The sequence below is a fragment of the Pipistrellus hanaki genome, assembly GCF_964339955.1.
Source record: "Pipistrellus hanaki genome assembly, chromosome: 6".
Classification (NCBI taxonomy): Eukaryota; Metazoa; Chordata; class Mammalia; order Chiroptera; family Vespertilionidae; genus Pipistrellus; species Pipistrellus hanaki.
In genome coordinates, this window is record NC_140508.1 from 8,542,878 (window position 1) to 8,683,704 (window position 140,827).

Genomic DNA, 140,827 nt, shown 5'->3' on the forward strand with positions numbered 1-140,827 from the left:
GGTAAGAATCCTAGGAGAAAGGAACTATAATTATTTCCCTTTTACAAATGAGACAACCCAAGGTTCAGAGGAGGGAGTCAGGTTACGCAAGGTCACACAGCTGGCAGAGCCAAGACTCAAACCTTGGGGCTTGGATCCCAAGTTTCACCCTCTTCTTCTCTGCTCAGAGTTCTCTATCAGCTCCTTCTCATTACTTCTTGGAGGAAAAGAAACATGACTAATAAATCAATATGTCAAATCATAAACACGCTCTGCCTCCAGACAGTCCCCTGTGATGGAAGCAGGTGTGTTTTTTGGGAGGAGGTGCGCACGAGAGAGACGTGATAAAAGTCCACAATTTTCCCCACAAAGTCCTCATGACCTTTAATTACTTACAGATTTAATGGAATATCATTCCACATGATTTATTCCACTGAAAGATTGATTAGTAATACAACTTGAATTGTATTCCATTTCCCATGCAATTTAAGATGATTTAGTGCCAAATAACGACTACCCAAAGCCCTTGCTTCAAAGAGCCGCAGTCCTCTTGCCGTTGTAATGCATCACGAAGAGAGAAGCTACGCCTCCCTCCACCAGTCAGAAAGCAGCTCCATCTTTCCTAGCCTCCAGCTGAACGAGCATCCAGTTGCTTCCAATCTGCGATGGGGTGGGAACTCGCCTGGGTTTCTCAACCTCTGCACTGCAGACATTTGGGTTGGATCGTTCTCTGTTGTGTTTTGTGAGTTGTAGGATGTTGATCAGCACCCTTGACCTCTACCCTGCAGATATGAATAGCACCCCGCTCCCAAGATGTGACAGCTAAAATTGCCCTTGGATATTGACACATGTTCCCAGGGTGGCAGGATTGCCCCTGGCTGAGAACCCGTGATGTCGACTTCCACTAATATGGGGGAACCAAACTGTGTGCTTTAGAAAAGATCAAATTAGCACATTCAAAAATCTCACTTGCATGTGTACAGTTAAAAGTGTGTGTGTGGGGGGAACTTTTCCCAAAGGAAAAATTACAGCTTTTGGTTTCCTACCTCCTATTTCCTGTTGTTACCTAAACAACATCCTACAGGTGCCTCCTGGGACACCTTCAGAGGATGAACACTGTGGACCTTGGGTTTTAAAGGGGTGTTTAGCAGGCAGCACATTGTGCCCTGTGGTTGGTACATTTCAGTCCGTTTCTCCCTTCTGTGTTCCAGATTTGGCACGAACCAAAGGGGTTCCCGAGGCTTCCAGATGAAAACAGGGCGGCCAGAAATGTGGCTCCCTTAATGAGTCCGAGTTCTTGGGTCAGGGAGCACATGTTCCATTTAGTGGATTGGCTTTACCAGCTTCTGGGTTTTCAGACTTTAGGAACCACTGTCCCTTCAGGATGACGTTGGGTGTTACTCTGCGTACGCACGCAAGTGTGTGTGTGTGTGTGTGTGTGTGTGTGTGTGTGTGTCTAACGCTTTGCAGGCGCTAATTATGGAAATTTGTGGGACAGTCCTGGTCTGGCCCACACCTCCCTTTTCTATCTCAGACAACAAATAAAATAGCCCGTTCTCCTTGGCGGCAGGACCACCAAGGCTGAGCAAAGGGCCGCCAGCCCCTCCCGAGGGCTCCAGTGCTCTGCTCCACTTGGCTCTTTCAAGGACGTCTCAATGAGTGGCCTTGTTGAGACTTCCACTGAGGCCCAGCCTAGAAGGGACCATTAAAAACAGTTTAATCCGAACAAAAGAAGTTCTGTTCTTATTGTCCCCCTGGTTGCCGGTTGGGTGCAGCAGCTGAAAACCTATCTGCGCCAAGCAGCCAATCTGGGCCCCGCCGCGCCAGTCAGCCTCGCAGAGGTTCTGGATGGATCCGCAGAGCAGATAATTTACAGCTGAAGCAAAACACGGGAGAGGCCTGTCTCTTTGGCACAAATGTTTCCTATTAAAAGCCTTCGAAGCCCCCGGTAACTGGAGCTCTCTTCTCCCCGCACAAGCTCAAGGTGATTGTATTTACACGCAGAGGCCCTGAGAAGAGCCCCTGGCCTGGTGCTCCGGAGGAGCAGCGGAGCAGCGTGCAGCTGGACTAGGAAGAAGCACTCGGAGGCAGAGCCTGGGAAAGGGGAGTGTCTTTGGGTTGACTTTAAATGCCTGCCCTGGAAGCTTTGCGGTTGGTGATTTTCTGCTGCTGAGAAGCTCCAAACAGGCGGGGGCATTTGTGGTGAACCTCCAGAACCTTCCAGAAACAGAGATAATCACCCCAAAGCGGAGCTGTTTGTGTGTGGCGGAGGATGGGACATAGTGGCAATCTTTCTGGGACATCAGATGAACTCAGTGCCACCGATTCTTTGGAGTAGACCACCTAAAAGAAGTTATTTAAATTGTTTTGTTTTTTAAAAACCACCCTTTAATTTTTTTTTCTTTCTTTTTTTTTTTTTTTCTGTATTGGCAAAGATGAAATTTCTTAGGGATGGCTAGGTTCAGAAGCTCATCTTGTTTGACCTCTGGCTTCCTCGGCCGGTTTTTCAGAATGGTGTGCCCATGGGGCTGGGGGCTGCTGTTGTGTGGGGCCCAGGGCAGTTCAGGACCGTTTTCATTCAGACTCCCAAGTAGATCTAAACAAAAGCAGTCCAAGAACAGGTTGGGGGAAATGTGCCTCCTGAGGCTCAAGGAGGACCCTCATGTGCAAACACCCAACAACTAGCCAGAAAGCTCTACGGGAACAATTAGACAGAAGCATTACTATGTCACAGCAAATAAGAGCCCCAGAGGGAATTCAGTCCCAGATTGATGTCACCAGTGTTCCTCTTCTGGTACCCAGCAGCCGGGGGAGGACAGGAGCCTGTCTTTCTTTGTCCCCAGAGGAATTCATAAGAGATGTAGATTATGAGGCTGACATGGAGGCCAACACTAGAGATTAGCTTCCATTTCTTAAGGAATTATATGGCACTTTCCATAGATTATCTCCTTGATTCTTCCTGGCAACATGAGGGAGATAGCAGAGAAAGAATTATGGCCATTTTCTAGGTGAGAGAATGGAAACTCAAGAAGGTTCTATGGGTTGTGCATGCTCACTTGGTGGGCAAGTGGCAGGTTCTGCTCAGCACGCCTGGTGGGCCTGAGGTTCTGCCCTGGTGATGCTGCTGCCGGTCCACCCTCCACACACAGTGGCAGAGATGTAATGCAGAAGCCGATAAAACATTTGCTGTGAAGAGTCAGATTGTAAATATTTTTTATCTGCAGACTCCACGATCTCTGTCATAGCCATTTGGCTCTGGCATTGCAGAATGAGAGCAGCCATAGGCAACCTGGGAACAAGTGGCTGTTGCTGTGTCCAAGTACACTTTTTAGTTAATTAGATGACTAAATGTGGCCAGTGGCCCTAAGTTGCTGAACCCTGAACTAGTGGATACAAACTCTCTGTGCCTCACAAGAATGTTGGGAAGATGAATTGAATTAAGCCTGTGATCTGCTGAGGCAGCTGCTGCTGGTGGCAACCCAGTATCCATTCCTCTCCCCTCCCCTCCTTCCTTGTATCAGAATCCACATTGTTTCAGTGAAAAATCCTCACTGATTAGTCTCCCTTTCAGCTAAGGGTGCCTAAGGTGACTGACCAGGAAAGGCTCTTGTTTCACCATGTCTTTCCTCCTCCTTCCTTCATCCTGCCCAGAAGGAGCAGTGATGCCTGGGGCTGGAGCAGTCACACTGCAATCCTGAGGAAGCAGACCACCGGCTAAGGACAGCAGTGCAGGGAGCGGAAGAGGAGGAGAAAGATGCATTCTTTTCTGAGAAGCTGCATCAGCCATGGACTCCCTACATATATACTTCCTGCACAGAACCCCCACCCCCTTTTGGTCAAGCTACTATGGGCAAGTTTCTATTACATTGCAGCCAAACTCTATCCTACCAATTTAAATACTGAGTCTGGGGCTGGGCACCTACTAAGTACCTAATAAGTGATTATTACTTAGTGTTAGAAAAGTCAGAAGTTAAATCTCCGACCTTCTTGGGCATCTTGAATGATGAGTAGGGTGGCAAGATGACATGTTTTGGCATGGAATCAATTTTAATGCCTATTTTCCCAGCAATTAGGAGGCTGTGCAAAGAAGTGAAAAGAGCGATACCTTAGTCCTTCTCTGCCAAAGTGTTTTTTCACACTGAAATAACTGTGGCTCTCTCTTCTTTCCTGAAAGACATAGACCACCTCTTACTTATCCCTGTGCCCTGGTACTGGGACTTGAAATTCACCCACCACACACGCTTGGAGAGGCTTGGGATGGAGCTTTCTCACCCTCTGTGATGGTTAATTTTTTGTCACCTTCGCCATATTCTATTGGCTGGAAGTAAGTCATAGGTCTCTCCCATGCTTAAGGGGGAGGGATGACACAGGTGTGAAATCAGGAGGTGGAGCCAAAACCGGTTTAGCTCAGTGGATAGAGTGTCGGCCTGCGGACTGAAGGGTCCCAGGTTCGATTCCCGTCAAGGGCATGTACCTTGGTTGCGGGCACATCCTTGGTGGGGGGTGTGCAGGGGGCAGCTGGTCGATGTTTCTCTCATCGATGTTTCTAATTCCCTACCCCTCTCCCTTCCTCTCTGTAAAAAAATCAATAAAATATATTAAAAAAAAAAAAAGAAAAAGAAAAAAAATCAGGAGGTGGAAATCTTAGGGGAATTATAGAGTCTCTGCCACAATGGCATTCAAAGCCCTCCGTGACATGGCTGCTGATCAGATCTCTGAGCTAAGCTCCTAACTCTTCGTCTCTTTTCTACTGCTCCAAACACAGGGACCTCAGGCTGCTCCTCAAACACCAAGCAGGTCCTGCCTCGGGTCTTTGCATTTCTGTTCCCATGACCTAGAATGCCTTTCTCCAGTGATGTGAGCAGCCCCTCCCCACTGCCTCCAGGGGCCGTGCCTGAGCACAGTGGCTGAAGTAGCACCTAGTCTCTCGGAACCCCTGTCTGACACCCTCGTTGGGATAGAAACTCCACAAGCCCATGTTGTTGGCTCCTGTGCCCACCGCTCTCAGCACAGTGCCTGCCTGTCATGTGGGGATGCTCAGTAAACACCTGCGGCATGAAGACAGGAGGGACCTCGCAGGAGGAACCTTCCTCTTGAAGACACGAGTCTAGAATGAAGGGTGGGAACAAAGACAGGGAAAAGCTAACCAAGACACAAGCAAAAACCTCTGGCAAAGGACATCCACTTCCTGACTCACCTACTCTGTGCCAGGTGCTATCTTGAGTGACCAGGCAGGTGTGCTTACCCATCAGCAGGCAGCCTTTCGTGAGGAGCTGGAGAGGAGACTAGGAATGGCAGTGACATGACGTAGCTAGGCTGTGACAGGAGACATGCAGGAAGGCGTGCAGGCTCTGCGAACTCCTCTGTCAGCCAGGGATTTACTGAGCACTGACTGTGCAGAGTCCCGATACGGAGCATAAAACAGTGGTACAGAGCATCTTCTGGGACCTCACAAACCAATGGGCACGTGGCATCCAGTGCTGAGGACCTGCCAACAGCCAAGCAAGGGTAGAGCTTGGAGGGTGGAGTGATAAGTGCTGGTTCCCAGAGCATCTGGCTGCAGAGCCCCAGCTCAGGTGATGCTTGATCAAGACTTGGTGCTAGCATCTGCTGGTGTGCCCATTCTGTATTCCCTTCCCCCCTTTTTCTGTTGACAGCAACCCCCTGTTTTGGAGCTCTTGCTCCTGCCCCACAGCATGGGTCTCAGGTGAGGCTGACTCAGGGTGAGCAGGTGGCCTATCTAGGGAATCCAGGTGTTCCATCCCTGGTCCAAGAAGTGAGCCAAGGGCTAGATGTCCTCTCTCGGGAGCAAGTGAAAGGGAGAAGTTCACCTTTCCTCCCCCCTCTTCCCCCCGGGCACCCCGGACACTGTACATCTGGAGTAATCAGCCACCGAGTCCCCTTGTCCTGCAGAAGAAGCCTGTCTGTGGTAGGAAATAATGAAGCCAACATTCAAACAGATGCCAGGTTGAAAGAGGGAGACAGAGCACCAGAGCCACGGAGAAGAGGTCACCCTGTGAGCCCCTGGACCCAGCACCTCCCGCCTGAGGCCCTCCCATGCTGACTTGGGCTTGTATCCCGAACACCGGATAGGCCCCTGACTTAACTCTAATTAGAGACTGAGAAGTCCTGCCAGGAAGAAACCTGTTTAACTTTCTTGAGCTCATTTCTTAAACCTACTTGACCAGGAAGTCCTTTTTCCACGCAAACATTTTAATGAACAGGGAGAAGGAAAAAGGGCGTCCCAGGAGAGGGGTCCGCAGAAGCGTGGAGGTGATATTTGCAACATCAAATTCATCTAGAAAACGGGCCTTCGAGGAGGCTGCTTGACACCACACATAGAGAACAGTGCAGATTCCTGACCTTTCCCGTCTGCTGGAGGGCTTGGCTCCTGCGGCAGGTCTGTGTCCACATGGGGCCAGTGTCACAAATGACTTCTCTGAGTCACGTTCTGTTGTTTTATCTATAAAAATTCTGCCTCGGAGACAGACCCGCTTTTTAAACACAGGCTGGTTTTATCTGCTTGGCCTGTTTACTGCTTCATGCCAAGAAGGCTTTCTCAAGTCTCAGATGCCTTGAACTAACCTCCAGGGAAGGGGGACCCACAGTGTGGCCATACTCAGTAGGTTTTTTTCCTTCTCCTTCAAATATGGAAATGAAAGAACCAAATGTCTACAAATTAAACTTTCTGGTTATGAAGAGGCTTTTGAACTCCCGTAAACTATCCTTTCATTTTTCTGGTTCTCACCTCCCACCCCCAGCAAATTCCCACGAGGCATTTGAGAATCAAGACTATTACCCCACAAAAACAAAACCAGGGCCATAGTGCCAAAGAAGTGGAGGGCATGGAAGCCACCAATTATGGCATTGGAGGAGGGGTGGGGAGAAGGCGTTGGTAGCTTCTACCCTTCATTGGAGCCTTAAGGCAAAAAAAACCTCGGACTTGGTATCTAAACAGCAGCTACAGGAAGAGGTCTGGGTCTGAGGTGACCGAAATCTTTGCAACTCTTTGATGTCTGGGAACATCATGCTTCCTGGTTTTGCAACTGCAGATAATTTACTGGGAGTGGACTCTTTAGAGGTGGCTTGGAAAGAGTCTGATGTGGAAGCTGAGCTTCAGACCAGGAAAAATGGACCAGCCCCCAGCAACACCCATTGTCTGGACTGCTCAGGGACAGGGGCCCAGGTTGGAAGTTTAGGCTGGGGTCTATTGGCTATAAGAATTAGGTACTTCATCAAGCCTCCCCAAGAAATGTGGTGGTGTCATAAGGCATCTGCATCTGGAGATCTGGGAGCCATCAGGCCTCGGGAAAAGCTGGAGTTAGAAGGTCGAGTAGCCCGGTGCCCTTGGGATTCACCTCAGGGCCTTTGCACTTGCTGATGCCTTCACTAAGAACCCCCTTTCTGTGTTTGTCACATGCCTGGCTTCTCAGATGTCATCTTTTCAGAGATACCTCCCTACCTGCTGCTCTCAGCCTCCCTTGGCTTTCTTTTCCTTGGAGGCACTTGCTACGCATTCTTGTTTCTCATTTGTGTCCCCCACCTGGAACATAGGGGATTTGGGATGTTTTTCCACTGCTGCTTCCTCAAGGTGTGATAGACTGCTGATGGTAGGAACTAGGTAAATATATATGAGTGAATCAGGGAAAAAGTAAAATCCCATGCTTGCCAGGTACAGCTTCTCAGGGTGTGCACCGCACAACTCCGAAGACCACCACCCTCAAAGGCGTGGGTGAGCATGGTGATGCAAGGGCTTGTAGAGCACAGTCTGTGACACTGGACTCCGTGGCCATGAGCTGCCTTATAGCCATCTTGCTCATCATCTGTCATGGCCATGCTGGCTGCACTTTCTACCTCTTGACTTACTCAATTTTCTCATAACGAGCCTCATTTTCTCAGAATCTTCTACTTCAGATACTCAAGAGAATGACTTGATAAATCTGGCTAGTTGTCTTGCTCTAAGCCATGTCATTGTCACTCTCGCCAGCTTGAAATGGTGGCCTTCCGGTGACCTTCTCTAGTATAATCATCTCTGTCTCCGGAAGGGACTAAGTTGCCTATGGCAGGCACCCATGTTTATCACCTGTCCTGCCCAAGCCCATGAAGTACTTGACGTGACATCCTGGAAAGACAGCGCCACTGTTATACCTGTTTTATAGGTGAGGAAATGGGCTTGGAGACTGACATCAGGCTGTCTGTGTTCTTTTTGACTCCATTACTTTCTCATAGTGTAACCCTGGAAAATTGCTTTATGTCTCTGAACCTCAGTTTCCTCATCTGTAAAATGGGCATAAAGATAAGAACTTCAAATGAGTTGTGAGGATTAAATGGGGTCATGCAAACAGCCTTCCTGGAGACCTAGAGTATTAGCTATGTTGATAGCATGTCTGCAAGTGTGTTTTCCTTCACAGAAAAAGTACTTGACATCGAAGCTTGCACACACTCTAAGCAATAGATAAAAATGGGAAAAGCTGGCTTTTGGGTTTTGTGTCCCTGGGATATTTAGTCTGGGGGCAGGAGTCCTTGAGGAAGTAAAGGCAACCACACTTGAATACTTGAACGGTGGCCATTCTAGTCTGTATCCAACTGTCAAGGCCGTCATGCCACCTGATCTCCCCAGTGAGGTGCGGCTATGTGATGAGCCGTCACTCAGCACCTCGATGACAGGGTGCCAGTGACAATGCCAGCTCCTGATCCTGAGTCAGACAGAAACCACGGTGTCTGTCAGGGAGTTCACTCAGCAAGTATTTGTTGAGAGTCTACTACATACTAGATACTGTTCTGGGCTCTATTTACAGTAGTGAGCAAATCAGATCAAGAGCCAGCCTGCATTGCAGTGGGGCAGAGAGACAAAGAACAATAAACGTGAAACTAGGTCATTATTCAGGTGCTGGTACGTGTTAGAGAGAAAAAGGTGGCATGGCCAGGAGGGTAGGAAAGGGAGGGTGGGGGACACTGAGATTTTGGTAGGATGGCCAGAAAAGGCTTCAATGGTGAAATGACATTTGAGCAAAGACTTGGAGGGAGCCATGTGGATATCGGCAGACAAACGTTCCAGGCAGATGGAAGAGCAGGTGCAAAGGCTCTGAGGTGGGCATTTAACTGCAAGGCAGAACCCAGGACCAAGGTGATGCTTCTTGCTCTACCCAGAAGAGCCCTCTATGTGGGATTGTCAGGTATGAAACACAGGATGCCCAGTTACATTCGAATTTCAGATAAACAGTGACTAATTTTTAAATATAAGCGTGTCCCAAGTGGGGGACAATTAGTCATTGTTTATCTGGAATTCGAATTTGACTGGGTGTTCTGTATTTTTATTTGCTAATTCTGGCAACCTTACTCAGTGGCCAGTCATCATGTGAGCTCTGGGAATAAAAGCTGTGGGCTGGCTTTATGGAGAGGTGTGGCTGGGAGGAACAAGGGAGTCAGAATCAGGTTGCCCAGGCTCTGAAGGCTGGCATTTCCTCCCTTGGCTATGTTGTTTTGGCCGAGCTCTTTGACCTCCGTGCCTCCGTCTCTTCATCTGTAAAATGGGAGACATGTAAGGGCTGCAATGTGCTCAGCATCAGGGAGTGGTCATCCATGCTAACCTAACTCTTATCAGCCTTCCGATCCTATGTATAATAAGATGAGCTCAAATCTGTTCTATTTCCCCCATTTTTTTCTTCCTTCCTTCCTTCCTTCCTTCCTTCCTTCCTTCCTTCCTTCCTTCCTTCCTTTCTTTCTTTCTTTCTTTCTTTCTTTCTTTCTTTCTTTCTTTCAAGTCAGGACTAATCTATTTAATGAGGTTTTCCTAAAAAGGGGGAGGGGAGACACAATAAAGATAAAACCCAAAGTAGAAAAGGAATAATTACAGTGATGGAGGCAAGAGAAGAGTTAGGGTCCGATTTTGTGGGGTGGAGGCTGGTCTTTTCAACCTGTCGCTCAGTGATCCTTAACAGTGAATTAAATGGGAATGTGTGAAGGGCATCAGCCTCGGGGCTTCTTTGATTCCGGCCAGGGAAGGCCGAAGTATCCCAAACCCAACAGAGCCCTCTGTAAGGCCGGGGTAAACCCCTTTCCCAGGATCTGACAGGTAGATGGGTTTTCTCTGGTCCGATGGTTAAAAAACAAACTGAGTGATTTGCCAACAAATCACTGTGACACATTGAAAGCTGTCACATACAAACCCAGATTCCCAGCTTCTCTTGAAAATTAGAACTAGCTGGTGACATTGGCATCAAATTCCTGGAGGGCAGCACCCATGGGAAGGTGGTTTCTGGTCCTCCCTGGACCCTACGTTTCCATATCGTATCTGGGCCTCATGTACCTCCTTCTTGTCATTGAGTCAGTGCTCAAGGTCCCCATTAATGGGATTAATAAGAAGGCTATTCTTTGGGGCTCCGGTCTCAAGTCCTGTGTATCTGTATTTATGTTACCTGGCTAGTGCCTGTAGACACTTTAACTGCATACAGAAGGAATTAAAGAGGAGCTCAGAGGTACTCTGGGGATTTATCAGTACTGATAAGGCACCTACTGTGTGCCAGGCCTCTGCTGGCCCTGGGAAACACAAACAGCACCAAGACAAACCCTACCTTTTGGTGTGCACCTGGGCTTACGGACTCAGGCCCTTGGACCGGACAGTCTGTGTTAGAATTCCATGTCACCACTCAGTCCCCAGCAGTGTGGCTACAAACTGGTTCCCTCAAGTATGTGAATTTCAAGTTCCTCATCTGTAAACTGGGGATAATAATAATAATGAATATCTTCCAGGACCATCACTTGGAATAGAGGCTGGCAGATAGTTAAGCTGTAAGTTGGAGCCTCAAGCAATTGGCTGTAACTTCAGGAATGCAGAGCCTGGCTCTTCCACAGCCAGTCCTTGGAGCAGCAACATCCACACCCCTGGACCTGGGTCAAAGTGCAGAATTGCAAACCCCTCTCAACTGGCTGTGGGGAAAGCTGCATTCTGACAGCTCCCCAGGATTCACCTGCATAGTCAGGATGGAGAAGTATTGCCTTAGGATCAAACAAATGGGAAAAGGTCTTCTCCCAGGTGGCCGAGGGCTACCAGATGGCTGAGAGCCTGGGCTGTGTGGACAGATGTGGTTGAGATGACGGTTTCATCGCAGATGAGCTGTGTGACTGAGCCTGTCACTCTCAGAACCGCAGGCTCCTTCTCTGTGGCCCAAAAAGCAGAATACGCTGGAGGGTGATGTGGGCTAAGGTTGCACAGGGTTTGGCAGGTGCCCCGTGGACCGGAAATGCTTTGGACTTGTCAGCCACCCTCATTCATGTCTGGAAGGAGGAAAGGGGTCCCTCCAAAGCTGAACCAAGAGTAGTAATGCTCAAAATCAAACCAGATTTCCTCCAGGCAAGGAAGAAAGAACAGTAGTAAACCAACCGCAGCTTCCCCTAGCCTGGCCATGCAAATCCCGCCTTGGCCATCAGCTTGCTCTGGAGTGTGTGTGTATGTGTGTGTGTGTGTGTGTGTGTCTGAGTTTTCCATTTGGAACTGTGGCTACTGCCACGTGTACTTAAGACTGATTGAAGCTGTTTAGTATCCTCCTCCTGTGTTTAAAAAACTGTGCAAAGAAACCCCCAAAGTGAGCGAGCAAGCAGTCTGCATCTGCAGTACACTGACAGATTTGCCTGGAGAGCACCACTCCATCACAGGTGTGCTAAATCCATTTCCTCTCCAGGGCGGAGCTCTTTGCAGACAAGGATTTTAAAGTCTGTGTGTGAGGAGACTCCTGGCTCCCTAGTCCCTGCTGGAGGCCGAGGCCCAGGTCAGCAGGCCTTGGCCAGGTGGGTGGATAGAGGGGCAGCCCACAGGATCCCTGGGCTGTGTGGGTGCCCCTTGGGAGTCCCAGGCCAGCTGAGCTTCGTCTGGGCAGATGGTAGGAGAGTTCTGCTGATGAAGATGAGGTCCCTGCCTCCTGCTGAATGTGTGTGTCAGCGGAATTCTTTTCTTCTTTTTATTGCCTCCGAGACATATGCTGACTTGGTCGAAATCGCTTAGGCAAGATGTGACTGATGATGTATGAAATGAAAACTCCTTGCCCAGTGCTGGGAGGCCAGCAAGAGAGGGGTGCAGACACTCTACCAGGGCGGGCCAGACAATAACGCCCCTCACATTTCCAGACCATCTTTCATCCAGGGGAGCGGGCCCCAGGTGTGGATCAGACTGGGGCAGATCCGGTTACAGCCCAGGAGTCCAGCGCTGGGTGCCTGGGCCTGGGGAACCACAATTGGGGGTGAGTGGGTGGGTGGGAGACTGGCTGCTGGGGGAAATGGGATAGGCCCCGGGGAGCTCCTGGGCCCTGGATGGCATGGGGGGGGGCATGGAGTGGCTGGGGACAATGAGAGGACGGAATGTAAGGATTTTCCTTTCACCTCTAATTCCACTCGGCTGCTCTGCCTGCTCGCTCACTCAAGCTGGATATCCCAAAGTCAGGATAAATGTGCTTTTCTCTGCTTGGCCAAAAAGCAGACCATATGAAACATTTGTTGTTATTCTTAAACTTAGGAGGCTTTCCTGTTAACAAGTTTTCCTTTTCATACAGATGCTGGCTAACGTTTATCAAGTGCTTCCTCTGTGCCCCAGGCACCTTGCAAAGTCCTTTATGTGAATTGAATTAAGTTCTGAGTCCTCACAGCAACCCTAGGAGACAGGCAGCATTAGCCCTCTCTCCCCCAGTTGTACAGATGGGGGAACTGAGGCACAGAGAGGTTAAATCCTTGGTACACAATTGCAAGTGGCATGGCTGGAGTGTGAAACAGGTGGGCAGGCTGCTGTCTCGCACCCAAGACTTTCTCTAAACAACCGTGAAGCCTTTGCTGTGGCCTCAGCTCTCAGAGCAGCATCTGATGTAATCCCAGCCAGATACTTCCTGCCTGCACGTTTGCATTCATTCATTCATTCATTCATTCATTCAGCAAGCATTCACTGAGGGGCTGATTTCTTGGGGACTCCTTTGGGGGAGAAAGAAGGGAAAATTAAGAGCCCATCCCTCCCCCAGCATGGGTCACAGAAAAGATAAGGCTAAATAGGGGGCTCTGGGTGTACGAGGAAATCTTATCTCTTCTAGATCTCAGGTATGGAGAGCACGTTGTGGCTTCATCTTTTGGGAGAAAAGATGGCTTCTTAGAGGAAGGATGGTGGGGCAAGGGGACTGAGAGATGCCTTAGCCTGGCGCCTGCACAGTCAGTCCACATGCTCTTAGGCATTGGCTGTGCTTATTACTATTCATTCAGCAGGTACTTATTGAGCACCTGCTGCCTTTCAACCCTCATGTGGGGTCAGGTGAGTGCACAAAGGGGTCCTTCCTTCAGGGCCTTTACAAGGTTGAAGGGGGACAGGACAGACGCTGACCAATCAGCTACCGTATGCAAATTGGTAGTAACAGTACCTGGCACCTCCTACCATGTCACCTTGTTTATTTCATCCTGTCACTTACCACAGGCTGAAATGGTCTGGGTTGCATACTCTCCAGTGAACACTGCATGCCACCGGCACTCTTCTGCCTGCCTCAGTAGGCCTCTTCGTCCACATGCCTACCCCTGGTCTTTACTCCTTGACCCTCCTGCGTGCCCCACTCCCCCGGGCTCCAGCAGTTAAGCATGCAGCCCCCTTCCCTGAGAGAATCCATGGACAAGCACAGCCTCCTGTCCTACCTCAAACCATACTTAGGTTCTTGCTTTGTCTCCCCTGACCTGAAAACCAGCTCTGTGGTGGAGGCCACTATGTGAACTCACTGCTGCACTCTCCAACCCAGCTCTATGCCTGGCACCGGGATGGTCCGCATGACTTTCAGGGACCAGGACAAAATAAAAAACGGTGGTGGTGGGTGGCAGGGGGGGGTTGTTCATAGGTTATAAAGAACTAGAGGCCTGGTGCTCGATATTCATGCATGGGGGAGGGGGTCCCTCAGCCTGTCCTGCACCCTCCCCAATCAGGACCCCATAGGGGATAACTAGCAGTTGAACATCCCTATCACAGTCTCGGACCGCTGGTTCCTAACTGCTCACATGCTTGCTGCCTGATTGCCCCTATCACTCTGCCTGCCTGCCTGATAACCCTAACTCCGCCCCCCCCCCCCCCCCCCCGGCCCCCCGCCTGCCTGATTGCCTCTAACCTCTCTCTGCCTGCCTGCCTGATTACCCCTAACCACTTCTGCCTGCTGGCCTGGTCGCCCCTGCCTTCCCTGCCAGCTTGGTTGCCTCTGACGGCCTCTGCCTCGGCCCTCACCACAATGACTTTGTCCAGAAAGACGTCCTGATGGATGTCTGGAAGACATCTGGTCTAATTAGCATATTACCCTTTTATTAGTATAAATTGTAACATGGCAACAGCAGAGCATTAAGCCCATTGTGGAGCCTTTCTGAGTGTGGGGGCCTGGGCACCTATATGGGTTGTAAACTCATGAAGCCTACTCTGCCTGACACCCAGGAAGTGCTTGACATCTGTGCTAAGGGAAAGAGTGATGGATGAAGGGCAGGTGGAAGGTGCCTTTCAGAGTGCTTTGACTGACAGGTGGGCAGAAGGTCAGCCCTGGGCGTTCCTTCTATATCACAGCCTGGGGGGAAGGGGGGCTGTGCAGCAGGGCTTGCCTGTGTGATATGAATGACTAGGACCTGCAGCCTTGCATTCTCTTCTCTGCCTGGCTCTGGCCTCTCCTGTGTCCACCTCTGTGGGCCTGCAGGTTGCCATCTTTTCCCAAAATCCCTAAGGGATTCCTGGCAGAAGTACCTCTGCTCCAGACAAGGGACAAGACCAGGTTCCTTTGTCCAGCTCTTAGAGCTTTCTCTTGCACAAGGTGAAGTTTTCCCAAAGGAAACCCCACCCCCAAACAGCCCTTCACTTTTCATCCCAAATGCCCTGAGCTGACATTCTGTCTAGCTTCTCACATGGACACACTCAGTGTCACACGGGTTTGCAGTTTGCCTCTGGGGCAGCCCTTTGCCCACATTTCTCACTGCCACTCTGGGCAGAGTTATTTTCATCCCATTTTTATTGATCAAGAAACCAAGGCTCTGAAAAGCATCAATTCCCTGAAGGTCCCATAGCAGGTTCTGAGTTGTTGGGGAGCCTGTCCCTGGTGGGACTCTGCCTCTCAGTGGGTGCTCACTATGGTGTTTGTGGGATGAACACTGAGGGGAGGGGAGAAGGGAGATCAGCGAGGTCCCAGGCACAGCCCCTGGGAGGTGAACTATAATAGATGCAGACTGGATGTCAGGCAGGGGCTGATGGGGAAGGTTGGACAGTAGTGGCCCTGGGTCCCTGATCTCAGGCTGAGGCATGGCAGGGGAAAAACAGAGCCCAAACGGGAGGAGGTGGGGAGGAATTCTCCAGCTCACACAAGTTCATTAATTCATTTCACAAATGAATGTGCAGCCACAGTGGCTGCCAGGCCCTAAGTTCAAGGTACTGTGGGTACAGGACAACCAAGAAAAGCACCAGCCTGGGCCCCCTGTGTGATTCATTTCCAGTGGGGGAGGCAAGACAATAAAGAAAGCACGGATAACTCAAGCAGTAATTCCAGATGGTGGGAGGAGTTACAGAAAATAAAACAAGTGTGTGGGAATGAGCAGGGAAGTGACCTTAGCTGTCTGTGCTGGTCTTTGGGAGGAAGTGGCACCTGAGTGGCACCTGGAGGAGGGCCAGCTAAGTACTGATGAAGGTAGTGGGGGAGGAATCAGGGTAGGAGGGGATTCTTGGCGGAGAGAATGGCAAGAGCAAAGACAAACGTGACCAGTAGGAGAGACATCTGAGGGGTCAGAGTGGAGTACCTGGGGGCACAGCATCTAAGGGCTGGCGGATCCCTCCTTTGGGGAGCCTTCACAGACCAGCGCACCACCCACACTCCCCCAGCTCCTTCCACCACGGTCTGAATCCCACGGTCCGCGCAGACTGCCGGCGCGGAGAGGGGAGGGCCAGCCCGGATTCTTTCCTCCGCACCCCCGTGGCGCCGGGCCTGGCGCTGGGCACCCCGGGGGCACTCGGTAAATATTTGTAGAGCGCTCCAGAAGGAATGAATGAACCCATTGGGCGCAGCTGGGGGGGGAGGGCGGGGCCGAGGGCAGGTGGGAGGCCGCGGGCGCGGGAGGGGCCCCTGGAAGCCCGTCCTCCTCTTCCTCCTCCTCCTCCTCCTTCTCTCAGGCCCCAGCGCGTACCACTCTGGGGCTCCCGAGGCGGCTTCTCCAGCGATCAAGGGCACGCGGGCCCTGGAGAGCGACTTGGGGCCCCTGCTCTCGGCGCTGGAGTGGGAAAGAGGGAGGTTCGCCGCCGCCCGAGGGCTGGAGCGCGAGAGGAGCGGGAAAAGGAGCGCTCGCCCGCCGCCGCCTCGCCGCCTCCCCGGCGTTCGCTCACCCGGCTCCTAGGGTTGCTAGCTGCTCCTCCCACCCGTGCCCGCCTCCTCGCTGCTCCTCGCTCCAGCCGGTTTCCAAGCCGTTCGGTGCGCCCGGGCGAGTGCGGGGCGAGGGGCCCCAGGGCCAGCGCCGAGCCGGGGGAGGGGATCCGGGCTGAGAACAGGGGGGCGGGGAGGGGCCATGTCCGGCGCGGGCGCCGCGGGACCCGTCTGCCGCAAGTGACCGAGCGGCGGGGACCGCCGCCTGCTCCCTCCGCCACCTGGGGCGGCGCGGGCCCCGGTGCCGGGCGCCCGGAGCCCCGGCCGCGCGTCCAGCCGGCGCGATGCACGTGCGCTCGCCGCGCGCCGCGGCGCCTCACAGCTTCGTGGCGCTCTGGGCGCCCCTGTTCCTGCTGCGCTCCGCCCTGGCCGACTTCAGCCTGGACAACGAGGTGCACTCCAGCTTCATCCACCGGAGCCTGCGCAGCCAGGAGCGGCGGGAGATGCAGCGCGAGATCCTCTCCATCTTGGGCTTGCCCCACCGCCCGCGCCCCCACCTCCAGGGCAAGCACAACTCGGCGCCCATGTTCATGCTGGACCTGTACAATGCCATGGCGGTGGAGGAGGGCGGCGGGCCCGACGGCCAGGGCTTCTCCTATCCCTACAAGGCGGTCTTCAGCACGCAGGGCCCCCCTCTAGCCAGCCTGCAAGACAGCCACTTCCTCACCGACGCCGACATGGTCATGAGCTTCGTCAACCTAGGTGAGTGCGAGCTGGCCGGCCCGGAGGCGCTTTGGAACGGGGAGGAGAGGGGGTCACTTCTCACACCCCCCCCCTATTTTTCCCCCTGGCCTTTTGCAGATCGTAGATTCTCCTACCCCCGGGTCCCTGTAGACCTCACGCGGTGCGTGCCAGGTATGGCGAGCCAGGCCCTTTTGGCCGGTAGGAGTTTGGGGGAGAGAAGGACTGGTCCGCAGGCTCCTTCGGGTTAAGCTGGCGGCGGTACCTCCGGGGCTGGAGGCGCCAGGCGGCCGCGGCGCAGTTCAAAGCGCGGGGCGGTCATGTGAGCGGCCGGGCCGGCGGCCCGCGCTACCTGGATTTAAAGGGCCCCGCTCGGCGGAGCCGCCTTCCGCCCGCTCCGGGCCCTCGCAGTCCCGCCCGGCCCCGGCATCGCGGGCGGCGCGCCCCCTTCCTCGCCGTGGCAAGCCCTACCCTACCTGTCGGCCGGCGGAGCGCCCGCCCCTCCCGCCGCGCGCCCGGAGCGCCTCGGGGCCCCTCTCCCGGCCGCCGACGCTCCCTCGCTTTCCGTTCTCCGGGCTGGAGCTGGGGGAGAAACGTTGCCATTGCGAGCTTTCTATTTTAAATATTTAATGATAGGTCCCGGGAGGGCAGGACCCATTTTCAGCGTTTATCACATGTGGCGGGCAAACCACGGCTTTGGGCGATTGGATGGCGCGGGATCTCCGAGCAGACGCTGCCCGGGGCGGCGGGGGACCCGGCTCCGGACCGGAGCCGCGACGGCCCGGGAGACCCAGGGCTGGAGCTGGGGCTGCGGCGGCGCCGGCTCCTCCTTCTGTGCGCGCACACTCTCCAGACCTGCTCAAACTAACCCCCGGCAGCGCTCCGTAGGGCTGATGATCAAATATTTGGTTTCCGAGATAACACGCCCCGAGAGCGCTGTTTCCTGAGCAGCTTTCATTCTACATGTGTAACTTGCTGCGAAAACCCGAACAGAGTCAAGACATCAAACTCACGCCCAGGGGCGCTGTGTCAACATGGAAATAATGATACTCGAGCCCCCCGCCGGGCCCTGGGGGAGTGGATGGGGGGCTGGGGGAAGCCGGGTTCCACCTTAATGCTTCCCCCTTTAGATAAGGCCCCGGGGGTTCCCGGAATACCATTGTCTGTCCTTAATAACAGCCAAAAGTCAAACAGTGAAACGAGTCCCTGCGAGCGAGGGGCGGGAGGTTTAGATGCCAAAATAATTTCAAGAAAGTTTAAATTATATTAAGCAGCCTGTTAGAAGGAGGCAGCGCCATATGTCCTAATTTAAGACAATCTCCAAGATGTATGAGGTGGAAAAAAGCAAGGTGCAGATCAGTGGGGTTACATAATGTGCTTGTATATCATCCCTTCCCACTGGAAGAAGACGCCAGGAACTGGAAATAGATTTTACTGGGGCGGTGGGGTAGGGGGTGGGGGTGGGGGCAGGGCTGGGGCTGGGGCTTAGGGAGTATAAGCTGAGGTTTGATCTTCCATTGTCTGCCCTTGTGTCTGTGTGATTTTTTTGAAATGTGTATTTATGACTTATACCAGAAACTAAGGAATAAATTCCAAATACAAGTAAATAAGTAAAATAAAGCAGAGCCGTGTAGCTGTTCTGAAGTCGGGGTAACCAGGCCCCTTGCTCCGGCCGGGATTTATGGCATCCCCTTCTGTGTTCTCCTGGGTGCGGGGACTCCCAGTGGATGCAGCAGGTCCCAGCGGCTGCCTTCAGACACCCGGCTGGGGCTATTAAAAAGGTATTTGTAAGCCCGGGCTTTGCAAACCCTGTGCAAAAAGTACCCAGTAGCAGGGCCAGACCTGGGCACCCCACCCCCTCATTGGAGAAGGACTAGGTTGCCAACTGGGTGCCCCTGGGGATCTTGGGGCAGGGCTGTTCGCTCCCCTTGATGGTGGGAGCAAGCTGGAGCTTGTTTGGGAAGGCCAGGCCTGGGTGGTTTTCCTCCTCTGGTTGTACACACACCTTTCAACCCCCTTAGTCCCGTTTCTTTCATCTTGAAAGGACAAAGACCGGCTTGTCTGAGCCTCTTAATCAGCCGGGCTGGCTTTGGTTTTTGTGGGACAGTCCTGACTTTCTCAGGTTTTGCTTTCTGGAACATCACTCCAAATTAGATGGCGAGTAGCTTTGTAACAGGGCGCGCTGACCTTGTTTTCTTTCTCTCCGTGTCCCTAAAACTTAAAGAAATTAGTTGGGTGAAGACCCGGACTGCAGTTTGGCAAGACTCATCTGTCGATGCTTCTAAGGTTGACCTATTTCTGCTCTGTACAGGGATAAACTGCCTGTCTCTTCCATTCTGTTGGTCCTGGAATTCCTCCCCAGGAGCCGCTTGGGTGTGGGAGTGGGGTTGGGGTTGGGGTTGAGGGCGAGGGGGGGGGGGGTGCGCACGTAGGAACCGTGCCTGGAAGCTGAATTTGCTGAGAAAGCACATGATTTCTTTTGGATTGCAAATCATATCGATCGGACGTTTTCTAAAGATGTGTTTAGTCTCACACTTCACCTCAGAGTGAGAAAATGTCACTCATCCATATCACACCACTGCTGGTGACCATGCAGGGAACCTGGGGGGCTTGGGAGGCCGTTGGTGGAGATCCTGAGGGGCAGCTGACTCCTCACCACCCTCCTCCCCTCACTGATCGCCCGCTGTCCCGCAGGGCCAGAGACCTCTGCCTGCATTCTGAAGGCTTTTGCAGACCTGGTGAATTTGTTCCTCCTCCTCTCTGTAGCCAAACTGGTTTTTGTTCCTATAAGTCCTCGGAATTCAAGCTCTTTGCCAGGCTGATTGGGATCTAAACTAAAGAGGGAACCAGAGGAGAATTTATGACAAAACCAGGTGCTAAGAATGAGGACTTCAGACCGCACCTCATGACAAAGACCAGCCGGAACAGTAAAGCCCAGTGCGATGCTGGCGGAGCCGCGGGACCGAGACTCCTGGGCCCCTTAAGTTCAAAGGCGAGATTTGTAAACTGGTTTGGATTAACAAGCCCCCAGCCCCTCTGTGTAGCCTTAATTTTTGGAATTCAAAACAGGCTACCCTCTGCTAAATGGTCCCCAGGCCATGTGAACCCTGTAGACGAATCCCCAGATACCTTGGCCCCTCCCCCCAGCCCCATTCTTTCTTGGTAGAAACTCAGCAGCTTCTTCTGGAAACTTCTAAAGAAGCCGCATGAGGGGTGTGCAATGCATGTTTATCTCTGGTTCCAGCCTATGAAGCAACCAACTTCGTTTAATCTTTGAAGCTAAGTTAGAAAGAAAAAAAAAAGAGAGAGAGAGAGAGAAAGTTGGAAACCTATCATTATTGGACCCGGTGTATAAAGTGGCTTTTGTGAACGCAGCCGAGGAGCAGCAAGAGGCCTTGCTGTTTGCCTTTTCCTTTGTACCATCTGGCTGTCCTTTTTGTTGACAAGTGTTTGGCATTAAGATCTCTCCTTTTGCCCCTTAAGAACAGGCCCTACCACTGTAGAGTATTAGAAAAAGATTCTGTTACAGTTTAAAAATTTCCTTCAGGGAGTGCTCCGGGAAGGGAGCGGGCTGCGGGCTGTGCAGCTGTAACCTGGCTTGTGTTAAGATTTGGAAGGGGCTGGTCCACATTCCAGCACTCGGAGCGCCCGGCCCCGCTGGGAAGCAGCCAGAGGTTAATATAGATGTCACCCAGGCTTTCCCTTCCTTCCTTCTCTCTTTCTGCAGAGAGTCTCCGCTCGAGGAGTGCACCAACAGCTGTGTTTTTAGTAACCCTTTCAAAATCACTTCTTTTAAACCTCATTTTCCTGCTTCTATAAATCAAAGATCTTTCCCCCCCTCCCTTCTCCCTAGGATATATGTGACCCAGATTTGAACTTTTTTGATCTTTGTATGTCTCCTCTGGAACCGAAGCAGGTTAAGGCAGAGCCCCGGATGCCAGCTTGGGTGGCTATTTTTAGTTTTTATCCCGGGCTTGTCATTCGGCTGGGGAGTGGCCCGCGGAAGGGGTAGAGGAGGTGGCCCCAGATACAGACGGATTTCAGGGCAGCCCGGGAACGCGTGGAGAGAAGAAACTGCCTCTGGGATGCAGCTCCAGCGCGGGGCCTGCTGCCGGGGAGCAGGCGCTCAGCCTCCGCTGAGATAAACACAGCTGGCGCTCGGGGCCCTGACCACCGGAATGCCTGCGATGTGAGCGCGCATCACATGGCCGTGAACTCAGAGACAAGTGATGACTTCATCCCGGGGAGAGTCCATCTGAGTTGATTGATCACCCCCATTACTTTAATTTCTCCCCCTATCGGGTAAGGTCATATTTGGCCCATGGCAAGAATCAGCGTGTCCTAACACTCCCCCAGCCCCCACCCTTCCCCAGCCTGCCCGTCGGTCTAACCAGCTGATATTTTGAATGGAGAGTCCTTTGCACCAAAGGTCTGGCCATGTTCGTTCTCTCACCACGGCTCCTCAGACCTGGCTGGGGCTGTGTCTTTGGCAGGTCGCCGCCGCGCTTCGCCTTAATGCGTTCTGGCAGTGTCGCTGGGGCGAGGGCACAGGCAGGGACGGTGGGGCCTGTCATGCATTGTCAGGAGGAATGTGAGGATTAGCCTTTAAAGTGTGGTGGTGGGAGAGCCCTGCAGCTGTGTACACTTATTATAGAAGATTTAAGTCCCACTGGTAAAATCAATATATTGAATTGCATGACCCTCTGCTTTTAATTAGTTTAAACCAAACGTGCCGGTGTCATTTGCCTCCTCTCGCCTTCATGGGGTGAGGAAATACCAATATTTACATAGAAACTGTTAATGTGTGGTGAAAATGATAACACATTTAGCTTTACACACCCAAATTGCCTGGACTTGATGGATCCCAGATCAGCATGGAGCTGCGGGGTGATGTCACCGGGGCCAGGCCAGGGGGCAGGGCGGCTTCTGAGCCTGGATGCCGATGCAGGTGGGTATGGCTCCCGGTGAAGCGCCTGAGGATGCTAGTCTTGCAAGAAACCAGCCGACTCTTTCATTGTCAGCCAGACACGTTGAGATTCACTCACGCTGTATCTAAAATCTTTTCCCTTAAGCGCTCTTGCAAAATTGGGAAGCGGGCCCTTGCCGCTCTGGTTGTTTTGCATCTGTCCTCCCAGCACGCCGGCTCCTTTGCACGGGCAGCTCAGGCACAGCACCTCGTTTACGTGGAGCCTCAGATGCTCTGCTTCCCAGGTGCGGGAAAGGGTATGGGAAGGGCTCCCGCGCTGCACGCCACCCCGAGCCCGACTGTGGGGATAACGTGAACCGCTCAGTACGAGTCATGTGCTCAGCTGCAAAATTCCGGGTTTTGCAGCAAATGGCATTTGACAAATAATATCTGACAAATGCGTGATTTGGTATTTCTTAATATGGAACAGATACTGCGTAGCTAACCTTCACCAGTGGGAAGCTGCGCGGACCCCATGGCCAAGGGCAGGGCGGATGGGGACCTGGGCCGCCGCTGGGTGCCACCCCCTCCCGGTGCGGGTGTTTATGATTGGGGGGGCGGGGACACGAGGAGCGAGGGGCGTGTGACACTTACTAATGTGCAACCCCGAGCCTCGTGTGCAAGGCCGTCCCTCCAGCATCTGCGTTGGAAGGCATGGTGGGGAGCCGCGCAAAGCCTTTGCTGATCCGCGTGGAGTGGATCGAATTAATGACAACTCAGAGAGCACCAGTTTTAGGGTAATTGCTTTATTGTTTTGGAGCCAGGGTGCTTATAATCCGGTTCCTGTACAAACATGTTTAACGTGTGTTAATGCATTTCCAAACCAGAGCCTCTCAGCACAACCCTGCTTTTCATTAATTGATGTCGGTAGCATGGTACAGTATTTCAAAGGGCTGGCCAAGTATAAACTGTGTTTCCAATTTCCTTCCTTTCCTGTGTTTGGAATGCCAATGTTAATTTGTTCCCATGCCGGCGGGGCTGCCAACTGCGGCTTTCTATAAAGGGCTTCACAGTGAAGGCTCCCAGCCCTCGCTGATGCTGGGGGCTGCCGGGCCAAGTTTCCTGACACTTTGCAGCTAATTCTGTATGATATATGGAGTGGGGGCTGGGGGCTTTACTGCCGTGTAACGGAAGTTCCCGGTGACAGCAGAGGGTGTGACTTGGCAAGGGCGAGTGGCACGCATCCACTCCCATTCTCTTTGGACACAGTTTAACCCCACGTGTCTGCTCCCACTGGGGCTGCATGTTGACTGTGTGACCTTGAGCAAGTGACTTAACATCTCTGAGTTTGGTTCCTTGCTTTTTGTTGTTGTCTTTTTGTTAATTCTCACCCGAGGATATTTTTTTCCATTGACTTTTAGAGGGAGTGGAAGGGAGAGGGAGAGACCCATGGAGAGAAATGTTGATGTGAGAGAAACACATCGATTGGTTGCCTCCTGCACATGCCCTGACCAGGGCTGGGGATGGAGCATGCAACCGAGGTGTGTGTGCCCTTGACCAGAATGGAACCCGGGACCCTTCAATCCACAGGTCGACACTCTATCCATTGAGTGAACTGGCTAAGGCCAAATTTCATTTTTTTAAGTACTTAATCTTATAATAAATACTGAGATCTAGCCACCCACATTATCTTAAAGATGTCAAGAAAATGGCCCCAAATGAGCACACGTTTCCCTCCTCTTTCAAAGAGCAGTGAGATCGGAATGAGCACATCAACTTATAGGAGGGTAAGGAGAAGGTAACGCTAACTCTCTCGATTTTAGCACCTATGGCTATTTAACATTTTTACTGCTTGGGAAACTGAAACTTGAGTGAGTGCTGACTATAAAGGAACTCTTTGTACTATCTTGCAACCTTTCTCTAAATCAAAAATTATTCCCAAATAAAAAGCTTTAATTTAAAACAAAACAAAACACATTACTGAAGTATTTCTTCCCACCCTTTTCTGGAAAATGGTCAAAGTACAAATTGTCTTTTCCTTCAAGGGAGTGACAAGCCCAAAGCATTCATTAACAGAACAGCACAACTTCCCCACTTTTTATGGGAGCAGGTGCAAGGCGGCCCCTCCCCGCTGCGGTCAGGCTGCGACAGGGTCCGAATGGGTTGAGTGCCTTAGAAGCCTCTGGAGACCGGAGGCTCCTCCGGGCCCGAGATGAGGGGTGGCCTTCCTCACCCAAGGCTTCCCCTCCAGCTCCTTCTATGCTGTTTGAAAAATCTGACTTAGGGGCATCTTTGTGGTCACGTGCTATTCTTTCACATCTTTATCTCCCCAGAGTAGCTTTCAAGTTTCCATCTTTTGTTGTCAGGCTTAATTAAATTTGGCTGTGAATAAAAAATTGCACTGTTTCCAACATCAAGGACTTGCATGCTTTTAAGCATTGGAGTTAGGCCTGTACTGTCTTGTAGCAGCAGCCTCTGTCTTGCTTTCATGTAGTTAAAAAAAAAAAATCTAAGCATGTAGCATGACAGGTAGCCTCCGATGGTCCTTCAATGGTCCTCCTGCTCATCTGCCCGGCAATTGAACACACACACACAATGGCAGGCGAGTTACTCTGTGGTTTCCATGACTTGTGTTTTGGCCTCTGATAAAGGACTTTTTTCTTGACTGTTTTTACAGACATCGTTACTCGCCTGCCCTAGCACTGCCTCAAAGGATTCTCATGGAGGGGAGAGGCCCAAACAGTGGCTGCGTGTGTATGTGAATGAGGTGAAAATGTGCTAAGAAATATTTGCTAAATATTTTTAACTTTGCATCCCCACTAATACATTTTTAAAAATATAATTTACTTAAAATTTTTTTCTTCTTATCGCTTCTCGGCCTTTTGGCTAAGATCAAGTGTAAAATTTTTTTTCTTAATTGTAGAGAGTAAGAGGAAGGGAGGGAGAGAAGGGGAGAGGATAGGAGAGAGGGAGGGAGGGAGAGAGAAAGAGAGAGAGAGAGAAATATTGATCTGTTGTTACACTTATTCATGCATTTATTGATTGATTCTTGTATGTGTCCTGACTGGGGATTGGACTCACAATCTTGGCTTATCTGGACAATATTCTAATCAACTGAGTTACCCAGCCAAGGCCCCACTAATAAATTTTTGAGTACATACCCTAAATAGGAATAAATCATGTAACTATTGGTTTAGGATAGTTAGTATTATATAAAACAAAGATTGAAACATAAATTTAACTAGGAGGCACTTAAGATAAAAACAATCCAAAACTATTTTTTTAACTTGAATTTATTGGGGTGACACTGTTTAACAACATTATATATAATTCTACAGCTCATCATGTATGCACTGTAATTGTGTGTTCACCACCCCAAGTCAAATCTCCATCCATCGCCATTTTTCCTCCTCCCAACCAACAACCCAAAATTCTTATGTTCCCTAATATACATTTTAACTAACTGATCATTAACACAACATTTTAATTCTGGTTAATGAGACACATTTAACTAGTTTTGCTGTCACTAAAATTTCAGTGTGATGTAATTTGATCCTTGTGGTTCAGCAGTTTGGGATCAGTGAGCTAAAGGTCTGTTGTTTTAGTCCTTCATTTGCCTGGTCCACACAAATGGATGGATTCTGTTGTAACAAAACCCCACAATCTCAGGAGTTTAAAACTCAGTAGGTTTGTTGTTCTCTTATGTTAAATTATGGCTCCAAGTTCCCAGGTTGATGGAGCTGTCACCTTTTTGCATGTCACTATACGGTGCCAGAAGAAAGAGTGTGTGAGTTGTGCCTGGGGCTTTCAAATCTCCACCAGGAAGTGACCCAACACTTGTGCTCGAATTTCATTGGTGATAGCTAGTCACATGGTCAATCCTGGCCCAAGGTGGGTAGGAGGTTACAATTCCACCCCTTGCTTGGGAAGGGAGCACCAGAAAGAACCTGGGAAATGGCACTGGGACCACCACACTATCACAGGTGAAGGCTGGATGAAGAGTGGACATGGAACCAGGGAGCCATTGTTACTGAAAGAAGATCCTTATTTTTAATCTCATCCTCCAGTTATGCAGATTGTTGTTGAGGCTCAGCTAGTGGATTTCCCTCTTTCCTGATGTCCATCAGTTCTTAAAATCTACCTAGTTGTAAGTGTAATGTCCCCCCATCCCTCCCAGTGCTTGCACCCCATTTTGGAGACCAGTGTTTGTAGAAGCTCCCGCGTCACTGAGGTATTCACGTGGTTCAGCAAGAATAACCACTTCTCTCCGGTCCCACTTGTAAAATGACTCACCTCTTTAGGATTTGTCTTTCAGCAAAAGCAAGCTTTAGCTTTAGTTTTCGGGGCTCACTACCCGAAGAATTATGGAGCCTGACTCTGGTCCCGCCGGAGAGGTGCTGGGCCTGGCTGGCGCGTGTGTGGCCCAAGTCTCGCCCTGAATGGGAGAGCTGCCTTCTTCCCGGGCCTCAGAGGCGCTTCCTGGTCCAGGCAGGACCGTGCATGGCTGAAGCCAGAGACTGAATTTATCCTTCCTTATCTAAGTGCATTGTGGGAATAGTTCCCGTGGAAAAGGGGAGGGTTGAGTGGAGGCCTTTCTGTAGTAGTAACGTGGGGTCGGCATTCGAACCCAGCTCTGCTGAAAGAAGAGAGGCATCGCGCATTGCGATGGGGTAGGGGCCACAAGGAGAGCGGCCATGAGTACCAAATAGACGCTGAGCCCTGGATCTCAGCTTCGTGGTTTGGAGCCCTGAAGAGTAAGGGGAAGATGAGCAGGTCAGACCTTTCTGTTTCATTGTCCACCTGCTTATAACCACCCTCTCCTCGGTCTCTAGGGCTTACACATCACCGTCAGGGCAGAGGGCCTCGAGTGCCATGCACTGGGGCTCCTACGTGGGGAAATCCCAGGGGCAGCCAGAGATGGATATTTTAACAGCAATTCCTCAAGACACTGCCACCTGCACAGAATAAATATTGCATATTGTTTGTAATAGCACAAAATCACCAACGGTCAGGGGGATGGAGAAATAAATTCACTTCTCCATTTGTAATAAACCAGGATGGAATGTGAGGACTTTAAAAAAATAAAAAAAGTATTAACGTAGACTCAAACAGAATGTCCAGGGAGAAAGCAATTTCCAGGAGGATGTTTAGGGTCTGAACACACACACACAAGGACCCCAAATAATACTGGGTGTGGTTTGTGGGTTCACACACATGAATCCATGGAAACGTGGGCAGCGGGACTCACCCCAGCTGCCTCCAGGAGGCAGGAAAGGGATGGGGTTGGGGTGACATTTGAAATAAATTCCGACTGTTCCTGTCAAGTTTTCTCATTGGGAAGCGCAGGGTAGAGTCCTGGACAAGAACATCTGTGGAAAGCTGGGGCGATCCAAGAAAATCTAGTTTGGTTCATAGTGACGCGCCAACGTTAATACCTTCGCTTTGGCAAGTCTCTCCAGGGTACATTGGGGAGAACATGGCGAGAGTGAACTCTGTGCTATCTTTGCGTTTTTCTGTAAATCTGAGGTTATTCTAAAATCAGGTTTATTTAGAAGAAAGAAAGCACCCACGCTGTGAACCTTTGTTCATTCTCAGCTGTGGATGCCTGATGTTTGTCAGTGTTCTCTGCGTTCTCTGTGAGGACATTTTCCCAAGTCCCAGCGAACGAGAACACCCTCCTGCTGAGGGGGTGGCTGTCGGTGATGCCCCGTTTCTGAGCTGGGAGCCCAGAGCTGGTCCTAGAGTGAGTTCAGGGTGCTGTACCCCAAAGGCCAGTCACATGTTGGTCCACAGCCACCGACATGCCCTGCCGCAGCCAGCCAACCCCTCCAGCGCTCTGAGACCTTTAAACCCCGTCTCTGTTCAGAAGGAGCCCGGGATAAAGCAGTCACTGGTTTATGAGTGTGAGAGAGGGGGCCGGAGGTCGTTTCAGGCCTTTCAGTTTCCTCTTGGTCCTGAACTTCGTAAAATGCCCCACCATCTTCCCCCCTCTCAGGTTCCATTTTCTGCCGGATCTGCCCTAGCATCTGCCTAGAGAGAAGCCCTTAAAAATGGCAGTGGGGCCTCCAAACCTTCCCGGGCTAGTAAATGTTTATAGGGCAGAGGCCCTGGTTGGTCATTTCCTTTAGGAGGAAACAATAAATGAAGCTACTTGCGTATACCTACTCAAACCCTGAGCACCTCCTTGTCTTAATGTATCGGGGGTGGGGGGACGGGGACCCAGAGGTCTCTGCGTGTCTTGTGACTCACACCCTAGGAGCGTGCAGTGCCCCTTTTAGGGGGGTTACCACTGACGCTCAGCCAGCCAGTTCCCGGCTGTGGACCTCCCTGTGTATTTGGGGACCATCAGCGTATCCGGGCCTCTGCCCACCAGATGCCAGTGGCGCCCTCCCTCAAGCTGTGGCCGCCACAATGTTGCCAGACAGGGCCAAATACCCCCCTGGGCACCCGATCCCCCCCACCCCCCACCCTGCACCCCCTCGTGGAAACCAGTGGTTTAGGGTAACTTCTCTCCAACTTGAAACTGATTTGAGAGTCTTTGCTCAGACCCACTGGCCCATGGCGGCGAGTGGAGAAAGCAGCCTTTCTAGACCGAGGGGCTGTTTTCCGGTTGAGAGGAAGCGAGATTGCAATCAAAACGTGAGCCCTCTCCCGGGAACAGAGCTCTGCCCGCCTGGGAAACTCCCTGGAGACAAAGATGGAGGCACATCTAAAGATCGGCTTCGTCTCCTGGGAATCGAAGCATTTCTACAGCGACTTTCGCCCCTGACGCCAAAGACTACCAAGCACACCCTGAAACCTGGGCCCTCTTCTATCTCCCCCAACCGTCCTCAGCGGGAAACAGGGCAAACGCCCCTCTCTGCCCTGCTCCCCTCTCTGGGCAGGTAACTTGTTGGGGGGAAGGGGGAGGGTGGGCAGAAGAGCTGCTTAGAGCTGGGGAGCCTGGGCTGGTCCAGCCTTCTGTCTGCTTCTGTACAGCCTGTGAGTGAGAAGTGTTTTTACATTTTTAGAGGATGGTAGATAATCGAAAGAAATATATTGAATAACGTGAACATGAGATGGAATTCCAGTTCCGGTGTCTGTAAAGCTTTATGGGACACGCAGTCTCTGGGCACTTGCACGCGGCCAGGACAGGGAGCTGTTCCAGAGGCTAGAATATTCAGTGTGTGGCCCAGGGTCCAGGTTGGCCGACCCCTGCTTTCGGTGGTCTGTGCCGTCTACCTGGGGAAGGGGGCTGCATTTCCCCCTTTGCCCCTCTGCAGTGACACACACATGCCCTCTGTCCTCCTGAATGTCCACAGAAGCTTCCAGACTGAGGACACTGACTTAAACAGAACCCTCCTCTGAGACATCTCTGCGCCGTAATGTGGGGCGTGTGTTGTGAATCCCGTAGAGGCCACGGAGCGCTTTGCACGGCTGGCTCTTCCTCAGCTGGCTTCGACCCAGCAGCCCCCACCTGTGTCGTGTTTGCAAAACATTCTCCCAAAACATGTCAGGTGGTGATAAGACTGGCTCGGGTCAGACCATGTGAGTCTAAATCCCACCTCTGCTACTTGTCTGCTACAGATCTGGGCAGGTTAGTGAGCTCTGGGTGCCATTTCCTCCGCCAGATTCATCTCGGTGCCTGCCTCCTGGGTTTCTGGGAGGGTCCCCTGTGCAGAGGCAGGAGGAGAGCTGAGCACAATGCCCGCAGGGCATCAGGCTGCTGGCAGACACTGTCATTTGCCAGGCCACTGAAGCTGGCCTCCCCATGTGGGTCCCAAGTGCAGCTGTTGGCATCCTGAGGCGGGGGGTGGGGTGGGGGATGCACTGTCCGCTTACTCCGGGACCAGAGCAGGGGTTTGGGTTAGAGGCTGATACCCCTGCTGAAGTGGGAAGCCCGGCTATGTTGACTGAGCTCGAGACAAAGCAGGTTTTCTTCTTACGAATCCTGCCCTTCTAGGATGCTGCCTCATGCTGCTGAGCATCGCGTTCATCAACGCGGGGTTTAAGGAAACAGCTCACCATCAGGACCTCTGAGTGCCTGCCAGATTAGAGCACAAACAACCCTGCAGATTCAGACACTTGACTGTGGGCTGGCCTCCTTTTAAAGGCAATCCATCAGCCAGAAACAGTGACTTGTTCTCTGTCTCTCTCTTTCCTGAGCTCTGATTGTCAGACTTCGTAAAGTAGCATTTCTGATGCCCCCGCTTTCATATGGACAACTGACATTTCTTCTTGTTAATCACGGACCCACCCATGCGTGATTCCCACATTTATTTTTATGTGAGGAAACAGACACAGGGATGACATGTCACTTGCCCAGTTTTGTGGACATCAGGTCTGGCTTTGAGTCTCAGGTCACTGGTATATGACCTCAGGCAAGCACTGCAGGTCCCTAAATGCTCTGGACCTCGGTCAGTCAGCTCAGGCTGCCATAACAAAACGCCCTCGCTGGGTGGGCTGACCAACCGACATCTATTCCTCACCGTTCTGGGGGCTGGAAGTCCAGGATCAGGGTCCCAGCAGCCGGTTCTATTTCTCTCCCTGGCTTGCAGGCACCTTCTCGCATGCGTCCTCACATGGGAGAGGGGCTCTCAGCTCCTCCTCTTCTTAAAAGGACACTAATTCCATCCTGGAGGGTCCACCCTCACGACCTCATCTCAACCCAGGAGTATCTCCCAAAGGGCTCTTCTCCAAATGCTACCATGTCGGGAGCAGGGGTTCAACACATGCATTTGGGGAGGACGTAATTCAGCCTACAGAAATGTCCCATTAATGTGGAGTGGCTCAGGGCAGCTGAGATTAATGAGATAATGGTAGGGAGCTCTCGTAAATGGAGGCTCCCTTTGGGGCCCCACCTGGCTGCAGAGTCTTTTCTAGGTCCTTCTGTGATCGTGACAATGACTCTTGCCTGATGTCCCGATAGTGCGCCAGTTGGCAAACCATTGGGGATGGCTGTAGGCCCCTCTTCCGTCCGGTTTGGGCCCATGCATTTCCCTAAGTAGCTTTGCATTAAAAAATTGTGTTTATGTTATTTACTCAGCTCCTATGATAGATTTTGACAAGAGGCCTGGGCACTTGAAAAAAAAAAAGTGTGATGTGCAGTTGTCCCTTCTGTGGGGAGAGGACAGAAAATGGGAACAGTGAAAATTACCTTTGGTATCCCTGAGGATGCTGTCATGTTGGGCATAGACACTTTCTGTCTCTGATGTTAAGTCCTTGTTGCTGGTTTTTCTTCTAGCATTGGGGTAGATTACCGCTTCTTCCATTGCATGTGAGATTAAATAATTGGCTTACATTTAGGGCCTATATTATACCAAAACATTTATCTTGAAGCACTAGCACCACACTCAGGGACAGGAGATGATGCTAGATATATACCTCCTAAAGCCTGCCCCCTGCTTCTGTGGAGAGGAATGATGCCTCATTTAAGACTTGTTCTCAGTCATAGCACCCCTGCCTAAGCACTAAAATCGTGCCATTATTTCCGGCAACAGCAAGTCTTCAGGGAGGTGATTGCAAGTTTGGGTTAGCAGCCCAGTGATATCACCCAGGTATCCATGATCTTTCCATCTTCCCTCCAACATGCTGGAATTCCTCATGCCTCTTACCTCATGGTGGCAAGGCGGCTGCTGCAGCCCCAGACATCACTTCCTCATACAGTCTCACAATTAAGGCAGGAGAAAGGGACGGGTCCAGTGACCTCTCCACGCTTGACCATCTCCTGGTTTCCTAGAAGTTCTTCAGAAGACTTTGCCTTCAGTCCCAGACTGGCTCATAAGACCAGGTCTTGCTGCAAGGGAAGATGGGAAGGTTTGAAACTGGCCTCTGGCCACGGCAGAGGGAGGTGGGTGAGGGAAAGTGTGCTGGCAGTGGTTGCTGGGCAGCCACATTCAGACGGCACATTGTTCCTCTGTCCCTTTGTTGCTGTCCTCTACGTGGTCTGCAGTTGGAGTTATAGGAGTTATTCACACATATGATTTTGCTCAACTATACGCCCAGATAAATGGAGGCCCTATTCTAGTAGCCAAAGTGTCCAGAGAAGTGTGCCACTGTGAATCCTTGTGAGGTTGGTGGCATGCCCTCTGCAGCCCACGGAGAGACTTTAATTTCTCTTTAAGCTCAAACCTGTAAGAAGTTACAACTTTAATCCTGACTTTGAAGCACTGGGACTCCAGCCAAGGGCCAATTGTTTGCTGGAAACAAACTGTATTTTATCTATAGAACCCTCCTGATCACCGTAGATAAGAGGCAGAAGTTCTTGGAAGTGACCTGAGCAGGTCAGGAATCATTTTCCCCTGGGAGGAAGCCGAGGCCGGGGTGGGACTTGGTCCGAGTTCTGCTTGTGGGGCAGGTGGCTCCTGTTTCCCGATGGGTAGAGGATGAACAGATCATGATACTCAAGGCATTCTAAAAATCTGCGTCTTTGCTCGCCAAGGGTGGAGAGCTGCTTGGCGGCAAGGCCTGCCCTGGCTGTGCCTTGCAGGTGCCCTGACAACTGGGAGAACTGTCCCAGCGAGTAGTCCTGGGCACGTGGGGTACCTAGGCCTGTTTGCAAAAGACACTGAAGTGGGAGCGTCTGCTTCTCCTTAGGCCCACTGGTTGGAAGAGATGGTGGTCGGGGGGCGGTGAGGGGGAAGAAGCTGTTCTCAGTGGTTGTTTCTGAGCAGTGTGAGTTTGGTGTGAACCAAAGTACATGTAACAGAATTCTTTGGCTGTGGGCAAAAGAAATATGCCCAAACTAGTTAAAGGAGGAAACACAAAAGGGAATTAACATACCCCAAGCCTTGGGAAAGGACTCATCAGCAACTAGACGGTCCTTAGGGAATCCAGGTTGTTCTCTCCACATCCCTCAGCTCTGCACTCACAGCTTTCCTCTTAGCTCTCGCTTCACTGGCTCCTCCACTGCCCTGCCTTTTGGGAAGGTGGCCATCCACACCCACGCAGTTACCTCTGGCTGGCTGGCCACAGACCTGCTTTCCCAGCTGCCCTTGCAGGTTGGGGTGACCATGGCTGCTGTTCCAACCAGTGAGACACGAGAGGGCATCTGCTAGGGGTAGGATGGGGTGGGAGGAGGCTCTGAGGAATATTTTGCTTCCCGATGAGTGACAGCTGAGCAAACAGAACTCTCTATCCTTCCCCCCCTTTCCTGCCTTGACTGTGGTTCTGTGATGTTTGGAGCCATGGCAGGCATCTTGGGACCATGAGACAGTAAGCCTAAAGGTTAAATGTCAATGTGCAGACAATAGCAGAGCAAAAATGTAGAAGAAAGTTGAATTTTTATGACATGGTTGAGCTACTGCACCCAAGTAGAGTTCCTGGAGAGAGACTCTTATGCAGCTCAACTCACACACTCATTCGTCAGTCAGCTGGGTCGAAGGTAGATGATGCTACATAAACAAGGTTGCTGGAAGTCAGCCTCCAGCCCCTGGTGGCTGGGTTAGGGGGCTATACCTACTATTCAATTGTACCTATGTTAGCCATTATAATGATAACTTCCATGATAACCACTCCGGTGGGGACTATTACTACCCCTCTATTTTGTAGACCAGAAAACGGAGCTCAGAGATGTGAGTAGCTGGCCCAAAGTAGCTGGCCAGAGAGTGTATTTGAAATTGGAGGTTTTAGTTACTCTTAGACTTGGTCCTAAACTGCTCCCCAGGAAAAGTGGGTTTGGAGCAGGTTAGTGAACAGCCTTCTCCTGAGGGCAGCAGGAAGCCTCCTAAAGCTTCTACAGCTCCGTGCTTTAAGCACAACCTCCCATTTCTTTGACTGTCAGTGCTTCTGAAGCCAAGATGTCTTAAAATTGATAAAGTGGTGGTGTCTCTCCCCCAGAGAGATTGCCACCTGCTATAAAAGAGGAGCTATGGCGGCAAAGATGCCTTGGGTAGGACCAGACATGGAGAAAGCCAGCCAAGAGTCACCGTTAATGAAACTGTTTATTAAAGCACAATGTGTGTACCAGCCGTGCCCGAGTCAAGAACGGTTAGGGATTTTTGCAAAGTGAACACATCTGGGTAACCAGTGCCTGGGTCAAGAAACAGAACATGACCAGCTCCCAGAACCCCCTCACCCTCTCACGCAAGGGTGACCATTGTCCCGCCTTCTAATGGCATAGATCAGTCTCGCCTGTTTTCAAACTTTATGTAAGTTCCTTTGTACAGGAATTCTCTTAAATCACTAATCACTTCCAATGATTCAGAAAGATGACCTCATTTAGAACCAGAAGTCTGCTTGCAACTCTACTAGTGACATTCAGCAGGGGACCCAGAATGTAATTTCAAAACAAATCGTTGGCTTGATCTCGGGTTCTGCTTCCTCTAGCAGAAGTAGGTTCACAGGACAGCAATGCAATTTTGAGGGTGTTTTGGTAGTTCGGCTTGGGAGTTAGAAGTGTAGGTTGTTAAAATGTGAATGTGAAATGGACGAGGCTCTTGAAGACTCTTACTTTGAAAGGGAGACAGGGGCCCGACGTGAAGGAAACGCAGAACAGTCTCCTCCTTTGCTGCACCTGCACCGTCAAGGCCTAATGAGTTTAGGTTGATGGAACCCAGACCCCAGGAAGGATTATAAATTCTCATTTGATTTGATTTGCTTCTAAAGTACCTTAAACCAGCTGTGCCTGCCCAGCTGACCGAGGCTGCTCTGGCTGCTTTGGGGGAAGGTATGGGCAGACACCCTCCTGTCCTTTTCACCCCCCAGCTGCTCCCAGGGCCCCATGGGTGCTAGCCTCTGTCTCCTTAAATCCCCACAATAGCCCCATTGCCTGGGGCCTATTAATGCCCTCATTTTATTGGGGTGAGGGGCTGAACCTCCCAGAGGTGGGTTACCTAGTCCTGCGTCCCTGGTGGTGATTGGCAGAGTCTGTGTTCAAACCCACGCTGTAGGTCCCCATGTCCATCTGCCCCATCGTTACTGCTTCTGGAGCTGAGTGAGGCCAAGACGGAGTTTTGTTCTCCTGAGGGAGCCGTAGGGTATGTTTCCAAAGTCTCTTCACTAAGGTACTTGAGAGCCTGCCCAGGGCCAGGCAAGAGAGTGTGGTGGATGGTGCAGTGGAGAACACAGCAACAATAGTCACCATCGTTCTAGACTGTCGGTGTGCCAGCACTCCAAGGGCCTTTTTGATGCTAGCATTCTCCAGGTGGGGTCCAGACTGAATTGGAACCGCCGGCAGACAACCCACCAAGGTCAGCATTGTTACCCTTCTCCCGTGTTACAGATGAGAGCAACTCATTAGCACCATGGGCAGTCGAGTGGGGACCCACACCCCAGCCTGCGTTTGTGCCCTCGCTCAGGTCTTACTCTCTTGGAGTTAAAACCTAGAAGACAGTTAATATACAGGTCAACAGTCCAATCAACAACATAATGAGAGCATTACGTTCTAGGAAGGAAATGAAAGGCGCTGTGTCAGCCTGGGGAAGGGGCCACAGTGGCCTGTCCCAGAGCAAAGCCCTGCCCTGCGCTCCTGAACTTGGCAGGTCTGATGAGTACCCAGTGTGATGTCATTCACTCAGTGGCAGGCTCCTGTGACATGGCCCTGTGACAGCAGGGCACCTCGCGCCTGTGTCACAGTCAGAACCCAGAGCCACGGAGCCGGCAGTGTCCATCCTGGGCCCAGTCTGAATGCGCTTCTCCTTTCTTCTGTGGACTTCCTCTCTCGGAGGAAAAAGCTGCTGGTTGGTGTCTGAGAACATCTTCGAGAGGCTCGTTGGCAATAAGGCTTTTATGTGATCTTTATGTCAGTGCATTTCTTTATGTCAGTGCGTTGACGCTGTAGTGCGGGGCTGAAAGTCAGAACTTTCTGTGATGCAGAAAGGGTTCTGTATCTGCTGTCCAGGGCGGGAGCCACTGGCCGCATGCGGCCACTTCACTTTAAATTAATTACGCTGAAATAAGATGTAAGTGTCGAGTTCCCAGCCACACCGGCCACATTTCAAGTGCTCAGTAGACACATGTGGTTAGTGGCTGCCATGGTGGACAGCACAGATGCAGGACTCATATTTAGAAGTATTTGGTTGAACCATATGTAGGTCAAAATGGGTAGGATCTTGGCAACTTTATAGGAGACAGCCTAATAGAAGAGGAAGGGGACTTCAGACCAATTCAACCCATCCCTTTGTTATAGGAGGAAAAACGGAAGGCCGGCGAGCCTGTGGTCCCTCCCAGCCAGCTGAGAGCCCAGATGGGGCCAAACCCAGGGTTTCCGACTCCCTCGCGGTTTGTCTGTGAGCTCAGGGATTCTGGTCTCGGTGTGGCTGACGGTGGCGCTGTCCTATGCCGGGCAGTGTCCCTGGCCTCTGCCCACAGCAGCCAGGAGCACACAAGAGTGAATCCAGGCATTGTCCCACATCCCTAGTGGGAGAGGGGAGGAAAAATTGCCCCTGGATGACAATTGCTAGTTTAGCTGAAAATAGTAACTGGTTTCGTTCTTTTCCCTCATTTTCAATTAGCCAGGGATGGGATTGGGACCCAGAGAGGCCCGGGGGCAGAGCTCTTCCAGCTGAGCAGATGGAGCGCCCATGGGTGAAGGGGGGCACCCTGAGTTCGTGTCGGAAACATTGACATACACTCACAGCCCATTTTTCTTTTCAGCTCTGCGAGCGCCTGGGTCTTTTTAGGCAAACAACTGGCTGCAGCCCTGGAGATAATTAAACCCATCTTTCCTCCCTCTCCCCACCCCATCGCCCAGACCCTTCGGTCCGCTCAGCTCACAATGATAACATTGTTCGAGCAACGCTGCACACATGTTGACACTGAAGTGTTTAATCTTGCGGTACAGTAATTCTCGCTGCCCCTCCCCCGTCAGCGCGGCCTGCAAAGCCGAGGACAAAAAGCCCGGCTGCCAGAGGTCTTGCCTACGCACCTGCAGCCCCCCGCCTCTGACAAGGACCCGGTGTCTCCGAAGACCCTCTCCCTGGGACTCCAGGTGGTCCTGCTGGCTGCCCAAGCATTTGGTGGAAAGTTCGAGAGCTGAAGCGGCAGTTCAGGGGCCAGGGAGACAATGCCTCTTGTGTGCCCTCCGCCAGGCAGAGAGAGCCCTGCCCCCTGATTTGGGGGGCTAGGGAGGTATGATGGGGAGGTGGGCTAATGCTACAAAATCTTCAAGCTGTCAGCCTTGCTTAAGGGTGCCTCTGTCGTTGGGCCAGAGCAGCATTTGCAAACCAGAGAGGGGCCTGAGCGGGATGCCGTCTGCAGCCTCTGGGTCCGGTTTCTAAGGAGATTAATGTTGTGACCACAACCCTGGCCCACGTGGCTCAGTTGGCTGGAGTGCTGTCCCATGCATCCAGGGCCGTGGGTTCGATTTCTGGTCAGGGCGCATACTCATGTTGGGGCCTCAGTCCTCAGTCGGGGCACGTGCAGGAGGCAGCGGATCAATGTTTGTTTCTCTCGCTCACTCTCCCTTCCTCTCTTTCTCAAATCAATAAAAACATATCCTCAGGTGAAGATTAAAAAAAGTGTGACTATGTTATGTGTGACAAGAGTTTGGTATACTTCAGAGCTATCCTTATTTAATTGTCTTTATAGTTACAGCAACAGGGTCAAGGTGGTTCCCGGTTTGAGGGAGAGTGTGGCCAAGTGCTGAAAACCATTCAGAGAAGCTGTATGGCCATGGGCAAGTGACTTTGCCTCTCCGAGTCTCAGTGTTCTCATCTGTAAAATGGACATGATGTATGTGCTACCTCCTAGCAGGGGTGTTATAAAGATTTGAGGAGATCGTGTGTGTGACCTGGGATAAGGCTTCCAGGCCCGTGGGAAGGCTCCACCTCTCACCCACTCGGATGGCTGCTGTCAGGAAAACATGAGAGAACAACAAGCGTAGGTCAGGGTGTGGAGCCCCCGTGTGCTGTTGGTGGGCATATAAAACGAAGCAGCCTCCGTGGAAAACAGTATGATAGTTCCTCAAAAAACTACAAATAGAATGGCCACACAATCTAGCAATTCCCCTCTGGACCTATATCCAAAAGCATTAAAAGTAGGGTTCAAAGAAATATTGCATATCCATGTTCCTAGCAGCACTAGCCACAGTAGCCAACAGGTGGAAGCTACCCAAGGGTCCACGGGTCCATGGCTGGCTAGTGGGCTGGACAAAGCGAGGTCCATCCATACATAAAATAGTGTTCAGCTTGGGAAAGAAATTCTGACAGGCCACAACCTGAGAGAACCTTGAAGACATTATGCTGAGTGAAATAAGTCAGCCACAAAAGAACGAATATTGTGTGATTCCATTTACCCATAGAGACCAAGTAGAATGGGGGTTCCCTGGGGCTGGGGGTGACGGGGAGTGGGGACTTGTGTAATGGGGACAGACTTTCAGTTTTACCAGATTAAGAGTTCTGGATATTGGTTGCACCACACCGTGAATGTACACAACACTACTCAACTGTACGCTTAAGAATGATTAAGATAGTTGATTTTACATTATGTGGCTGCTACCTGGTTTGGGGGTTAGATAGGTAACTGGGCTTTTTATCAGCTTGTGTCCTATAGCAGGACAGCTGGGGGTCCCCCACACCCATCTTGGGGTGCTCCCCAAATACCTGTTGTTGAGTACACAGGGTGCAAGGAGACAGGAAATGTCCTGGCAGCATCTACCATTCTAAACGGGTATGCGAGGCTCCCTTCTCTGGGCTCGGGACCCATGCCCCTCCCGCAGGAGCCGCTGTGCACACGGTGCGTCCGCGTCTGTCGTGGAGACATTTCCCCTGCAAGGAGCTACGTCTGCTCCGTCCCAAGAACTCCTAGTTTACTGCTGCCTCTGGCCCCTTTCACACCCCTTCATCTTGCAGCCTAAACCTGTGAGTGAGTGCAGAGCCGTCATCATCGAATTTCACATCCCAAAGCCTCAGGCCGAACATCTCGCCTCTGAGCAGCCTTGGTGACATCAGCTCCTGTGAATTCCTGCTAGTGAATGAGGAACTTTCTGGATGAATCTCATTCCTGTAGGAAAAGGGAAGGAGTCTGGGTGGAAGGAGTCGTGAGTGAAATGGGTAGGGGTCTTCAGCTGATAAAGGTCCTTTAAAACTCGTGTCTAGCTTCTGGCTGTGCTGTGGGCTCCGGTGGTTCCCAGAGCTCCGTCCTCACGGAAGGGATTTTAGGGATTTTAGCGAGGGGACTAGCAATACTGTGAGAACAGAGAACGCTCCTCGTCTGGTCTGAGCCACGGACACCAGGCTCCGAGCGAGGAGCGAGCGCTAACGCTGGACTTGTGTTCTTACCTGGAAAGCCAGCCTGTGAGCAGAAAGCATTTGGTGCCATCTCATAGCCTCGCGGCATCTCTGGGGCAGACCACATGTCGGGAGGTTAACCAGTCCTTTTCTGAAAACCACACAGCTTTGGAAGGAGCTGCTGGACCATGAAGTTGGTTATTTAACCATTTATTGACTCACCCTCGCCAGAAGAGCAGCTCTGTGCTGGCTGGCCTTCTCCTCAGGCCTCCCGTCCACGAGTGGCCGCACCTCGCTCTGCTGGTGTGTTTTCTGCCCCGAGGCCCCAGGAGGGCTACTGCCTGAGGCCTGTGAGCTGCCGATGACCAATCCAGTGGCTGGCCTCTGGCCCTGTATGTCTGAATCTGGCCGCCATCCAGTCATCTTACTTCACCTGTCCACAGTCCTGCTCCTTCCCTGGGCCAAGTTCTTCCGGTGGTGTGTTCTCCACCTCCCCTGAAGCCCTCGAGGTCAGGCCATGGCTGTGCTCGTCTTTCTCATTATGCCTTTTTTTTTTTTTTTCATAAAACTCGACCATAAGCCCAGTTCCATGGTCCCAAACTTGAACTTTCTTGCCAGGGTTCAGATCTCTCTCTTGTCAGGTGTTCAGTTTGTTACTTGGGTTGCTCACAAGTCACTCAAGTCTAACCTTCTGCAACTACCCATGTTTTCTTTCCTCCTACCTCCCCTGAGAGTGTTCCTGCAGTATTTACACCCATTGGTGGCATTACTCCTACTAGGCATTCCAGTTAGTAGGGTGCGTCCTTCTCTAGTCCTCGCCCTGATTCAAACACTTGCGTCTGACCAGTGTTGACTTCTGTCCATTTTCTGTCTAGTTTCATTTTCTGTCTATTCCATCTCTCAGTAGTCCGGAGCAGGGATGAAAAGTATGCCATTTTCTCAGGCAGCCAGGATTAGTAGTGGCTACCCGAGTGCCAGGTAGAAGCAGAGTGCTGTGATTGTTTAGTGATGCCTCTCTTGGGTGCAGGAAGGGAGAGAAGATATGTATGTTGGACATGCATCATCACTAGACCAGACCCTCCTCGGAGCTCCCTGTCTCTGTTCTCACCTCTGTTCTCACAGTACTGCCAGTCCTCTCGCTAAAGTAGTTTTGATCAAGGCTCCATCCAGCACAACAATGAGCCAAAGCACTCATGACTGAGGGGGTCAGTGATTGACTCCTTTTGAGTGGCATCCAAGAACCTCCTCAATGAGGAACTAACTTGCCTGTTTCTTGTTATTTCCAGCAGACTTTTTACCACTCAACATGCTCTGCCTCTCAGGCCTTCCAGCATGTTGTTCCCTCTGTCTGCCATGCCCTTCTTGTTCTCTGGGGTTGGCCAACCTCAATTCTTCCTTAATTTCCTGAACATTCTTCCATCCCACACTTTCCTGTGAAGAATTCCCACCTCCCTCATAACTAGACAAAGGCACCAGGGTATACTAGAGCAAACGAGAGTGAGTAGTCTCTTCAGGATGATGTCTCACTTGGCCCCATAGCCTGTTACCCCCGCATTCTTGCCGTGGAGACAGCGAGATGCACATACTAAAGCTGAGCACTCGGCCCTCTGACCCAGCAATCTGCTTCTTGGTGTCCACTCAGTAGAAATGTGTTCACTCAAAGGTGCATGCACGAATGTCCATCACAGCACAACTGGTAGTATCCCAAACTTGAAACTACCCAAATGCCTGTCACAAAATACATGAGGCCTTTTTGCACAATGGGGTCCTACACATCCGTGGAAATGAACGAGCTACCACCCCAAGCAGCCACATGGGGCGATGGGGCCGCAGGTGAGTGGAGGCAGCAGGTGCAGAGGGGAAGTGCCAAGCAGGCAGTGAGCGAGCCTGGGCGTTGGGTGTTAGGGTGGCTGTCACCTCTGGGGTGGAGGGACTGGGGTTTGGGAGGGGTCTTGTGGGGATGCCCTTGCTGCTGGTGATGAAATGCTGTTCCTGTTCTGGGTGTGCTTACGTCCAGAAAGTTCATTGAACGTCATGACCACTTCTGATTTGTGTGCTTCCCTGGATGCATATTATAAATATAATCGCTTATTTATAGACCAGATGGGAATTATGCCAACAATGATGTATTCAGTCCAATAGACTTACGGAGCCTTACTGACTGTCAGGCTGTGCTGGACATGGGGGGGTCTGGATAGAGATAGTCACTGTCCCTGTTCTTAAGGGTTTAGGGGTCAACGGGTACTTGGAAGTTATCCCAATCTACATACAGCAGCTTTCGTGGCAAACGGTCACTTGGAAAGAACAACTGCCTTCCATTTCCTGGTGTGAGAATAATGGTTCATGCTTGCTTGACTCAGAGCTGTCTTAGTTGCAAAGGCAGCGACCCAACTCCAGCTTAAAGGGGACTTGTTCGAAGGATGCCCACATAACTCACAGGTTGGAGAACTGGGGAGCAGGCTGGACTCGCATGTGGGACAGAGGTCATCCCTGAATGCCAGAGGGTCCTGAGAGCCGACACCCGGTGGATGGCTTCCTGTCCCACCTGCCCCGATGCTTTGTTGAGATCCTGCTATGCAGAATCTCCCCTCCCACGGCCAGCGTCAGGGTTATGGTTTCAGGCTTTTGTGAAAGGACTCTAGGATCAGCTTTGGGGACAGTCATGAGGCTGGTTGCTGTCAGGGTGGTGTTTTCTGGAATCTCTTTGGACTCACCGTTTGGTCTCAGGGATTTGAGCCCTTTTGATCTTTTCAGGATGAAAGTCTTAGAGAAAGCCTGGGAGCTCTCCTGGCCCGTGGGGGGCTGGAATGTAAAGGGCAGCGGGAAAGCTGGGTTTCCAGGCTCTGCATTTTCTTAGAGAGCCCAGTGATACACATAACGTTTCTTTATGGGCAGGGAGGCATATGCCAGGCGCTGATGCTAAAGTACAAGTCTTGGGTAATCACCTGTGGCTTCAGAAGCTGGTGTAAAGATGGGTTTTCTCCCAGCTAAACCAATTTAGTGGTGCCCATTAAATTGTCGATCCCAGGAAGAACTGGTGTGGAGTAATGCTATGGAGGGGTTCCCGCAGAAGGCCGAAGCCTCGGGAAGATGTGACTTGGTATTTGGGTTGGACGTTGGATTATTCGCTGCTCTTTTTTAAAAAATGACCATTCTTTTTTTGATAAATCACAACATTATCTCAGAAAAACGTTCTGGGTTTCAGGAAGAACAGAACGGCAGCGTGGCTCATGCCTCTTGTTGTTTTAAAATAATCAAAGAAGGAAATTCATCCGGAAAGCCAAACCAGAAAACTTGCACAAAGTTTCCTTGGACACTTTATTCCTTCACCATTTTTTAAAAAGAGATTTTATAACCTTATTATCTCAACTGTCTGATATCTTCAGTGTCCTAACAGTTAAGATGCATTTAATCTTATATGTTAGAAAAGTTACATACACACCTGCTTCAGTGAACTTCATATTTGTGATTATGTATCGATGTTTTCTTTCTTCGCTGGGTGTGTGGCTTTAGTAATTGTACCCGTCAGTGCCATGCTTATTAAACATGTCCGTATTGTTTGCTCTGCTCCATTTCTCTCCCAGATAAAGTTATCTTGGCTGAACTATGTAAATACCCGCACACACACTACGTCTTCTGCCCTGACATTCTCCCCGCTCAGTGTCAGGAGGCTCTGTAACAGCGGCCAGGCCGGCACATACTGCCGGGCTCTGTTGTCAGTGCCGGTCCCATGGCCTCCCAACAGCGGTGTGAGAAAGGGCCATTAGTATGACCCTCGAGGAAGGGGGCACGCACAGAGGGTAATAAGCTGGCATCGCCATGCAGCTGGTAAGTGGCATAGCTGAGATGGGAACTCAGGCCACTTGGCCCCAGAGAATGTAAAGGTCAAGAGTGTGGATTTTGGAGTTCAGCCATTCACCTAACTTGTGACCTTGGGAAAATTGCTTTACTTCCTGAGCCTCAGTTTCCTCACCTGTAAAATGGGGATCCATCCCGCCTCATGGGGTCCATCAGATTGGCACAAGCTCCTCTGTGTGAGACCATCACAGAGCAGGTCTCATAAACATGCTTTCTCTTGTTCACTTCTCAGTTCTTCAGCCATCGTTATTGTAAACTGACCAGGGCTCCTAACCCCCGTCTCTGCTCAGTTGGTCACTGCCAGCTGATGGGAGCTGTTCGGGGCAAGGCCTACCCCGGCACGGGGAGCAGAGTGTTAGAGTCTGACTGTGTCCGGCATCGTGCTGGGTCCTCTGCTGAATGCCGCCGCACCGCACCGCACCACACCGCGGACCTTGCTGGCCTGCAGAGATTGGGCTCTGCTGGGGGAGGCACTGGAAGCGGAGGCTTTATCTGTGCCATCTGTCAGCGTGGGGGCGGGACTGGCCTGTGGAATGCTGTCCTGATATTCCACAGCACACATTAACCCCTGGAATCTCCCGGAATCGGGAATGTCTGAGGGCGTGTTTCCAGGAGTGGCACCTGAGCAGCCACAGAGCAGGGAGCCGCGGGAAGGCAGGTTCAGGAGACGGGAAGGGCCATGGAGGTCTGGCAAGAGGATGGCCGTGGTGCCCTCCTACTTAGTTAAGGGATGGTCTTTCACTTCGGACGGGGCACCGTGGGGTGCGTTCCCTGGGAGCTCCTTCACAGGGCCCAGGCAGGGGGCTGTGTGCATGCACCTGACTGCTCACTGGGGCACAGGATTTGAACAGCATTTCATCACCAGCAGAAAAACATCGATCACCGCCCCTTCCCAGCCCCTGTAGAAAATCTGAGGAGGCCACTGTGTCCCCAGCCTCTGCCCGTTACTTCCCAGCCAGGCTGCTCTCCTCCGGGCACTGAGCAACGCCCAGGCATGGCACTCTGGGAGAACAGCGTGGCAGCGTCACAAAGCTGAGCACGCACTTCCTGTGTGCCATCCAGACTCGCTCCTGGCAGCGCTGCTCTCAGATCCTGGGTTGCAGATCCCCGGGTGCCGTGAACTAGAAGGGACACGGCCAGGGCCCAGTCAGGCTATGGGCTGCTCACAGCAGTGAGGGTGCGTGCGCGTCCACAGTGCTGAGGACGAGTCACACGGTAACCAGGGTGGGGAGGAGCCAGGCCCAGGAGCAGGTGCCGTGTTACCCCTGCTAGAAGGTTCAACCACCAGCACAGCTCACCTGTGGCTGGAGCGGGGAGGGGCGCTGGCCACGTCAGTCTCTTGATCTGGGAGACGCTTCCTTGGGTGGGTTCGCTTTGGGGCCCGCCAACTGCACACATCTGGTCGGCGTACAGACTGCGCTGCACTCGATGAAAAGGTTCTGACACACCCGCAGAGCCGCTCCCTGCCCAGCTGTCAGCACTGCACGGAGATGTGTGGCCAGGGCCGGTGAGGGTGCACCTGGCTCTGACTCTGGACTGGCAACTCAACACCCCGTGGGCGTCAGGTGCATCTCCTCCCCACGGGCAGGGAAGGGGTGTGTGAGCGTGAGGGTGAGAGCACTGGCCCGGGGCATTTCCACAGTCACAGAGTGGAGGCTGCTTGCCCTGCCCCCCAATCTCCACGCCCTGGTTCCCTCCTGAGGCTCCCAAAGCTTCCTGGAAGCTGCCACAAAGACCCCTCCCTCTCCTCCGCCTTCATAGATCGGAGTCTCCATGGCCATGTCTTTTTTTGTCCTGATTTCAGAGAGGAGGGGAGAGGGAGAGAGATGGAAACTTCAATGATGAGAGAGAATTATTGATTGGCTGTCTTCTGCACATCCCCCACAGGGGATTGAGCCCACAACCCAGGCATGTGCCCTGACTGGGAATCGAACCGTGACCTCCTGGTTCCTAGCTCCATGCTCAGCCACTGAGCCGGGTAGAAGAGAGGTGCTCCTGTGGGTGTGAAGTGGGGTGTGTGAGGACAGCTGCCCTCGGTTCTGGCCAGCTCTTCCATGGAGCCCCGGGTTCCAGAAGCTGCGGTCCAGACACGGGGTCACGGTGCCTGGCTGGAATCCCTGCCCCAAGGTATCACCTGCTCCCTTAGCCCAGGAGGGAGCAGTGCCCCTGCCCTCACCCAGTGTCCTCTCAATGGAGACCTGGGCTGCTGGTGCCGTGCGCCTCTTTCATCAAGCAGCCCCTCCTTCGCTGCAGCAGCCCTAGCCCTCCAGGAGCTCTCGGCCCACTGGGCTGCAGCTGGCCATGCTTCTCCTCTCCTCTGGCCAGGCTGTCCCCACCGCTACGGGAAGTGCAGCGGGTCTGTCCCAGGAGATGGCAGATGCTGCACACCCTCCGGAGCCTGGCTTGCCCGGCCACTCTGCATCTTCCCGAGCTTGTTCCTCGCAGCTCCTTCCCTTTCCTCTTGGTCCAGAGGATGCAGAGCCCGCAGGAACCGCAGGTGCACCCCAGGACCAGGCCTCGGTCTCGGTGTTTATCCCGGCGAAGGGGGCATGCTCCCCTGGTCTGGTCTCACTCCGTGTCCGGGAGAAGCGCTGAGGTCCTTCACTTTCTTTTGTCCTGAAGTCATTTCCACAGCCCCCGGCCATGCTGTCTCCTAGAAGTCTAAGTCTGCGGTTGTAAACCTGGCTGCTATGAAAAAACACCTGGGCGCTTTACAAAGTACCGGGTTCGGAACCCCTTCTCCAGTGACCCTGCAGCTGGGTCAGAGTGGAGAGAGAGCAGCAGCTGCTGGACCCCGTGCACCATCTCCCCGCCCCACTGTGGAAGCCGAGATCTGCGAGATGGCAATTGGCCAACACCACAGACGGGGTCCCGGAGGGCCTGTTAGGAAACGCTTACCAGCCCAGCCGTGGGCTTTTTCAAAGCTCCTGCCGCGATTCTCACCTGCAGCCGGCGGGGCACCGGGGCGGGGGGACCCAGAGAGGCAGGGGAGGTCGATGTTGACTAATTACCGCTCACAGTCGTCTAGCTCAGTAGTCTGCAAACTCATTAGCTCACAGAGCCAAATATCAACAGTACAACGATTGAAATTTCTTTTGAGAGCCAAATTTTTTAAACTTAGACTTCTTCTAACGCCACTTCTTCAAAATAGACTCCCAGGCCGTGGTATTTTGTGAAAAAGCTACACTCCAGGGGCCAAAGAGCCGCATGTGGCTCGAGAGCCACAGTTTGCGGACCACAGGTCTAGCCCTACCAGAGCTTAAGCTACTTATGTGAATTAGAAAACTTACCTCTGACCACAACAAAAGAGAGAGGATTATTCTCCCCGTTTCTTAGATGGAGAAGCTAAAGGCACGGGGAACTTGGTCCAGTCCATTCAGCTAGTAAGTCACTGAGCCTGGATTCAAACCCTGACCTGCTCTCCGGGACCGGAGCCTTCCCCGGCTGCCAGGACAGCTGTACTCACTGCCCACCTCTTCCCAGCAGGTGGATGCAGAGTCACTGCCCCGGCTTCCCCAGGGGACCCGTTAGCCTGTAGCAGTCGAGGGGCTGAGCCGTTACCCGCGGGGGTCGCTAGCCACGGGCACGCCTGCATCTAGCCTAGGCCAGATGCTTGGCCTCTGAGCCAGGAGCGTGCAACCCGTTACTAACGAGTGTGTTTTTTCCTTCCCAGTGGAACACGACAAAGAGTTTTTCCACCCGCGCTACCACCACCGAGAGTTCCGGTTTGATCTCTCCAAGATCCCGGAAGGGGAAGCCGTGACTGCAGCTGAGTTCCGGATCTACAAGGACTACATCCTGGAGCGCTTCGACAACCAGACGTTCCGGATCAGCGTGTACCAGGTGCTGCAGGAGCACTTGGGCAGGTGGGTGCCGTGCTGACGCCTGGGAGGGACGTGGTGGCAGCCAGAGGGTGGGGTCTGGCCACACAGGGTCAGTCCTGGCTGCTTCTACCACGTGCAGGCCCTGGACTGGATATCTTTTTTTTTTTTTTTAAATATATTTTATTGATTTTTTTACAGAGATGAAGGGAGAGGGATAGAAAGTTAGAAACATCGATCAACTGCCTCTTGCACACCCCCTATTGGGAATGTGCCCGCAACCAAGGTACATGTCCTTGACCGGAATCGAACCTGGGACCCTTCAGTCCACAGGCCGACGCTCTATCCACTGAGCCAAACTGGTCAGGGCTGGATATCTTTTTTAAAGAGGGTGAATGTCGTTTTGTTTTGTTTTCATGTCACTGTTTCTTAAAACTATCACCATCTAAGAATCCTGTTAGGAATAGGGGATGGCCAGTATGCCTGAGGTTGTGTGACCCCAAGTGGGTGTTGTGGGTGGTCTGGGTCTGGCCTGTGTTTAGGGGCATGGGAGGTGGGGGACGGAGAAGAGGAAGAAATGCTTTCGAAGGTCTATCTCTCTCCCCAATTGTCACTCTGAAATGCAGCACATCATGTCAGGTGACCAACCAAAGTGGCCATTTATAATCATCTTAGGGGACAGACACCTCCAAACCCAAAATAAACAGGCAGAGAACTCTCAGCCTTCCAGTTTTCAAGAGGCTAGGAACCGAACGCTGGTGTGGAAAGATTTTAATTTTTGAGACCCTTTAGTTTCAAGCTCTTCTGGGAGGTAAGAAGTCTGAGAGAACAGCTGGGACGCCTGGCAAGTCCACTCTGCAGCCCCGAGGTGCGGAGCCAGGGTCGCATACTGCCTGCGGGCTGGGTTTCTGGGTGTCTCAGTTCTCAGATTTCTATCCGCCTCCCCGCACACTGTTCCTTGGTAATCGGTGGAAGGAGGGTGGGTGGGCAGCCCCCTCAGTGGAAGGAAAGTGATGGGCAGTCCAGCATCTTCAGTTGGAATGGGGGCTGTTGTCACATCAGTGACTTAGGGACCGTTACCACCTTATTTGCCAAGCATCTCCATTTTGGAGGTAGTCTTCTGAGGAAACCAAGCTGTTCTTGATGTTCCTGATGTCTTATACTCCTCACCTCATTTCATACACACACCAGCACCCTAAGGGGCTCCCACACAGGGACCCTAATGAGTTTCATACACACACCAGCCCCCTAAGGGGGCCCACACACAGGGACCCTGATGGGTTTAATTGCTGCCAAGGAGGCTGTATCCGTTTATATTCCCAGAAGCCACATAGGGAAGGCCTGTTTCTCCCTATTCTCACCAACATGGTCCCTTATTAAACTGTTTGATCTGTGTCAGTCTGATGGACCAATGGTATCTCAGTGTGGATTAAGTTTGCATTTCAGAGCCCCCATTTAACACAGTGCCCTATGGTACGGACGTGGGCGGGTGCAGGGGAGGCTGCAGACAGCCTGGGCAGTCACCTCCGAGTCTCCCTAAGGTACTCAGGTGCCCCTGTACCCCTGGTCGGCCGTGCCCTGGCTCCAGGCCCAGGCACAAGCAGCAGCATTGAGTTCCTTCTCGGTGGCATGTGTTTCCTCTGTTCTCTGAAAGAACTCCCAGGCTCTTGAACAAGGACACGCTTGATGTTTCTCATGAAGACGCACTAACTGGTGGTGAGGCAGGTGCCGAGCGACTCTTCGTCAGGAGCACCCCATGGGCCCACCGGTGCAGCAGCTGCTGGCAGCTGCTCACCTTCCTGCCTGTGTCAACCTGCTGGCACTGTGGTCCCAGCATGGTTTGAGGTGGCTGCCTCCTCGACCCTGCCTGAGATCCCCGTGGTGGGTGGAAGGCCCTGCGGAGAGGACAGGGCCTGACTCACTGTGGTTGGAAGAGGGCCTGATGGGGCAGCCCTCCAAGGCTCCCTGGCAGGCAGCCAAGGCAGGGGTACCAAGTTGCCCCCAACAAGCAGGGGACGCCCAGCCTAGCTTTGGGTTCCTGCCTCTGAGGGCTTGTGGCTTGCTGGGGAGGCCAAGTCCCTTGCCAGGGAATGTTTGAGCACCGGCTGTGTGGTGTGTGCAGGCGGAAGTCAGCAGACCCAAGTCTCTGCTCTCTAGGAGCTCCCGGTGGAGCAGAGGAAGGGACGTGACAGGTGCAGAGTATGAAGGAGAGCAGGTGGAAGAGTGAGAGGCCGTGGGAGGGGAGGAAGGGGCTGCTCTCTTTAGATTTCTAAATTTCCTTTCTGCTCCAAAAAGGTCTCTAGACTCTCATTCTCCAGAAGTTAATGCAGGAGCATAACGACCCTATTATGTAATTCCCCAGGTGGGATGACCAGCTATTAAGAGTGTGGATTTGAATCCAACACTGTATACCAGTGTGAGGATAAAGGAGGTTACCATGCTTACTTATAACATAGTAAATGTGCAGCAAAGTTTTACTAATATCAGTATCATCACCGTCACCATCGTCATTACTATCATCACCATCATCATCGCCATCACTGTCACCACCATCACCATCCTCCCACCACCCTCCCCCTCACCATCATCGGAGGGAATGCAGAGCCTGCTTAGGAAAGTGCTGAGCTCCAGGTGTGGCTGCGGCACTGCTTTCCCCTCTGCTAAATCTCCAAGTTGTTCAGTCTTCATGGGGATACAAGCCTGAGCTGGTGCGGGGGCGGGGCCCTGGTTTGCATTTCCTCCACTGGGGCCAGGCATTTTCTTAGGCTGAAGGCCCGTGGCTGATCGGATTCCCTGAGAGGATCCTACCCTGCTGCCCTGCTGTGTGGCCAGCCTGCTCCTTCTAAGGAGCCGTGGCCTCACTGCTGCCGGCCGCCCAGCTGCGGAGACGGGACATCTGGCTCTCTGGCCAGCCTGGGCCTGAGCTCCAGGAAAGCCCCGGGGTGCCGGAGATTAGCTGGCTTGGATCGGCCTCGGCCTCGGCGTCTCTCCCCTTGTGACAGCCACTTTCCACCAAGGCCTCTTGATCTCGTGGAATCCAGATTAAGTTCTGATAGTGAGCCAAGCTGGAGGCCTTCCACGGGCCTCGGGCCTGCTTGCAGCAGGGCCCCGACAGCTGGAGGGGGCGCTGAGAGGCAGGTCTGGGTCCGTGGCCTTGGCTCCACCTGCTGGGAGCAGTGGGGGCCAGGGCATCTGAGGCTTGCCCTCCTTTTCTGGACCCCCAACTTCAGGGCCCGAAACGCTGGAGCCCCGTTGGCTCAGAGTCCATTCCAGCTAAAGGTGAGGGTGTTTGGGGTGAGGGTTGCACTAGTTCACAACAGGTTTCATTCGTGGAAACTAGACTGAGCATTTCCCGTCCCCCACCCTCCTCAGGCTTACTCTTTGAAGGGCTGCTCTGTCTGTAGGGGATGTGGATGCTCTGTGTTCATGGGGGAGAGGGTGTACAGGCTGGTTCAGGGCAAAAGAACCCATTCGAAGGGCGCTAGTCACTGCCCAGGTCTGCATGATGTTGGCAGCTGGGTGAAAATGCCCCTTGGTCCGTCTCAGGGACTTTGGCTACCAGGAGGGTGACCTCAGTGTGGTCTCCAGGGCCAAGCCTGAGTCACTCTGAGGAAGAGGGATCTGTCCCTGCAACGGGCTGGAGAGGGCGGCTTGCCAGCTCCCTTCAGCCCAGGCAGCCCCTAGGCAATGAGGGAGGAGGCAAGCCCTGTGCCCCCCAGCATCCTCTCAGGGATCCCCAGCTCTCAGCTCCCCACAGGAGGAGGTGTCCCCGTGCCCTCGGCAGTGCCCCCACCTCTCCAGGCACTTGTGCACCTGCCTTGGGTCTCAGCTTTTCCTCTGACCCCGTGGCCCCGACCCCGGCCCAGTGGCATCCTTGCCCTTTAACAGCGCAGCTCAGCTGCACGGCTCCCGGGGACCAGGTGGAAATGCAGTTCGGGGTCCGCTGGCTGGGGTGCACCCGTGCCTCTGCATCTCTGACCTATCCCGGGGATGTCCTAGGCTGAAGTCCAAGGAGGAGTGCGTGAGCGCTGGTGAGCACTGCAGTCCCCGCACCCAGGGTGGCAGGCCTAGACCCTCCTGGTTCCATCGGGCTGAGTAGGGTGAAGGATGGTAACAAGACTGACTTTTTCTGACTTCAGTGGCCATGAGCACCTCTGGGCAGGGACACAGTGGCCCTCCAGAGCACATCTACGTCTGCTCCGGGTTTGTCATCACTTGTCGTGCCGGACACTCACCGTGGTGTGTACCTTGTACATGATCCTACAGAGACTCGTCTTCCCCGTTGGCAGGGGGGAGACTGCTCACAGGGGGAAGTAACTCGCCTGAGGTCGGCAGCGAGTTAGTGGCAGAGTTGGACTGGAACTCAAGTCTTGGATTCTGGGCTCACAGTCTTGGCCGAGGCAGAGCTGTGGTGCTTCCTGCTTGTATGATGTCCTCGCCTGGGGCTTGGACAGGGCGGCAGCGCATCCAAGCTGTGGTCTCAGCCTTGGCCACACAAGACTCGTGGGCTTTTACAGCCGGGACTTGCAGAGGCTGGCACGAGGCTGGGCACCAGTGACTTCCTGTGTGGCCAGGGCTGCAGGCAGGTGGCTAAGAGCCCTCCTCTCTCCTCTGGGGCCATCAATGCCCGCGGGATGGAAGCAGAGCGATTCCTCTTGATACAGCCTCTCGGTGGCCTTTTGCCTGATCTCTTAAAGGCGACTGTTTTTCTCCCACAGGACTGAGCCCCAAGAGAGGTCCAGGCCCTGAGCCTGAGTGGCACAGGAAAGTAGCTGGCTGAGGGTGCATATCCCTGTGGGCTCTGGCACTGGAGGCTTTCAGAAGCTTCTGGAGCCTTCTTGCTGCTACTGAAGGCCTACGTGCTTGGTTCCACGTCTCCTGGCTTCCGCTCTCATCACTACATCTCAGCCCCAGGGCGTGAGCACGGGTTTGGAGCCACTTGCTCAGGAGTTTCCGGTTCAGCTCCCTAGTAGCCTGGTCAGGGCAAGGTGGGAGGAGCCGGCTGCCAGGCCCCACGGCCCATGTGGAGCTCAGAGGGGAGCACGGCCAGGAGCAGCCTGGTCATGGAGCCTCGGCACTCTGCCTTGTCACCTTTCTCTAGGCGCTCCCGACCCCAGCTTGGGCGGCTGGAGCAGGAGGCAGGGCCATTCACCTCTTTGGGTTCCCCGTGGGGTCCTCCCAGCTGTCCAGGGGCAGCGCTCTGGGAGAACCCTGTGTCTGTGGCCCTGCCTGGCAGAGATGGAGACGCTGTGCCAGTCCCGTCGGTGCTGGTCACGGCAGCCGGCTTGTCCTCTGCATCCTGGAGCCAACTGGCCCCAGCTCCCCGTCCTGCGGCCTGAGGCCATCTGGTGGGCCTCAGTGGGCTTTTGGATCTTTGTACCTTTTATTTCCTTCCATCATCCACCCCAAACCCGGCTTCTCAGAGAGAATATGGGCGGTGGGCGGAGTCAGGGGGACACACCTCATTTGCGGAGTGTTCTCCATGGATCAGGCTGGCTCGGGACAGGTGGTACTCAATGTCTCATTCTCACAGTCACCTTGAGAAGTTTGTTTTCTCCCATTTTGTGGACAAGGTCACGGGCACAGAGCAGGCAGGTGACCCTCCCTAGAGGTCAAAACCAGGTAATAGACAAAACTTGGGGTGCAGGGGCCCCACCTTTAGAATTCTGATGTCATGGTCCTGGTGTTACCTTGGCACCGAGGCCCTGAGGATTTTTAAAACTCCCCAGCGTGGGCTTGCTTCCCGCTCAGTTCTGCCCTTTTGAGGATCTTGGAAGAGTCCCCGCACCTCTCCGATGGGATGGAGACGCCTGTCCTGCCTCCCTTCTCGGGAGCGGTGGACACGCTGGGGAGGGGCAGCTGGGACTCCCCACAGAGAACGGATGTCTTTCTGGGAGAGGAGAGAGCTGGATGACCCCGAGGAGCATCTCTGAGTCACTTCCTCTGTGTCAGTTCTGTCCTCATCCCTCCACAGGGATTTGACACTTAACTGTGATGGTCAGGTGTCCAGTTGCAGACCTGCCTCGTGGGATGGGCTGCCCCTTTACATCGCAATCAATTTGGCTGTCACCTCCCAAGTTCGCCATGTAACCTCTGCCCCCTCTTATTTTGGCAATACCTCTCTTAACTGGAGAAGGGAGGGCTGCCTCTGGGAGCACCGAGTGACAAAGGTGATTGTAGTGAGCGCTTACTATGCGCAGACACTTCCCCTCACAGCCCCGCGAGAGGCTCCTTCGCCCACCCACACCAGCCCGTGGGGCACAGTGCCACGTCAGAGGTCCAAGGAAAGGGAGCCAGCCCTCACCCCGTCTCTTCTGCTTATCTCCCTTGGCTGGGGGCATACATTTTCCTTTCTCTTCATGGCAATGCAGGATCCGTAACAGTGGGGAAATGTATTTTCCACCCCAGGAACCGGAGGCAAAGAAGGCAAAAGACCTGCCCTGCTGGTCCCAGCGGTACCAACGCATCTTTTGACCCTTTAGCCTGGCATGTCGTAGGCACTGAGCAAAGCACATGGGCATGAATGGGTGAAAGGAGCCGGCCTTCTCGGGCGTGGGATTCCTGACTTGATAGGCCATCCGCATGGAGGTGCAGCGCGGTGCCGGGTGTGGGACATGCACAGCACATCCTCGGCTCAGTGAGTGCCGGCCCAGGAGGGCTCGGCCCCTGCCTCCCGCCCTCCCGGCACCTCCAGCCCGGCCGGTCCATCCCAGCAAACTTCCTAGTGTTTTCTCATCTCAGCTGAAACCCGAGAGTGCCTTGTTAGCTGTCTTTCTCCAGCATCTGAGCCCAATTTCCAAAAAGTGAAAACTGCCTGTAATTATATGACTTTTCGATCTCAGGGCACTTTCCCTGTGATTATAATTATATTATATTATTGAGAGCTGGCGTGCCAGTGGGGGCCAAGGCTGGTGCTGGTCGAAAGGACATGCTGTGTGTGCGTGGCCCCCGGTTCCCGGCCCCGGAATGGATGTGGGAGCCGGCGTCAGTCTCGAGGGCAGGCCGTATAACTCGATCCGGGGCTTTACTTCCAAAAGCACTTCATACTTGGATCTCTGCTCGCCTATAGGAGCCTATTTTTCCAAATGTATTAACATCTGTGTTTCATATCAGGGCCTGTAATTGCTTTAGCCTTTTTGGCAGGAGACAAAGAGAATTAATATTTTTCAATTTGGTCATGAGCAGTCATCTGTAGCTGGGAAGGAGAGTGCCTGCTGGACTGTGGACTCAGTATGGGTGGGGGGTGCAGGCTCACCAGGAGGTCATGTTTTACAGGAGTCAACCTCGGTTGAGGAAGTCCTGGGTTATTTCACGTTAGGGCAGAAATAGGCCTCAGGGCAAATGCTAAAGGCTCTTCCAGACACCTGCTTCCTTTGTCTCCCTCCTGCCAGCTCTCTAGGGAGCCCCCTCCATAATACCAGGGCTTTCCATTTTGCCCATCCGAGGGTGGCAGGCAGGCGGAAAGCTGACACCTGGCCCACATCCAGCGCCCAAGCCCTCACAGCCCATCTGGGGCCCAAGGCAGGCATTGCTAATGGATTGCAGCACTCCTTCCTGCCAAACCCCTACCAGCCTGAACCCTAAGGAGCTCCACTGCCCTAGGCAGTGCTGCTAGTTGTGTGATGTTGCTGGTCTCAGGTCGGGTTTCCCTGAAGATGACCCTGAGAGGAGGATTGTGTGTGATACTGAATGATTAGGAAATGTTTCCAGATACGGACAGAGCATGGGGAATGTGCTAGGAGAGGCAGGCAGCCAGGCAAGGGGGCCACGCCGCACTGAGTCCCTGGGGGAGAGTGGGGGGCGGCTGGCTGTAGGCTCTCTCCTCCTGCAGCTGCTGGAGACAAGAGTTGCACCTCTCACCCCAGCCAGGAGTCAAGGAGCCGAAAGTGTATCCCTCCCTGCCCACCAGCATTTAAGCAGGGGTCCTGGCATTCGGGCAGATCCTTCCAGTGGGGTCGTCTGTGCCCTGTAGGGTGGTCAGCAGCATCCCTGGCCTCCACCCACAAGGTAACGGGCAGCTTTGACAACTCGGGATGTCTCCAGACGCTGTCAGATGTCTCCTGCAGGCAGACCCGCCCGGGTTGAGAAGCACTGGGTGGAAGAAGGGGGGTGCATCCCTGGATGCTCACAGGTAGAGTGTGGCTGGCCCCAGGGAGCCAGCTGGAAGAATTGAGATGCCACACTTCCGGACTAGCCCCAGAGGAGGCTGCTGGCCCTGACCAGGTTCCCCTTCCAGTCCTCTTCCTGTTGGACTGCTCACCGCTCTTCACCGGCTAAACCAGGGGTCTTCAAAGTACGGCCCGCGGGCCACATGCGGCCCGCAGAGGAGTCTGATCCGGCCCGCCAGGTTTTTTGGGCAGTGAGCGCAGCCGAGGTGTTACAGTAGGAATTAGTAGTTCATATAGTCCGGCCCTCCAGCTCTCTGAGGGACTGTGATCTGGTCCCCACTTTAAAAAGTTTGAGGACCCCTGGACTCCGCCCCAGCCCTGCACCTGCTCGCGGGCTCCTGCGTTGGGGGCGATGGGCTCCTTGAGTGGGTCCTGGATGTAAGTGCCTTTAGAGGGACAGGATCTTTTCTCTGGCTCTTCCTCGGCGTCTGGTTGGGGCTCTTTTAAGAATATACTGGGGTCCACAGGAGGCTTCTCTTCCCCCTCAGTGTTGTGAGTTGCATGTGGGTTTGACCTTCTGAGGTGAGGCCCACAGTTCATGGGAGTGAGAGGGAGGCCGGGGGAGGGGGAGTGAGCTTTGCATATGCGCTGAGACAGAGGAGCCCCTCCCCCCACCCCGAACCCCATCATCGGATGTTACCCATGCATGGGCCCTGGACCCTTAAGGGAGGGATCAGTGAGGCCTGGAGCCGTGATTCCTGAGCACAGAGGGAGGCTTCGCAGGCACCACCCACAGGCCACCCGCGAGGTCCCTGTGCTGTGCAGGAAGCTGCACCTCCTCCAGCACCGTCCTCGTGTCCTGGGCAGCAGCCCCCTGAGCTGTGCCGTGCGGCAGAGGGGGCCCGTGGTGTGAGCCCTGACACCCACAGCGTCCCGTTTTGTCTTTTTCCAGCCCTGCCTGTCTGGTGGTTCTGGGGGTCACTTCTCAGACAAAGTACTAGCATGCAAGTCCCTCACTCATGACCTGTTCCCGGCTGTCCCTGAAATGTGGTGGGAGATGAGTGTCCGCCTGGTCAGTGGCCTGAGGCACGCGTGGCACCGTTCACTGAGTGGGCCGTGACCTCAGCCCCCCTTTCTTGCCGCCACTCTTAGGGTCAGGGGCCCCCAGTCAGAACGGCTCTCAGTCACCCTGTCACTCGGCATCGGGTTGCTCTGCTCTGTCCTTTGCTCTTGGAAACCTGGAATCCGGTTATCGCGACCCACGCTCTGTCTGCAGGCTCCTCTGTGAAGTTCATTTCCTCGCCCCGTCTGCCCGCACAGGCCACTGTTCTGCCTCTGCTTTGGAATCTTAAAACAGCCTGTGGTTCTTAAAAAAAAAAAAAAAAAAAAAAAAAGGAAAGATGACCCAGCAGGATAACTGTGCTTGTGTTGGTTTGTTTATTCCTTGAATGTGCGTGAAGAGGCGAGTTTACCTCCTTCTATTTTGGTCGGGAGCCGGAGGAGGAGGAAGTGGGGCAGCAGGGAGCGTCTGGGAAGATGAGGCCCGTCCTCGGCACCACCGCCCACTCCACCGCAGGCGCCCGGCTGCCCAGCAGCCTGGGATTCCCGTCTCAGAGCTGGTGAGTGCTCCACAGGCCTGGCTTTCCCGGGGGCCCCCCACGGCCTTCTGTGTCACGGCAGGTCTGTCCCAGCACTGCCATCTCCAGCGTGACTCACCTCTCGTCCCTTGGGAGGTGGAAGAGGATGATGGTCTCCAGTTTCCGGGAATTCTGGGGCCAAGCCCTGGAATTGTAAGCAAGGGAACAAGAATCGGTTCAAGTAAACCCGAGACTGGCTTTCTTCCCCGGCTGCTTGTGTCCTCTGGGTTCCTCCGGACATGGACCGATGAAGGAGCTGGCCCCGAGGAAGGCGTGGCCCGAAATGGCCGAGGCGAACCCCAGACAACCGGCAGCTTGTATTGGGGGTCTCCTGGGGGAATGGTTACACAGGCAGGCCCATGTCTGTGACCAGCGAGCTCAGGGTGAGCAGTGGGCTGAGGACCTACAGGGTTGTGAGAGCCTTAGTGGAGAGCAGGGCAGCTTAGCTCCAGGGGAGAAGGTTCACAGACACTGAGGTCTGTTCCTACCCGGAGCCTCGGGCCTCCGGCTCTGCGTTGACCATAGCACCCCATTGGACCCACAGTCCTCACTGCATCTCCACTTGACAGACAGCCTTCAGGAGAGCGTGGCTTGCCCAGGATCGCTCCGAGGGGATTATGCCCCCAGGACCCAGAGCCTGGTGTTGCAATGCCTGCATCTCCACATCCCTGACCACCCAACGTGTGGGCCCAGGGCCACCCTGGGGACTTCATCACAAAGAGGATCTTGTGCCCCACTCAGACCTCCTGCTTGTTTTCTCCTGCTGGTAGGCACATCCCTGGTGGGGGAGAACCTTCCATTTCTAGCTGTGTTCCTCCTCCCTGTCCACCTCAGCCCGTGTGATGCCCATGTACACACAAGTTCAAGAGCCTCTTTATCGCAGGCCGTTGCCAGAGCAGACGTTTCTTTACAGCAGGACTTCTCAGAGCCTTTACAGAGACACTGAGCATTATGAGAGCTCCACGGAGCAGTGTCATGTGGCACTTTCCAGCCTCATTTAAATACAGCGCCTTTTTAAAAACCTGTGACCCTCTCCTCTTCCTCTCTTGGATATCCTATGAATGGGATGCAGTTTTCGAGAACTTTATCGACTCCAAACCCTTCAGACAAGGAAACTGAAACCCAGATCTTATGGCTGCTGACCTGCTTCCTGACTTTGAGCACCTGGGGCTTCCTGGGCTCAGGACAGGCGTGAACTTGACCCTCCTGTGAGTGCCTGGGTGCTGGCGGTAGAAAGGAGGAGGGAGAGAGACAGACAAGAGGGTCATGGGGCCGGGAGGCCGTGGGCGGTGGTTCGTGCTCCGGCTGTGGGAGGAGGGTACGTGCTTCTGTGTGTGTTTTTCCACCTTTCTCCCCAGTGACTTAATGTCATCTTCCTGGATGTGCCGTCCTGAGTGTGTTTAAAAACAGCCCGACCTCCCTGACTTCATCTCCCGCCCCCGGGGCGCCAGGCACTGTTTGGGGACTTGGTAGAAAGGCAGGGCACTCCCTCCAGTGTGAGGTGGGTGCTGGGACAGGGCTGGGTCCTCCCCAGCCTGGGGCTCAGGAGGGGCCCTCCCTGGACCCGAAGCCTCGAAGCTGCCACACCCACTTCCTCGTGTCTCCTTTGATCCCCTTCCCGGCTTCCCTGCAGGGCTGTGTTTGCGTGCTGGTCTGACTCCAGGTGCGTGGAGCTGGCTTCCCGGCCTGACTCATCCTTAGCAGCAGCACGCCTGTGTCCTCCATGACATCATGGTAGCCTGGGAGCGCTCTGGCTCCTCCATGGCGTTCTCTCTCTCTCTCTCTGAGGCATGTCCTCCGGGCCCGGCAGCAGTTCACCACACGGAGGGCTTTAGCGTGTCCAGCCACGTGGTTTTTCAGAGAACCACAGTGAAGGTGGGAGTGAGAGGTCTGAGCACCAGGGAGGGAGAGCCCACCGATCACCGATCACTGTGGGGGTGAAGCCGAGGTTTTCCAGCCCCTAATGTGCCGTCCCAGCCTCCTGGTCTCCTAGGACCAGCAGCTTCCCGGGACAGCGGCCTTGCAGGCTCTGGCCACCAGCTACCTCCTGCTCCCCGTGCACCTGCCCCTCTTCTTGCCCTTCTGTCCTCGCGCTCTGCATTCTGTCCCGTCTGCCCGGAGGCCCTCTCTGCCCTCTGGCTGCAGTAGCCCTGCTTGTCCCTGACTTCCCTCGGGGAGCGCTGCCCAAGGAGTGTTCTCCCTGTGGCAGCCCAACACCCCACTTCCATCTGCCCCCAGAGGACGCCTCCTGCCCCTGAATCCGGGCTTCACGGCCCTCATGGTGCGATGTGCTCACGGCCCCGGGACCCAGAGCTCCGGTGCGGCACCTCTGGCTCCAGCTGAGTGCCAGGAGCGAGCCCATGCGCCCCCTCTGGCTACTGTAACAAGTTGCCACCAGCTCAGTGGCTTCAGGACCCCACGTGGACTCTCGGTTCTGGAGGGTCCTCCCGGCTAACATCAAGGTGTCCCCAGAGCTGTGTTCCTCCTGGAGGCCTGGGGAAGCTGTTCCCTCGTCTCCCAGCTGCTAGGAGGGGCCCGTTCCTTGGCTCCTGGCCCCGCTGGCAGTCTCATCACCGAGTCTGCTGCTGTCCTCGCATCCCCCCCAACCTGTGTCCTCAGGGGGCCACCGGGCAGTGCAGGAGCATCTTCTGTCTCAGAAACCCTCACCGGAACCACTTGTCCAAAACCCTTTGCCACAGGAAGCCGCCCAGTGTCAGGGGCTCCATGTGCCTCCTGTCACTCTCCCTCTGGGCACCCTGCTCACTGACTGAGGTTGCGTCCGTAAAGCCTCGGCCTCCATGGTCTCATCGGTAACGGGGGTTTGTGAGGGTGTTCAGCTCGTTGGGAGAGAAGGGTGAGGGGAGAGACTGTCACCAGGGCTCGCTGCATGATAGGTGCCGAGGCCCCGCCACCTGCCACACCTGAAGGGACCTTGTCTTGTGTCTGCTCCCCGGGGACAGGCTATGTCTGAGGACGCAGGGGGAGTCACGTCAGGTGGAGGCTGTGACGGAAAGTGCTTCCGTCGCCCCACCCTAGATGGAGGCCGGATTCTCACACAGCCACCAGCGGCCAGGGTTCGAACCAAGAAGCAGCTAGGGCAGACTTTCAAGGTCCAGGCTGGCTGTGAAGCCTGGGCCACTGGACCCATCGCAGGTCAAGGGTCATCCCCACAGCCGTGCAGCATGGAGGGAGGAAGTGTGAAACCAGGTCTGAGACGACAGACTGTCCCAGGTGTGAGGCAGTGCACACTGGATAGCCAGGTGGATTGTGTTTCTTGAGGCTCCTGCTCCTGCCTGGAGTGCCCCATTTCCGGGAGTCTCAGCACAGGGAACCCCCACTTCTGGGAGTCTGAGCCCAGAGAATCCCCCACTTCCCTCAGTGCCAGCCCCGCTCTGCCAGTTTCAGGGCTGGATTCCCTGAGCTGGGTGTGTCCAGGGGGTGACATCCTGCCTCCCACGTGGGGATCTTACTGCCAGGGGAGTACGGCCCTGAGATCACAGTCTCTAAATAGTCTCTAAAAAGCCAGAGGGAGGGAAAGAAAGGACTTTCCACCTTCCCACGCTGGAGATTTAAAAATACCCACTTTCCATCGTGGTAGAACTTTCCAGGGGAAGGTGGGCTGAGAGACGCTGATGGAAACAGCTCTGGGGTAAGTGTGGCTCCCGCCCCCCCCCCCCCCCCCCGCCACCCCACCCCGTGGTCCTCATGGGTGTCCCTGGGAAGAGAGCCCACAAGCCCCAGCAACACTGTCCCCAGGCTGGTGGTTAAACATGAACGTCCCCACCCCATGGAGTTGGGTCACCAGTGGTTCGTGCCTCACACACAGGGCTTGGAGGAATCTGGGTTTCAGGCAGGAAGAAGTGACCTCCTGGGTCTCCCTACGGTTTGAAGAAGGCAGGAATGCCAGTTTGTATCTCTGCTCGCTGCCTCTGTCAGCCTGCAGGAGGGGCAAGAGCCAGGCCCCCACTTGCCCAGGTTTGTTCCACAGACCCAACAGAATGTGGAAATATGTGGCTCCCAAATGGATCTTGCTTTTTGCAGAAACAGAACTGTGCTCACTAATTGAGACAGCGTTGGCATGAATAGAGTGAATTGTTGCTAAAACTCTGTAGTTAGGGCGTGTAGGCTTTTCATGCATAGGTGTGTAAAACTTAAAAATATTATTAGTGCACCCAGCTGGTGTGGCTCAGTGGTTGAGCATCAACTTATGAACCAAGAGGTCACTGGTTCCATTCCTGGTCAGGGTACAAGCCTAGCTTGTAGGTTCAGTCCCCAGTAGGAGGTGTGCAGGAGAGAGCCGATTGATGTTGTTTCTCTCTCATCGATATTTCTAGCTCTCTATCCCTCTCCTTTCCTCTCTTTCTAAAGTCAATTAAAACCTATTAAAATATTATTAGTATAATTACATCAGATTCTATATTTTGGACTCTGTATGTTGTCTTTGTCCATTTTTTTTAAATACAGCTTTATCCAGATATATCCTTGTAAAGTATATAATACAGTAGTTTTTAGTATATTCAGAGTTGTGTAGAAAATACCACTATTCACGGTTAGAATGTTTTTATCACCTCCAAAGGAAACTCGACACCCATTAACAGCCACCCTCCCCCATACCTCTCTTCCTTGTCAGCAGTATTCATCTTTCTGTGGATCTGCCTCTTCTGGACACTTCGTGTCAATGGCATCATACAACATATGGTCCTTTGTGTCTGACGCTTTGCTAAGATTTCAGAATTCATACAGGTAGCAGGATGTGTCCGTGCTTCGTTCCTTCTTATAACTAAAGGATATACAATATAAAGTCCATCTTAGCCATGTTAGGGATTTGCCATGTTTTTTTTATTCACTCATTAGGTGGTGGGTATTTGAGTTGTTGGACTATTCTGAATAATGCTGCTATGAATATTCGTGAATAGGATTTTTACTTCTCTTGGGTAGTAAAATTACTGAGTCATATTGTAACTCCATGTTTTACCTTTTGAAAAACGGCTGTACTGTTTTCCAAAGTAGCTGCTCCATTTTATTTTCCTTCCCACAGGATATAAGGATTCCAGTTTCTCCCCACCCTTGTCAAGACTTATTATTGTCTGTGTTTTTGGTTTTAGCCATGCTAGTGCGTATGGAGTTCTATCTTATTGTGGCTTTGATTTGCATTTCCCTAAGATGTTGATTATCTTTCCATGTGTTCACTGGCCATTTGTATATCTTTAGAGAAATGTCTGTTCACTTTGGCTTTATCCAGCTTTGGAATCAAAAGCACTAGTGTTATGATACTAGCTTTACAATTTGCCCACTTCCATTTTCTTGATCAATTTATATAAGAAGAAATTATCTGTTGTTAATTTGGTAAATTTGGTTAAAAAAAAATACAGTATAAAACTTATATAGAGTGTAGGGATGGCAAAGGTTTCTGATTCCTATTTCAATTATTTAATGCCCCTTTTCACCAATTTTAGCATTTTTGTATTTTCCCAGAAATGTACATACTACATGCTGTTTTATAACCCCTGCTTTCTTCGTTGCTGATTTCTCCCTTGTCAAGAAGCATAGCTTCACATGGCCCCGGATTCAGCTCTGTGTACGTGCCTCGCGTTTGGACAGTCCCTCTATGGAGATGGTTTTCTGTTTTCCTGGTGTAAACAGTGGGACTGTTGCTTGGGTTCCGTCTGCGTTGTGGACAAACCACCCACAACACAGTGGCTGAAACAACAGTTATTTTATTGCTCAGGAATTCGGGCCGAGCTCAGCCGGGTGGTTCTACCCTGTAGTGTCTGACGAAGCTGGGAGCTTGCAGGGCTGGCGTGCCCACAATGGCACCCCATCCAGGGGCCGGTTTCTCTCATAGACCTTCCTCCTCCACGGCCTCCGACCCCTCCCCATCCTAGGACCTGTCTCTCAGCAGGGTAGTCAGATTTCTTGATCTAGTGGCTGGCTTCCCAGAGAGAACTGCTAATCCTCTCCATTCTAGCCCTGGACCTGGCGGGCCTCCCTTCCACTGGTCCTTTCTGGACCAGCCCAGACCGCAGAGGCAGGGCAGACAGCACCCATTTGTGGTATCACCTGTGGTGTAGGGTGATAGGAAGAACTGTTAGTGATCACATTTGCAGAAGCTCAGCTGTGAACATGCGGTGCACTTGCCTGATGAGTGTTGGGGTCAAGTGACCATCCTTGAACATACGGCTGGTCTGTATGGACCTTTAGAAGTCACATAATGACTGGGGCCAAGGCAGGGAGGGAGTCCCCAGAATTCTCTGGGTCTCTCAGGGGATGACTTGCAGTGACCGTAGAGATGCCCCAGGCCCTTGGCAGTTTGTCCCAAGCTGGTCTTCACTGGGGTCTCACCAGTTTCTGAAGGTGGTGGCGTTACCCTCCCTTTACGGAGGACAAAACTTGAGGCTCAGGAGTTAGCTGGCCTGACCCACTTGCCTTCTCCATTCCCCACCACCTCGAGCTCTGCCCCGTGCAGTATTGTGATAGTAACATGCACCATGTGGGATTCAACAGCTTCCTGAGTCTCTGGTCCCATGTGCGAGGGTGTGGTAAGGAGGTGATGGCTTCAGACCTTGAGTCTGAGGTCACTTACACAGTCTATCACTGTGGACTGTGGGCTTCGCCTCGGAACCTCACTTTGCTCGTTTGTAGAATGGGAACAATCATCCTACTGTTGGGGAGAGACAGGCTGGAGCACGGAAAGCCCCTGGAATTCCAGCAGCGGGAGAGAGAACGCTCCTGGTCTTCCTGGGGCCCTTCACCCCAGCCGCTCCCACCTCTGTTCGCAGCTGGGCTGGGGCGGGAGGCCATATGTTCAAGGTGCATAACTGGGTCACAAAGGGCTTGTTCTCCTGCTCGGAGAACCCCTGTGCTCTCTCTAATGAGATGCTCCAGCTCCAGGTGGCAGCGAGGAATTCCCACTTCCCACCCGTCCGCCTGGACTCGCTGCCCGGCCGTTCCACGTGGCCGTGCTCCTGTGGGCGGACTCAGGCCCGGCTCCCCTCCCCCCGCAGAGCCTGGGCTAGCGTCTCACTCTGCCCACCTCCAGGCTGTCTGTCCCCACCCCAAGCCAGGCTCTTCCCAGGTGCCCGGGACAAGGTGCAGGGTGTGGCGGGAGGAGGGCCGGAGCACTCACAGGGTGTCAGGGCGTCGGCACTGGCCTGCAGCGCGGGCCCTCTGTGTGCTGCTGCCACGGGAGGAGCTGTGTGGCTTGGCGAGGCCGGCACTCATCCAAGGCCCAGTTCCGGCCCTCAAGTCACCATTGTTCTCCTCGCCATGAGGGCCCATCCCGACAGCTGGTCACATTTTCCTACAAAGAGCATTTCCCAGCACGGTTGCCACCCAGGCCTGTGGCTTCCGGTGCCGTGGTGCGGGTGTTCCCACGGTCCCTGAGCTGCCGTCGGCGAGGAATTGTTTGGGTTCAGAATGGTTTTCTTCTCTCGTGGAGCTGTTGGGGCCCCTCAAAGGACTCAAAACGTTGAAACTTGGAATCCTTAAAATTAAAGAGATGTTATACTTCATATACTTGAGTCTTACTATTTAGGAATGTAAAATCCATCCAGCCACCCACCCATCCACACATCCGTCCTCCATCCCCTACAAGGTCACTGAGGTCTTGCCCATTTTGCCACTGCAACGTGTGAGGAAGAGAGAATGAAAGGGCCTCCCCTCCTAACACCTGAAGCTCCTGAAGATGCTGCGGAGCCGGGAAATGAGGAGTGCCTGCTGGAGCTCGATTGCCTGGGCTTGAGTCCCAACTGGGCAACTTCCTGGCTAAGTGCCCTGGGCGAGCCATGGTTTTACCATGTGTGCAATGGAGTTGATAACGTCCTATGACTTAGGCTTGTGGGAACTGAAGGAGACACTGTGTAAAAGCCTTGGGACAGTGCTGGGCAGTCACCCAGCAAATGTGAACTTCCTGTCGTCCCTGAGACGCCCAGCCACGTGGGGTGGCGTCATTCCTGCCTTGCTGCACTGCTCCACTGGCATCCCTCTAACAACTGTGAAGGGCCAGCTTGGCTCCCAGCACCTGTCTCCTGTGGGCTGGGCCTCTCCCCACACCTCCGGCACCCCCTTTCCCACGGGAGATGCTAAGGGGTGTCTATACACCCGCTTTTGGGAACTAACAGAAGTCCTCCCGCCTCCCCCTCCCACGCAGTCCTCCTCTCCATCGGTGTCTGTTTGGGTCACCGGTGGCTGAGCCTGCGTCTCCTCTCTCGCAGGGACTCGGACCTGTTCCTGCTTGACAGCCGCACCCTCTGGGCCTCGGAGGAGGGCTGGCTGGTATTCGACATCACGGCCACCAGCAACCACTGGGTGGTCAACCCTCGGCACAACCTGGGCCTGCAGCTCTCCGTGGAGACCTTGGACGGTGAGTCAGCCCCCGCCCAGGTGGTCCTGATGCAGCCCGTGCAGCGGGGCTGGCGGAGGCTCCTGGCCAGGCCCATGCTTGTCATCAGAGGGCTTCGCTGCCCCCTCCCCACCCGCCCTCAGTGTGCAGCCTGTCCCTCCACACAGGAAGCGGCTGCTAGCCCCTGTGCACGAGGTGAGCACACGGCGGCTGCTGCCGGGCTGGACAAGGCTCTGCTCTGAGTGCGGTCCGCAGCGCAGGGTCAGAGCTCAGACGCCCGCCCACCAGGGCGCTGCCTCAGGACCTGCACTTAGACGAGCCCCCGGGAGCCGGCTGAGCACCTGGTCTGAAATGTGTTGCTGCGTCCCCTGCACCTCAGGACGCGGGCTCTCCTGGACATGTGGGATGTTTAGCAGCGCCCCAGCCCTACCACCAGTGCTGGTAGCCTCTCCCATTTTAACACCCCAAATGTCTCAGGCATTTCCAGATGCCCCCTGCTGAGCACACTTGCCCCTGGTAAGGACCACTGCCCGGGGTGGGGCAAGGCACTCAGCCCTTCCAAGAAACCCTAACTGTGGTCCTGGTCGCAGACACTCGCTGTTCACCTGCCCCTCCCCCAGCACCGTTCACTGACTGCCCCCCACCACACACACACACACACACACACTTGTTCTCCAAGATGGGCAGACAGGAAGGCATGCCGGGAGCTAGGCTGGGCCCAACAGTGTCCATTCCTTCTTCCCCCAAAGTATGTTTCTTTAAAAAAAAAAAAAATATATATATATATATATATATATATATATATATATATATATATATATATATATATATATAATTGATTTCAGAGAGGGAGGGGGGGGAGAGAGAGAGAGAGAGACATCAATGATGAGAGAGAATCATTGATTGGCTGCCTCCTGCATGACTCCCAACAGGGATCGAGCCCACAACTGGGGCATGTGCCCCAACTGGGAATGGAACCATGACTTTCTGGTTCATAGGTCAGCGCTCAACCACTGAGCCAGGGCAGCCAGGCTGAAGTGTGTTTCTTATTAAGTGGAGATGGTTTGGGGGTGAGTAGCTTCTTCCTGCACCGGTTTTAAGGAAAACCAAAATCATTTGTTGTAAAATACATGCCCATGGCTCCGACTTCAAAGGCTGCAGGTGTGTGCTGCCTCCCCCCGCCACCAGGTCCCCTCCCGGAGGCCCCATGCTCTCCTGTGGCTGGACCTCCCCAGGGATGCTGTCCGGGCGCCTAAGAATTACACGTGGACTCTGCTCCCTCTTTTTATTCCCCCCACCCAGCGTGGCAGTGCTCAGTGTCTCCCCCTTGCCCGTTTCCCGTGATCCGGAGCTTCCTCAGTATTTGAAGGCCGTGGTGCATTTGTGTGTATGTGGTGTGAGTGTGTGTCTGCCTCTCACACGCGTGACTGCTTCAGAGCCTCCAATCCTACCCCCACTCCCCCCACCCTACCCCGTGCAGGTAACAGGAGGGCCTGGGCCATTGGGTTGTTCCCCGATTAAGTGAGTTGATACAGAAAGGGTTTAAGATGCGCCTGCATTGGAAGCCCCGGGTCTCTTGTTAAAGGCGCTCTGGTTCAGCAGTGGGGCGGGCCTGGGGGCCGGCATTTCCAACCGGCCCCAGACCAGGGGGGCTGCTGGGCCCTGGGCGGAGCTGTGAGTGTGGGGGCTGAGAACAGGGCCCGGCTCACAGGACCCGCCCCGGGTGAGAGCGGGTACCGTTGTTACTGCTACCGACAGTGTTTCCCAGCCCCTTGGGAGGGATGTCCAGGTGTTTTCTGATCTTTGGTGCCTACACAGGGGCTGCAGGAAAACCTCCGTGTAAGCGCCCTTGTGCCCTCGAGTGAAGGCAGCTCGAGTGCCCGTGCCCGACAGTGACACCGTGTGTGGATTTGAGAGAGATTGTTACTTTGCCCGTCAGGGAGGTCATTCCAGTGGCACCCCGGCTGCCGTTCACCAGGCACCTGCTTCCCGACTTTGTCAGCACAAGTTCTCAATCTCCTCCCTCCCTGCTAATCCGGCAGCTGACGGACAGGATCCTGGAGTTTGGCTTAGCTGTCCTCTGCCGTGTGCCTGGGCCCTCCCTCTGCCCTGTGCCCGGCCCTCCCCCTGCCGTGTGCCCGGCCCTCCCCCTGCCGTGTGCCCGGCCCTCCCTCTGCCCTGTGCCCGGCCCTCCCTCTGCCGTGTGCCGGCCCTCCCACTGCCGTGTGCCCAGCCCTCCCTCTGCCGTGTGCCGGCCCTCCCACTGCCGTGTGCCGGCCCTCCCACTGCCGTGTGCCCAGCCCTCCCTCTGCCGTGTGCCGGCCCTCCCTCTGCCGTGTGCCCGGCCCTCCCACTGCCGTGTGCCCTGCCCTCCCTCTGCCGTGTGCCAGCCCTCCCTCTGCCGTGTGCCCGGCCCTCCCTCTGCCGTGTGCCGGCCCTGCCCTCCCTCTGCCGTGTGCCGGCCCTTCCTCGGGAGTGCCCTGTGCACCGTCTGCTCACACCCTCTGCCCACTGTGCTCATCAGGCATTCGTCTTCCCTTCTTTATGTTTCAGAGACGTTTGGCCCTTGGTGGTTTGAGCTGCAGATAGTTTCCCAGTTCGTAGCTTTTCCTCTGACTGTGGTCAGTGCTGGGTACGGCTGAGTGGATTCAGACAACGCAGCTGACTTTGATAATGGTGACCTTTACCGATCCCTAGGCCACCGCTTGGGTCTGGAGCTGCCCCTGTGCCTGAGCCTCAGGAAGCCACTCACTCTCCTAAGGCCATGAGCCCCACGGGAGGGCCACGGAGTGGAGGACCGCTCTTGTTTTGTTTCCAGGCTGCTCACTTTTCACTGATGGCCCCCCGGCCTTTCCTGCCCTCCTCCCACTGTCCACACCCTGACACTTAAAAGTGGGTCCTCCCAGGCACTGGGCTTTCCATCCTTTTGCACGGGGTCAGCTCACTGCCCGCTGGGTCAGGTGCAGCCTGGGGCTTGTTTTTGGGCGGCCTGTGAGCTTAGAGTAGCTCCTGCCTTTTTAAGTGTCTGAGAAAAATCAAAAGAAGGCTGTGTGGTGACATGTAGATTATGTGAGACTTCTGTCCCGTGTCCACGAGGCAGGTTGGTTAGCTCACAGCCACACCCCCTGGTTTATGGGGAGTCTAGGGTCGCTTTGTGCTCCAACAGCAGAGTTGAGCAGTTGTAGCAGAGCGTCTACGGCACAGAAAGCTGGAACTGTTCACTCTCAGAAATATTACAGAGAAAGCTGCCAACCACGCTGAGGACCAGTCAGTTAAGTGAGAGAGTCACTAGGTGGATAAGCAAAGCAGATTCCCCGCACCGCCTACCAGGGCTCGTATTTGGCCGGTGCCCATTGTGCACCTCCTGCCCGGGAACATGGTACAAGAGGGTTCCACACTTTTTTGGCAGTAACATCATCCAGCCTTTCTTTTTTAAAAATATATATTTTATTGATTTTTTACAGAGATGAAGGGAGAGGGATAGAGAGCTAGAAACACTGACCAGCTGCCTCCTGCTCACCCCCTACTGGGGATGTGCCCGCAGCCAATGTATATGCCCTTGACTGGAATTGAACCTGGAACCTTTCAGTCTGCAGGCTGACGCTCTATCCACTGAGCCAAACCGGTTTCGGCAAATTCCTCCCAAGCCGCTGTGGCGCTTCCTGGGGACGAGGTACAGTGAGGCAGAGGTAGACCTGGTTCCTCTCTTCAGGGCGCTCTTTCCTGGACTGTAGCTATTGCCGAGGCCTTCCAGCTGCACCCGGTGGGTCCTGAGCTTCTAGGTTTTGTTTTCTCCCAAGTGACACTCAATTCAGTCCCCCTGGTGTCAGGGGTGCCATCTTCTTTCTCCCTGAGTCTGGGTCCCCGTGGCCCTTGCCTCCTGCCCTGCTCCCCATTGGCTGTGGATGAGGCTCAACACTGTCAAGGTGGCACAGCGGATGGTCAGAGTGTGGGCTCCAGAGCTGGTAGACTCCCCAGGTTCAAACCCGGCTCTGCTGTTTCTACCACGTGACCCCGGGTGAGTCACTCCATGTCCCTCGTCTGGAAAGTGGGGTTCATAAGAGTTCCCGCCTCCCAGGGTGATTGTGAAGGATTAGGTGAGCTCATGCAGGTGCAGAGCTTAATTGCTCAACCTGTGGTTGCGCCTCTGCTCAGCACAAGTAAGCCTTTCATTGTCTCCCGTCATCCTCACCATTCCCCAGCGAGCTGGGTGCTGCCACCGCCACCCACGGCTCACGGAGACTGACGCCCCTAAGACGTGGCGGGCTCTCCATTCCAGCTGCTGCCCAGAACCTCTCGCCATCCACGGGAGTGTAGCCTAGTGCCATGAGATGCTGCCTACAGTCAGCAAGGGTGGGAAGCCCTGGTGCCCTGTCTCTTCCCTCCCAGGTGGGCACTCAGGGACTCAGCCGCTTAGTGTGGTGCCTGGGTCAGGGGAGGGGCAGTTTGCCAACTGGCCAGTGGCCAATTGGCACGTGGATTTTTGGATCTCTGGGGAGTGAGATAAGAAGCAAGCAAGCCTAGCGTTTCAAAGAACACAGGCCTGGCCGTGAGGTTCTTTTCCCCTGACACGGACTTTGTCCAGCACTAGGGCAGCACAGTGAATATATAGGTTCCTGCCCCCCGCCCCCCAGACTCCCGGCTGGCCAGTCCCCACGGGTGGGCCCGGGAATCTGCCTTTCCTCACAAGCTCCTTGGGAAACTTGGGGCCTAGGTCAGCAGTAACAGCACTGTCGAAAAGCTGTGCCCTGTGTTTTGGGGTACCCCCATTAATAAGATGCTACCCAGGCCGATAGGCTCCCTTTATGATGTGGGTCTAAGCCTTTCCTGTTAGATGTCTACACTGGGTAAGACCAGCAGGGCCTTCTGGGGGACTGTGGGTTCTGGAGTTCATTTGTTGGGCAGTCTGGTGCCCACCTACTGTGTGCCAGCCTGAGCTGCATGTAGAGACAGCCTGGTCCCTGCCCTGGGACCTCTCACCAGCATTAACGTAACTCCATGAACACCGCTGCCTGGGGCAGCACCTGGACAGGTCGAGTCCCTGGGTGGTGGCACCCATGCCCAGCTCCCACTCCCCCATCACGAGGAGACGGGGCACTGAGTCAGGGGTAAAGCATCTAATCCTTGTCCAGACCGAGACAGCACCCTGCAGCCCCTAGGCAGCGGCTAGAACACAGAGCCCCACCTGCCAGGGCCTCAGTTTCCTCACCTGTATAATGGGCATGTTAGTGACTGAGGTGGGTGAGCTTGTTTCCATCCTAAGGAGGCCCAGACATCACAAGCCTTTTCTCGGAAGCTTTATGCTTGGCACGAGGTGAGCCCCTGCCCACCTGGCCTCCAAATGCGGCCTCGGACCACCCAGGCAGCCCGTGCCTGTTCCCCCTTCCTCCAGCCGTGGCCCTCCTGTTAGTCACCCCTAGGAACGGCGCAGCTGGGCTCCGCTCTGGGGGGCGGAGGGGGAGCATCTGGCAGGAAGAAGCCCACAAACTCCTGGGCACCTGTGGCTCACGGGGAGCCAACTGGGAGCGTCCCTCATCTCCAGGATGGGCCCCTGCAGGAAGGAAGCTGAGTCTGCCTGTCTTTCCCTTTTATGGGGGGATGAGAACAGCTGGGTGGAGTATGCCCTCCCCTTCCCCAGCATACAGGCTGTGCCCCCCACAGTTGGGTGGGAGAGGAGAGGAGGAGGGGCACCCTGAGTGGAGGGGTTCTGACACATGTGGCCCCATTGGGGTGGGAGCTGGCCTCCGCAGACGGCCAGGTGGGGCTGGGGCAGCCGAGCCCTCACTGCAGGCCAGGCCCTGGCCCGGCTCCTGCGCAGGACCAGCGGCGGCACTGCCCGGGCCTCCGACACAGGGCTCCTCCTGACAGCCTCTCCCGACAGCCTCTGGGCGCCTGGTCCCTTCGTCCGCCCCAGGGCTTCCTGACGGTTGGGAGGAAGACGAGTGGGAATTCATGCCAAGTGCTGAGGCCTGGGCCGGGCACCCTGTCTGTGCTCGTGTTAGGTATTATTTTTTAAACTTGTCTTTATTGTTGAAATTATGGTAGGTGTCCGCTTTTCCCCATTGCCCTCCTCCACCTAGATATTGTGTTGTTGTTGGCATGTTTAATTTTCACAGTGCCCCTGCCCATGTGTTTGCCAGCACTTACAGAGGACACTGAGGCCGGGAAGGCCAAGCAGCTAGACCATAGACACTCGCTCTAGGTACGCTGTGTGTCACCATGGAGTCTGACTCATGCTTTGCTGAAGAGCCTTCTGAAGAACGTGGTCCCCGGGGACCGGACGAGGGGCCCCGTGTGCCCTCACTGGGCACAGGGCCGGGCTGGGCAGACAGAGCCAGGGGCCCTGCAGCATCCTGGCTCCGCCCGGCTGTTCTGGGCACCTCCCTCTCCTGGAAGGGGGGAGCTGGGAAAAGCACCCAGGAGCCCGGGCTCCCTGTAGGACCAACAGAAGGAGCCCACGACACAGAGGCGGCCAGGGCTGCATCTGACCTTCATGGGCTCCCCTTCCACAAAGATATTAAAACATCATGTTTTATGACCGCGTTGGTCCAAAGACAAACACAATCCTGGCTGGGTTAAAAATGAAAACATTTTCTCTGACCCGAAACGGTTCATGGTTTGCCTTCTGGTTTTTAAGAGACATTAAAACATTTTCACGGGCCCCTAGAAGTGCTGTGGGCCTGGGCACGGCGCCTGGAGGACACGTTGGCCCTGGGCCCCGCATCCCGGGGGAGTGACGCTGGGCGCTGCACACCAGCGTCCTCACCTGCGTAGGAAGCACATCTGTCGCACGGTGTGTCAGGGACTGTGACTGGCACGGACTGCGGGGACAGAGCAAGCCTTTCGCTCTTGTGGCTTGCGTCCTGGTAGCGTGAAGGCACCGTCTGCTGGAGGTCAGGGCCCAGGCGAGAAGACAGTGCAGGAGGGTTCTGACTGCTTGCCAGGGCAGGGCACTGAGCTTCCCCGGCCGCCTTCCGTCCCAAACCGACAAGGGATGAAGACTGCCGTGGGCTGGGTCTCTTCCTCCTTGCAGGTGTGGGAGCATCTGGTCGTTTGTTCCCCAGAGGAGGACTCCCGTGTCCTCTCCTGGTTTGTGGGGTTCCCTCCTCTCCCTCAGCCACAGGAGAAAGAACTTGGAAGCTCAGCAGGGCGGTGTGGACCAGCCGTACTCTCTGATCCCGGAGGATGAGCTGATGGCCTCGTTGCCCTGACTCACACTTCCTCCTGGTGGTCCTCCAGCTGCTGCCCGCCACACCCTGGGCACAAGGACCAGGAGGCCCCCTTTGCTCCCGCCCTGCCCACCCCTGCCTCCTGGAGTCGCTGTGTGGGGGTCCCGGTGTCCGTGTGCAAAGAGCCTCGGGCTCCTCTCCCCAGGTGTGGGGCACATGTGCCTCTCCCTGATCCTCCCACATGGCATCGGATGGGCTTGCCAGGCATTAAGGGATTGAGGGCATATGCTGGATGCTCACGCCACATCTGCTGGGGACGGCCTTGGCGGCGAGCCATTTGCCCGCAGCGGCCATGGAGGATAAATCCTGCAAAGCCAGGTTGGCGAGCAACCCGCCCCCAGCACAGCTGCCTCCGTGGTGCCTGCTCCCTGGTGATTGCCTCACATCCTGTTTGTCCAGCAGCTGGAGCGAGAGAGGAAAGAAGAGGCCCGATGGCCCAGAGGCTGGGATGGGTCCGGGCGGGGCGGGCAGTGGTGGTGGGGACGGGATTGGGCAATCGAGGCCAAGCAGATGTCACAAGTGTTAACGAGGGACTTGCTTGTCACTGGAGCTTTGGTCCATCAGGAGAAGTGGCTGGAGTTAATGTGTTCTGCACATTAATGAGGAACATTCTTACACTTGGGGCCTCCTCAGGGCAGCTGATGGCCTTGGGCCTGGAAAACAAAGATGCCACAAGAAAACCAAGATGCCGCCCTGTCTGTGGGCGGTTGTGTCCCCTCCTTTCCCGAGAGGCCCCATTTGTGCATGGAGACTCTGGGTTAGGCCTACTGATTCTGCTCTTTCCACTGGTCTCTGTCGCCAGCTCACAGTCCTGCGGCCCTCTTCCCCCACCTGACTCTCCTCTTGGGAGGTCTTACTTCCGGTGCCTCAGGGAGCCTTCCTACCCCGGAGGCCCCACGGGTGCCCACCCGGGCCCAGCTGATCCCTCCTCTGTTTTCTGAGACACCTGCTGGTCTCAGAGGCGGGTCGAGTTTAAGTGCCCAGGCTCGGGTCAGCTGGACCAGGGTGCAGACCCTGTCTCTGCCTCCTTGGTGGTGGGTCCAGGGTAGATGGCTTCATGCCTGTGACCTCGTTTTACTCATCTGTAGGTACAGGATCAAGAGTCCTGCCCATGGAACGGGCTCAGTACAGTGCAGGGCTCAGAGAAAATGCTCCCAATTGGTTGTTTCTTATTTTTTGAGAACCAGTGACAAAGGGAAGCAGCTCTATCAGGAATACCAGATGTACCGGTTAAGAATGTGGATTTTTTCACTAGATGGACTTACATATATGTTGATATGTATGCAATTTGATATGTATGCTGTTTTGTCGTATTGACAGCAAGCTTTAAAACTTCATCTGTCAAATTTTCTGAAGCTGTTAACATTACTTTTACACTTAAAAATGTCGAATTTTGTGCCAAAGAAAGAGAGCATTTGCAGGAAGTTTTAAATTCATTACTTTATTTTGAAGAAAAGTGCTACTGAAAGTTATTGTATATGTCGGGAAGCTTATGGTGAATATGCTCCATCTCAAGATACTTGTGAACGCTGGTTTAATGCTATCATATAAAAGTGATGATTTTGATGTGAAAGACAAAAAACGTCCAGATCAGCCAAAAAAGTTTGAAGACCAACAATGACAAGCATTATTGGATGAAGATGTGTGTCAAACTCAAAAACAACTTGCAGAAAGATTAAATGTTGCTCTGAAAACAATTTCTGATCGTTTACAAGCAATGGGAAAGATTTTAAAGAAAGGAAAATGGGTGCCACATCAACTGAACAAAAGACAAATGGAAAACCAGAAAGTCATCAGTAAAATGTTGCTTCAACTACATGAAAGAATGTCTTTTTTGCATCAAATTGTGACTGTCAATGAAAGTGGATTTATTTTGAGAATCCCAAATGCACAAAATCATGGGTTGATCCAGGTCAACCATCAACATCGACTGCAAGGCCAAATCGCTTCGGAAAGAAGACAATGCTCTGCGTTTGGTGGGATCAGGAAGGTGTGGTGTATTATAAGCTTCTAAAAGCAGGTGAAACCATTAATACTGATCGCTGCCAACAACAAATAATAAATTTGAACCACGCTTTGATTGTAAAACGACCAGAATGGGCCAGAAGACACAGCAAAGTAATTTTGCTTCTTGATAACATACCATCACACTTCAAACCCAGTTAAAGGCACGTTAAAAGATCTTGCCTGGGAAGTATTAACCCCCCCCCCTGTATTCACCAGATCTTGCTCCTTCAGATCGCCACTTGTTCTGATCAATGGCATGCACACTTTCTGAGCAGCACTTCAAAACATACAAAGAAGTGGAAAACTGGGTTTCTGAATGGTTTGCCTCAAAACAAGCAAAGTTCTATTGGGGACGGTCTCCACAAGTTACCTGAAAGATGGGGAAATGTGTAGCTAGCCACGGACATTACTTTGAATAAAGCACCTTTGATGTTTCTCTTGAAATTATTGTGTTCTCTTTGATCACAAAATCCGCATTATTAACCAGTGCACCTGGTACTGTCCTGGTGATTCATGGGCAATGGGTTGGCTCCCCTTGTGGGGACATGCAGGTTTTCCTGACAAGTCTGGAAGCAGGTGGAGCCGAGGTCAGCAAACACTCTGTCAGTACCAGCCAGTAAGCATGCTGGGCTACGTGAGTCAGACCTTTCCTGTCTCGGCTTCTCAACTCTGCATTGCAGTGTGAACGCAGACAGACAAGTGTGGATGGATGCCCGGGCTTTGGTCCAGAGAACAGCCGTGGGCCGGTGTGCCTGGGGCTATAGTTTTTGGACCCTAGGCCAAAGCATCAACAGCAGGGAAGACTTCCCTCTTGGTAGCACGTGTTACGTGTGTTGGCGTTGGGCCTGAGGCTCGGCACATCACAGTTGGCCGCCTCCACGGCCCGAGCGTGGAGGAAGGAAGCAGGTGGGCTGGATAAAGGGCGAGTTCTCTTCTTTTTAGGGCGGAAGACGTTTCTCAGGAGCCTGCAGCAGCCATCCTAGAAGGAGCTGCCTGTGAGGCTGGGAATGGTCTGATGGGCCACCTCCTTGGGTGGAGGAGGACCAGGGCCAAGGGCTGGGCAGGGTGTGGGGCTGCACCCACAGCCTCTGCCTCCCTGGGGCTCCCAGGGCTGGGCCTTCTCCACAAGCTCCAAGTGGAGCAGCACCTGCGCAGACAGCCAGAAGGTATGATGGTCCCAGAGCAGAGGGGCACCTGAGCGAGCAGACTGTGGGACATTGGCCCCACGACGGACTTCACTCTGTTTCCATCGCAGAAATGAAAACGTAGGCCAGGAGCAATCCCATGCTGGACGCTCCTCCTGACATTCATGGAGCCCCCGGATGTCCCTCTCCCGTGAAGGATCAGCAGCCTTGGGCGTCCACGCCAGGGGATACGCTGAGCAGCAAAGGCATGAGTGCTGACACCTGCAACCCCGGCAGGCAGTTTGTCCCTCTTCGCTCTGCTGACATTTTGGATCTTCCTCCTCTGTTGTGGTGACATCCTGTGCACTGTGGGACACTAAGCAGCACCCCCACAATGCCAGAGCTCCTGCCCCCAGGCTGCGGAAAACAGATGCCCTGGGGAGCAGAACGACTCGGTTCCCACACTGAGATGAGAGGCAGCAGGAGGGGGTTCTTTTGGGGCTGCTTTGTGCCCCGATGGGAGTGGTGGTTACAGGATCCATACATGGGTTAAAACCCACAGATCTGGCCCTGGCCGGGCTGGTTGGTGGGAGTGTTGTCTTGTGCACAAAAAAAAAAAAAAAAAAAAAAAAAAGGTTGCAGGTTCAATTCCTGGTCAGGGTGCATGTCAGAGGCAACTAATCGAAGTTTCTTCCTCCCCACCCCCTTTTCCTTCCTCTTTAAATAATCAATAAAAACATATCATCCAGTGAGAATTATAAGAAAAGAAAAAAAAAACAGACCTGTGTATAAAAAAGGGTCAATATTACTATATGTTAACTTAAAAACTAAAATTCAAAACACACACCCCACCCCCCCAAACACACAAAACCAAGCAAAACACCAGAGAGAGGCAAACTATTTACCAAAGAAGAAACCATCAGGGGTCCTCAAACTTTTTAAAGTGGGGGCCAGATCACGGTCCCTCAGAGAGCTGGAGGGTCGGACTATATGAACTACTAATTCCTACTGTAACACCTCGGCTGCGCTCACTGCCCAAAAAACCTGGCGGGCCGGATCAGACTCCTCTGCGGGCCGCATGTGGCCCGCGGGCCGTAGTTTGAAGACCCCTGACTAATTCATTGCTCTGGGCCCTCTTACCTGCCAGTCAGTGGGCTAGATACCTCTCCATTACTTTCCTCCTCATGCAGGAAGGTCAGCTATAGTTATACATCTGTTCCATCCTAACTTAAGGATCACCTCGTGGCAGATAAAAGCCCAGTTAAATGCGAATGTCAGTTAAACAACTAATAATTGCTTAATATAAGTATGTCCCACATATTGCAAACATTATTCATTTATCTGAAATTCAAATTTAACAGGGCACCTGCATTGTTATTTGAAAAATCTGACAGCTCTATTCTTGGAGAAATCTTCGGGTTTTTAAAAAAGATGTTATTGATTTTTGGAGAGAGGGGAAGAAGGAGAGAGATAGAAACATCAATGATGAGAGAGAATCATTGATCGACTACCTCCTGCATGCCCCCTACTGGGGATCAAGGCACAATTGGGCATGTGCCCTGATCAGGAATCAAACCCTGACCACCTGGTGCATGGGTCACCGCTCAACCACTGAGCACAGCAGCAGGGCAGTTTTTTTTTTGTTGTTGTTGTTTTTTGTTTGTTTTTGATTGTTTGTTGTTTTTAATCTATTAACCATTGGCTACAATATAAATCTTTTTCAATTTTACTGAAGACACAGAGCTATGCTAAAACAGAATGTATGTCTTTTTTTCATTTATTTGGCCACCTCGGTCTCTCGGCCTGATTCATTCAGCTTGGCTCCCTCCTCGGTGTGACTTGCCCCAGACATTTAAATACAAGCAATGGAAAGGAACACTTGGGCATGCTAAGTAAAGCCTGTGAATGTAACATCATAAAATGCAAGTGAGCTCTGTCACCGTGCCTGCAGATCTTCTCCCCTGCACACCCTGCGCCCTCCCTCGGATAGGAACATAAAGTGAACTTTAGGATGAACATAACCTCGCGTTCTGTCTTCCCACACTTGTAGCCACGCTGGCTCGTGTTGGGCCTCCCCCTCAGGGCTGATCTCAGGGCCCTTCCTTTGTGGGTCTCCTTCCCAGTGGGACCTCAGGGCGTGGAGCGCCGCTGTCCTGGACACTGAGCAGGAATACGTGTGAGGAGATGCATGCCTTGTTTTAGGTGGCTGGTTGCTACTTCATGCTGCACCCTGAGTTTAATGACCTTGTCTGATAATGCCCCCCATGGCCTCTCAGGCTTCAGCTAAAGGCTCCACTGCAGTGACTTGTGTGCGTGGCGGTCGGGGAGGGTGTATGCATGGCCTAGCTCTCCACCAGGGGCGTTTTGCCTCCCAGAGGCACTGGGTTATGTTTTGGGGAGCAGCCAGTGATGCTCCTACACACCCTACAATACCCGCGCAGTCCCCGGAGGGCACGTTCAGCCCCAACCCACGTGCTGGGAAGAGAAGCCCCGGTGTCTCCAGTGGCCCCTTTGGTGACCATATCTGGGCCCAGCATGCAGGCCAGTGTGGCCTTCACAGGCCAGTCAGCGGCAGGTGCTAGTGCAGAGTCCCCAAAGACCCCCCTCTTTCTGCTCCATCGCCCATTTCCCAGCGGAGGCGGTGGGTCCCTGGCCCTGGCTGTCCCGAGGGCCCAGGAGCAAGCCAGCCCACCATCCGCCGTCGCGGGAAATGCAGGGTTACTGCATCGGGCCATGTCGCGTTTCCAGGCATTTTTATTTTGCCCTTAAAAACCTTCCAGGGGGGAACGCAAATCCTAGGAGCTTGGCTTTAATGGTTCCTTTTACAGAACTGCTCCAATTATAGCCGGTGAACTCCGGGAAACCCCGCTAAAGAATGCAGGGAGCGAATGCTAAAGGGGTTAATTTAGGGGGAAATAGTGGCGGATGGGGAGCTTGGTCTTTGAAATGCCCTCGTTGTTAAAAAAAACACACAAAGCAAACCCCGGGTGCTGGCCTGGTCCTTGGGAGGCGGTTTCCTGCCTTCGCCCGTCTGGAGGGCTCCAGGTGAAGTTAATTCCAGATGCGGATGGGCCAGGGCTCCGGAGCAAGGGTTCCGCTGGCCTCTGACCCCGAACCCAATGTGGGCTCACGTCTGTTGTGGTTACACAGCCTGAGCTGGTCAGGGTTTACCCCCTCATTTCCAAGCTGGGGTCCTCGGGCAGGGTATTGGGTCTCTGGGATCGTCTCTCTTGGTCTGTCTTTGGATCACTATCTCCACCAGATATGACGTTACATACATGTTGGCCAGTGGCCTCATGGTTGCCAGAGCAGAGAGATCGCCCGTTTCGCCATCACCACTGGCAGAGCACAGGACATGGGACTGCTCCGTCAGCTTCCCCAGGATCCATACCCGCCTGGCGCCCTTCCTCCTGCCCGAGCTGCTCCAGACCTTCCTCGCTGGCCTGTGGCAGCCTCTGCCCGGGCTCTGGGCTCTCGGTGGTGGGGATGGGCACCTGGACGCAGCCCGCACATGGCGTGCCAGCGACACGCTCTCCCAGTCTCCACGCGGCCTGGCCACAGCCCGAGCCGGCATTTACCAGGTGCCCTCCAGGGGCAAAGCTCTGCTCGGAGGAGCAGCTGTGGTAAGTGCCAGGGCCAGGGCTTGAACTCAGGAAGGCTGGCACTGGCCTGGAGGGGTCTGGGTTTCGAGTCTGTGCCTCCCCCAGACCAGGAGCCAGCCCCAAGCTGTGATGTTCGGCTGCCGCCTTCCACCCTCCTAGTGCTCCCAGTGCTCCCCTCTGCCCGCTCCTGCCTTGGCTTCCCCACCTCAGGGATGGCCCCTGCCTTCTCCCAGGGGCTCCGGCCCAGAGCCAGGAAGTCGACTGTCTTCTCACCTTTATGTCCGCCCCCTCAGCATTGCCCTCGGTCCCCTCAGAGCAGATCCGGCTGGGTCGTCCTGGTCAAGGCGTTGTATTCTAGTCAGGTGACCGTTCGGAGAACTGAGTGAAAGGTACATGGGGCTTTCGGAAGTCTTTTTGCAACTTCCTGTGAGTCAGTAATTATTTCTAAACAAGACATTACAAATAAAGTAAATTCTAAAGGTGGATTTAAAAGTGAACTCCTGAAGCCCTGCCCAGGCCCACCTCCCCCTGTCTCCGGCTCCTGTCCTGGCCCCACAGTGCAGTCTCCAGGGCCAGCCCGGGGCCATCTTTTGCAAACAACTCAAGTTGCCCACTGCTTGGACCCGTGGTTTCCACTTCATGCAGATCCTGAGGGTCCTGGGGCTTCAATAACAAAACACCACAAACCGGGGGTCTGGGGACAACAGGACGTGAGTCTCTCCAGTCCGGAGCTCCAAGTCCAAAGTCAAGGTGCCCCAGGGCTGCGCTCCCTCCACAGGCCGTGCCTCCCGCTCCTGGTGGCTCCTGGCTGCTCCTGGCGCTCCTCAGTGTTTTGTGGCCATCCTCCGTGTGTGTGTGTGTGTGTGTGTGTGTGTGTGTGCCTTCACGTGGCCTTCTCAGGACACCAGTCTTTGGGTTAGGGCCCTTCCTAATCCAGTATGACCTTAACCGCTTTCATACGCACAGATGCTATTTCCAAAGGTCACCTCCTGATGTCCTGGAGACATGAACTTGGGGGGGGACACCATTCGACACAGTAAATAGACTAAGGCAGAGTACTTCCTTTCTGACTGCCCCTTCGCCCCTCACCCCAGGCTCTGCTCCAGCCTGCGGCCAGTCTCCTGAACTCGCCCACCTGGCTCCCGTCTCTGAGCATTGGCCTTGGCAGTGCCCTCTGCCGGGAATGCCCTGTCCCCAAATATCCTCATGGCTCTCCTCCTCCCCGCTACCCGGTTCTGGGTGCAAATGGCCCCTCCATGCAGAGGGTGGTAGACATGAGGGCGGCTTGCGACCATCCCCATTTTCCCTGGTCCTGAGCAGGATTGCACCACCTCTAGAAATTAGATGGATCCTGTGACTGCTCTGCCCAAGGAAATGTGAGTGGAGCTTCCTGAAGCCCGGCTCTGCCCCCTCCCGCTTCAGCTTTTACCCCGGGATACCTGCCCGCCTGCCCCACCAGGTTGCCTGCCGGGGGGGACAGGAGTTTTCCGGCAAGGTTCCTCACTGTGCCCTCAGCTCCCAACACAACCTGGCACAGAGCCAGCTCTGAGTAACAGGCCGGTGGACAATGCAAATGCATGAGTGAGTGAGCTGTGAGGCACACGTGCCATCCCCCTCCCCCTCCAACCGCCCCTCCTGTAACTCTCCTGTGCATCTGGCTGCTTCCGATCTAGGGCAGAGCATCAACCCCAAGTTGGCGGGCCTGATCGGGCGGCACGGGCCCCAGAACAAGCAGCCCTTCATGGTGGCCTTCTTCAAGGCCACCGAGGTCCACCTTCGCAGCGCCCGCTCCACGGGGAGCCGGCAGCGCGGCCAGAACCGCTCCAAGACGCCCAAGAACCAGGAAGCCCTGCGGATGGCCAACGTCGCAGGTAAGCCTTGGGTCCGGGGGGGGGGGGGGTGTCGGGGGAGGGAGGGTCCACACACAGACCCCGGAGCCACGCATGGGCCCAGCGAGGAGGGGCTCGGAAGCCACGTGCTCCACCCGTGGTTGTGGAGCCGTCGCAGCAGGAAACAGCCTGCTTCCCCGACAGCTCACCCCCTGCTGTCCACTTGCAGAAATGCAGGCACTAAACTCGAGTGTAACAAGAAGCCGTGCAGGTTCCCAAACAGACAAAGCAGTGGCCGCAGTACGCCACGGAAAGCGCTGAAAACGTGGGAAGATGCCACACCCGCTTCCCGGGGAGGCTGCTGCCCAGGGAGCGGCGAGGATCTAAAGGGGGGGACTTTGCTTCATCTTTAGTTTTATTTCTTAAACTGAAAAATATTTGAAACTCCTGGCAAATTTGCATATTTGCTAAGTGTGGGACTCCCAGCTGAGCTCGGTGGTCCTGCTCCGGGGTGTGGCGTTGGTCCGGGAAGCACGAAGGGGCAGTGGGTGTTTAGAATATGCAAAGCAGCCACACCCCCAGGTCAGCCTTATCTTGTCAACAGCTTGTTTGCCTCACGCAGCTGATTTTGGACTTTCTGTTCAGTTCCCTTTTTGAGGGCGAGGGCAGGGTTTAGGCACAGGCCTCCTGAGCCAGCAGGCCCCGGATGGACCATGGGGGGCGGTGGGGGGGGGGGGTGCTCCTGAGTTTGTGCACAGGGTTTGGTGCATCCATCCTTTTCTCAAAGGGACCTGTGACCCCCCACATTAGAAATCAACGGAACCCCTGAATTTCTATGGAAACCTCCAGGCCGGGCTTTTGGGGGCTGGGGGTCCATGGTGAAAGCCAACCGTGGTCTGTCCTGAGGACTCTGGCACCTCAGAGTCTCCCACACTCAGTTCCCCCCACTATATCCCCGTCAAGTCTCCATTTAGATAGCCCCCAGGACGGGGCTCTCACTGCCTCACATGCAGCTGTTCTTGCCTGGAACCTGCCTCCTTCCTGTGGATTTCTACGTCCTGGCCCTGTGGGAAGGTCAGCTAACCTCTGCCTGGAAGTTTGATAAGAAAAGAAATACTGAGACCTGGGCCCCACTGCAGCTTAGTACACTGGGATCTGTGTGTGGGTGTGTGCGAGAGTATGTGAGTGTGTGTGCACATGCCCCGGGGGTGCTTCGCCTCTTGTGTGGGGCTGGAGTCCTGCTGCGGGGCCACACAGGCCACCTCTCGCGGCTGTAGCCCCCTGTGCAGGAAGGAGGCTCCAGCATGCTGCCATCCAGGAAGCTCTTCCTTGGAGGCTAGCCCACCCAGGCCTTGCACTGCCCTCCACAGGCTGTGGTTTGGGGATGAGAGACTGGGGTCGCTGCCTTCCCTCCACACCCTTCTCCCCACCCAAGTTTGGACCCAGCTCCCCGGTAATTACTAGCTGCTCTGGCAGATGACCCGCAGGGGTGGGAGCTGAGCCCCAGCACCAGTCCTAATTCGCTAGCTGCTCAGCGGGGGCTCCTGGCAGAGGAAGAAGCAGAGGCCTCCCACCCCTGCTGGCTGTTGGGGGGGGGAGGGGCAGGACTGGAAGGGCAGGGGGGCTGGGGCCTACTTCTTGAGCATCCTTTTCTGCACCAACATTGCCATCTGCTTGGATTTGAAGCTATAGGAGGGCTCCGTGAGAGGAGAGTGCCACGATTGATTAGCAATGTCTGCCACGGGCAGAGGAAGGACCAGTAGCAGTCTGGGTGCCACTCTCCAACCCCATCTTAAAGCAGAGCAGTGACATTGGGCTTCATGGTGAAACCCAAGGCCCGACAGACCAAGGCCACGCGCAGCTCATGAGCTAGTGTGGACAGGCAGCTGTGTGTGTGTGTGTGGTGGGGGGGTGAGTAGGGGGGGTGCATGTGTGTGAGAGAGTATGGATCAGACAGGGAGAGAAAGACAGATCTCGGTGTGCTTACAAGTCCCAAATCCGTACCCACATGCCTGCAAAGCTCACACACTTCCAGAAAATCCCAGTGCATCGTTTCTCTCCTCAGAGAAACCTCAGAGGTTTTTTCTGGAGGATCAGTGTGACTTGACTCCCTGCCCTCTTGTTTCTTCTTGGTGGGTGGTGATGGAAACTTTGTCCCAGGCCCTGTCTTCCCCCTCTGGCTGGCCTCCATGGCGAGGCTGGTGGAAGCAGGGCCCCACGGGCAGCCTCCTGCAGAGCCTCCTGTCGGCATGGACGGGCTTTGATCCTTTATGGAGCCCAGGCAGATGTGAGCGTCTACACCCACCTGGGTGCCAAGACAGCAGGGTTATCAGAAGGATCCAGAGGACGCTGTGGGCTGGGACTGTGAGAGCAGGAGAGCTTGGCCTCTGCTTGTGGTTGGTTGGGGTGGAAGTGAGTTTGCAGGCCCTGGGTCCTCGAGCAGCGTGTACGTCAGAAAAGCCGGTCTCCAGTGCCACACCTGCCTAACGCGTGTGCTGCCGCCCCCCCCCCCCCCCCCCCCCCCCAATCCGCAGAGAACAGCAGCACTGACCAGAGGCAGGCCTGCAAGAAGCACGAGCTGTACGTCAGCTTCCGGGACCTGGGCTGGCAGGTAAGGGTGGGCCCGGGGCTCCCCCGATTGTGGTTCTCCTCTGCATCGATAAGACCCTGGCCTCAAGTGTCCTAACCAGGGCAGAGGATTTAGGGGGAGCGTATGGGGTGCCTCATGAAAACCAAGAGTAGAAATGTGGCTGTGACTCAAGCTGGACACTGAACCCCATTCTGCATGTGAGCCCCATTTCCATCTGTGCTGGCTGCTCAGACGGGTGCCAGAATCCAGCTGCCCTCCACCCCCTCCCATGACACTCATTCCCAGGGAAGGGACTGATGGGCCCCGCTCGGGTCAAGCACTTGTCCCGGGCCCAGGGAACTATGCTAGGGGTGGGGTCGTGCTGTGGGAACATGGCTGCCCCCTCTGGAGCCAGTTAGATGGAGTGAGGCGAAGAGCGGGGGATGAGCCCTAGGAGAGGCGTGAGGTCCACACAGTCTAACAGCTAGGAGCCCCTGCGACGTCCCAGGTCCTTGTTAGCCTCTGGGGGTGCAGCCATGAGCAAGCAACCGCCTGTCCTCTCGGAGCTCACACAGCCCGGGCAGGGTGTTGTGTAGGTCACCAGGTCAATGGGCGAGTCCAGTCTTCCCTGGGGCTCATGCCCCACAACGCCCACCCCCAGGCACTGCGTGCAGCCAGTGTGGACGCCTCCTAGATTCTGTCCTCACGTTCATGACGACACCAGGCTCTCAGGGAGCCGGGTCCTGCTTGGGTTCTGTGCTGGGACAGAGCCCCAGACCCCGGGCTCCATGGACTAGAGTCCATGAGGGTGTATTTGTCACTGGAGCAACCTCTGAGCACTAACCTGGCCCTAAAGCAATTACGGCCGCGTACATAGTTTTTTGAGCCGCATATGGGTACCGGGCACGTGCTGGGCTGGCTACGCTCATTGCATTCAAACCGCGATGGGTTCATAGTCTCCCTCTCAGGCAGGTGAGCCCAGCATGGAGGTTTCGTTTATGCAAATGGCCGGTCTGTTACCACGTAGTAGAGGTAAAGGTGATGCCACCTGGCCATCCTCTGTGCCACCTTTCCATAAAACCACCACGTCCGTCTGGGCTCAGCCCAGCCCCTCTTGGAGGTCTGTTCTTCATTGGCGTTCTGCTGGCACCATGAGGGGCTGCCACCCCCTCTGCCTCTGCAGGGCCCCAGGGTGTCTGACATGGGAGCCCTGCAGCCTGGCCCACAGCAGGAGGGCTTTGATCCGCCCACGTTTCCACGGGCCCCGGACACGGCCCTCACGGCCACACTCCCCTGTCCTGCAGGACTGGATCATCGCGCCCGAGGGCTACGCCGCCTACTACTGCGAGGGGGAGTGCGCCTTCCCGCTGAACTCCTACATGAACGCCACCAACCATGCCATCGTGCAGACACTGGTGAGTGCGGCTGCACACCGCGGGGGAGGAGGGGAAGCGGGGGAGGCTGGGCCAGCGGGGCCATGGGTCCTCCTGGGCTCCTCCAGGCTGGGGCCTGAGCAGGGCTCTGCCCAAGGCCACACCATGACGTTCAAGGGCCCCTTTCCCTGAAAACAAGGTTAACAATTATAGTTTACTACTGTGTTGATAGTCTTTGACCCTCATGTTGACTTCTCCTAATTTCAAAAGAAATTAGAACAGTTTTGTGAGTTCCTAAAGGTAGAGTGGGCAACAGTCGCTGTGCCTGGTGGAGAGGTGGCTGTGGCCGCGCCTCTGTTTTGGGGCTGCTGTCCTGGTACCCCTCTCCCCCACAGGGCCTGGTTACCCCCAAAGTACCTGGTCCCCCCCACAATGCCTGGTCTCTCCCACATTGCCTCTTCCCACAGCTCACATCCACCTCCTGCCCTTGAACTTCGCAGTCAGTCATTCAGGGAATTTACTGTTTATTGAGGGTCTACTGTCCGCGGCCCCTGCAGGGGGAGCTGGGGATACCACGGGGCCATCAGGGCCTCGTTGTCCAGGGGAGGGGACAACCAGGAACCAAATGAGAAAATGCCAGAGGGAGGAAGTGGCAGGAAGATGGCGAACCAGGACATTAGGATAATGAGATGGGCTGGGGAGCCAAGGACTCTTTCAGGCTGATCTTCCATGGGGTCGTGGGAGGATGCAGTGATAATGAGATTCTTAATAAGGTGCCCAGCTCTGATGGCACAGATGACACGTTACTTTTGCTACCTTACCAACAGCAATAGCAGTGAGTTAGGGACTGTGTTTGTTAGCTTGGAATCGGGGGTTCAAGGACATTGGTTGTCTAGCTCCCTGCCATGAACATTGTCTGGGCCTTTCCTGACAGCTGCTCACCCCCTCTGGCTTGGATGCTCCTGATGACAGACAGCTCACTCTCCAGGGCCCTCCCTCTCCCACAGTTCTGTTTGTTATGGAGCTCCGTGCTCTTTTGTTTAGTGTCGGCCTCCCTCTTCTCTTGTCCTGTCCCTTTCGCGGGGACCAGGCTCTGTCCTTAGGGGGAAAGCCTCTTTGTCCAGGGCCCCGCCCCCAACAGCAAACTCCAGAGCCCATTTAGGATCGAAAGTTCCTGCTCTGGAGACAAATAGTCCCCCAAGCCTACTCTGTGGCCTGGACCTGCTCCCCCATCCCCTGTGGTCCTGCTCCGAGGACCCAGGAGGTGATGGGCGTGTCTCCCAGGCTGGCGGGAGCACACCTTACCCTCCGACCCTGCCTTTGTGGCCCTGTGACCACCCACTCAGTCCTCGTTTCATCAGACGAATCCTCCGATTATTCTGAAACGGGGGTCATGTTTTCAAAGGGGGCGAATCCTTGTCTTCCAGGAGCCTCAGTGAGAAACAGACGGAGCGAGCTGGCATCTGGGATTTGCTTTAAAGTGATTCCCGGGTGGAAAAGATGGGGGAAGGTTTAGATTGTAAGGCTGTGAGCAGTCATCCCCGGTGCTTCCACTGGGCACTCGAGGTGTGTTGGAAACCTGGAAACGTCCCTTAAAAAAACCCCAGAGCCGAGTCTCCAGCCTGTCCTGCACCGCTGGCATATCTGACTGCGCTGCTTTGGTTGCTGCAGTCAGTCTGTGGCCTGAGAAGAGAGGAGTTTAGTTTTCCCCAGTCCTCACTGCTCCTTATTGTCTCCCTCCTGGCCTCAGTCACGCATCAGTGACACTCCTGTGGACATGCAGGCGTTTGAGTTTGTTTACCCCCTGACCCTCGTCCTGTGTGAGGACGCAGAAGCCCTGAGTGAGAGGGGGCCTGAGCCTGAGCTACTGGCCAGCCTCTTCCCCCACCTGCTGGATGTCCGTCCCCCCAAGTGTTTGCCCAAATTTCTTGCCTCTTATTTTTATTGCTCAAGAGGCAAAACAGGCTAGTGTGGCCTAGACCTGCACCATGCGATGCAGTAATATTTTACCTGTGGCTCCTTGACATGTGCCCAGGCTGGGTTTTGAAGACTTGGTACAAAAAAGGTAAAATATCTCATTAGACTTTTTAATGTTAAGTATATTTTGACATAGTAATATTTTTTTAATATATTTTACTGATTTTTTACAGAGAGGGGGGAGAGGGATAGAGAGTTAGGAACATCAATGAGAGATAATCATTGATCAGCTGCCTCTTGCACACCACCTACTGGGGATGTGCCCGCAACTAAGGTACATGCCCTTGACCGGAATCGAACCTGGGACCTTTCAGTCCGCAGGCCAATGCTCTATCCACTGAGCCAAACTGGTTTCGGCAATATAGTAATATTTTTTGAAATACCAGGTTGAATTAAATATGTTATTTAAATTAACGTTACCTGTTTCTTTCCCATCTTTTAAAATGTGGCTGCGAGAACCTTTAAAACGACAGGTGTGACTCTTGAATAGGACAGATCTCGCTCAGAGGTTAGCAGCCTTTTTCTGAAAAGCGCCAGATGGTAAATGTTTTTTATCTGACAGCCATAAGCTGCAATTGCTCCACTCTGCCCTCATAATGAGAAAGCAGCCATAGATGCTACGTAAATGAATGGGTGGGGATGGGTGCCAATAAAACTTTATTCACAAAACCAGGTGGTGGGGCAGGATGTGGCCTGTGGGCTGAGCCTGGTTCTCAACGTGGGGCAGTTTGACCCCCCAGGGATATTTAATGTCATGATTGGTGGGTGCTTCTGACGCCTGGGCCCAGGGGTGCTGTTAAAATCCTACAGTGCATAGGACAGCCCCACACAAGAGAGAGAGATCTGGCCCACTTGTCTGATCTGGCCACTGACATGCCCTTGTGTGCTGTGCACGCCTCTGTTCGGGCACGTGGGTCCCTCATCTGTGAAGCAGCGAGGGTTACAGACCCAAGTTAGTTACGCAGAAAGCGCTCAGAACTGGGCACACTCAGAACTGGGCACACCCGGGGAGTGCCCGTCGGTCATTGTGCCCAAGCAGTGCATGTCCCTCGCACACATCAGGAGGCCAGAGAGAAGGGCCGGCCACGTCTCACCACGCCCCATGCCTCGGTGTGCGTTGCAGGTCCACTTCATCAACCCAGAGACGGTGCCCAAGCCCTGCTGTGCCCCCACCCAGCTCAACGCCATCTCCGTGCTCTACTTCGACGACAGCTCCAACGTCATCCTGAAGAAATACAGAAACATGGTCGTCCGGGCCTGCGGCTGCCACTAGCCTCCTGGAAGGAAGGCAGACCCTTCGGGGCCACCTTCTCTGGATCCTGCGACTCACCACCACCCAGGGGTCCCAGGCCCACCTTGGCAAGGAGCCAGCGGACCGGCTGCCTGGTGTGCGGCCTCCACGCCCCCCTCCCCAACTGTAATGGCGCAGGAGCGCTAAGGATTCGAGAGGCCAGTGGCTTTTGATCAGTTTTCTGTTGTCTCCTATGGACAAGATCCTAGAAGCTGCTGCAGGCGAAAGGTAACAGGAAGAAAATTGCATAAAGAGAACCTGCCCGGCCACGGTCGTGGGCTGTGAAGCCTGGGCCGCGCGCTGACTCGTTCCCGGGGCCATGAGGAGCACCCCGCACCCAGGACCCAGCGGTGGGAGGGGGCGCAGGGAGGGGTGTCTGTGCTGAAGGAGTGACGCGGAAGTGCCTGTAATACGTGTCCCAATAAAAGGAATGAACGAAAATGGTTAGGATGTTACAGATATATTTTCCTAAACGATCTATCCCCGTTTCTTGGTCTCCCCTGATTTCATAAACAGAGGCTGTGGCAGGCGGAGGGCGGAGGGCGGAGGGTGGGGAGGCCGCTCTCCATTCCACTTGGGTTTCCTCTGAGGTTTCCAGAGGCCCAGGGTTACGTAGACTTGTCCAAGCTCACGATGAGGCTGGGAGGGAGGAGGGCACATTCTGCTCAGAGGAAGGGGTGTGTTGATCTCGAAGGAAAAATGCGTTCCGTCATCCAGCCGGGTGTGTGATGGCCCCGCGGCCCGGCAGATGTTCGCAAGTGCCCGTCCAGTTCCCCCGGCCAGGGCGTCCGCGTGGGGCAGAGCGGAGGACCGCAGCTTTAGCACAGAACCGAACCGGCCACGTGACCCTGAACTCTGGCCAACGGGGCCCTGTGTAAACACGCCCCAAGGGAGCCTCGCTCTCCACAGGGCTGCCCCCCTTCCCCCACGTAGGCTTGTCTGTCGTGCAGTGACAGTCGTGCAGTGACAGCCGCGCTCTGAAGTCTGGGTTCAGTCTGGGCCGCGGGCCCCTCTTCTCCTTGGCAGACCCTTGCTGAGGGCTCTGCAAACAATGGATCGGCTCCTTGAAGCACAGTGGGAGCTGTGGGCGTAGGTGAGCTGTCCCAGATCTCCAGGGAAGGACCTAGAGCCTTTGAGAAAGACGTCCCGACCCCGTGTCCCAGTTGGAATGGCTCCTGGGAGAGCCTTCCTCGCCTTGGCCGGTGGCCCCTAAGCCGTGTGCACCGCCTCCCGCTGCAGCACACACTCTCTGCACAAGACCGGCCTTACCCAGAAGGCCCCGAGACAGGCTCTGGTGGGACCGTTCCTCTGTCGTGATTAAGTTTGTTGCTGGAAACTTTTGTTTTTTACTTTCTTTTGCTTTTTCTTCTTTAGTAGCTTGGGCTGCAGCCTCCACTCGGGCTGGTTCGCAGGGAAGAGTCGCTGTTTCTGTGGCATTTTATTTCATCTGTTGGCAGACATGGGGGTTTTTGTGTGATCCCCTCTTGGGGCATGTTTTCTCACCTCTGAGCAGCATCGTTTGTACATTGAAACTGTAAATAGCTGTTACAAAGCAGTTATTTATGTCCAGGAGCTCCTTTAGACTAAGGTGACCAGACGTCCCGCTTTTGGCGGGACAGTCCCTATTTCCAACAATTTGTCCCGCGTCCTGTGACATTTTAAAACAGTCCCAATCTTTCCAAAAATCGGGACAGTTTTAAAACGCCGAGGGACGTGGGACAAATTGTTAAAAATTGGGACGTTTGGTCACCTTACTTTAGATCCTCTTCCAGTCACTTGTTTGGGACGATGGGCTTGCTTCTTCTTTTTTTTTTCTTTTTTCTTATTTAAGACTATTTATTAACGGTCGGACCAATGTACCTTCAGCTATTGTGTAGAACAGCCCTCAGCGAAAATTCTGTATTAATTGACAAAATAAAAAGGGTTTTGACTTTGCAATAAAAGGAGAGATTTGATTCTGGTTCCTGGGCCTGTATGTGTGTTGTGTGTTTGTTTGTTTGTTCATTTGTTTGTTTGTTTGTCTCTCAACTCCAGACACTGGCATCCCCTTGGCCTGCTAGGAGCGCTCTGCCTGGCCTCGGCCATTCACACTGTTTGTCAGCCAGGCCCGGGGAGGAAGGGGCACTCGTCAATATCTGGTGCAGCTGTGGATGGAGCCCAACAACAAATGTGAATTGAGTAGGCTCAACTACAAAGATCCTTCCCTGGGTTACATGTAGCACAGCTGTCAGCAGCTGTTTGAGAGAAGCAGGGGGTAAATTAGCTGTGTTTACTGCTAACATAGTTGAAAGGTTTAGTCATCCCAATAAAATAGAGGCACAAGAAAGAAAGGGGGGAAAAAAAAGGTGGGAGGGGAGTGTACACCCAAAAGTCCTGAGCTGCAGAGCCGGCGTTGTCCAGTGTAGATGATTCCGGTGGTTCGGGGATGGGGGGCTGCCAGTCCCAGGCCCAGCTGGGGACGGCCCACCTCAGGCCTGTCCGCGGCCAGGGGCCTGCTGCCCAACGGCGCACAGAGCAGCCACGCATGTGGGACAGCCTCCTGGGTTCCTTTTCGCTTTGAAGTGCCGCTAAGGTCACCCGATGGGCATTAGAACCCCGGCCCTCACTTGGCCATGCTGCTCTCTCTTCCCTCGGTGCCTTCAACAAGCAGCAGCTTCTAACAAGTTCCAGGCACTGTGATTTCCCAACCCCTTGCCATTGTCCTGATGCTCATTTGAGCTCTTGGTCTGTTTCCAGGCTCAAGACCAGAGCTGCAGACCAGGGGCCAGATGTGGCCTGCAGACGTGTCTCATTCCCTGCATGGTATTTATGCTTTTTTTTTTTAGTGAACTCATTTCCAGCATGTTTTAGGAAATCAGAAAACTGGGGTGAGGAAAAAAAAAATAACCCAAATTCTGGCTTCCCTGGAGAAATTGGCAGATCTGGCATTCTCATTCCTGTGTAGATGCTCTTGGCTGGAGGCAAAGAGCAGTTGTCGCCACAGTCTCCACTACTCCCTATTACCTCTCGCAAAGATTCACATGTCAGTTGCTGTGTCCAAAATTGTAGCTATCTATTCATTGGTCTCTGTTAAGAGTAGGAAAGTAAGAGCTAGACTGAGAGAGCCACACATTCCAGGAAGAGCTGACGACAAACCTTTTGTTCACCCCTGGCCCGTTTCCCCCGTTTTACACCTCGTCAGGCCCCCATAGGCTGGTGTGTGTGTGTGTGTGTGTGTGTGCCTGCAGCACCACAGGTGGCCTCATCCTTCGCACGCCACCCCCCCCTCCCCTCTCCTGGTTTCTGTCTCTCTTGCTCATTTCCATCTTAGGGCATTTTCCGTTGCAGCTTCTCCCAATGCTGCTCACAGAGTAGTAGCTGCATCAGATAGTGCTGCCCCCACCACAGGGCCTGCCGTCACTGCTGGTCATGCTAAGAGGGACAAAGAGGTGCAGGAATTACTCAAAACCCCCAGCTCATCACGGCCGGATCCTGGGATTTGAAATGTGAACCCAAAGCTCATGCTTATACAGAATAAACGTTTATTTTTCTCTCACTTAAAAGAAGTCTGAAGGCCAGTCATCCAAGGTCAGGATGGAGCTTCATGGTGCCATTTGGGATCTAGTCCCCTCCCATATTTCTGTTCTGTGACCCTAATCCACGGCTCCTGGCCTCACGCTTCACCTCATGATCCAACATGGCTGCTGGGGCTCCAGCCATCACACCTATAGTCTATCCTGTCTGTGCTCTTGAAGCAACCATCCCAAAGGGTAGACTCGCAAAAAACAGTCACATGGCCACACCTAGGTGCAGGGGAAACTGGGAGCAATAGTCTTTATTCTGGGTGGCAGTGTACATAGTCAAAAATCAGCAGCCAGGCCGAAACCGGTTTGGCTCAGTGGATAGAGCGTCAGCCTGTGGACTGAAGGGTCCCAGGTTGGATTCCAGTCAAGGGCACGTACTCTGGTTGTGGGCACATCCCCAGTGGAGGGTGGGGGTGTGTGTGCAAGAGGCATCTGATGTTTCTAGCTATCTCAGTAAAAAAAAAACACAAAAATATATATTTTTTAAAAAAATCAGCAGCCAGGGTTCTGTTACTTTGTGAATTTTATGAATGCTAAGAGGTTAGCAATTAGCTATGTGTATTAGTTTTCTGTGGCTGCATAACAGTCACCACAAACGGGGCGGCTTGAATCACCAGCTGTGTGTTACCTTCACCTGTGCGGGTCGGCAGTGTGGTGAGGTGCTGCTGGGTTCTCCGCTCCTGAGCGCACAGGGCTGAGATCAAGGTGTGAGCACCTGCGTTGTCTTTCAAGCCCACTCAGGTTGCTGGCCAAATCTCATTCCTTGCAGATGTAGGACCAGGTCCCCAGTTCCTTGCTGGCTGCCAGCCCCGGGCTCTGCCAGCTTCTGGAGGGCATTCTCCCTCCCTCCCCGTGGTCCTCTTGCAAATGGCTACTTGATCCTTCGCAGGGGTCTTCAAACTACGGCCCGCGGGCCACATGCGGCCCGCAGAGGAGTCTGATCCGGCCCGCCAGGTTTTTTGGGCAGTGAGCGCAGCCGAGGTGTTACAGTAGGAATTAGTAGTTCATATAGTCCGGCCCTCCAGCTCTCTGAGGGACTGTGATCTGGTCCCCACTTTAAAAAGTTTGAGGACCCCTGCTTCAGAGCCAGGAGAATCCCTCCTTATTTTAAGGCCCACCTGATTGGGGCAGGCCCACCCAGGCTAGTCTCCCTTTGATGAGCTCAAAGTCAATCGATTAGGGGCCTTCATTACATCCGTGAACCCCTTCACGCTTGGGAGTGATGATTATATTGGGAGGCGGGTTCTGGGAAGGAGAGTCGAGGCAGACAGGAGAGTCCCATGTACCTCCCAGGCCTGTAGGGCCGAGGGCAGAAGTCTTGGGGTTCTGCTTGATCAAAAAATTTGGGGTCATCTTCGGATTCTGCTTGCACAGCACCTAAGCTGCACTACACAGGTCGGAGGTGTCTGAGGGGAGAGGACCCTGTGTCCCCGCCCCAGCCCTGTCGCAGGTAGGAGCACACCCATCCTCTGAGGGCCCTCGGGGTTACCTCGTGCAGACATCTTCCCTCACCTATGGGCCGGTTCCTCCTGGCTCAGACCCCTGCAGGACTCTGGCACTGGCCTCCCTTGGTCTTAGATGTGAGGAAATAAAAATAGCAGAGGAAAAACACAGACCTCTCCCAAGCCTTCGGAGCTGTGACAGCTGTTTGGACGGAGGCAACGTGCACCTGGGCTGGGAGCACAGCGCTTCCCCCGCGGGCTCCGGGCCTGCAGTCCGGCCCAGTCTCACGCACTCACCCCACCACGCAAGGCCTGCCCCGTCTCACACACCCACTCCACCAAGCAAGCCTGGGAGCTCTGCCTGTGCTAAGGGCCTGAGCCCTGCGGCATGGCCTCGGTCACGTGCACACCCCCCCCCACCCCCCACTGGGGATGTGCCCGCAACCAGAGTACGTGCCCTTGTCTGTGCTAAGGGCCTGGGCCCTGCGGCATGGCCTCGGTCACGTCACAGCCTGGGACCGGGCTGCAGGACTGAACAGACGAGCCCTGGGCACGGCCAGCTTCCCATGCGGCCTGAGCACCTCTCAGGTGCCCCATGCCAATAGCCTCCCCAGCCTCTACCCACCCCTCAAACCACCTGTGTCCCCAGACCTTGCCATGTGTCCGCTGCGGGGCACACTGCTCTCAGTGGAGAGCCACCAAATCAGACTGAGCTCACTCATCCTCCTGCACCCTGGTCCTCTCCCCCACCCCCGCCCATACGCTGCTCCAGCGGCACCCCTCCTCCGGTTCACCCCGGGCCTCCTCCATCGGGGCCCCTGCACCGCTCTGCCCCGGCCAGGAGAGCCCTCCCTCCCGGCTGCTGCAGGCCTTCCTCCGCCACATCAGGCCCTGTCCCGGCCCCCGGACCCCTGTTGGTCAGACAGTCTCCACCTGGCCCTCCCTATCCTTGTCCCTCCGCTTCTCTCTCCACAATGCTCATGGACACCCAAAACCGGCATGTTTTACTTAATGGTGTGGCTGTTGTCTTCTCTCCCTCAGAGAGCGGGGGCTTTGGTCTGGGTGGGTCCCTGTGGGTGTCCCCAGTGCCCAGCTCAGGGCTTGGCACGCGGCAGAGCTTCCGGGACAAGTCTGATGAATAAAGGTCATTACGGTTATTAATAGCCCCCCCCCCCTCCCGCACCGTAGCTGATGACCTTGGAGAGGCCTTCACCCCCCTCTCCAGTCAAGGGCAGAGCCCGGCTCTCTGTCGGCTCCTCCGGGCAGTGCCTTGGCAACTGGGCAGAAGTGGGGGTGACCAGTGTGTATCCCAGGTGCCCAGGACCGCCTCCAGCGCAGCAGCGGACGGCTGCTGCCTCTCACCCGAGCTCGCAGCTCTCCCCTCCGCTCCAAGAAGGGCGGCTGGGGGAAACGGGGACGAGGAGCTGGCCTTGCATCCTGCTCTTTCCCAAATTCATGTCATCATTTACTGCCACAAGCACGCCCCTTAGCAAATGCTGATTCCCAGGAAAAGTCTGTGTGTGTGTGTGTGTGTGTGTGTGTGTGTGTGTGTGTTGGGGTGGGGGAGAGTGAAGAGGGAGGTGGGCAGGGCTGTAGACGCCAGCTGCCCTTTGCTCAGAGGCCCAGGCCCGAGTAGGTGACCTCGATGGTGCGTGTCCTGATTGAGTTCTAGAAATGCGGAGTAAAAATGGTTTAACTGCTAAGGCCAGCAGGGAAATGGCGTGTTTGAACTCTGACCTTTCTAAGCGGGTCCGGACCCAGTTCTCCCCGTCTTCGGAGGCTTTAGCAGAAGTTGTTGCCCGCTCCGCCAAGCCCAGAGCTGAGTGCCACGGCCTGGCCCCTCACGTGGCGCCCATGGTGGGGGGGCGCCCAGAGGTGCCCCAGGGGCTGTGAGCACCCTCCTTCCCAGCCGCCCTTGGGGGGCGGTTTCCGGCCCGATGGCGCCGCTCCAGCCCCCAAACAAGCGCTGGCCTTCGTTGGCCCCTCGCTGAGCTGCTGGTGAAGGAAAGGATGACAGGTGGCCTGGGCCGCGTCCATCGGCCCTCGGAGTGGTCCCTAAAGAAACACCATTAGCGGGTCCGGCGGAGGCTGCTTATCTCTGCGCTGGGCATGCTGATAACGCGGGCGGTGCGCGCAGAGCCCAGGGGGACGGGAGGCCATCACAGGGCGTTTGCTTCCCATTGGCCTGGTGACCTTCGGAGTATAAATAGCCCGGGGGCTCCAGGACGATGGAGGGGCGGGTGTGATGGGGGCGGAGCTGGCGTGCCTGGTCACCCCCTGGCACTGTGCACAGACCTGCCACTGCCCCTGCTGTGGGTCCTCAGCCGGGGGGGAGCGTGTGAGCAGCAGGGGGCTCGCCCCATGCTGCTTTCCAGCTTCGCCAGCCGTGACCTCTCATCCCTGCCGCCGGCCATGGGGCACCCACCTTGGATGTCCTGCACAAGCCTTTGTCGCTGCCTATGGCTCACCCTCCCAGGGCCTCCCTGGCCATAACATTGACTATTCCTCCTCCCAGATTTGGAAATCAGGAGCGCCGCACAGGAAAAGGTGACAAACTGCCCAGAAACCCCACCCTCCTCCCTGATGGCAACGCCACACACACACACACACACACACACACACACACACACACACACACACGCCGGTAAATGTCTGCCTGCACCCCTCCACCTCGGACTCACTCCGCTGGACCGGCAGCAGGACACGCGCAGGAACAAAGATGGAGGAGCAACGCTCTCCCGCCTTCTGGAGACGGAGAGGACACCGCCAGCCAGTGGACCCGACGCCTGTTGTAGTGGCAGGTTTGTGCACACAGTGCCCGTTGTAGCAGGCAAGCCATGCCCGTCAACCAGAGAACATGGCAACAGCAGCGACAGCAGCCGGGACACGGGAGAGTCGCCGAGGGCGTGGCGCCGCCAGGGCTGCTCTGCAGACACGACGCCTCTGAGAAGGTGACGTTTCAGCTGGGACAGGATGACAAGGGGATTTACGTCAGCCCAGCCCTACGGCCCCCGGAGCCAGGGGAATAGGATCGGGACTGTGGCCCTTTCCCTTTCTCTACTGAGCTCTGGGCAGCAGCGAGTGGGCATTCAGAATAGTGGTCCCTGCACCCGGACAAATCCACCAACAGCATCTCTGTCCCCAGGGGTCCCCTGCGCCCCTTTCCAGCCATCACCCTGCCCCAGGGTGACCTTAGCCTGGAAGCCTCACTCTGGAGAACCAGCATGTCAAACTCTCGGCCTGTGACTTAATTTGAACAATATCCTGTTATACATAATTATCAATAACGAACAGCAACGTTCGCTAATGACTGATCACTATCATCGTGTTGTGTTCATTTCCCTTACGCACCTGACACGCAGGCGCACCACTTCTCTCCACTGATACCAGCAGCAAATACTTTAGCAGCTGATCGCCACATCATAAGCCTTGGACTGACTTGTTTGGTGTGCACAACAGGAAATATTTTGCTTTCAGGGAACAAGAAAAATAGATTTATTTGCATTACGCTTATTAATTTGTGCAGTTATTCAGTGTCTGATAAGTTACTGTTCAAGAAAAAATATTAAAATGTTAATGTTAATGATGACTCATTTATTTCAGCCCTTTGTATTCAGCATGTCTCTATCGAAATAAATCTACGTTTCTGTGAAAATGGAAGCTTTTTTTTTTTTTTTTTTTTTTTTTGCAGCCACATACACTTACACCTGGTTTATCTGGCCTGTGTTAGCCTTTGAGTGTGACATGCTTGCTGTAGGTTGTTATCTGTTTTAGAAAGTTACGCACCCAAAACAGGATGTTCCTGTGGGTGTGGCCTCCGTCCCTCACATTGTGTTAGTGAGGTGCCCTCCTCATGGCTTTCGTTGTACTTCATTCGTTTTCACTGCCGTAGACATTCCATATGTAAATGCAGCGGCTGTGTTGGTCCGTTCTCCGTGGACGGGCATTCGGTGTTTCCACTTCCCGTCTGTGAGGAAACGCTGGTGCATGTCCGTGCCCGTGTCCCGGTGGACACACGAAGGTGGCCCCGTGGGGTCCACTCCTTGGCCGGGGAGCACGGCCTGGCCACAGCAGGAGTGAGCTGTGCACGGCCGTCGGTTTGCCGACCTGTCTGTGAGAGTCACAGCCTCACCTGAGAGAGTCCCGTCCGTCCCACATCCTCCCAGCCTGGGTACTGTCTGTCTTTTCTCTCTCATGTATCCTGGTGAGTTATTCCATTTTGAGTTTTGTAATTTAATTTAACTTTGCTGAGGGGGATCCACAACTACGCAAAAGTATCGGGACAAGGTCAGGGCCAGACAGAGGAACGCCGGTTCCTGCATGGCCGGGCGCTGCTCTGTGAGCTTCCCTGGTCCAGGAAGGAAGGTGCTGTGATGGGCGCCTAAGCTCTCTGAGGACCACCCAGACACGGAAGGCCAGCTCTCCGCACCCTCACAGTGGCTCCGGCAGGTGTAGGACGCCGGCAAAGGGGATGGGAATTTAGCCAGTGAGGGTGACTGGTTAGGAGCAGGAATCTGAACCCCAGTTGCCCCCACTCCACCCCTGCTCCTATCCCTGGCGCTATTTCGCCCCCAGGGTGCTCCCCCTGGCCAAGTTGGGGGAGACCGAGATGGCATCACTGCCGCAGACCAGCGATCGTCTCCTGTGTCCTGGCCTCTGCCCCAGGCCTTGAACATCACCCAGGGGGCACCCGCTGCCTGAGAAGCTGAATGGGAACCAGGCAAAGAGCCTCTTGCCCACACCTGCACATGGAAGAATGAAAGCAAAACCAAGCGAGCTCATTGGTCACCTACCAAGCACAGCCCAAGAGAGGCCTAAACAACTGCCTCGCTTACTGGCCACTGCGGCCGAGCTGCCTGGTGTTTCAGGTGAGGAATTCCCTCACTCCAGGGGTCCTGGCTCCCCTGGCCGGCAGCTCTCCGCCAAGCCGCCAGCGCCAGGCAGCTGTGGAGAGAACGGCAACGTGTGGAAATATTTAGGATTTACAGATGGGCTGCCTCCCAAAACAGGTTTTGTGGGAGACTTAGCAAAAAACTTAAATGCATGGAAAACAGGAAAATTCAACATAAAATTGGAGGGAGAGGTCTTCCAGAGGCTCAGGGAGGTTAGTGGTGGCGGTCACCTGGGCCGGGACACCACATACATGTTCCAGGGCTGCGTGGGGACCTGAGGGCGATGCTGACCCCAGGAGGTGGGCCAGAGAGAAAAGAACTGGCTCCTTGCTAAGGACCAACCGTCTGGTTTGCCCGAGACCAAGACCGACGGGTGTCCTCGGCACGCGCACAAGGCCCGGCCACCTGGGCCGCCCGCGCCCTCACCCTCGCCCTCGCCCTCGCTGACATCCCTGGAGCTGCTGAATCCAGCTGTACCTGAAGGTGGGCCACAGACCCCTTTTATTATTATACTAATGAATTCCTTTCATTATTCCTCCCCCAAGAGAAAACTGTCCTGTTGTTACCATTTAGCTTCGATTTCTATTTGTGCAGAGGCACACAAAGAAGTTAAACTGTGATACAAGACTCCTGGTAAAAAGCAGGTGCTCAGCTCTCTCTCCTGCCCTGGGCCTACCCTCAGCCACGCCCAGGTGGGTCTCTGTCATTTGAAATGACTGTACTGGGCACTTGGTGGGTGCTTTCACCTGGGCACTAGTGCCTGTAGAAGGAACCACTGTTCTCTTTACCCTTTTAGCTCTTTCTTCTATTTCAAAATAGCACGCCCCGATCATTCTTTCTTGATTTCCTGTTTTAGCCACTATCTATGGCCCTCTCATACAGAAAGTGAGGGCTGACAGCCTTGCACTGCCTCCATATACAGACGTGTCCCCCCGGCGGCTCTGAGCCACTGGCCCTGGTCTATGATGGGACTACTACTTAGTGTTTACATAGGATGGCCATGCAAGTATCAGTCACCTCTCCACTGTGGCGTCATTTCCTTTGTTGTAGGACCTGTTGTTTTTCCCGGAGTTTGTGATTGCCTTTAGAAAGCACCCCCCTGCGTTTCCTCTGTGTTCGGCACCGTCTTCGGCCAGCTCTCCAAAGAAAGCCCTAACGTTTTTCTCATCGCAAACGTATTAGGTAATCCCGTAGGTGATTCTCTTAGTTTGTTCTGGTTTGGTGTTTAAGTCATTCCTCCCACTTCCTTCTCAGTGGCTTCCAGGCCTGCTGTGCCATGCCATGGGCAGTCCCCTCACTCCCTTCTGGAAGTTGCTGGGTCGCCATTCCCGGACCCCACGCCTTCCTAGCTCCTGGGGTATGTGGTTGTGTGGCTGGGCCTAGGTCTCCGGGAGCTGTCTGGGACGAGCTACCTGGGAGGCAATTGTGAGAACCTTCTAATGCCCGAAGACACCATTATTCCATCTCCAGCCCTCACTGATCAGCCCAGAGCAGAATTTAAGCAGAGAATCGTGTTCCTGCCGACGCATGGCGGCTCCCAAGCGCGGCTCGGGCTCCCAGAGCACAGAATTCCCACGGTTGCGGTTAAGAAATTCTGATTCCTGCACACAAGTGTATGACCTCCCCTCTCCTCTCTCTCTGAGACCTTGGAGTGCTTTTTCCCTTCCAGGTTTCCGTGAGTGTCAGAATGCCATGCTAATTTCTCCCTGGGTTTGATTTCCTCTTTCGAAAAAGCCTGCCAGTTGGAAGTGCTGACCCAGGATGGAACCTCTCATTTTCTAGCTTTTCATCTCCAGGTTTGTATGCCAAGTGTAGGGCTATTTCTTCACCTTTATCTCAATTATGCTACTGGCTCTCTCGTTACAGTTTTATAAGGGCACATTCTTGCTTCCTGAAGGCTCCTCTTTATTTTAAAAGGCCGTGCTTTCTTCTCGCTTCACAAGGACGGTCTCTTATCACTGTGAGGCATTCACCGCACTTCTGTTAGACTTTTTTCCTCTGTGTGTCTTCTCTCTGCCTTGTCCTCGTTGCCTGTTGCTGTGGTTTCTGCCCGGTGCTCTGGTTTCTGGCTTGGCCATGGAAGCGGTTACCAGGGACAACGGGTGAGGCCTGCCCTCGGCCCTCGGATGAGGCGTCCTGTCCTCACGGAGGCTCAGGTTTCATCTCTCTGTGGGCCAACCTTCCATCTCCCGCTGCCAGAGAGGATGGAGTAGGGAGCCTGTTTTCCGGGCCTGTGTGACCCCCCACATCCATGCTTCTCAAAGGCCCCCTTTCACTGGGCTTAGCGACTGTCCTGTCCACTTCACTCCCCAGCTCCCCTCTGTGGGGCCTTTGCTCGCCGTCACCGGCTGGTGTTCGCTCTTCTAGTCCCTTTGCTCGTGGGCTTTTCCCTGTGAAAACCTCAGCCGTTACCTTTTCACAGGCATGTCCAGATGGAGCGAAGGAAAACGCCGCCTTCCACGCCCTGGGTTTCCCAGGAATAGGGGGCCCACTCGTCTCGTCCTGGTTGGTCCAGGCCTATCTCGGTTTTAAAACCGGAAGTCCTGTGTCCCAGGAAACCCCTGTCCTGGCCCACTCTGTCTCATTGCCCGCCGACAGTCTGGCCCGTCTGAGTCTGGAGTCCCCGGAGCTGGCTGGCCCGGGACCCATCCCCGCAGCCTCGGCGAGGATGCAGACCCAGCCGCTCCGGGCACCGGCGCTCCGAGTGTCTGGAAAGCCCCTGTATTTCTGGAAACCCCGAGGATAGACGGCGCGCATGACTGTCATTACCGAAATTGCCGGCTGCAGCAGAGACGTGCGTGGCCGGCCGCCTCCTGGCCGCAGCCCCCGCCTGCACGGCCCCTGTAATTATGAGAAAGCGTTTAAAATGGTTCCAGCCCAAACAGGACCTGGGCGTGCAGGGAGCAGGCGGGTCGTTAGGGCTGCCGAGGAACAGAAGAGCCGGGAGGGACTTGCTCCTGGCCACGGGCGAGGCTGCAGGTGATGTTCTCACCGTCTCCATGGCAACAGGGTTTGAGTGGGAAGGGAGTTGGCAGGCCCTCTCGGCATCCTGTCTGTCCCAGGAACGGGCGTAAGGGAGGTGCCCTTTGATTCAGCTGACGTTCCTCTACGTTTCTCCAATGAGACGGCCTTTGGGTGAACGAGCACTCACAGTAAACGGCACCTGTCTTTAGGATGAGCAGAGCTACGAGGTCACTCACTGGTTAGGATAAATTAATCTACACCCAGAGGGAGGGAGCTCAGGACGGGGCAGTCCCTGGAGGGCAGGTGGGCGGGGTCAGCCCTGGAGGAGCTAGACGGGATGCTGGCCCCGCAGGTAAGTCTCGGTTCCACGCATTTAATGCATGTGTAATCTGGCCTCCTGAGACTCAATTTCCTTATCAGCAAAATGGGTATAATCATAGCACCTACTTCACAGGGCTGTTGCAAAGGATAAAAAGAAATAGGCTGTGCTCAGCATATTATGATAACAGGGAACACAATAAGCTCGCTTGGTGTTATTGCTGCTGACTTAATCATCAGGCTCATTTCGCTGTTTTTCAAGGGACCCGCCTGCCTGTCAGCAGGTAGGACCCCACCCTGACGTGGGTGGGTCCTCCTGGCAGCTTCTCCACCTGCCCCATCCCTCCAGGCGAGCTCCCAGCACCGGGGAACAGGTGCTGAGGGAAGTCTGTCAGGCTCTGTGGGCCGATTGTGAGGGAAGCCCAACCAGGGTGGCACAGCCTCACAGTGAGCCCCACACCCAGGCCGTGGAGGACGGCCATCAGGAGCGTTCCTATCTCCATCGGCTCTGGTCCAGAGACCCAGATGAATCGAGCTCTTCCCAGCCAGCTCTTTCCCTGGTGCCTCCAGGTGCAGTGCCTGTGTGACCCCAGTCCTCCAGGGACCCAGGGAGCTCATCATCTCAGGGGGTGGGGCTCAGGGGGAGACAAGTAAAAGGCAGTCACACCATAGTCTGATGAGGCCCTTAGTTCTTGTTGAAATGAGGGAGGAAATCAATGGGAAGCAAGAGAATGAATGAGTGATGAATGAATGAATGAATAAATGAACTGAAACACTGATTACTGAAGGGGCAGAGGGTCAGTGCAAGTTCGGTGGAAGCTTATGGGGCTGAGCCAGTCCCTCCCTCTCTCCCTCCTGCTCACCAATCCCTCTGCTCCATCAATCCTCCCACTTCCATTTCACACAAACCCAGAGCACGAAAAAGGGAGCACTGAGCCGGCGACCATAACACCCTCCCGCATCTGTGACTCCGGGGTAGTTCGGTAGAAGGAGAAGCACTCAGACATTTATCGATTGTGTCTCTCACAAATACCTGGAAAAGTACTCGGAGGCATTGGCTAATGTTCCTGTGCATTCCCTGTCTGGGACATGGGCGTGAGGTCTGGGGTGCAGCCACCGTGCTGCGGCCATGGAGTGGTAAACAAGAGATAAAGGGAGGAACCAGGAGAGGTGCAGAGAACCAGAGAGTCAGACACACACACACACACACACACACACACACACACACACACACACTGCGGGAGAGAGAGAGGGAGCGAGAGGGAGGGGAGAAGAGATGACCCCACATTGGTCCCCCATTTCTGTTTGAATGTGGAAAGCCCCCATCAGGGCGACACTATCCCCAGCCCTTGGTCATTGGCCGCCTTCAGCTCCTGGACAGAAAGCTGTCCCTGTCCTGGGGCAGGCCGGGGGCCACGTCGTATGCTGTCCCACCAGGCTCCTCTGACCTGTTCCGCTGTGGAATGCAGGGCGATGAGCAGCAGGAGGGAGGGTTCCCTGGCCAGTGTGTTTACTCGGGGCCTCTCCCCAGAGGGCTTGGCAGAGGTTGTGTTTTCCCAAAGACGAAGAATAAACAGGGAGAAGCCAGCAGGGCAGGACCACAAATGTGTGTGTGTGTGTGTGTGTGTGTGTGCCCTGATTGGGCATTGAACCAGCGGCCTTTGGTGCATGGGAGGAGGCTCCGCCAATGGGCCACACCAGCCAGGACACCACAGTCACTTTTAGAACATTCCCATCACCCCCCAAAGAAACCTGTCTCATTAGTAGTCATTCTCCACCCCACCTCTAGCCCCTGGCAACCACCAACCTACTTTGTGAGTGCATGGATTTGCCCATTCTAGGCATCCTATACAATAAAGAGGTAATATGCAAATTGACCCTCACACCCTCACAAGATGGCTGTCTACTACCAGACCAGCAGGGGCTTTAGTGAGGGACTACCAAACACCTGAACAGCAGGCTGTGTGGGGCGACTAGGCTGGTGGGGGGGGGGGGGGCAGTTAGGGGCAACCAGGCCAGCAGAGGGGGGCAGTTGGGGGTGACCAGGCTGGGAGGGAGGGGGTAGTTGGGGGCAATCTGGCTGGCAGGCAGGTGAACGATTAGGAGCCAGTGGTCCAGGATTGTGAGAGGGATGTCCAACTGCCAGTTTAGGCCTATTCCATGAGATCAGGTCTAAACTGCCAGTCAGACATCCCCCAAGGGGTCCTGGATTAGAGAGGATGCAGGCTGGGCTGAGGGGAACCCCCATCCATTGCAAAAATTTCACGCACTGGGCCTCTAGTCCTATATAATAAAAGGCTAATATGCAAATCAACAGAATGGTAGAACGACTGGTTGCTATGACGTGCACTGACCACCAGGGGGCAGATGCTCAATGCAGGAGCTGCCCTCACCCTGCAGGTCCCAGGCCAGCCAAGGCAGGTACCAGCAGGCCAACCAGTTGCCCACCACCCCACTAGTTGCCTCCGAGAAAAGGAGGCAACTGGCAGTGGCGGGGGGGAGGGCTGGTGAGTGGGCAGCACCAGGCCAGCCAAGATGGGTGCCAGCAGGGCCCCTGATTGCCCTGCCAGTTGCCTCACAGATCGGCCCTGATTGGAGGCCAGGCCTAGGGACCCTACCCATGCATGAATTTTGTGCATCGGGCCTCTAGTTTTATACAAGTTGAATCATATAATCTGTGGTCTATGTCTGGCTTCTTTCACTCAGTATCATGTTTTTGAGGTTCATCCGGGGTGTAGCACAAGACACTACTTCACTCCTTTTCATGGCTGAATAATATTCCTGCTTGGATAGGCCATGTTTTGTTTCTTCATTCATCAGTCAATCGGCATTGGGTTGCTTCTGCTTCATGCTATTGTGAGTAAAGCTGCTCTAAATATTCATGGGCAAGTTTTGTGCGGACATAGCTTTTCGTTTCCCTTGGGTACACACTGAGTAGAATTCCCGGGTCCTACGGCAACTGTGTGTTTTAACTCTTGAGGACCAGCCAGACTTTTCCAAGTGGGGGCACCATTTCACATTCCTCACAGCAGCCTGTGTGGTTCTGATTTCTCCACGTCCTCGCCAACACTTGTCATACCCCCTGATTTTATTCTGGCCATTGCAATGGGTTCAGAGGGCTATCTCATTTGATTTTGCATTTTTTTCTGACGAGTAAGGATGTTAGGCACCTTACCATATGCTTATTGGCCACTTGTACATCTTTTTGGAGAAAGGTCTATTCAGAATTTTGCCTCTGGTTTTTGTTGTTGCTGTTAATCCTCACCCAAGGATTTTTTCCCTATTGATTTTTAGGGAGTGGAAAAGAGGGGGAGAGGGAGATAGAAAGAGAGAGACAGAAAGAAAGAGGGAGAAGGAGAGAAACATCGATGTGAGAGAGACACAATGATTGGTGGCATCCGTCACATGCTCAGACCAGGGCTGAGGATCGAACCTGCAACCCAAGTACATGCCCTTGACTGGGAACCGAACCTGCAACCCCTTCAGTGCGTGGGCTGACACTCTATCCACTGAACCACACTGGCCAGGGCTGCCTGCGTTTCAATCAGGTTCTTTGTCTTTTTATTAGCAAAGCGCTTCTATAGGCGCACACCCTGCTGCTCATCCCTGCGCCTGGCCAGGTGCTGGCTTCCCTGTGCTGTCATCCCATCTTATAGACAGAAAGCGAGGCCCAGACAGGTTTCCTGGTGACTGCCTGATGTGCTGGGCCCTGAGCAAAGTGAAACCGTCGGCTCTTTGATCAGGAAGCATGAAAGGTCAGGACAGCGACATGAGGCATAAAACAGGTGAGGATGCTGTGTATACCCAGCTCTCTCACCCGGAACGCCACCCCAGTCTCATCAGCTGTCGTAGCAACAGCTAATATTTGGCTCCTGGTTGCTATGAGCAGGGCTGTGCTGGACCCTGGACCTGCAGAAGGAAAGCGAGCGTGGCTCCTCACATACGTTACAGGTGAGAAACGGGGGCTCAGGGCCCTGCACGGCCAGCGGTGCTGGGACGGGAGGGAGGCAGCGCCCAGAAGGACAGCTCTGAGCTCGTCTTGGTGGGGACCCTGGGGACAGTGTGGCACTGGCACTTCAGAGAGGCGAGGATCCTCACCCACCAGCTCTGTCCGCGCAGCACTGGGGCAGTAACTCCCAGGATACGCGCTGTGTGCCATGCATCCTGCTGAGCACATCCTATCCTCCCGACCTGAAGGTAGACACCATTACTCTAATGACAGACGAGGAAGCAGAGGCCTGGGGAGGCGTAAGAGCTTGCAAAAGGTTATAACTCTTGTGACTGGTGGAGCTGGGATTCGAACCCAGGCCCTCTGAGTCCAGAGAACCATGTACCAACCGCAGGGCCAGGCACTGGAGCTGTGACCCTAACGTGGCCCCACTGGCTGACGCCCCAAGTTCTCTGCTCTGAGACTCAAGAAACACGTTCCCAGACCTGGGCGGCCTCCACCACCCTCCCTGGCCCAGGCCCCGTGCCGGCCGAAGGCGGTGGCTCTGCGGGGCCTGGGTTTTTATCACAAGTGCTGTACACGCCCTGGGTTCCCTCCCGCTCTGGCCTGGGCGCCCACCACTTTGATGTGGTTCCCGCTTTCCGTCCTGCATCTGGCCTGCACATGGAGGGCGGATCTGAGCCTCCCCCTCCCCATGCCGTCCTGCCCCGCCCGCCCTGTCCCCTCTGCTGTCCTCCACGGCCACCCTGATCCCAACAGCTTCCAGGTTCCGCCGTCCCTCTCCGGGCTCTGCCTTCAGAGGGGCTGGGAGTCAGGGCTGGGAGGCAGCCCTGAGGTCCCAGCACCAGCCTGCCCTCCAGGGGGAGAACAGAGAGCCCCTGAGCGCCCCACCCAGTGCCCCAGATGCTCCCCACTGCCCGCAAGCCAGCATCTAACAGGCAGCACTGGGCTCCAACTGTGTGTTACATATTTTGGAAAGCACCCTGCAAATGTGGGGCAGGAAGGGGGACATGAGTCTCTAGGGACAACTGAGACTCACACCCAGGCATCCACGGATCGCAGGTCGCCGGCCCTCTCTCCATTTCATGGGGCTGGAGGTGCAGGCACCCAGAGATCCCACTAGAGGGCTGGGCGACCGTGGGTGGTCCTCATGGGTGCATTCTGGACACCCAACCGTCTGGTTTGAGCCCAGCCCACGCTCCCAGGCTGCGTGACCGAACCCCTCGGAGTCTTCCTCTCTGAATATGTCTGGGGCACTGGTGGCCTCACAGGACTGCTTGAAGATTAAATTGAACACTCAGAGAATGTAGTATTGTATTTAAATTCAAAACAAACACGGGCCTCTGGGCTGATCTGTGACTTACTTTTTAAACTGAACTAATGGAGTTTCCAAATGTCTTGGACTGCAAATTCCAGCCTTGGCAATTGGGAGCTGTGTGACTTCGGGCAAATCACTTAGCCTCTCTGTGCCTCTGTCTCCACATCTATGAAAAGGGAATAAAACAGTACCTAAACCAAAGGGTTGTTGTGATAATTAAATCAGTTAATACATAGAAAGTGCCTTGTCCAGTTTCCAGCATAAAATAAGCTCTTTGGACCACTAGAGGCCTGGTATACGGATTTGTGCACCAGTGGGGTCCCTTGGCCTGGCCTGCACCCTCTCGCAATCCAGGACGCCTCGGGGGATGTCGGACTGCTGGTTTCAGCCCGATTCCTGAAGACCAGGCCGAGGGACCCCACAGGTGCACCAATTCATGTACCGGGCCTCTAGTATGCATATAAGATCTTTGATTAATCTCTTCTTGTCCTCCCCCCTCCTTCTCCCTCTGAGATGTATCAGTCTGTTCCATGTTTCCATGCCTGTACATTGAGTGTCAGCCCCCCTGGTGGTCAGTGCATATCATAGCTACCCGTTGAATGGTTGAATGGTTGCTTAGGTTTTTATATAGTAAACTAGAAGCCCAGTGCACGAAATTTGTGCACTAGGGGGAGGTCCGTCAGCCTGGCCTGAGCCCTCTCACAGTTGAGGACCCCTCACTCCTTACTGCCCACCTACTTGCTCTCCTTACTGCTTGGCTCACTGTTCCTGAGTGCTGCCACGGAGGCTTGCCAGCTGTGAGCTCAGCTTCTGGCTGAGTGGTGTTCCCCTTGTGGGAGTGCACTGACCACCAGAGGGCAGCTCCTACATTGAGCATCTGCCCCCTGGTGGTCAGTGCGCATCATAGCAACTGGCTGTTCTGGATGTTCTGCCATAACAGTTGCTTAGGCTTTTATTATATAGATAGATTATTTCTCCATGGAATGAATATGCAATTTATCTAGTTCAATTTCTACTAAAAAGCTTTCCAGGAGCTGGGATTTGAAATCAAATGCCCAGAAGCTCATCAAGGTGAGGCCTGGAAGCTTTTCAGGTTGGGACAAAAACCAAGGAGAAGCACACTTCATAATCCTGGAATTTCTAGTAATGAAGAGCCTCAGATATGACACCTGAGTTCAAGCCCGGCTCTACCTTTAACCAAATGATCTCAGTTCAATCACTCCAAGCCTCTGAGCCTCAGTTTTCCTATCTACAAAATGGGAATAAGGAAAAGATCTACTCACAGGATTATTGTGAGTTAAATGGATACGGATATGAAAGCAAAGAGTATATGGTAAATAAACCTCTCTGAGGTCAGGAAGAGCTGGCATGGACACCCCAGGCCAGCCACTTCCCTGCTAACTAGCAAGTCAGTTCATCCATCTGAGCCTCAGTTTCCTCATCTAAACACTGGCAAGTGTCCTGGCTGGCGTGGCTCAGTTGGTTGAGGGTCATCCATGTGCCCTCAGGAAGTCACTGGTTCAATTCCCAGTGAGGGTACATGCCCAGGATACAGGCTTGATCTCCAATAAGGGGTGTGCAGAAGGCAGCCAATCGATTTTCTCTCCCTTTCCCTTCCTCTCTCTGAAATCAGGAAAGAAAAAAAAAGCCCCCACAACATAAAAATAAATAAAAGATGGGAAGGAAAAGGCAGTTTTCCTGAGAATTAAACATAAGCCAGATGGTGTTGCCCTCGCCGGGAAGCTGATGTCCTTGGCTCAGGGCCGCCATCAGCGTTGGCCAAGCCTCAGCACCTGTGGAGAGCACGGAACCGTCCCAGGACGGCTCAGCCCTCAGAGTCCGGCACCTCTGTCTGGGAGCAGCACGGCCCTTGCCGCGAGGGCCAGCCCCGCCTTTGCACACTGACGGAGCCGGCCTGTCGCTTGGTTGGTGAGGTGTGCCCCCCTTGCATGCACTAATGAAAACAACTCAGAGGTAAGAGCTGCTTAAAGCACGTGACCCATGATCGTTGTGTGTGTTTTAATATAATCGCTTTAAACACAGCTTGGCACGCTGCCAGGAACACACATTACTTTTGTAATGAAATAAAATTAAGCTGGGAAGAGATGTATAAAAGGAATGCGATTGTGGGCAAGTTTACACAGTGACTCAGTTTTCTCATCTGTGAAGTGGGCTGGAAACTTGGACACAGTTACCTTGGAAAATACACCTAAGAGAGCTGACAGTGCCCGAACAAAAACGCAGACACGAGCGCTCAAAGCAGCCTTCATCACCGTAGCCACAGAGTGGAAACAGCCCGAGCAGCGAGACAGATGGACAGCACAGCGTGGCCCGTCCGCACGACGGAATATTACTGGGCCAGAAAGACGGACGCCGTCTGACGCTTGCTGCAATGCGATGAACCTCCACACCGTGATGCCCCGTGAAGGAAGCCAGACGCGAAAGGCCACATACTGTGTGGTTCCGTGTATAGGAAATGTCCAGAGCTAGCAGACCCAGAGGGACAGGAAATAAACGTGTGCTGCCGGGGCTGGGGGAGTGGGGAGTGGCTCTCCCGGGCAGGAGGGTTGGTGTTTTTGACAGAGAGCGGTGTTGGCTGAGCGGCACTGAGAATGCATTAAAAGCGGCTGCGTTGCACACTTTTAAGTGGCTTAAGTGGTGAATTTTGTTCTATGGATTTTATTTTAATAAAAAACAAACAATACCTACCCCGAGGAGCCGGGCCTGGCACGGAACAAGAACCAGTGGCGTTTACGGGACGTGCGTGCTGAGGCCTGCTCCGTCCTGGCCTGAACGGCCCGCGCCAGCAAGGACGCGGCACCCTCTCCCTGAACCCCCAGCCCGCTCTGTGCGCCCGAGGACTAACTGACAGGAAATGAGGCCCAAACGGGGAAACTGCAGGGGAAGGACCTGCAGGAAAGCGGGGAGCCCGGAGCAGCCTGCGCCTCCTCTCTTCCTGAAGACCAACGCGGGGGAAATAAAAGTCACGTGCAGCACTTCCCCCCGTTTAACGATGGAAGTCATTAAGCGTGTCCCGTAGAAAACATAGAATCCCACAACGCAGACCACATACCGTGAGAGAGCGGAGGCCTGGGAACCAGATCGCGAGGCCTGAGTATATACCTGCCTCTGATGCATAAAGCCCACTTTTCAGATGAAGAAGCTGATCCCCAGCTCTCCCCGGGGCTCAGAATAGGTTCCCTCCGACCGAAGCCAGGGAGTGGCCCCGTCCCAGCTGGTCGGCGGGTGCGCTCTCCGAGGCTCCTGTCCCCATCCCTCGGCTCCGCACCCTCAATCTGGCTGTGATTACGAGTGGCTGCCACCCACCCACAGCCTAGCAAACGGGGAACAGCTGTGCCACAGGAAACCGCCTCCGGCTCAACCCCGATGCCGCAGGGATGTCTCTCGTTAACGTCAATAGGCTTTTAACATTCATTTTTTTCTCTTTGTGCAAAATACCTATCATTAATTCTGACTGGCGAGATCAAACAGCTAACAACGTGTTGATCCTAGCTTGCTTTCAAGTGATGTATTGTACCGTTTTGGAGACTTATGGGCGGTTGCTACTTTTTTTGACAAGCACATCCCAGTCCGCCAGAGAGGGGCGCACGGCATCGCGGGGAAGGAAGCAATTAACAGCCCCACACCGAGGGTCCGGGCACCATTGCGTCATGCGCTTTATGGAACACTGCCTTTTTCTTGTGTGTGCTGGTGGCTTTTTTTTTTTTTTTTTTTTCCAACCAGAGGAAATGAGCCTCTCTAATCCATCACTCCAGCAGCATCAGAGGCAGAGTGGGAAATGAAAAGGCTCCATTGAGCATCACTGAGCTTGGCCTCCCCGCCCGGTTGCCATTGCTCTGCAGGCTGCTCTGTGAATAGACTTTTCTTCCTTCAGGTGGTGGCCCCTGCCTTTCCAGGGAGGAGCCCGTGGCTTCTCCCTGGAAAGGTTCCTCAGCATACCGTATGCTCAAAGTGTCCAGCCTCCAAATAAGAGAATAAATCAGCGACACAGTCAGGTACAAGACACAGGAGCGCTGGCTAGTGTTGCTCAGTGGTTGGAGTATTGTCCCAGGTATTGAAGGGTTACAGGTTCAATCCCCAGTCAGGGCAAGTTCAATATCCAGTTAGGGGGCTTGTATGATGCATCTGATTGAGGTCTCTCTCTCTCTCTCTCTCTCTCTCTCTCTCTCTCTCTCTGTAGAATCAATGAAAAAACATACCTTGGGGTGAGGATTTTTTTTTAAAAAAGACACTAAGGCGTGGTGGGGACTGTGGCAAACTGCAGAATTCATGCCCCAGCCTGCAGGGGTTGCCACTACTCATAGCCACACGATGGCTATTTTGGAACCATTTTCAAGAGAAGCTAGAAGTGTGTGTGTGTGTGTGTGTGTGTGTGTGTGTGTGTGTGTGTTTATAAACTTAAAATACTGCACAGGCCAGTTTATTTTTTATTTATTTTATTTTTTATTTTTATTTTATTTTATTTTTTATTTTTTTAAATCAATCTTTATTGTTCATATTATTACAAAGGTTCCTCATTTCTTCCCCCCTCCACCAGGTTCCCACCCCACCCTCTGCCCCCTCCCCATCCCCCATTGTCCTCATCCATAGGTGCAGTTTATGTTCAGTCTCTTCCTCCCTCCCTTTCCCCGATAGTAAATCCCTTTTCAGATAGTAAATCTGTTACTTAGCATTTTCTCATATCAATAATACCTCCACATGCCCAATGATACATTTCACACAAAAGACATTTCCAAATAGGTAACCAGCCTCATCCAGGCCCTACCCAAGGCACTCACAGATCAACACCCCAGCCCTATACCAACTCAACACATCCAGATCTAAGCCTTCATCACTTGATTCAGCAGTCCCTCAAGTTCCCCCAAAAGTTTCCAGCCATGTCTGAGAGGCAGCCGTGGGGCAGGGGCAGGCGAAGAGCGAGCTGTTCCGGGCCTGGCTGCTCCGGGCCTGGCCTCTGTTGCTCTGGTTCGTTCCACAACCAGCTGCTCCGGGTCTGGTCACTGCCGCTCCCAAATAGTTGCTCTGGACTTGGCTGCTGCTGCTCTAGGCCTGGCCGCACCCGACCCGGCTGCTCCGGACCTGGCTGCTCCCAGCCTGGCAGCTGCTGCTCCGGGCCTGGCCACACCAGACCCGGCTGCTCCGAGCCTGGTCGCTCCCAGCCTGGCAGTTGCTGCTCCGGGCCTGGCCGCTCCCAGCCTGGCAGCCGCTGCTTCGGGCCTGGCCGCTCCCAGCCTGGAAGCTGCTGCTCTGGGCCTGGCTGCTCCCAGCCTGGCAGCTGCTGCTCCGAGCCTGGCCGCACCAGACCTGGCTGCTCCGGGCCTGGCCGCTCCCAGCCTGGAAGCTGCTGCTCTGGGCCTGGCCGCTCCCAGCCTGGCAGCTGCTGCTCCGAGCCTGGCCGCACCAGACCTGGCTGCTCCGGGCCTGGCCGCTCCCAGCCTGGCAGCTGCTGCTCCGGGCCTGGCCGCACCAGACCTGGCTGCTCCGGGCCTGGCCGCTCCCAGCCTGGCAGCTGCTGCTCTGGGCCTGGCCACACCCGACCCAGCTGCTCTGGGCCCAGCTGCCCCGGGCCCGGCCGCTCCGAGTCTGGCCGCTCCCAGCCTGGATGCTCCGGGCTTGGCTACTGCTGTTCTGGGCCTGGCTGCTCCCAACCAGGCTGCTCTGGGCCTGGCTTCTCCGGGCCTGGCCACTCCAGGTGTTCCTGGACTGGCCACCCTGGGCTTGGCTGCCTCCGCCACAGGCCTGGCTGCCACTGCCCCAGGTCTGGCTGCTCCAGTGCTGGCTGTTGTTGCTCTGGTTCTGGCTGCTGCTGCTCTGGGGCCTGGCCGTTGCTGCTCTGGGCCCAGTTGCCACTGCCTTGTGCCTGGGCACTCTAGGCCTGGCCGCCGCTGTTCCAACATTCTGTCCTTTTTTTTTTTTTTTTTTTTTTTTTTTTTAAACGCATATATGTTGCAATGTTGGCTGGTGAATTGAGTTCTGACTTAGTCTTTGATTTTTCAAGATCTTCTTTGTATTCTTTCTTAAGTAATTTTACTATCTTTTGCTCTCACTTGATTTCTTCACATTGAGAACTTCTTTGGTTTCTTCCTCCTTGTCCTGGGAGCTCAGCAGGTTGGCCTGTGGCACCCCTTTGTTCTCCGTGGGCTCCCGCGCTGCTCCAGCCTGTTGCCGGGGTTGGCGCCACCCAGGAAGCAGCCCACGGCCTTGGCTCCATTGCCCGCGCTCAGAGGTCGAAGGCTCAGGGGCACGCCCCCCCCCCGGGGGGCCCCGTCGCCCGGCTCCCTGCTGGCACCCGGCTGGCCGGTGTCGGGCAGGGGCTCCTGCTCCCTGTCGCATTCCTGTAGTCTGGAGCTTTTTTTTCTCCTTCCCACTAGGGGAGTCTAGGATCAGAGTCAACAGACTGTCCTCTGCGCGCAGTGCACGAGACTCTGGGGGCTCTGCTTTTCGCCACTCCCCTGGGATTCCGCCTCACAGCCCCGTCTCCCCCTGCTCGAGCCTGGGTCCCCAGGGTCTGGTCCAGGACTGGGATTCAGAGCAGTCGAAACTGGGGCCCAACACAGCCGGGGCTCCTGTTTCCTTCCCTCCAGGGCAATCCCGCATCAGAGTCAACATTCCTTCCCTTGCAAGCAATGTGCGCGACTCTGGGGGCTCGGCCTTTCGCCGCTCTCCCAGGACTCCACCTCACAGCCCCGTCTTCCTCTGCTTGAGCCTGGGTCCCCAGGGATTGTCCCAGAACTGGGGTTCAGAGCAGTCCGGACTGAGGCTCAGCGCCACCGGAGGCCCTGTTCCTTCCGGCTAGGGTAATCCAGCATCAGAGTCAACATTCAGTCCTCTGCACGCAATGTGCGTGCGACTCCGGGGGCCCTGCTTTTCGCTGCTCGCCTGGGATTCCGCCTCACAGCCCCGTCTCCCCCTGCCGGAGCCTGGGTCCCCAGGGTCTGGCCCATAACGGGCTCAGCGCTGCCAGTTCGGAGGTTCAGCCCAGCCTGGGGGTTTTATTTCTTTCCTGCTAGGGAACGCCAGGCAGCACCCAGCCCTCTCCTCTCCGGCTGCGACCTCTCCGCGCACGTACGTGCGAGCGCGCAGCATGTCTCCGTACCTTAGGCTTTTTTTCAGCTCCTCTGATTTTCCTTCTGGTTTTCTCTTTCCTTCTTGTTGTAGAATTTTCAGTCAGTCGACTACCTGTAGCTCTAGGCGATGTCCACTCTACATTTTAGTTGTATTCCATTGAAATTGTTGTGTGCTGCTGCGGTTAGGTGTCTACCCGAGCAGCCATCTTGGATCCTCTCTCATTGCACAGGCCAGTTTAAAAGCCTTGCTCTCTGCTGAGCCTCCTAAGCCAGAGCATGTTTAGCCTCTAGAACAAATCAGGGGGTGAAAGAGCCAAGCCCCAGAAGAAATGCGGTGTGTCCTTGGGGACGTTCATTTTATTAGAAGTTGTTTTTTTTTGGGGGGGGGGGATTTCTGTAATTTCACTGATAGACCATTAAAAACATCGTGTTTATATTAAAACCAACTGATTATAGAGCAGAGGGTAAAAAACGTATCAACCTTAAAAATCCCAGAACTTCAAAGACATGTTGCTTTTGCAGCAGATGCATTTGGGAAGTCCCACTCCCCAAATCCCTACTTCATATGCTCCTTTTATCCTATGATCGGGAGCATTTTGGTGGAAAAAGTTGGGATAGCCAAAGAGACTTGATTTTCCCATCTGTGAAATGGGCATGATAATGTAACCTACCTTGTGTGGTCATTTTGAAGAATCGATGAGATAAAGAGCATGAGGTTTCTGGTCTCTCCAACCTGCCACCCTTCCCTCCAATCCTCTCTGAAGATGCCACTCGGTCCCTTCCCTGTCCCCCACGACCCTCCACAGGCTCAGCGGGAAACGCCACTCAAAGCTTATCCTGGATTTGCTCTCCTGTGTCCGTGAGAAATTTGTGATTTTAAACTGCCTTAGACCGAACAGGCGCGTGCCCTGTGCCTCGCAGTCTTCATGGCTGGTTTCCTGTGTCTGAGCATCTTCTGCTTCCAGCTGCTGGCTTCCCCTGGGACGTAGGCACACACGCCCGCAGCTCCCCGCGGCTCCTTCCGGGCCGTGGTGTGGGCTGACACACAGTAGGAGCTCATCGAAATTCGGTGGGAATGAAAGCATGCCAAATGAGCTCCCCGAGCAGGCCATCTGCTTCAGTGAAATCATTTCTGGCAGAATTTTGACGAGATTCAAGGATGTTGAGTGATTTATGGAGCTGTTAAACATACCCTAAATCAATCTTGCTCTTTTTTTTTAAGAGGGTGGGGGTGGAGAAGTGACATCCTTTGGGGAAAAATAAAGTCTCTGAGCTCGAATTTGCAACCCGGGGCCTGACATTGCACAGAAAAGGGCCAGGGCTGTAACGCGAAGCCAGCCCGTCGACGGGAGTATGACAGTTTTAATGTTCCCCAAACCTTGCAAAATGTGCATCCAATTAACCACTACTGAAGGGCCTTATTTATAAAATAATACTTCTGTGGTCAGGTTGCACTTTTTCCGTTCATTTCTGGAGCGTGGGGCTCAAGTTGCAGCCTCCTCCTGTGATTAATAGACAAACGCGGGGTTCCCGCGGCCGCCGCGGCGCTGGGTGCGGTCGGGTCGGCCAGAGCAGATTTCCACGCGGAACCCAGACCGGAGACTTCTCTTCCCCTGGCGGCCGCCGGGGGACACGGGGGTGAGGGGGGTGCAGGAAGTGCTTGGGCGGGGCTGGTGGGAGGAAGAGGAAAATCCAGAGGAATGAATAGGCTCAGTGCGGTGTGACGGGCGGGCGGGCACAGACAGTCTTGCAGGTCAGCGAACACACGGGCGCACACAGCCCTCGAGGGGCGCGCTGAGGAATGTTGTGGTGTGATGTGGTGGTGTGTGGGGAACAGCTCCCTGGCCCCTCAGGGGTACGGCTTCCCCTCATAGAGCCCACTCTGTTCCTGCTCGTGCGTGGGCAGCGTCCCGATGGGGGCAGCGAATCCAGGCAGTGGAGAGTTAGAATCTGGAGCCAGTAGAAAAGTCAGGGATGGTTAGGAGCAGATGTCGACAAGCGTTCCCTGCAAAGGGCCAGGTTAGGAATACATTTGCCTCCACCCTACCTTTGTGGCTGTGGACAACGTGTGAACAAACAGGCGTGGCTATGTTCCAATAAAACTTTATTTACATAGACAGTGGGTCACATTGGGCCTTGGGCCTGCGTTTGCCAGTCCTGGTTCAGCCCACTGGGAACACAGACACCCCAATCTAAAGCCAGCTGCTCCTCGGCGCACCTGGCGAGTGTGGCAGGTGCCGGCGTTGGAGCTGCTGGGGTTTCGTTCCCAGGAAGTGTGAAGTCCAAGGGGGTTCAGGGCCTGGCAGCACGGGCTAGAGTCGTCTTCAGGAATCCTTCCACCACCTCCCTTTGGACACAGACAGTCTTCCAGGTCAGTGAACACACGGCATTAGCATCCATTTACATGGTGCAGACATGGCCCTTGGAGGCTGAGAGCTGAGCAAGCCGAGCAAGCCGTGCTGTTCAATGTGCATCTCCTGCTTGCCCCCATTACATGGAGATCGGCAATATCTGCAACTTCCAGGCTTCTCAGAGCTCCTAGCCGCTCACAGTGCAACCCAGGCTCTCTCCAGGGGCTTCATGCCCTGGGGAGGGAGCAGCGGGCCGCCCTGCAGGGAAGGACAGCGTGGCTCCGAGAACTGCTCCTTCTCTGGTCCGGAGGGACATGTACACGGAGATCTCCTGAAGCAAAATGTAATGCCTCTGTTTTTTCTGGTGGGTGTCAGAGGGACCTCAAACAAGAGGAATTAAAAGAGGACCCACACCAAGACACATCATAATTAAAATGCCAAGAGCAAAAGACAAAGAGAAAATCTTGTTTGGGGTCCTGTGCACTTCCTGAACTTGTAGGTCTATTTCTTTCACCAGGTAGGGAAAGTTTTCTGTCATTATTTCTTCCAATAGGCCTTCAATATCCTGCTTGCTCTCTTCTTCTGGCACCCCAAAAATCCAGATATTGGTACGCACTAAGCATACCAGAGGCTCCTTACACTATCCTCACACTTTTGGATTCTTCTTTCTTTTTGCCTCTCTGGTTGGGTGATTTTTTCTTCCTTATATTCCAAATCTTTGGTTGATTCTTGGGGTATGTTGATCTATAGTTGAGTTTCTCTATATTCTTTATTTCAGTCTTTGTATGCTTAATTTCTGGCTGGTCCTTTTCCATTTTTTTGGTGTTCTCATTAAGGTCCTTGAAGGTCTCACAGTTTCTTGAAGGTCTCATCAAGATTCTCAAAGGTTTTTAGAAGATTCTTGAATAACCTTATAAATGTGATTCTGAACTCTGAGTTGTCCAGTAGTTTACTCTCCTCCATCTCTCCAATTCGTGACATGCTTCTGTGTCTCCTCATTTTGGCTGCCTCTCTGTGTTGATGAAGTGGCTTTGTGTAGTTGATGACCTATAGAGACCAGTAGCTCAGCTTCCCCAATCACCTGAGGTGGTCGCTTTTGGTATATCCCGTTGTGGGCTGAGTGCAAAGTTTTGGTGTAATTAAACCTTGATTGCTGTTGGTACACTGGGAGGAATTGGCCTCCAGGCCAATTGTCTGTGAGGATCCACTGTGTCTATAAAGGAAGAACTGCTGGGCTGGAGACACGCCTTTTTTAGTGGGGTTTTGGTGCTCACTGAGTCCGTCTCCCTAATGTGTCACTTATGGGTGTGAGGGGTTGAAACTGAGCACTAGAACACTGGATTCTGGGTCTCCAATGAGGTGTAGTTCAGCTACTGTGTGAGGCCACCCTACAGGAGCTATGGTGCAAACCATAGTCCTGTCCTCCTTGGATCTATTTGCCCCAGGTTGCAAGTTTGCTAAACTGCAACAGAGAGGGCTATTCATATGCAAAAGCCACTGTTTGGAGCTTGGGTGTGTTTGTAGGTTATGTGGGGCTGAGTCTCAGGGCGGAGTCTCAGGGCGTCACTAGGCTGAGCTGCCCATCCGCTGCCTCTCTGATGGCATCCCAGCGTCCCCGAGTCCCCACATCTCCCCGCGTCTTGCACCACAGCACAGCAAACAATCTTAGTTCTGTTTTTCAGCGCTTGTGCCCTGAATCCTCCTCTTTCTCTTTCAGTCTATTTCAGTCTAGTTGTAGGGCTTCCTTTCAGCCAGCTTTCCCTTGGTTCTTGGGTGATAGACATTTTGTTTTATAGTTGTACAATATTTTTGAAATTATTGTGCACAGCAGCCATTTAGGAGTATTTACCTACACCGCCATCTTCATTCTCCCCCTTCCTTCCCTCCTTTCTCTCTTCCTTCCTACCTTCCTTCCCTTCTTCCTCCCTCCTTCCCTCCTTTCTTTCTTCCTTCCTCCCTCCCTTCCTCCCTCCCTCCCTCCCTCCCTCCCTTCCTGCCTTCCTTTCTTCCCTCCCTCCCTCTCTCCCTCCCTCCTTCCCTTCCTCCATCCCCTTCCACCTTTCCTTCCTTCCTCCCTTTCTCCCTTCCTTCCTCCCTTTCATTAGTCCCAAATTTCCATGATGTCAAGTTTTCTGGTGGCCCTGGGTGTCCCAAGTCCAAGGTGAAAGTTGTTCTGCCGCTCCTCCATTCATTCGATTAGTCATTTGTGATTGGTTATGTGCTGTGTGCGGCCTCGGTGGGCTGTGGGCTGCAGAGGAGTAGAGCCAATGGCAGGGCAGCCGTGACTTCCTGGGTCAGGAGGCGGAGCACACAGAATCAGCCTCCAGCGCAATATTCAAGGTGATGCAGCCAATAACCAGGACGGTGGGGTCCCGAGGGCAGCCAGGAGGGCCGGCTTTTACTTTAGGAGGGGTGGTCAGTCCGGGAAGGTAGCTGGGAGCACCATCCTTCCGATGGCCTTCTCATCCTCACCTGCTTCCTGGCAGCCACTCCGCCAGACACCCTGAGGTCAGAGCAGGCGCACCGGAAACAGGCCCTGCGGCATGGAGCCTGTACCCCAGAGCAGGGGCTCAGACTTTGGGGGCAGTGACTCTCTGTGGGGACAGTCCCATGCATTGTTGGTTTAGTGGCATCCCTGGCCTCTACCCACCAGATGTGACAGTAGCATCCACTTCGGGCTGTGACGGCCAAAATGTCCGCAGACATCGCCACCTGTGCCCTGGGCAGGGATATAAACCCCAGGAGGACCAGCTCCAGGCCCTGAGGGCCTCCCTCAAACTTGCAGGAAATCTTAGGTTTCTGAGGGCCATCTGCCTGGGGAGGCCATGTGCAGGGAGCGAGGGCACAGATGGGACTGAGCACCCCTGGTGATGGAGGCAGCAGGGACTCCGATGGGCCCGGAGGCTCTGCAGCCAGGATGTTCCTTGCAGGGTCCTGCTTGAGCAAGGGCTGGCCTGCGAGCCCCCTTCCCCCCACCTGCGCTGTGGACGCGTGGGTAGCAGCTGTCCTGGGCTGGGGTGATGTGGGGGTATCACTGCCTTCAACCAAGGACAAGTCCCGGAGAGACTGCGTGAGAGCTGAGGCCACCAAGTCCTCCAGCAGCCGGGGAGGGAAGGCCGGGCCTGGGCGGAGGGTGGGGTGAGCATCATGGCATCCGGACAGCGACTGTCTATGGGCTGACTGTGCTGTGGGCGCTTGAGTTGGCTCAGGGAGGCTTCTGTGTGCAAGTGGGGCTCTGGGGACACCCCGTTCCTCTCAGGCTACTTCGGAGCACCCTGGCCTCAAAATAGCCCCTGATGTTTCTGCACCGGGAGGTGGTGTGCTTTTTTATTTATTTATTTATTTATTTTTAAGTACTTTGACATTTTAATGAACTTCCATGTAGCTTCAAGTTGCCAGGACACAGGCCTCACCAGCACCCTTCTCGGCTCTTCTGCTGAAGAACTTGGCCTTCACAATGACAGGCTGCTTTGGGAGCTTGCAGTAGCCCGATTGCACCACATCAGTGATAGGAGCAGCTCCAGTCTTGCTTTTGGCAGCATTTACCCGGGTCTGCTCACTGACCAGGGTCCACAGTTTATCCAGCTTGATAGTTGGGCAGAAGCTCTGGTTCTTCTTTAAGTGGTAATGCCTCACACCAATTCTCCCAAGGTCGCCTGGGTGCTATTTGTCGAAGTTGATCCTGTGATGATGCAAGCCACCAGCATTACCGCGGCCCCCGGGTGCTTCCTGTGCTCGCTGATGTGGCTGTGGCCGTGGCTCACGTGGCCCCGACGTTTTCAGGTCTTCTTGAGTTTGGATGGCATGTCGGTGGCCGAGCTGCAGGAGCGGCGGTGTGCTTTTTAAAAGTGGGGGAAACCTGGCCTGAGTGGCTCAGCTGGCTGAGCGTCAGCCAGTGCACTGAAAGGTTACCTGTTTGATCCCTGGTCAGGGCACATGCCAGGGTTCTGGGTTTGATCCCTGGTTGGGGCATGGAAGGGAACCGATTGATGTTTCTCCTACACCTCAATGTTTCTCTCTCCCTTCCTCTAAGCATGTCCTTGGAGGTAAATTTCACATAACACACATGAATCATTTTAAAGTGTGCGATTCAGTGGTGTTTAGTAGATTAACGACATTGAGCAAACATCACCTCTATCAGTTCCAAAAATTTTCATCACCACAGAAGGAAACAACCCCGGCAGCCGGCTAACCCCCCCACCTGACCTGCTTCCCGTCTGTGCCGACTGGCCTTGTGTATCCGCGTGGCTGCGTGGCTGTGTGGCTGAGTGGCTGCGTGGCTGTGTGGCTGCTGTAGAGGTGAGTGCCAGCAGGAAGTGTGCAGCGTCTTGACGGACGGGTGGGGAGTCTGTGCTGGAGCGCAGGGACCCCGTGGCCCCCTTTCCCTCGAATGAAGCCTGCCGCGTGGGCGTGCTGAGGGCCGTTCCCAGCGTCTCTGGTCTTTCTCACACGCAACCTGAGGATGCATTCGATGAAACCACAATTTTGGAAGCTACCTAATCCAGGCAGGAAGAAGGCCCCAGGGGGTGGAACATACATATTTCTATTTAATTGGGTCGCCCAATGCCCCCTCCTCCCAGGTGTTGCCCAGCGATGCCAGGGTCTGAGGTGGAAATGGGGTCCGGTATCGCGTTTGATGGCCAGAGCCTGCCTCTCCTGGCCCAGCCCTGCCCGTCTTGGCCTCCACCCCTCCCACCCTGGCCGCTCCCTAACTCTCAGCTCCAAATTCTTCCCCAAGTTCTGCCCAGCTCAGCTCCCACAATCACCTCTCCCCACAAGCTCCAAAGGCATCCAGAATGCCAGCCCTCCATCTAGCCGAGCCCGCACAGCAACCGAGGGTTCCGGAGGCCACACCTGAGGCAGCAAGCAGCCCCTGGCCCAGAGAAGGTGTCAGCAGACCCCGGCTCCCCGCTGGCCGCCTTGCCTCCTCTTTTTAGTTCCCTCTGCCTTGCCTTCCGGACTCCTCTACAGCTCAGGGTGAGAGGTGTGCCCTCCCAGCCTGGAAACCGCTGCCCCGGGAGTGATGGAGCCCAGGTGGAGGGCGGCACCTCACCGCCAGCATCCTGGTCCTGGCCCCACAGCTGGCCTCTGCACCATGGACCGCAGGCTAACCCACCCTCAATGGGAGGCATTCAGGGCAGCAAGGCCGAGAGGGGCGTGAGCGGCGGAGGTCTGGGAGGTCCCGCTGGGAGAGCCCTGTGCACACGGAGCCGAGCGATGGGAGGAAGTCTGAGAGGGAGCCACAAACTGGAGAAACAATGCCTGCTTTTCCCGCCCAGTCCCTTCCCGGGGAAGGGGAGAAAATTCAGCTTCCTGGAGCTCCACGGCAGGAGCAGGGACCCGCCGAGGCACCTGCACGGTGGGATTCCTGGCGGGAAGCGAAGGGGTCAGAAACCCCAAGCTCTTCTTGTCAAAGGCTGGAATGGTTTCTCCCCTCGGCTGGTCTCAGCCTTTCAGAGCCCCCGGAGGCGCAGGGCTAAAGACAGCCCTGCAAACGGCAGGCCCTGCCCCCAGAGCAGCGCCAGGAGTATTCAGAGAATCGGGACTCAGAGTAATCCAACCTGAAAATGCCGCAGGTGCCAGCAACCGGCACATCTTTAAAGAGCTGCGGAGGGCAGAACAGCGGCCTCACTGAACCTGGTGCCAGGTTTGGTGGGACATGGGTTTGGTGGGACAGGGTGATGTGGGTTTGGTGGGATGTGATTTGGTGGGACAGGATGACATGGGTTTGGTGGGATGTGGTTTGGTGGGACAGAGTGGCGTGGGTTTGGTGGGACAGAGTGGCATGGGGTTGGTGGGTTTGGTGGGACAGGGTGGCGTGGGGTTGGTGGGATGTGGTTTGGTGGGACAGGGTGGCGTGGGTTTGGTGGGTTTGGTGGGACAGGGTGGCGTGGGGTTGGTGGGATGTGGTTTGGTGGGACAGGGTGGCGTGGGTTTGGTGGGTTTGGTGGGACAGGGTGGCGTGGGGTTGGTGGGATGTGGTTTGGTGGGACAGGGTGACGTGGGTTTGGTGGAACAGGGTGGCGTGGGTTTGGTGGGATGTGGTTTGGTGGGACAGGGTGACGTGGGGTTGGTGGGATGTGGTTTGGTGGGACAGGGTGGCGTGGGGTTGGTGGGATGTGGTTTGGTGGGACAGGGTGACGTGGGTTTGGTGGGATGTGGTTTGGTGGGACAGGGTGGGGTGGGGTTGGTGGGATGTGGTTTGATGGGACAGAGTGGTGTGGGTTTTGTGGGACAGGGTGACATGGGTTTGGTGGGGTTGGTGGGACAGGGTGACGTGGGGTTGGTGGGATGTGGTTTGGTGGGACAGGGTGATGTGGGTTTGGTGGGATGTGGGTTTGGTGGGACAGGGTGACGTTACTGATTCTGGGGTGTCGTGCCAGGCTTAGACCTGTGTTTACACCGACATCCATGATGCCGTGAGTGGGAAGGCCGGTCAGTGTTTACAACAAATGCATGTATATGTTCACATAGAATATACAAAGTGTAGATAGGTAGAGACAGAGCTACCAAGTGGGTGGCCAATATAAGCAATTAAAGTCGCATTTATACCTTTCAGTATTTAATTCACCTGTTTTTGCAGTGTACATGTATAATTCTTACATCCAGAAAGTAATATTTTATACACTGAGTGGCCAGTCTATTATGCATTCAGAAATCATAATAATCTGGCCACTCAGTATATATTTTAGAGGCCCAGTGCATGAACTCATGCATGGGTAGGGTCCGGTCAGCCTAGCCAGTGGGAAGGGACATGGATGGTTGGCTGGCCTGCCTGGTGGTCGAACTCCTGGTTGAGGGGACAATTTGCATATTAGCCTTTTATTATATAGGATATACACTGAGTGGCCCGATTATTATGTGTTCAGAGATCATCATAATCTGGCCACTTAGTGTATTTAGCAACAAAGATACAGCAGAAGCCTGTGAGGTTGCTGAGCTCACCCCCCCAGTTTGGGGATCCCTTCCCTCCACTGCCTTCCTGGTCACAGCTGGCTCCCAGGAGCCATGCTCACACCACGGACCTCCTCCCACCTCTGGTGACTGCTGATTGGTCAAGGGTGGGCACGGACCCAAGCTGGCCAATCAGAGTCTCTTCCCTGAGAACTGGACCTTGGGACTGGGAAGAGGTTGCCAGGTGGTGGCTTTGAACCATAATTTGGGTTATGGGACAGCCACCGGCCACACCACCGCCAACAGCAACGACGTCAGAGTTCATGTGCTCAGAGCTTTACTATGTCCCAGAGAGTAAGAGCCTTTCACCCAAACTCCCCGTTTCGAAGACAGGATGCTGACAGGTAACTACCCCAGCTCATTTCGCTGGCCCTGGTGCAGCTGGGAGCCCCCTCCCTCACCCTTCCCCACCCTCACCCCCAGCTCTTTATTTTTTATTTTAAAAAATGTTTTTATTTTTATTGATTTCAGAGAGGAAGGGAGAGGGAGAGAGAGAAATACCAATGATGAGAGAGAACCCTTAATCAGTTGCCTTCCGCATGCCCCCTACTGTGGATAGAGCCCGAAACCCGGGCATGTGCCCTTGACTGGAATCGAACCCGGGACCCTTCAGTTCGCAGGCTGATGTTCTATCCACGGAGCCAAATCAGCCAGGGTACCCACAGGTCTTTAGGAAACAGAGTCTAGGCCTTCACCACAGAGGCCCTGACTCGGGAGCTTCCCTCTGGGAGGCCGTTAGCTGGGCACATGCAGGGCATTCGTGGGGCGGGAGGGGTGCAGGGGCAGGCGAAGGTGGTGGGGTGGCAGGGGAGGAGGTGCAGCTGGACCCCTCACCGTGCGGGGTCAAAGACTCCATCATCTGCCTCCCGTTTCCCTCCTCACTCCCCGGTCAGTAGGCGCTCCTGGCTCCTCCAAGAAGCATCTGGGGCCTGGCCGCCCATCTCCAAGTCCCCTGCACAGACTGCTCCTGGACACCCCCCTCTCCTGGGTGACCCCAGCAGTCTCCCCAGCCTCCCTGCCTCCAGCCTCACCAGAAGAGCAGATGCAAATGTGTCCCCATCAGGCCCCTGAACAAACCTTCAAGGGACAATGGTCGCCCCAAGATAAAGTCCTCTGCAGGGGCCAGGGTGTGGGGGGCCTGGCCCGCTCCCCTCTTTCCCCTGCCGCCTGCAGCTTGCACTTCCGGGGGAGGCAGTGTTCTGCTTGGCCCCCAGGGTTTCCCACACCCTGCCTCCTGCAGGGAGCCTGGGCCAGGCCAGACACTCATCAGCCGCCGGGCGTTTACCTGAGCCAAGCCCAGCTCGGAGCTCTTCCCATTCATGGTCCCAGTAAACCCTCCCTGCCTCCAGCATGTCCCATCCTGGTGTATTTCAGGAAGCCGGGGATTCCAGCACTGGTGGGAGAGACGGGGCAGCCTGGCTCCAGGCTCCTCGGAGCCCAGCTGAGAGTCCGCTTCTGCAGCTGGCAGTGCCGCTGGTGAAGGTTCTCACGGGCACCGCCACGCAGAGGGCCCAGGGCTCGGTGTCTGGGCTGCCGCCAGGCTCTGTTGCTTCTCTTGGCCTCAGTTTCCCCTTCTGTAAAATGGGAGTTGCAAACGCTGCCTCGCTCCCTGGGTGAGCGGAGGGAAAGCGGGCTTACGCCGCTGGAATACTCCACGCCTGGCACCGGGAGGTCCAGCTCTTGGCAAACCGCAGGGTTGCTGTCGCTGTTGCCATGTCACCACCTTGGGGCCGAGGCCGCCTGCCCGGAGCGCGGTGCTTGGAAGCTGTCTTCAGGGGCCGTCTTTTCTCTCTGGGACTTGCTTTGGTCCCACAGGTCCCCTCAGAGGAAGCTGCCACTTTCTGAATATTTTTTCTAGGTTGGCAGAGCACCCCCCAGCCTCAAAGCCCACCTCCACTTTCCCCGTGTCCGAGGCGCAGCACCAGGCGGGGCTCCAGCTCCCCACCTGCGGGCGGCAGGCTGCGGGGACAGGAGAGGAGATGACGCGGGCCGAGGGTCCAGCCGGGGCCTCGCGAGGCTGCGGTGGGTGCTGCTGGTGCTATGGGTCCGCCCTCGAGGTGGCTGGCCCTGGCCCTGGTTGATAGAGGAGATGAGTCCTCTTTTCCAGGGCGGGTCCCCGAGGCTCTGGAACCAGAATGGGAACCAGAACACAGCTTTCTCGCTGCTGCGGGCGAGGCTCTCCCAGCGCGGCCGTGCGGCCCAGACGCTGTCACGGTCACAGCGAACAGTCCTGGGCCTCAGGCACGTCCCCTTCCTCCCCTACCCCTCTCCCCGGGTCACCAACAGGCATGTGCATCCCAGAGCTGGAGGGGCAGGTGGGGCCCGGGGAGGTCGGCACAGTGTGTGTCAGAATGGCCCCGCGGGCCCCTCAGAACCCACGGCCCTCGGCTTCTCCCAGCTCAGCGTTCCCTCCTCCCCTGGCCACAGCCCCGACGTCTGTTTCCCGAACTGCCGCCCCCCAGCCGCCCGAGGCTCTGTGGGGACCGGGCGGGACACTGAGGTCACGCGGAGGCCTGGACCCACCGCCCGCCAACAGCCTCGCCCCAGAGCAGCTCCGGGGCTGACCGCAGGCCCTGTCAGCTCACGTACTCATTAAACCGGGTTGAAGCAAAGGTCGGGTTTTGCTGCAAATATAGAGAGATCCTCCCTGGCCGGCCTGCTCGGGGCCCCACTCTGCGAGGGGACGATGGCGTTCTGGCATTTCCACAAGAGCCTCCGTGCCCGGGGGTGGAAAATCAGAGGCAGAGCCAGGAGCCCTCTGGTCCCTTTGAGTTGGCAGCAAGCGGGCACCAGGGGCCAGACCTCAGGCGCGGGGGAGGCTGGACCCTGGCAGGGCTGTGGCCCTCTGTTCTCAGCTCCCGGAGGCAGGTTTGCCCTGCGGAGGTGACCCAGGGGCTGTGCAGTAGACCTCGCCAGCGGAGTTCCCCCCCTCTCCCTCCCCCCGTGGTCAGATGTGGGCGGATGCTAGAAGCTTCCCACGGACGAGAGCTCCTGAGCAGGTTCTCACATCTCCAGCCACCCTAGGTCACAACCCTCTGCATGTCTTCCACACCTCTGGGAATGAGGAGGGGTGCTGCGGGAAGTGTCTGCAGCAGTGTGTAACGGACAGGTGGCCCCTCTCCCCTTTCCTTTGGTCACTGCTCCCATCTGGACTGGTCCCTCTTCCCATCCAACCCTCCTGTGTCATCACTTTAATTGTCTATCTGCCGCCTCAGAGTGCACCTCCATGGGGACAGGGACGGGGACTGTCTCTCTCAGGGCCCGTGTCTTCCAGGCATTGGATAAGGACAGGTTGAATGGATTAATTAATGAATTAGTAAGTACTTGCTTGGTTTGATGTTTATGTCCCATATTGGACGGTAACCTCCATGGGGGGGACCCTGTGTGTGTCTGTCTCCATCACACCCTCGGGTTAAGTTCAGTGCCTGGCACATAGGAGATGCTTCGTAAGTGTTTACTGAATGAGTGAGTGAATCTGTGTGTGTGTGCCACACACTGTAGGCAACCTAGAGAGGGCAAGGGCTGTGTGTGTGTGTGTGTGTGTGTGCATGTGCATGTTCCGACCCACTGCAAGCCCCAGTTTGTAACCTAAAGCAAATTTTCACTGGCATGGTCTGGATAAAGAAGCAGACGGCAGAGGAGTGAAAGGAATGACCCTTAGGGCAGGTGGAATAATGGCCTTCAAGATGTCCACAGCCTAATCCCATGAAGATGTGACCTCACATGGCGAAAGGGACTTTGCAGATGTGACTAAGGACCTTGAGATGGAAGGCTGTCCTAGGTTCCCCAGGCAGGCTCCAGGCAAACACAGGGCCCTTCTGGGAGCTGGCAGAGGGTCAGAGGCAGGATGGAAATGTGAAGGTGCTCTGCAGCTAGTGTTGAAAACGGAGGAAGGGGCCGTGAGCCAAGGAGTGTGGGCAGCCCCCAGAGGTTGGAGGAGGCAGGAAACCCATGCTCCCTGGAGCCTCCAGAGAGAAATCGGCTGCTAACACCATCATTTTGGTCCAAGGAGACCCCTTTTCTGATCTTCAGAAATGCATGAAAGTAAGTTACATTGTTTTAAGCCACTACCGTGTTTCCCCGAAAATAAGACATCCTCCGAAAATAAGACCTACTCACAGGTTTCCTTCTGAGTGAAATATAAGGCATCCCCCCAAAAAATAAGGCTCCTCTAGGCTAACCATGAAAGATTTGGTCCACTGATTCTGAAAGAAATGGAGTCACAAGAAATTCACCAGGAAATTCAGGAATTGGATTGTTATGATGATGTTCCAGAAGATGATGACATGACTGTCATTGAATAAATGAGTAAATTCTTGAAACTGTAGGATTCACAGTTTGTCTGATTTGTGTTGACAACTACCATACTACCGTACCGTATACAGGTAATAAATTTCCTTTATTTTCATTTAACAATAAATGTGTACCATATTCTTCTTCATGGAAAAATAAGACATCCCCTGAAAATAAGACCTAGCGCATCTTTGGGAGCAAAAATTAATATAAGACACTGTCTTATTTTCGGGGAAATGGTAGGTTTGTGGTGATTTGTTAATGCAGCTGGAGGGAGCGCCTACAACCTGTAGCCAGCTTCTTCAGCAAAAGTGACTCAGGGGCCTCCCAGGTTCTTCTGAGGGTGAGTGCAGCCTTCGGGGACCTCTCCGGAGGGCCTCACACACCACCTGCTTCCGAGGAAGCAAGTCTGGACACTCCGCTGAGGGCTGGGAGGAACAGGGAGATGCTTTTTGAGATGAAAATACTGCAGTAGAGAGGGGAGAAATCCAAGCATGTGGGATTGTCCCTGCAGGCAATTCCTGGCTGGCTCTGGTGCCCAGTGGGGCATCTCGGGACCCTCAGAGAAACCTCTGTGATGGTTGATTGCACAGAGTGTAATTCTGACTCTGCCATGGATTTGTAAAATGTTTCCCAGTCCAGCATCTGTTCCCCTCCGTCTGGAAACAACTCTGGGACTGTCTTTGAGAAACAACTCTTACCCCAGCTTCAGTCCTCATCCAGGTGTGGTCCCAGGACACAGGCTCAGCCAATCCACCCCTTTGGCTACAGGGATTGGTTCAGGGGTGAGCATGTAGCCCAGGTTTATCCAATCAGAGCCAACATGGGCCCTTCTGTATTAGCTCCGGGGTAGAGAGAATTGCTCTTCCTGTTGAGGACTTTGGGGGGACAGCATGAAACCTGGGGTGCTGGCAGCCCCCAGGGGAGAGTCTGCATGAGAGTGTAAAAGGAAAGCAGAGCTGACAGGTGGAGGGAAATACACTAGACAGAAGGATGACATTGTCAGAGCCCCTGGATCAAACCATACCTGAATCAGTACCCTTCCCAGCTCCTCCAACAGTCCCTCCTGCTCCTCTCTGACGGGTGTGAGCGGGGTGTTCTGCCACTCTCTGCCGAGAAGTCCTCATTGGTACAGAACCACCGTGCAGAGCTGCAAGGACTTCTTCGCCCCATTAGGTGTGAGGCCCTTTCACTTTGCGCTTGGAGCAACCAAGCCCAGAGGCCATGACGCCTGCAGGAGGTCACACAGTGCTTCATGCCCACATCAGGACTGGACCTGGGGATGCAGAGCCCCAATTTTAGGCTCCATCCTCTACCCTGTAGAGAGGAGGGCCCGTTGGCCTTGTATTCACACCCCCAGCCAAGCATCCTTTCCAGGGATGCCCACGAACCTGAGAAGCGACAGGAGACAGCAGTCAGGAGTCTGTGCAGAGGCCCCGCCCAGGAGGGCCTTGGGCTCTCAGAGGTCTGAGCCCCTTGACCAAAGTGTATGGAGCTGCTGCTGTCATCCAGGCACTGTGCTGGGCAGTGGAACCCAGGGCACGGAGAGGAAGAGCCCCTGCCCTGTGCATTCAGCATGGGGGCCACTGGCGGGGGAGGTCTCAGGGTTGATGTGAGAGGGAGTTGGAGATGTTTCAGACAGTGCACTCCTGCTGGGGTAGGCAGGCTTATTCTGCAAATCAATGAGAAACACTTTGCATACAAGGTAGATGCACCAGGAAAAACGAGTTTACAGAAGAGAAGAAAGCTGATGTCATATGCTCCCCGGCTGTACACTCAGGACCCAGTACAGCCATGGGGATCCAGTACAGCCATGGGGATCCAGTACAGCCGAGGGGACCCAGTACAGCCTCAGGGACCCAGTACAGCCTCGGGGACCCAGTACAGCCGAGGGGACCCAGTACAGCTGAGGGGACCCAGTACAGCCATGGGGACCCAGTACAGCCTCGGGGACCCAGTACAGCCTCGGGGACCCAGTACAGCCGCGGGGACCCAGTACAGCCATGGGGACTCAGTACAGCCATGGGGACCCAGTACAGCCGAGGGGACCCAGTACAGCCGCGGGGACCCAGTACAGCCGAGGGGACCCAGTACAGCCGAGGGAACCCAGTACAGCCGAGGGGACCCAGTACAGCCATGGGGACCCAGTACAGCCTCGGGGACCCAGTACAGCCGCGGGGACCCAGTACAGCCGAGGGGACCCAGTACAGCCGCGGGGACCCAGTACAGCCTCAGGGACCCAGAACAGCCGAGGGGACCCAGTACAGCCGAGGGGACCCAGTACAGCCGAGGGGACCCAGTACAGCCTCAGGGACCCAGAACAGCCGAGGGGACCCAGTACAGCCGAGGGGACCCAGTACAGCCGAGGGGACCCAGAACAGCCGAGGGGACCCAGTACAGCCGAGGGGACCCAGTACAGCCATGGGGACCCAGTACAGCCGAGGGGACCCAGTACAGCCGCGGGGACCCAGTACAGCCGCGGGGACCCAGTACAGCCTCGGGGACCCAGTACAGCCTCGGGGACCCAGTACAGCCATGGGGACCCAGTACAGCCGAGGGGACCCAGTACAGCCGAGGGGACCCAGTACAGCCATGGGGACTCAGTACAGCCGAGGGGACCCAGTACAGCCGCGGGGACCCAGTACAGCCTCAGGGACCCAGTACAGCCTCAGGGACCCAGTACAGCCGTGGGGACCCAGTACAGCCTCGGGGACCCAGTACAGCCTCGGGGACCCAGTACAGCCATGGGGACCCAGTACAGCCGAGGGGACCCAGTACAGCCGAGGGGACCCAGTACAGCCATGGGGACTCAGTACAGCCGAGGGGACCCAGTACAGCCGCAGGGACCCAGTACAGTCTCAGGGACCCAGTACAGCCTCGGGGACCCAGTACAGCCTCAGGGACCCAGTACAGCCATGGGGACCCAGTATAGCCTCAGGGACCCAGTACAGCCATGGGGACCCAGTATAGCCTCAGGGACCCAGTACAGCCACAGGATCGAGCCAGGCGCCCGCGCCGGCCGGTGCTGTCAGCGCTCCTGGGCCCAGCTGTTGTGGATTAGCTGTGTCATGACTCCCCTCCCGGGGCTGAGATCACCGAGGAGGGACCGCAGCTCGGAGCCCACGCCTGCGAGCTTTGAAATGCCGCCGCGCTGACACACGCAGCAGCCCTAACCCGCAGCAGGGAGGTCAGGCCCGGGGCGCCTGCCAGCACCCGGCACCACCTGGCCCTCTTGGCAAGCGCGGGCGGGAGACAGGGACATGCCAGCTCCCGTCCTCGCCCGCTGACCCTCACGCCCGCCCTCACGGCTCAGGGTCCGCCCGGGACAGGCCCAGCGGGAGCTCGGGAGGGCAGGGCCGGGGCTGGGTCCACCCTGTGCTGTAACTGCCCCTCTGCTGCCTGGAATCCAAGGGTGGGCTCTGACTCCCAAGGCGAGGAGGGAATTAGCATCCAGCCTGTGACACAGAGAAGGAGACGGGGCGGGGAGGCCCCTCTGCGGAGGAGCTGGAAGGACAGGCCGGGTCTGGGGTGTTTGGAGGAACAAACCCGGGTAGAGAGAACAGCAGTGCAAAGGCCCTGGGGCGGAGACCTGCCTGCTGTTCCAGGCCGCATGGCTGGGCCCAGAGGGCAGGCCTGGGTCAGAGAGGCAGCGGGAAGCTGGAACGTGACAGCGAGGGCCCAAGAGCAGGACGCTAGCGTTGGTTCAGAGCCAGATGGGACCTGTGCCGTAAGGAGGAGGTGAGAGGCACAGGCCGTGTTGTACACAAGCCCTCGCCGGTGTTGGAGTCACCACGCTTCCTTCCCGCCTGAGTTCTCCAGCTCAGGAATCAGCACCGGGATTTCTTTTCTTTCTTCTAAGGACACCAAACTCTGGCGAGCGAGAGGGGCCGTTCCGGCAGGACCAGCGGCGGCCGGCGCCTATCTGTGCAGGGATCACCTGCCCGAAACCCGAGACCCGGCCGGCCATTGCAGGCTCCTGCAGGTGTCACCTTTCTCCCGGGCCGGCCCGCCGTCCTCTCACATTCCCTCCAACAAAGCGCTCCCTGTTGGCAGGCGGTCCGCAAAGGGAGGGCTTTGTTCCAGGCTGAAGAACCTCATTCAACCGCGTTGGCAAGGGGCTGCCACTCCCCGTGCCAGCTCCGCCGGTGTCTCCAGCTCTGCCCCGCCTTCGCTGGAGAGCTTCCGGCCTTCTTCCCACCTCCTGCCAGGAGAGGCCGGTCACGTGGCTTGTTTGTCCAGCAGGTATCTTGGGGGGAAGAGGGGAATGAGAGCAGCGGCCAGGAGTTGAGATGGGGGAGTGGGGGGGAAGAGGGGGAGGTTTCTGGATGTGCAGGGAGGGGCGGGGAGAGGGGAGGTTTCTGGAGAAAGTGGGGGTGCTGGGTCTTCTGTGAGCTTCCTCCCAGCTCAATGGCTACAGGAGAGAACCCCCTTTTCTATCTGTTGGCCATGCTGCCTAACAGACTGCCACAGACAGCGCCTGTTTGTTCCCGCCCCCCGTGCAGGGCAGACGTGCAGGCCGAGGGGGCCTTGTTCGTTCTCTGCTCAAGGCTGACATCAAGGTGTCGCCGGCCAAATGGTGTCCACGCTGGTGCCCCTGTGAGGCCCTTGGCCTTTTCCTGAAGGCCACAAGATACAAGATACAACATTTTTGTATTGGGGTGAAATTCACATCGTATTAAATTAAGCATTTTAAAGCGGACCGGTCAGGGACATTTAGTGTATTCACGGCATTGTGCACCCACCCCTCTGTCTGGTCCAAAACATGTCATCCTCCCGAAAGGATACCCTGTGCCCGGGAAGCAGTGATTCCCCCTCCTCCTCCTCCTTCTTCTCCTCCCCCTCCTCCCCTTCCTCCCCCTCCTCCCCCTCCTCCCCCTCCTCCCTCTCTTCCCCCTCCGTCCTTTTCATGGCTGAATAACCCTCCAAGGCGTCTGCCACGGGTTCCGGAACATCTGGCTGCTTCCTCCACCTGCCGGCTGGCCGAGGTGAGCAGCGCTCCCCTGCACTCGTGCGCATGTATTTGCCTGAGTTCCTGTTTCCAGTTCTTTCTGGGCATGCTCTGAAGTGGGGTTGCTAGGTCACGGATAGTTCTCTGTTTAACTTTCTGAGACCCACCAGACTGGTTCTCAGCGGCACCCTTTTACATTCCCACCAGCAGTGCACAGGGTTCCAGGCTCTCCACCTCCTTGCCAACCCTTGTTATTTTCTAGTTTTCAAAAATGATAGCCATCCTACTGGGTGGGATTTTGTGGCTTCGATTTGCATTTCCCTAATGACGGGGAGCACCTTTCCATGTGTCTGCTGGGCACCCGTATGTCTTCTTTAGAGAAATGTCAAGTCCTTGGCTTGAGGTTTAAGGCTGTGGGGAGGGAGGGCTTCAGACCCCAGTCTCTGGCCTGTCCCTCTCCATGGCTCTCAGCTTTATCATTCATAAGAGGTTCTTGCTCCCATTTTGCAGCTTGCAACACTTGCTTGGAACCCCCGTATCAGGCCGGGGCCAACCAGAGCAGCAGCACCAGGAGGAGACACACAATGAGGGTTTGCTGCAAGGCCTTGGCTCAGGCAGCTGTGGGGCGGGTGGGCAGGCCCGGGATCCATGGGGCAGGCAGGCAGGAGGGGCTGGAACTCCAGGGCAGCTGCGAAGCTACTGTCCACAGTGGAACTTCTTCAGGAAAGCCTGCTCTTCGGGCCGTTCAGCTGATTGGACCAGGCCCACCAGACCCTCTGGACCCTCCTTTATGGATTTGGGACTTGAATCTCATCTGTTAAACACCCTCACGCTCCAAGAACCCAGAAAAGCGATTGATTGGATAACTAATGGCGGGCACTTTGCTGAGTTGGCACCTAAATTGACCATCAGACCCCCATCCAGCAAGAGGTGGAGCTGAGGCTGACCTGGGGCGTGACCCGCAGCTGACTTTGTGTCCTGAATAATTGGTTAATCCTTCCTACAGCCCGGGAGGCAGGGAGCATCTCCGCCTTATCCATGAGGAGAGCTGGCCCCAGGCTTACACCTCATCGCCCAGACAACACTCCAGAAGCACCATTTTGAAGAATGAATTTGTTTTGCTCAATTCCAGCACCTGCTCATCCCCAGACGGTCCGGCCCTCCCCAGCGGGAGCTGCCACGTGGTCTGAGCAATGGGGACTTTTATTCTGGTCAGGGAGCTTGGAGCAGGAGGTTTTGTGGAAGGAAATGAGGGTTGCAGCCCAGACCAGGGTGCGAATGGCGCTCTTGGAAGACTGTCGGGGTCTGTGGTGGAGGCTCACAGCCAACAGAGACCCTGAGTCTCTGGCCTCTGGGCTCCCTGATCACTCGTGGGGCCCAGCGGGGAGGGCCACCTCCCGCAGACAGCCATCGGCTTAGCACTCTCCTGCCCGGGGTGCCCTCCTGGCCACCGGCAGCGTGGGGCTGGGGGGTTGGGGGCTGCGCCCAGCAGTCACCCGGACGACCAGCTCGTGAAATAAAATCTGAGGGGCTGGGAGACTTTTATGGGGGGCTTTTCTGTTTCCAACAAAGTCCAGGGCACGATTTTACAGTCCCTGATTCCAGGCCTCCGTGCCCCGACCCCAAGTCAGCAGAAGGGAAGGACTGGGCGGGAACTTCCACAGAGGGTGGGGTCCATTCTCACCTCCAGACCCCACAGGGCACACCAGTCCGTTCTCACCTCAGACCCCACAGGGCACACCAGTCCGTTCTCACCTCAGACCCCACAGGGCACACCAGTCCGCTCTCACCTCAGACCCCACAGGGCACACCAGTCCATTCTCACCCCTAGACCCCACAGGGCACACCAGTCCATTCTAACTTACAGAACTCACCTGGGACACCAGTCTGTTCTCACCTCCAGAACCATCTGGAACAATTGGTCGCGGGCTGAGGGCATCAGTTCCCGGGAACTCATTACAGAAGCCAGAGCGACTCCACAGACGCAGCGACTGAGGGAGATAAAATGGCCACATGCTCGGTGCTGGGACACTGGGTGCTGGGACAGCTTCCCTGTGTGGCTGCTGCTATGCTGTGTGGTGTGCTGTGTGGGGTGCTGTGTGGTGTGCTGTGCTGTGTGCTGTGCTGTGTGGTGTGGTGTGCTGTGTGATGTGCTGTGTGGTGTGCTGTGTGGTGTTCTGTGCTGTGTGGTGTGCTGTGCTGTGTGTGTGCTGTGCTGTGCGGTGTTCTGTGCTGTGCTGTGTGCTGTGCTGTGTGCTGTGCTGTGCTGTGCTGTGCTGTGTGGTGTTCTGTGCTGTGTGCTGTGGTGTGCTGTGCTGTGTGGTGTGCTGTGCTGTGTGGTGTGCTGTGCTGTGTGGTGTTCTGTGTGGTGTTCTGTGCTGTGTGGTGTTCTGTGCTGTGTGGTGTGCTGTGCTGTGTGGTGTGCTGTGTGGTGTTCTGTGCTGTGTGGTGTGCTGTGCTGTGTGGTGTGCTGTGTGCTGTGCTGTGCTGTGTGGTGTGCTGTGCTGTGCTGTGTGCTGTGCTGTGCTGTGTGGTGTTCTGTGCTGTGTGGTGTTCTGTGCTGTGTGGTGTTCTGTGCTGTGTGCTGTGCTGTGCTGTGTGGTGTTCTGTGCTGTGTGCTGTGCTGTGCTGTGTGGTGTGCTGTGCTGTGCTGTGTGCTGTTCTGTGCTGTGTGGTGTGCTGTGGTGTATGGTGCTCTGTGCTGTGTGCTGTGCTGTGCTGTGTGGTGTTCTGTGCTGTGTGGTGTTCTGTGCTGTGTGCTGTGTGCTGTGCTGTGCTGTGTGCTGTTCTGTGCTGTGTGGTGTGCTGTGCTGTGCTGTTGCTATGACTCAGAGACACTAATTCTCATCAGCTGTAAGCCCGAAGGGGGAAGGACCTGGGTGTCCTGTAAGTTCTCTGTGCCTCAGTTTCCTTCCCTGAATGAAGGACTGTAACAGTCCTTCCCTCTCTCCTAGGGGTGCTGTAAGGATTAAATGAGTGACAGACACTGGCTAGTCTGTGGGCCTCTTCCACGCTCCTGGCCCTCATGGCAGATCTGAGGAGCTGTGGTCATCAGTCAAGCCAGGGCTAACACCGAGGCAGGGCCCAGGCCAGGCTGGGGGGAGCAGACACCGCCCCCCTTTGTGGGGTGGGCCTGAGTGAGGTGTTGGCTCAGGAAGGAGCATGTATGAGGGTGAGTATGTGAGCAAATGTGTGAGAATATGTGCATGAGCTGGGAGCAAGTGTGAGTGTGGGTATGAATGTGTGTGTGTGAGCGTGATCATGCCTGTGTGTGTATGTGACTGTGTGTGTATGTGACTGTGTGAGTCCAGGACGGGGCCCGTCAAGCGCCGACGCCCCCTGGTGGACGTGTAGAGTGATCTCTATCAGTAATAGGAAACCTACAGTACTGGAAAATCCCCCCTCAGCCTTTGCAGGTTGTTGTTAACTTTACACTTGCTCCAGGATTTACAGCACACAGATAGTAATAGTAATAAAACAACAACACAGTGACCATTCACAGAACAAGCCTGCAGACTGCTCACTCACTCATTTCACAGATGAGGAAACTGATTCTCAGGGAAGTTACTGTCTTCGCACAGCTACACCCAAGGTTCTGAGCTGAGGTCCAAACCCAGGCTGTCACCCCTTAGCCTATGCTCTTGCCATGCTGCTCCTGTGGGTGCCCCCACAAGCATCCTGGCCCTGCCCCTCCTGGGGTCCCACCATCAGGCCCTGAGCACAACACTGCAGATGTTCTCGCCCTGCCTGTCACCCCTGCTGGGCCCTGAATCTGAGGGCGTCTCTCTCCCCCCACTCCCATCCCACTGCTTTGTGTGTGGCTCTTAAATGGCTGGATGAGGAAAACCCGCCCCCCCCCCCCCCCCCCGTGTCTGGCTCCTCAGCTCCTGGTCCACAAACCCCCTCCTCCAGGAAGCCCTCCTTGATGCCACCTGCCGCCAGCTCTAGGAGCCCTCTGGCTCCTGTGCTCAACCCATCACAATGCACATGCCTGCCTCTCCCACTAGACTGTCTAGTTCACTACTGTTTGCCTAGCACCATGGTCGGCAAACCCCTGCTCTCGAGCCACATGCGGCTCTTTGGCCCTTGAGTGTAGCTCTTCCACAAAATACCACGGCCTGGGCGATTCTATTTTGAAGAAGTGGCATTAGAAGAAGTTTAAAAAATTTGGCTCTCAAAGAAATTTCAATCGTTGTATTGTTGATACTTGGCTCTGTTGACTAATGAGTTTGCCGACCACTTTCCTAGCACATAGGGGTACTTAGTAAATATGTTTTTGTAGATAAATTGAGAGAATGGACACGTGTAGGAATGCGTGGAGGCTTCCTATGAGGCGTGGAGGTGAGTGCTGAGGGCATGGCTAAGAACTGTGACTGACAGGGAAGGGACAATAAGAGCAAGCCTGGTGACCTCCCTTGCCCTGCCCTGCCCTGCCCTGCTGAGGTCCAGGAGCAGCTGACCTGGGCCCAGCCTTAGATCACGCCGGGCAGGGGCTTCCACAGGACTCAGAGCCAGAGGCCCATGTTCAAGTCCCCGCTTCACCACTCACCAGTGTGAGTTCCCTGTGGCTCCTCCACCTGGGGCGCCCTCACTTACAGATGCATTTGCTGCCCTCTGGTGGCCACAAGGAGGTCTGCTGGGCTCCCTGGAGGCTGCCTCTCCCTGGTCCTCCTGGTTGGCTCAGGGGATTCCTCCAGGTCCCCCACCTTGGGGTGGGCTCAGGCCTGTTACCCTACAAGCTATTGTCTGTCGGCTGTAAAGAGGAGAAGGTTGATCGTGACTCGGGGTTCTCCTCATCTCTCTGACCCAAGGGCCCCATAGCCTGCTGTCACTCCCTGGCATTCTAGGGCCATGCAGATCCGTGCACCAACCCGAGCCCCGCCCCCTCCTGGCTGTGTGCCCTGGGACAAATTACTTAACCTTTCTGAGTCTCACTCTTTTCTTCTGAGGAATGGGACTATGCTCTACCTTTGCCGTGTTGGAGCTAATATGATACTGAACACTTTTGAGCATACACAGTATATAAGAGCCTGGACCGGACACTTTAATCCATCTTATCAGGTCTTCTCTGGAGCCTGAGAAAGGAAGCGCTATTGTGAGCCCCGTTCACAGAGGAGGACACGGCGTCTGGGACAGGCCAGGCCCCTGCCCGGCGGAGGCAGCCCGGAGCGGAGAGGCAGGATGCACATCTGGGTCCGTCTGAACCCATGGCTTGTTCTGTTGCTCCGTGTCCCTGGGCCTCTGGGCCCAGCGGAAGTCCACAGTGGCCGATGCATATGTTCTTGATTGTTTTTCAACAAAATAAAGGAAAACAAATGAGTTAATGAAAGCATGCTGTGTGGGCAGTCATTTTCTCTCAAAACAGGGCCGCTGTGATATGTAAAAAGGTTCTTGAGAGCGTAGAGGAGGGAGCCCAGCCTTTGATGCTTGTGCATCTTGTCCAGCGCAGCGAAGAGACACGCCTGGGTTCTGAAGCCCCAAGAAAATACGCCGTGGACTCCTGCCCCTCTTCTGTCCCCCGCACCCTTACCCCTCCCCCACACCCCGCCTTTACCCTCCCCTCCCCCCGAGCTATTAGCTCCAACACCACATGTTGCACAACTCTCCTCTGGAGTTTAAGGCAGCTCGCTTTGCAGACAGCTCCTAAAACCAAGCAACTTCGGGTCCTTTGCTTTTGTGAACAGGACAGTGTTTTATTCTAATTAGTAAACCACAAACCCCGCTGGCAGCCTCTCTTCTGGGGGGTCCGATGGCATAAAACTCACTGGGAAGTTCTGGAAGGGGACAGAACACTCTAGGGCCTATTTTGTTCTGGGTGCTTTTGGCCTATCACCTCTGGGAGTCCTTGCAACAACAGCAAAAGGGTTTGCCCCGATTCAGGCGGGGAGCTGAGCCTCAGAATGAGGGCCCCCCAAAGACAGGCAGCTCCCAGCTCGTCTGAGGCAAAGATGGGTCTACGCCGGACACCAGGCACGGCTGGGTTCTGCCCCAAATCGTCCCCCCCTCCTCCCACCCCTCCCCCACTGTCCGGCATCTTCTTCATCCACTTAAACCAGAGGAAGCAGAGGACCGCTGTGAAGACCATCTAGGGACACGTTGGGCAAACCATCTTTCGATCTTTGCACAGCAGCAGGAAAGGAGCACCGACAGGCCTGAGAGCATGGGGGTGGCTACTGACAGACCCGAAAGGATTGGCCTCCCGGCTCTAGCTTGCCCATCCCTGTTTTAGCCACCAGGGCACTGGGTTCTCCTTGCCAAGTGTTGGTAGCTATGGTTTTGGCCCATAAGCCTCAAGGGGATGTTGCTGAAGGGATTCTGGGAATGGGTTTCTTTGGTCTTAAAAAAAAAAAAAAAAAAAAAAAAAAAAAAGACACTGGATGGAAACCTCTCTTCTCTGCCTCCAGATGCAGCTTGTGAGGAGGCAATGCTGGAGCTGCTGCAGCCTTTGTGCCTGCGGTCAGCCTGAAGCCCACGCTGGCCTCTGGCGGGTGAAGGATCTTGGCTTCGATGATGGCGAACGGCCCTGCGGGAGCCACTGGGCATGGCCCACCGCGCTGGACTCGTGATGTGAAATTATGAAGATTGTTTTAAAGCACCTTGGGGAGACATTTTGGTTTCTTTTTAGCTAAAGGTCTCTCCTAACTGATACGCTGCCCAAAGTTTATTCTTTTTCTGCTTCCCCACACGGTTTTCCTGGTCCGACTGGGCTTCTTCTATTCGGTGTCGAGCAGAAAAACACCAGTCTGCCTCGTGCCCCAGGAACTTAGCTGCACCGTGAGCTGGCCCGCAGGAGCAATCCGCAGGTATGGACGGCCATGGATGGCTTCCCAGTGGGTTTTCACTGAGGGGGTGTGTGCCCCACAAAGCCAGTTCTGATGCAGTTAAGTCCCAGCCACAGAGCAGGTGTGTTCCTGATTGCTGGGAGGCGGGGCCAGCTGCCTCCCCAATCCTGGACGGGCAGGTAGGTGCCGGGAGCTCATGGGCAACCAGGGTGCACACAGGTGTTTGTGGAAGAACCAGCTGTGCTTCCAGCTCAGACTCGGACCAGGCGGTAAGGACAGGCAGCCCTAGGAGGTCAGGGATGCCTGCCTGGAGGAGGAGGCAGCCCATCAAGCCCGCTGGCGGGGGGGTGGGGTGGGGGGGGGGTGCTGCTGCTAGGAGGCAATGGTGAGGGAGGAGCTCCGTGGCTTGCACAGCTGCTGAAAACCTCTTTGAGTGCCCGCAAGTAAAAATACCCATAGAGTTGTGTTCACAACCGGATCCAGACCCGCCTGGCTTGACCTGGGCCCTGAGGGCTGCAGGCCCAGAGAACAGCCTCTGCTGGCTGGCCGGAGGCGGGGTGGGCGCGGGCAGGACCCCTGCAGGGCGACCCCCTGGCTGATGCACACCGAGGGATGGATGTGACAATAAACCCAGGACTCGTCTGAAGTGGAGGCAGACCCACCGGCTGCCCTGGGGACAGACATGCCAGCCCTTCCTCGTGCACAAAAGAACCACTTCCCACGGTTCATTAAGGGTTTTATGTCCCCTTTTTATTAAAATTGAAAACAAAATGCGTCAAAGAAAGGCTAAAAGCAAGAAAGAGCCCCTCCCTGAAGCCACCACAGGATTGCCTGGCCCGACCAGCTGAGGCCCCCAGGCGGGGTCTGCACCCAGATCGGAGGGAGGGCAGGCGGGCGGTGCAAACTGAATCCAGGTTCTGCACACTGAGGGCTGCGTCCCCGAGTGCCCCCTTCTGGGCTCAGCGCCCTGGGAAGCCCGCAGCAGGCCTCACCAGCCTGCAGGCTCCGCCCCTCCAACCTGCTTCCCTGCACGCAGAGGAGCAGCCCGTGGTGAGGCCCCCTGTGCCCCCTCGTGGCCTCCCAGGCGGTGGATGTGCCTGGCTTGGGTGGCTTTACCCTCCCCCAGGCTGAGGCCTGTGGAGTCCCGCTAACACCCAGCACATGCTCCCAGGGGTTGGGAAGCTCCCAGCCCCAAGGCCACCCGGATGCCAGTGGCTTCGCTTGTCCCCCAGGTCTGATGCCAGACACGCTTAGTGTCCTGCTGTTTCCCACCCACAGCCCCGCTCTGCTCCTCAGGCTTCCCTCTCCTCACTCCCTGGACGAGGAGGCATCCCCTTTACAGGCCCCTGTCTGATGGCCCTCAGAGAGTTGTCTGTCAATCAACAAGCATTTCATTGACTCTGTGAAAGGCATTGGGAGCGTGGCTGATGTAACAGAAAATGGGATTGTGTTCATTTCCTGGCACTTCAGTAATCAATTCCCGCAAACCGAGTGGCTCAAAGCAACAGCCTGTTCTCTCATGTCCTCAAGGCCAAGTCCAAAATCAAGCGGTCAGCGGGGCCATGCTCCCTCCATAGGCTCCAGGGGAGGATCTTTCCGAGTCTTTTCCACCTGCTGGGGGCGCCTGGCTTTCCTTGGCTTGTGGCCACAGCACTCCCATCTCGGCCTCCATCGGCCTCCTCCTCCTGCTGTTTCTCTCTCCTCCATGTGTCTCTCCTAAGGACATTGCCACTGGAGTTAGGGTCCACCTGGATAATCCAGGGTGATCTCATCTTGGGAGCCTTGACTGAATCACATCTGCAAAGACCTTTTTTCCAAATAAGGTCCCATTCGCAGGCTCCAGAGATTAGGGCGTGGACATGCTTTTTGGGGGCCAACATTCAACCCCCTAAGAGCTGTAATTACCTTTACTGCAAACAGATGAGAACAGAATGGCCTGGACAGAATGGGATGCGCGGTCAGAACAGTTGTGAGTGAGACAAACACATGGGAGCCAGATGCTGCGCAGCCATCGAACCCCTGCCTGTCCTCCTCAGAGGAGGTCATGTCACCAAAGATGAAGATCAGCTTCAAGGAGGCCCCGGGACATGGGCCGAAA

General features: G+C 54.9%; 1 protein-coding gene and 1 pseudogene across 2 annotated transcripts; one reads left to right on the forward strand and one right to left on the reverse strand.

The window, feature by feature from the left end:
* Positions 1-16,125: 16,125 nt before the first annotated feature.
* Positions 16,126-89,785, forward strand: BMP7 (bone morphogenetic protein 7). The gene is made up of 7 exons (XM_084886784.1): positions 16,126-17,069; positions 46,633-46,825; positions 64,739-64,887; positions 80,502-80,699; positions 83,192-83,268; positions 84,531-84,641; positions 87,700-89,785. Exons 1-7 carry the CDS (start codon positions 16,652-16,654, stop codon positions 87,847-87,849), a joined length of 1,296 nt encoding a protein of 431 aa, XP_084742910.1. The 5' UTR covers positions 16,126-16,651; the 3' UTR covers positions 87,850-89,785.
* A 29,354-nt stretch (positions 89,786-119,139) lies between these two features.
* On the reverse strand, positions 119,140-119,558 carry LOC311624769 (large ribosomal subunit protein uL15-like; annotated as a pseudogene). The gene has a single exon. The product of its transcript is annotated as a large ribosomal subunit protein uL15-like (transcript).
* Between the last annotated feature and the right edge of the window lie 21,269 nt (positions 119,559-140,827).

What these genes read in the sequence shown, in the direction of transcription:
- BMP7 (XM_084886784.1), top strand. Translation starts at nt 16,652, where the DNA reads ATGCACGTGCGCTCGCCGCGCGCCGCGGCGCCTCACAGCTTCGTGGCG. An exon ending in CTGCAGGAGCACTTGGGCAG is followed by an intron (nt 46,826 to 64,738) that starts GTGGGTGCCGTG and finishes CCTCTCTCGCAG; the next exon opens with GGACTCGGACCTGTTCCTGC. An exon ending in CTCCGTGGAGACCTTGGACG is followed by an intron (nt 64,888 to 80,501) that starts GTGAGTCAGCCC and finishes CTTCCGATCTAG; the next exon opens with GGCAGAGCATCAACCCCAAG.